Source organism: Sorex fumeus, unplaced genomic scaffold (assembly GCF_029834395.1).
Source record: "Sorex fumeus unplaced genomic scaffold, SorFum_2.1 ptg000110l, whole genome shotgun sequence".
NCBI classification, from domain to species: domain Eukaryota; kingdom Metazoa; phylum Chordata; class Mammalia; order Eulipotyphla; family Soricidae; genus Sorex; species Sorex fumeus.
The window spans coordinates 1,059,550-1,177,070 of record NW_026606167.1 but is presented as its reverse complement, the minus strand read 5'-3'; the positions used below and the strand labels follow the sequence as shown (position 1 = coordinate 1,177,070).

Here is a 117,521-nt window from a genome sequence, read left to right as displayed (position 1 = left end):
CCCCACAAGCGCATCTGCACAGACCCTGCAGGAGACCACCCTCTGGCAGAGGCCGGGCCCAGGAACTGCACACTGCACACTCAGCGGAACGAGGCCCTGGCTGTGGGAAGGACCCGGGCCCAGTGCCCTGCACGTGTTCTTAGCGACCTCATTCAGCCATAGGCCTGTAGGAGAAGCAGGAAGGGCTGCTCTCTGCCCCCCCACCCGTTTGGGGGCACCCCTGCTGCACTGCAGGGATGGGGTGAGGGGCTGAGGACTCTGCCGGGGCAGGGAGGGCGTCAGCCAGACCTGTGCAGCCCACCGTGTCTTTTAGGGCCTCCTGAGGCCAGCTCAGTGGGGCCAGGGGGACAAGGCCCCTTCTGCAAATACAGCCATCCCTGACAAAGGTCACTGGCTCAAAGGGTAAGGGGGCCACTTGGGCGACGTCCTCCCCTGCCCTGCCCTACCCGGTCCCATCCTGTCCTGTCCTGAGGATATCCCAGGCAGCTACCAGACCTGGCTCCCTGCCCAGCATGGATCACAGCTGCCTCACCGTGCCGCTCCTGGGAAGGTGCAGCCTCTGTATACACACGTGCCAACACCTGGGACTGCCCAACGTCCCTCAGGGTCAGCGGCATCCTGAGAGCCAATGCTGGGAACAGGGCGTGTGTGAGGGCGATGCAAAGGGACCTCAGGCCTGGCGTCCCCAGGAGTGTGTGTAAGCGTCTGCCACCTACCTCCCTGCCCTATACATCCCCAGGTCCGAACTGAGTCAGCGGCCGAAGGGCACGTATGGAGCCGCAGAGCCTCGAGTCAGCTGGGCAAGTTGGCGTGTGGCCTCATGGGTAATTGGGGCTATTTGGAGGGAGTAGGGGCGGTTCTACACCCAGCGGGCAATCAGGGCTCTCCAAACCAGGATAAGGCATTTATAGTACCTCAAAAGTGCAGAAAAGCACTTTGTGGAGTTTATCAGCCGTCCAGAACAAGAAGGACCTGGGCGGGGAAGCCCAGGGCAGCGGGCGGGAGCGAGTGGGGAGCGGGCGGCCCTTGATGTTTGGTGGCAGTGCCCGTGTGGGCTGCCCTGAGAGAAGCGGCATGTTACGAAGTCGTTCCACAGTACAGATCCCAGAGGGCCAGTCCGCACAGGTGAAGCACACAGAGGCGCAGCCCCGGGTCTGAGGGCGGGAGGGGCGAGGCCCAGGGGCCAGGGTCGTGGGGCCAGCCTGCAGGACAATGGTGAGGAGAGCAGAGCCAGAGGCGAAGGGCGGGAACCGCGGATCCCTGCCTGTCACGTTTCCTGCTGACAAAGCCATGCCCAGAGGTCGAGGGGTCACCTCCTTGTCCACAGGTGAATCATGCTGGACACCTCCCAGCTACCAGAGTGAAGGGCTGAGATTGTCAGGAGTGGAGTGGCCTTCCCTGCTGACCGTCGGCAGAGCCCTCCAGGAGGGTCCCTGGGCACTGAGCACTGCTGAGTGTGGCCCCAGAACAAAAGAAGATGAACCTGGGGTCTTCCAAGGGTGCTCAGGGGCCCCAGGACCCACTCCTAGACTCTAGCCGGCCAGGGTGACGTGCTGTGCTGGTCTGTGGTGCCGCTGGGTGTTGGAACTCACGGGCCTCGATATACCGTGCTGGGTGGGAACCAGACTCAGGTGTAGGCGCAGCTGAGGCCAGAGATAAGCCCCGGGAGACAATACGGGCTTCTGATAAGGCACCCAATAAAAACTCCCACAGAATCTGGCAGCTTCTGAGGAACCCGGGAATCAGAGGTGCAGCTGGGCTTAGACAATCACCTCAGTTACGCTCCCAGTCCCGGAGCTCAGGGGGCATCTCTGTCCTGCAGGGGAGCCAGATGCAATGGGACTCAGCATGGGCTTCCCGGGGGGTGAAAGAAGCCCCTGCCCCCAGCTCGAGCAGCGCCGGCTGGGCGACACCCACGTCTCCAGACAGTCACAATCCCTGGAGCAGAAGCAGATTCAGGGCCTCGGTCAAGGGCACTACGAGGAGCAGACAGGCCAAGGACCGGCACTGCAGCATCAGGGAAGCAGTGTGGACTGCCCTGGCCACTGTGAGGTCAGCCACAGGTGCAGACACAGAAGCTGTGGAGAGCTTCAGCTCTGGGCAGCCCAGGCCACTTCCAGGACGCCAGCGAGCTGAGCCGGCACAACCGCACATGCCATGGGGCGAGGAGGGGGCCCGTGGCACTCACCAGGGCCAGGCTTCCAGGGTCCGCACTCTTCTACAGAAATGCCCAGCCTGACGCAGTGTCACATGGCAGAAGGGGAAACTGTGGTTCTGGAATGTTCTGTTTCTCCATGGGGCAACTGTGAGCTGGTTCTGTCCACCGTGACGGCTAATCACTCATAAAGAGTAAGACCCAGTGCCCCTGCAGAGCTCCCTCTGCCCATAGCTGTGGCACAGCCTCAGGGTGCACGCAGAGAGAGGAGCCCAAGGTCCTCATGATGTTTGAAAGAGACATATGTACATGTGCACACTCACAGACGCACGCTCAACCCTCACATACACATATACACTCACAGCCGCCCACGCAACACTCACATACCCATACGCTCACAGACACATATGCCAACATACACAAACACCCACAGATGCACACGCCAATACTCACATGCACATATGCTCACAGATGCCCATGCCAGCAATCACATGCACATATACTCACAGACACACACGCCAACACTCACACATACATTCACAGATACACATGCCAACATACACATATACCCACAGATGCACACGCCAATACTCACTACACACATACACTCACAGACACACACACCAACACTCACATACACTCACAGATACACACACTAACACTCACACGTTGCTCACAGATGCACATGCCAACGCTCACTACACACGTACACTCACAGACACACATGCCAACACTCATATACATATACACCCACAAATGCACATGCTAACACTCACTATACACGTACTCACGCATATGCTCACAGACACACATCCCAACATTCACATATGCTCACAGATGCACACACGTCAACACTCACATACATGTATGCTCACAGACACACATGCCAACACTCACATGCACACATACTCTCACAGATGAGCACACTAATACTCATGTACACATATACCCACAGAAACACACATACCAACACTCACATACACATGTATTCACAGACGCACGTGCCAACACTCACATACACCCACAGATGCACACACCAACACTCACATACACACACCCACAGACACACACGCCAACCCTCACATACACATGTACACCTACAGAATCACATACATGCACACTCACCTGCACGCCCACCTGCCTGCTCACACACACACACTCACACACGCTCACACACAGGATGAGGACCGAGAACATGAAAGCACACAGGTCTCCTCGCCGAGTGTCATTTCTCCAGGGGCCTGGCCAGTGTAGGCGAACCTCAGTGTCTGGAGCTGACCAGGGCATCTCGGAGCCCTCCTGCGGTAGGACGTTCCCGTGGTCCCGCTGACTCCCTGCAGCTGGGCCAGAGAATCTGTGACTGTGGCTTAGGGAGGCTGGGGGGACCAGAACATCCAGAGAGCCACGGGCACTTGGCTTCTCTGCCCGCCTCACATTGGGCTTCTGGGGCTCTCCGCTGCCTTCCTGGGGGCTGAAACCTTGTCCACCCTCCTCCTGGGATCCCCACTACCACCCGCACCCCGGGGCCTACTCTGATGTCTCCTCTCCCCTCTGCTCCCGGGCTCATTTCTCTCCATCTCTGATTCAGTCTCTGTCCCTTTGTCTTTGCCTCTGTCTTTCTGTGTCTCTGTGTCTCTGTCCATCTCCATGTGTGTCTCTCCATCACTGCTCCACTCTATCTCTGTCTCTCTCTCTCTCTCCCGCTGCACCCTAGCCAGACATCCACCCCTAAATATAACCCTGATCCCTTCCTTCCTTCCGGCCTCCTCCCTTCCCGGCCCCCTGTCCTGGGGGCAAAGGTCACTCCTGACCTCATCAGTGCCAGAATGACCCCATAGCTCTCCCCGGCTAGTTCTGAGCGTCCATGTGAGGCAGAGGCAGGGGTCAGGTGGACATGACCGTTCAGCATACATGGACCGTTCAGCATACGCGGACATGACCGTTCAGCATACACAGAGGAGACAGATGGCCAGGGCCTCCCTGAGGGGATAAAAGGGGAGACGGAAAGAGCTGTGGAAGGTGGGGGGCAAGGCCCGTGGGGTCCAGATGCTGGAGGGCTGCATGGGGGCTTCCCGGAGAAGACGGGAGGGCCCCAGAGCTGGGGAAGGGGCACCCTCCTGGCCTGTGCCCAGTGGCCAGACACCAGAGGCTCCCTCCATTCTTGCCCCAGTGCCGCTGGATGGGCCCCCCCAGCCTCTCCACCAGCCTGAGCACACATGGCTGCTGTGGAGTCCCTGTGCCCAGGGCACCCGTCTCCATCACTGTCCAGAGAGGTGGGGGACCCGGGGCCAGGTGGGCCAGCTGGGCTGTGCCTGGAGGTGCTCTGCAGAGTCTGGGGGACAGGCCCGGGGCTGCTCCTCCCAGGGGAGTTGGGCGTGCCGGGGCGGGCCGGGGAGGGTCCTGGCGCCGCCTGCGCAGATAAGGCATTAACAGTGGCCTCTGGGGCTGTGCTGACGCGGCTGCTTGCGGCCCAGGTGCGGGGTGAGGTGCCAAAGGTTCTCTATAAAGCGCTGGGCCTGGCCGTGCTGCCTGTGTCGGCTGCTGCCACCACTGCCCGAGACCCACCCGCACCCACATCCCACCATGGTGAGGCTCGTGCTGCCCAACCCGGGCCTGGAGGACCGGATCCCCTCTCTGGACCAGCTGGAGCGTCTGGAGAAGGAGGAGGCCAGTTCGCGGCCCCAGTGGGACAACAAGGCCCAGTACATGCTCACCTGCGTGGGCTTCTGCGTGGGGCTGGGCAATGTCTGGCGCTTCCCCTATCTGTGCCAGAGCCACGGCGGAGGTGAGGCCAAGGGGGGGTGCCCAGCGAGGGGGAGGGGATAGGGTCAGCGGGGGGAGGGGTCAGGGAGGGGAAGAGGGCTCAGAGAGTGGGGGAGGGGTCAGTGATGAGAGAGCAGCTGGGGTCCAATGAGTGGGGAGGGGGCTCCGGGGGTGGGGGTGGCTGCTGAGATGCCTGCTGGGACACCCCCTCTTCTGGCATGGTGCTGGCAGGCAGGCGGCTGGGCTGAGAGTGCTGACGCTGCTGTCTGGGCAGGGGCAGGGCTGGGCACACTGTGCCAGTGCCCCGGGGTATGGCCCCCAAGGCCAGGGGACCCTGCTCTGAGCAGGCACAAGGCAGCCAGTACCACCCCAGGCCTGCGCCTGTGCTCTTGGGTCTGGGGTCCCCCCCCATGGAGCACAGAGCAGGATTCAGGGAGAGCCCCTTGAATGCAATCCCATCCAATCCCAGCACCCGTGGGCCTATAGGACCCTGGGCTGACAGGATCTTGGACCGATGGGACCCTGGGCGAACAGGACCCTGGGCCGATGGGACCTTGAGCTGACGGGACCCTGGGCTCATATGACCCTGGGCTGACAGGACCCTGGGCCGATGGGACCCTAGGCTGATGGAACCCTGGGCTGATGGGACCGGAGGTCCTGAGGCCCATCTGGGAATGAGGCAGTGGTGGGCTCTGGGGTTTGAGGTCATGGGAACTGGGCGTCACTCAGACTGTCAGAGCCAGGGGCGGCCCCTTCACACCAGGGCCAGCAGAACGGGCAGGCCTGAGTGCTTCCTTGCCCCAGCCGCCTCCACACTGGAACTCTCTGGTCACAGCTGGGATGGGGCAAGCTGTTGGGTGGCTGTTCACTGCGGTGTCTCCTCTTCTGGGGCCTGTACTCTATGGGGTGCAGTCAAGGTCCTGGGGGCTGTTCTGTGGGTGGAGCCCACAGCGCCGGCAGAAATACACTGGAAGCAGTGTGGGCACAGGGTCCCCCAACAGAACACCTCTTGGAGGGGGCTTGGGGTACAGATGTGCACAGACCGATGTGGTCCTGGGAAGGGCTGAGAAGGGGCCCAGCCGCTCCCCTGCACAAGGGGTGAGACCCCACCTCTGCTCTCCCCAGCTCAGAGAGGTCTGAGATCTCAGTATTGAGACAGAGACAGATAGAGATGGGGACAGGGATAGGTACAGAGACGGGGATAGGGCCAGAGCCAGCGATGGGAACAAGGATGGGGACAGGGATAGGCCAGGAAGAGGGATGGGGTTGGCGACAGGTCAGGGACGGGGATGGAGACAGGGATGGAGACAGGGAGAGGCCCAACTGGAAGCTGACCACTCTGGAAGGTTTACTCGTGTGCCTGTGAGGGAGGGCTCAGAAGGGAGGGGGAGGGAAAGAACGAAGGGGGAGGGGCCGCGGTGCAGACACTGGGCCCCCCACCTGCCCTCTTTCAGCGGGCTGGATGGAGTGCCGTGACGCCATGGGATATTTCCAGGGTGGGCAGTGACAGGACCTGAGTCCAGGGACGCCAAGTCGAGCTCTGAAGTCTGATGCCAGGAGTGGGGTTACTGGTGGATCAGCCCCGAGCTTCAGCCCCGAGCTTCAGCCCGACTGCCCCACACCCCCGCGCCCGCAGTGGGCTCTCTGCTGCAGGCCAGGCGAGCTGTTCTGATGACCAGACTGGCCCCGCTTCTCCCACTTCCCTACCTGCCCTTGGGCCAATGCGGGGACAGGGGACACACCGGGCTCTGGTCTGAGAGCATGCGCATGTGAATGTGAGTGTGCAAATGTGCAAGTGTGGGTGCACATGTGTGTGAGGATGTGTGAGAGTGAATATCACTGTGTGAGTGTGAGAATGCAGTGTGAGAATGCGTAAGTGTGAATGTGTGTGCAAAAGAGTGCCAATGCAGGCGTGAGTGTGTGCGTGTGTGTGAGTGTGAATGGGTATGGGTGTGCAACTGTGCGAGGGTGCAAACAAAAGTGTGTGAGAATGTATGAGTGTGGATGTGTGTGTGAGAGTGCACATGCAGGTGTGAGTGTGTGCAGGTATGAATGGATATGAAAGCGAAAATTGTGCGTGTGTGAATGCAACTGAGTGTGAATGTGAGTGTGCAAATGTGCGAGTGTGGGTGCACATGTGTGTGAGAGAATATATGAGTGAGAATATGTATGAGTGTGAGTGTGTGTGCAAGTGTGTGAGCGCAAATATGACTGCATGTGTGAATGTGCATGCGTGTGCACGTGTGAGTGCATGTGTCAGAGTGTGTCAGTGTGAGTGTGCATGTGTGCGAGTCTACGCAGATGTGAGCGAGTATGGGCATGGATGTGTATGAGAACGTGTGAGAATGCAGATGTGTGTGTTGTGGCTGTATGAGTGTGTGTGAGTGCCAGTATGTGTGTGTGCATGAATGTGTATGAGAGTGTGAGTGTGTGAGTGTGTGCGTGAGTGTGCATGAGCACGTGTGCATATTGGGTTCTCATGTTCTGCCGACTGGCTTCTCCGTGGCCCTCTGCAGGAGCCTTCATGATCCCGTTCCTCATCCTGCTGGTGGTGGAGGGGATCCCCCTGCTGCACCTGGAGTTCGCCATCGGCCAGAGGCTGCGTAAGGGCAGTGTGGGGGTCTGGAGCTCCATCCACCCGGCGCTCAAGGGCGTAGGTACGTGTGGCCGCGTGGTTGCTCTCTCCCTCAGCGAGATGGGAGAGGGACGGAGCTGGACCGGGGGGGCCTTGGTTCCCTTGGGCTCTAGCCAGGATGACAGTGGGCTCCACGGCTGATCCCGAGACCTCCCCCCGGCAGGCATCGCGTCCATGTTCGTGTCCTTCATGGTGGGCTTCTACTACAACACCATCATCGCCTGGGTCATGTGGTACTTCTTCAACTCCTTCCAGGAGCCGCTGCCCTGGAGCCAGTGTCCCTTGAATGAGAACCGCACAGGTGAGCTGGGCAGGTGGGCCACACACGGACCACGCCAAGGAAGTGCCATTGGCCCCCAGAGTTCTTCAGAGCAGGACGGGGTGTGAGGTTGGCGGCTGGGCCCCATGCGATCTTCTAGGACATTTGTGGAACTTTCTGGAGAAGCTGCTCCGCCCGGGCCCTCTTAGCCAGGCTGCCCAGATCCTTGCCCCTCCCCTGGACTCTGAGGACCTTGTGCTCAGCTCCGTCAGGCCCTGGACTGTCATCACGTCAGCTCCTTAGCCAGCACTGGCCTCTCCAGGGCCACCACACTCGGGTTGCATGGGGTGGGGTCTTTCTTACTTAGCACACACATGTGAGTTTGTGTGCCCACACGTGTGCCTTATATGTTCCATGTGTGCACATGGTGTGTGCACACACACCCCCCCCCCCCGGTATTTCCTGCTGATGCTCCAGCTCTCCCTCTGCCTATTGGCCTTTAGGTAACTCACACCCTATGTCACATGTCCCTCCTCACCCTTGCAGGCTATGTGGACGAGTGTGCGCGCAGCTCGCCCGTGGACTACTACTGGTACCGGGAGACACTGAACATCTCCACATCCATCAGTGACTCGGGCTCCGTGCAGTGGTGGATCCTGCTGTGTCTGACGTGCGCCTGGAGCGTCCTCTACGTCTGCACCATCCGTGGCATCGAGACCACGGGCAAGGTAGGCCCAACCCCAGCGGCCGCCTGGAGCCCCTATCCCCGGGCTCAGACACTGACCCCCTCTCTCCCACAGGCAGTGTACGTCACCTCCACGCTACCTTACGTCGTCCTCACCATCTTCCTCATCCGTGGCCTCACACTCAAGGGGGCCACCAATGGCATCGTCTTCCTGTTCACACCCAATGTGAGGCCCTGTCCTGGGGGTCCAGGGGAGACTTCTGAGCTTGTTGGAGGTCCTGGCTGCCCAGAGGGCCACCTCCCTGGCCTGGTGCTGAGGCTGTGTGTTGGTGGCAGGTCACGGAATTGGCCAACCCGGTCACCTGGCTGGACGCGGGGGCGCAGGTCTTCTACTCCTTCTCACTGGCCTTTGGGGGCCTCATCTCCTTCTCCAGCTACAATTCCGTGCAGTGAGTGGGCTGTGGGCCCTGCAGCACCGTGTCCCTCTTAGCCCGCTGCCCTCTGTTGTAAGGGTGGGGAGGGGCAGGGGCAGTGGACAGCGCCCAGGACTGGGATCCCTGGGGGGTGGGTACCAAGGAGAGCAAGGCTGCCCCTCCAGGATCCTGTGACTGTTTCAGCCACATCTCCTGGCCTTGTCCCTGGGACCAGGATGCCAGGTGCATGAACCCCAAACCAACCTGGGTGCAGCTGGGCTCAGCTCCTGCCTGAGACATGCCTGGCACCAAGTACCTGTTGCTAGGGCCCCGGGAATGACACAGGTGGGGTGACAGGTGCTAGAGGAAGGAGTGAAGCAAAAAGTGGGGTGGGTCACAGGGGAGGGGCCGGCAGGGCCCGCGGGTGGGGCCGGGACCTCATCGCTCCCTTCACAGCAACAACTGCGAGATGGACTCGGTTATTGTGTCCGTCATCAATGGCTTCACATCTGTGTACGCGGCCACTGTGGTCTACTCCATCATCGGCTTCCGCGCCACCCAGCGCTACGACGAGTGCTTCGACCGGTGAGTGACCTGTTCCCTGCCAGGCGCCGCTGGCCAGGGCCCTCCTGGGGGAGTTGGTGCCCCTCCCGGCCTCACCCACTGCTTTTCCAGAAACATTCTGACACTCATGAACGGCTTCGACCTGGCTGAGGGCTCTGTCACGCAGGACAACTTCCAGGAGTTGCAAAGTTACTGGAACGCCACTGACCCCGCCACCTTTGCCACACTCAGCTTCCAGAACTGTGACATGAACTCCTTCCTCTCGGAGGTGAGCGGGCACCAAGAGTGGCCCAGAGAGCTCCGAAACCAGAGGCCCAGTGGGGAGCGCCTGAAGGCTCGGTACTTCCGTACCACACATGTCCCCGGTCCCCTCCAGTCAGGAGAAGGGCCACTTCTGGTCCCTAACACTGTCTAGCCCCGATGCCCTCAGGTGCAACCTGCCCCGAGTCATCCCTTATTTCTGCCTCTCTTCAGCTGGGCCTGAGGGTGCACTGCAGAGGCTTGGGGAGGCCACTGGCCCTGGCACTGCCCCAGAGGCCAGGACCCCAGGACTGCAGGCTGGACTCCAATGCCCAGGGTTGTGCTGGGCATGGGTATGGCCAGGGGCTCAGGGGCTTGTCAGGGCGAACTCTGAAACCCTCTGAACTGGACCGGAGGACCTGAGGCCACTTTCCTTCCACCTCGACTTTGCCTTTCTGGAGAGCCCCGGGAAGGGCAGCGCTGTGGGGCTGCCCCCTGAGGGAGGCTCCTGGGGGCTGACTGCTGCTTCCGAGACCCCAAACCTCATCACAGAGCAGAGCCCCAGCCCCTGTAACTGCTGCATGCACATCCCCTGAGATCTGGGCGGGAGGTCTGGCTGTGACCCGCCCTGTCCTGCCCCCACTGAGGGCCACGGAGGCCGGGCCTTTGGCCATCTGCCACCCGCACAGTGCGCCCAGCTGAGTGTCCTCTGTCCGCAGGGTGTGGAAGGCACCGGGCTGGCCTTCATCGTCTTCACTGAGGCCATTACCAAGATGCCGGTGTCCCCGCTGTGGTCCGTGCTCTTCTTCATCATGCTCTTCTGCCTCGGCCTGTCGTCCATGTTTGGGAACATGGAGGGGGTGGTGGTGCCCCTGCAGGACCTCAAGGTGTGGCCCAAGAAGTGGCCTAAGGAGCTGCTGACAGGTGGGGCCAGGCCCAGGGGCAGGGAGGCCGGCCTGAACGTGGTGGAGGACTGAGCCCGTTTGTCCACAGGCATTATCTGTCTGGGCACCTACCTGCTGGCCATCCTCTTCACGCTGAACTCGGGCCAGTACTGGCTGTCGCTGCTGGATGGCTATGCCGGGTCCATCCCCCTGCTTGTCATCGCCTTCTGTGAAATGTTCGCTGTTGTCTATGTCTACGGCGTGGACAGGTAGGGCTGCCTGCAGCTGGGCCACAGGCTGATGGAGGGAGAAGGGCCATTCCAAGCCCAGGGTGGACAGGAGAGGGAAGGATCAACCACAGCTCAGTGTCCCCTCCTTCTGGGCCAGCAGGCCAGGTGTCCATGCAGAGTGCTCCAGTCTTCCTCAGTAGCCCCCAGTGCTTCTGTGCAGGCAGCACCGGGGCCCCAAGGCTCAGCCTTTCCTGGGCAGGAGGAAGGAACGTCAGTCCTGGCCAGACAACACCCGCGGTCTGGCTTCTGCAGAGCCTGAGAACAAAGGTCCCGGCCAGCAGAGCTGGTCAGAGGTAGCTCAACCCAGAGCACAGGCCATATGGGGAAGGGCCAGAGGGCCAGGAGGGCCAGGAAAGGGAGAGGTGGGCTGTGGGCGGCCACCCGGGGAGGCTTCTCCGTGGAGGATTCAGGAGCAGGGTGCATGGGGTCCCGCCCCGGGGACACGCGAGGTCTTACAGGGGCCAGGCTGACTCTGGTAACAAACCAGGGTCCATTTCCAACTCTGGGTCCAAGGTCCATGCGGGGTCAGCACGGGTCAGTGTGGGGTCAGCACTGGTCAGTGTGGGGTCAACAGCACAGTCAGTGTAGATGAGTGTGGGGTCAGCAGCACAGGGTCAGTGCAGGTCAGTGTGGGGTCAGCACAGGGTTGGTGAGGGCCCTGGGTGCAAGTGCCCACCTGGTTTGCACCTTCTCCAGATGTGTCCTCGGTTTCAGCTGTGAGGGAGCTGTGCTGTGTTGGAGAGTCCGGCACAGCCAGGAGACCGCGGGGTGTCCTACAGGACTGATGCAAGGACAGTTTGTGGCACCCACTTCCTGAGTCCTGGCCCTCAAGATGCTGCCCAGCATGGCCAGGCACCAGGCCCACAGAGTGGGGACAGCAGCTGTGTGGGGCGCGTGTGTCCTTCCCAGGGAGTGACAGGGGGCAGTGGCCTCACGGGGCTGGAGCTGGTGGGGAAAGAGGCTGTGTGGCCTTGGCGGGCTTCGTGCCAGTGACGGCACCTCTGCCTGCCTCCAGGTTCAACAGGGACATTGAGTTCATGATCGGCCACAAGCCCAACATCTTCTGGCAGATCATGTGGCGCGTAGTAAGCCCAGTGCTCATGCTGGTCATCTTCCTGTTCTTCTTCGTGGTCAAGGTCAACGAGGAACTCATCTACAGTGTCTGGGACCCATCCTACGTAAGCGGGGCTGGGGGGGTGCAGGGAAGGGGAAGCTGGGGGAGCAGAGGAGCAGGGGGAATGGGAAGAGCAAAAAGAGGGTGGGGGCTGGGGCCTCCTTCCCGCTTGGCTCACCCCGTGGTCTCTCCACAGGCGGAATTCCCCAAGTCCCAGAAGGTCCCGTACCCAGACTGGGTGTACGGAGTGGTGGTCATCATCTCGGGCGTGCCCTGCCTTGCCATCCCTGGCTTTGCCATCTACAAGTTCATCCGGAATCGCTGCCAGAAGGGAGGGGACGAGCAGGGGCTGGTCAGCACACAGTCCACCACCTCCCTCAATGGGGACCTCAAGCACTGAGCAGGCCTGGCCCCAGGGGTTAGCTGAGGGTTGGTTGCACGTGTGCACAGGCAAGCATGCATGGACACACACGTGTAGGCATGTACATATACCAAATGTGGGCGTGAAAACTTAATATATATGAACTGGCATATTTATGTGAGAGTGTGCATGTGTGTATAGTGGGAGGGTATGTGAGGATGTGTGTGCGCACGTGTACAGAATGTGAGGCTGCATGAGGGCATGCGAGGATGTGTGCATGTGTATAGTATGAGAATGTGTGTGGACGTGTACAGCGTGAAGATATGTATAAGTGTAGATGTGTGTATGTGTGAGTGCACCTGTGTCCAGTGTCAGAACACGCATGAAAGTATATGTGTGGGGTGTGTATGTGTTTGTGTGTAGAATGTGCTGTGTAAGTAGTGCTCATGTGTTTACTGTGTACACCCGTGCTCACCACTGGTACATTGCACACAGCAGGCATGTGTGAGCATATGCCCATGTGCTCATGGTATGTGCACACCAGCCTGTATACATGTACATAGGCATGGTCTGTATCTTCCATGCACATGTGTGTCCTGCACCCAGCTGCCTCTCGCTCGCCGTCAGCCTCAATGTGGAGGATGGTGCATGCCTACTTGTGTCCCCCAGAAGGTGGCAGCTATAGCGTGGGGAGTCCCTGGTCTCAGGATCCTCCCCGCCCCCGTTTCCTGCTGCACACCCCTTCACTCAGGACCTGCCCTTGTGTGTCTCAAGGCAGCCGTGATCCCCAGACTAGTGGCCCGGAGACCCTTGACTAAGTCCAAGTCCTGTATGTCCAGCACACGCCCCACCCCCGCCCCCTTCCTGAGCTCCTGCCCCTTCAGCTTAATGAGTGCCGATCCATTAATCATTGCTCTGGCTGGGACAATGGTTCAATAAAACCCTGCTGGGTGAGTGGGCAGAATGCGCCCGGCCTGTTTCCTTGAGAGGATGTGGCATTAGCTGTGTGAATTTTTAGCCAGCAACAGGTGAAGCCAGTTACAGGGTAACCAGCTTTGGCTGCCGGGGTGGGGGGCCAGGCTTGGTGTTCCGAGTAAGGCTTGGGAAGGTTCCCTCATGCCAGCTAGCCACAAGCCACATCTTGACTCTTGCTGGGAACTGGAAGCTTGGTTTTGAGCTGTCTCCGTGTTCCACAGAAAACACCGGAAGACCAAGCTTCCCAGGATGTTCTGAGTAGAAGCTGAGGAGAAGGGGGTCCAGGCATCTTTCAGCCCTCAGGGACCTCCCTGCCACCCCTCCATGGAGGCTAAAGCCCCCATAGGCTTTTGTGTCTGGCACCGCCCACCCCCTGGCCATGGTGACCCAGAGAGAGTGTGACCGAGCAGGATGTGTCCATGCCATCGCATGCCCAGCTGTGCTTCCCAGTGGACACCTTCGCTGTGTCAGGGCCGTGGGCTCTGGACCCCCCTCCTCCCAGCTGACCCTCCCTGGGAAACGCTGCCCAGGCTCCAGAAACTAATCACGTCTGGACGGCGAGCAGTCTCTGCTCCGGGCCTTTCCCCCACTGTCCCTCCTACTCTTCTCTCATTTATCGTCTCACCCCAAATCTTTCAGAAACAGTCTGCAGGGTCCATATTTCTGGGACTGCCAACTGGACACGGGGGAGGGCGGTCCGGAGGGGTGCCTGTGGGCGGGACACTGACCAAGGAATCGTACAGGGGCTGGGCTGGACCCATCTGGTGACCCAATTCAGCCCAGGCCAGTCCAGCAGAAAGCCAGGGTGAGGGGACTCAGTCTGAAAAACCAGGCCTGCCAAGAAAGGGGTCCTCACACACAGCCCCAGCCCATCCTGGGCCCCCGAGGGAAGCAGGGGGCCAGGCAGCTGAGTGTTGGGGTGCTATGCCCACAGAGATGGGGATCTACACAAGAGGAACATTCAGTGGAGGAATCTGGATGATGCCATGACAGTTCATGCAAGGCAGGGTCGCAGCACCCGTCCCCCACCTGGACACCCACCCACATGTAACAGAGACTTGTGTGCCCCCACAGCACCTGCCCCCCAGCCCCTCTGGTCGCTGCATTGCTGGGATGGGGAAAATGCCGTGCACAGAGGTATGAGACTCACCTCCCCATGAGACAGGGGAGAAAGTCAGCCAGAGGGATGCAGGGTGTGTCTGTAGAAAACTAGAAATGAGGGCACAAGGGGCTGAGCACTGAGGCTTCTTAGAACTGGAAGAGTTGGGGATACCTTGGCTGAGGTGGGGCAGGGGGCCTGGGTGGCTCCCGCAGTCATGGGCCCAGTCCATCATGGTAATGAGCACGCGAATGGCTTTACAAGCCACCGGATGTGCCGTTGAGGGGGCCGTGGGGCACAGGGGCTCGGGGCAGCGGAGGGAGGCCAGGCTGGCGGTTACCAATTAACCGGCTCCTCCTGTTCCCTTTATACGGGAAGCGGTGTGGGTTCCTGGCGTTCCCTGCAGCCCCCACTGCGAGCATGGCCAGTGCCCCGGTGCCCGACTTGCTGAGTGAAAAAGGGGACACTGGGGTCGCGAGGCCCAAGTGGGACAACAAGCTGCAGTACCTGCTGAGCTGTGTGGGCTTTGCCGTGGGTCTGGGCAACATCTGGAGGTTCCCGTACCTGTGCCAGGCGCACGGGGGAGGTGAGCCACCCCACCCCCGCAGGCCTCGGCTCTGGGGGTGATGGTGCAGATGCGGGGGGAGGGAGGGCTTGGGGACCTGGTGGTGCCCAAGCCTCGCTTTGCGTGTACCTTCTCCCCTGGCAGGAGCCCCACACCTGCACCTTCCGCAGGCGAGCTGGGCTTGGGGTCCTCTCCTCACAGAGGGGGTGCTGGGCTGCCTGGATAGCATCCAGGAGCTGCCCCAGCCTTGGGACAGGTCTGATCTTTCCTGGGACCCAGGCCGGAAGGGCCCCAGAAAATGAGCCCCAAGGCTGCTCTGCTCCCGAGGCCTGCGGCTCTGAGACCCACTGGCTGTGCCCCACGTTATGTTCCTGGGCCTGGGAGGCTCATGTTTGTTTTAGAAGATGCTTTTGTAGAAGGAAATACGGGCCTCTTCCTTCCTCCTGGTCTCCTACCAGGACACAGGGTGAGCACCTGAGGCCTCCTGGCAGGGGCTCAGCCCGGGAAGGACAGACATGGGGCGAGGCCCCTGGGAGCTGAGAGGGTCTGTCTCACATCTCAAAGGCTGCTCTGGCTGTGGGGAGGGCTGGGGGTGGTGTCTGAGTGCAGACGCAGGGGCACCACCCGTCCGCGCCAGCTGCTTCCTGGGACAAAGGCATCTGTGTCGATGTCCCGGGCACCCAGGCCAACCCCCACACCGGCAATCACAGTGCCTGTGAACATTGAACAGTGACCGCCACCGGTGGCCACTCAATTCCTGAATTCCAAGGGCGTCAGCCCCAGCGGCACCTCTGGGGTCTCAGGATCCCGTGCCACTGCCCCGGCCTTGCAGGTGCCTTCCTCATTCCCTACTTCATCGCCCTGGTCTTTGAGGGGATCCCCCTGTTCCACATCGAGCTTGCCATCGGCCAGCGGCTGCGCAGGGGCAGCATCAGCGTGTGGAAGACCATCTCGCCCTACCTGGGTGGGGTCGGTACGTGTGTCCCCATGGCGCGACCCTAATGGGGGTCTCTCGGGCCTCAGGCAGGACCAGCGTGGGCACGAGGTGTGTCGTGGGGGTGCATGTGGGAGGCGGCCTCTGGGCTGCTGTGGCCAGGGAAGGGCTTCCCCACCACTGTCTGGGACAGCCGGAAGGGCCCCGAGGCCCGCTGACATGAGCACCCCACAGGCCTGGGCTGCTTCAGCGTGTCCTTCCTGGTCAGCCTGTACTACAACACGGTGCTCACCTGGGTGCTTTGGTACCTGCTCAACTCCTTCCAGCACCCATTGCCCTGGAGTACCTGCCCGCCCAACGCCAACCGCACAGGTGGGTCACGTGTCATCCCTGCTACCAGCTGGGAGTGCAGGCTGAGGGACATGGACCTCTCCGACGGCTTCTGCTGCCTGCTCGGGCGACTCTGACCCCCTGTGCCAGGCATGTGCTGTGGGGAGACCTGGGGGCTGGGCAGATGCCGAGCTTCTCCTCAGTCACCAGGTGTGCCAGCAGGGGCCCTACAGCTGGCACGGGCGTGTGGGTCTGAGGCCAGAGGCCCTGACGTGCCCCTTCCAGGGCTGGTGGAGGAATGTCGTAGCAGTAGCACCGTGAGCTACTTCTGGTACCGGCAGACACTGAACATCACGGCTGACATCAGTGACAGCGGCTCTGTGCAGTGGCACCTGATGCTCTCCCTGGTGGCCAGCTGGACTGTGCTGTATTTGTGTGTCATCAGAGGCATCGAGTCCACGGGGAAGGTGGGACCTTGCCCAGGGCAGCCAGCTCTGTCTGCTCTGGCCCTGGGGAGATCTGGTGGCTGCTGTCATGGGCGGAGGGGTGGGCACCCCTTTCTATGGGGGTGCTCCAACTGTCAAAGGAGTACTAAAGGGTTTCCGGCCCTCGAACCACATCTGTCTCTGGGCCTTTTCTTCTGGCCTTCCCAGCTCTTCCTGAAAGTGTTTTCTGCAGGCGGCTCTGCCCCATTGGGCCTCCCTGCTCATGCATGTTTGGAGCAGCTCTGGGTACCCCGTGACTTTCTGCCTCTTTCTGGGCTGTTGGTGCTGGTGACCTTGCTGGGTTCACCATCTCCATAGAGGCTTTGCGGCTGGGGCGGGGCTCGTAGGCGCTCATATCCGTAGCAGTGTACCCCAAGACCACAGCTGGGGCAGCCAGCGCCGCTCTTCTCCACCCCAATGCTGCCTGGGGTGGGTTCCCACATCTCTCTGGTGCCAGGCAAGGCCCCTGTCTCGCAGGCGATCTACTTCACAGCCCTGTTCCCGTACCTGGTCCTGACCATCTTCCTGGTGCGGGGGCTCACACTGCCGGGGGCGACTGACGGCCTGGTCTACCTGTTCACCCCCAACGTAAGTGGCTACGAGGGGACACAGCTCCCATCACGGCCTCTCATGCGCAGACCCCCCACATCTGGTCCCAACACCCACCTGGAGAAGAACCACGAGGCCCTGGGGCTGGCGGCCCTACCAGATGGTTCTATGTCACCTCACACTCCCTGACCAGAACTCTTAAGAGGCCCTCACAGCCCATTGCTCTGACCCCAGGGAAGGCCTCGGGGCACCCAGTGTGAGCCCCGTGAGCCCTGGGCACCTGGGGGTCTCCAGCCAAACTCCAGGTCTCTGAGCACAAAACTCAAGGTTCAGGAGCTTGGTCCCCGCCGCCCAGGGTCGGGCGCAGAGAGCCACCAGACATTTGTCTTCAGCGAAACCTGGAGAGTTCCAGGGCAGCTGAGTGTGCGCTGGCTCCCGCAGATGCAGATTCTGAGGAACCCCCGTGTGTGGCTGGATGCGGCCACCCAGATCTTCTTCTCTCTGTCCCTGGCCTTCGGTGGCCACATTGCCTTCGCCAGCTATAACCCACCCAGGTAGGGCCCAAGCAGGCTGCAGGGACGGCAGTTCAGGCCCAGGGGACACAGGACAGGCAGTCATGCATGGAGCAAGCGTGGCTCAATGCAGCCACACCCGGGCAGGGTCAAGCCCCAGACAAGCTGCTTGTGCACTTGGGTGTGGGGAGGTGGCTGAGTTCTTGTCCATGCAGTGTGCCTCCTCACCTGGAGAAAACCATGAGACCCCGCTGCACTCAGCCCTGGGCCTTGGGGGACCTGCATCCATAGTTGGGAAGGTCTGACCATTCTGAGACCCAAGAAGGGCCAGGCTGTAGGGTAGAGCCTGAGCAGTGAGGTCCCAGGCAGGCAGGGAATACAGAACCCCTGAGCTTCCTGCCAGGGGTCTAACTGGAGATGCTGGGGGCCGTTCCAGGAACGACTGCGAGAAGGACGCGGTGACCATCGCGCTGATCAACAGCATGACGTCCCTCTACGCGTCCATCGCCGTCTTCTCTGTCCTGGGCTTCAAGGCAGCCAATGACTATGGGCGCTGCTTGGATAGGTGAGTGGGGCCTTGGTAAACCCTGAGCTCAGGCCCTGGTGATGTGTGCAGAAATGGGGAGTCGGATGGCGCTGGAGCGATAGCACAGCAGGTAGGGCGTTTGCCTTGCAAGCAGCTGACCCGGGTTTGATTCCCAGCATCCCATAGGGTCCCCCGAGCACTGCCCAGGAGTAATTCCTGAGCGCATGAGCCAGGACTAACCCCTGTGCATTGCCGGGTGTGACCCCAAAAGAAAAATAAAAAGAAATGGGGTGTTGGTAATGCTTCCTGGGGTGTGAAGGCCGGGGGGGGGGGTGCCAGGTCTCTGATGGTGTCCACTGAGACCAGAATGCAGTCATGGAGGAGTTTCAGGAGGTCATAGGCAGCCCAGAGACATGGGCAAGGACAGGGGTACACTGAACGCATCTGGGCCCTCCCACCTGCCCCTCAGCCGACAGCCCCTCTGGTCACTGCAGGAACATCCTGGTCCTCCTCAACGCTTTCGAGCTGCCTGACCAGAGTGTGTCCCATGAGGCCTACCCCGCCCTGCTCACACACCTCAACGCCACACACCCTGAGCACCTGGCCAGGCTCCCCCTGGAGGTGTGCCACCTGCAGGACTTCCTGGACAAGGTGCCGGGGCCCAGGGTCACAAATGCCCCCAACTGCCAGGGTCCCCGTCTATGTGGAAAGTATATGTGTGGAGTGTCCCAAATGTGTGGTGAGTCCATCTGTGTGGGAGTCCCCCGTCTGTGGAGAATCCCCCACCTGTGGCAAGTCCCCCGTGTGTGTGGTAAGTCTCCTGTCTGTGTGTGGGTCCCCGTCTGTATGGGCATCCCTGTCTGTGTGGGCGCCCCGTCTGTGTGGGAGTTCCCATCTGTGTGGGCGTCCACCCTCGTCTCTGTGGGCATCCCAATCTGTGTGGTGAGTCCTTCTGTGTAGGCGGGACCGTCTGTGTAGTGAATCCTGTCTGTGTGGTTGAGTCCCCCGTCTGCGTGAGTCTCCGTCTGCGTGGAGCTCCTGACTGGTGAGCGGCCGTCTGTGTGGGAGTCCCCCTCTGTTTGGGTGTCCCCTGCCTGTGTGGGCCTCCCAGTCTGTGTGGGCGTCCCGGTCTGTGCGGTGAGGCCGTGTCAGGTGCCAGCCGGCGTGTATTGCAGAGTGCATCAGGCACAGGCCTGGCCTTCATCGTGTTCACGGAGGCCATCCTGCACATGCCCGGGGCGCCCGCCTGGGCCGTGCTCTTCTTCGGGATGCTCCTGTCCCTGGGCCTGTCGTCCATGTTCGGGAACATGGAAGGGGTCATCACGCCACTCCTGGACATGGGGGTGCTGCCCACGGGGATTCCCAAGGAGCTCCTGACTGGTGAGTGGCCGGCCCTCGGCGGCTCTGGGGCACACCCCACCCTCCCGGGGGGACCCCTCGGCACCTGCTCATCGGTGCTGTCCGCAGGGCTCGTCTGCCTGGTCTGCTTCCTCACAGCCACCTGCTTCACGCTGCAGTCGGGCAGCTACTGGCTGGAGATCTTCGACAGCTACATGGCCTCCCTCAACCTCCTCACCCTGGCGCTGCTGGAGGTGGTGGGCGTGGCCTTCGTGTATGGGCTGGAGCGGTGAGCGACCCCCAAACCCCGACGGACCCCTTCCTCATCCCGGCCCTCGGCCCCGCCCTCCCCCTCAGTCCCGCCCCTCACCTGACCCCCTGGCCCCGCCCCTCGCTCTCGGCCCCGCCCCTCGCTCTCGGCCCCGCCCCTCACCTGACCCCCCTGGCCCCGCCCCTCGCTCTCAGCCCCGCCCCTCACAGAGCCTTGTCCCGCCCCTCACCTGACCCCCCCTGGCCCTGCCCCTCGCTCTCGGCCCCGCCCCTCACCTGACTCCTGGCCCCGCCCCTCGCTCTCAGCCCCGCCCCTCACAGAGCCTTGTCCCGCCCCTCACCTGACCCCCTGGCCCCGCCCCTCACCTGACCCCTGGCCCCGCCCCTCGCTCTCGGCCCCGCCCCTCACAGAGCCTTGTCCCGCCCCTCACCTGACCCCTGGCCCCGCTCTCGGCCCCGCCCCTCGCAGAGCCTTGCCCCGCCCCTCACCTGACCCTCAGCCCCGCCCCATCCCGACCCTTCATTCAGCTCCATCCTCAGCCCCGCCCCCTCCGCTCCCCCCGTTTCGCGGTCCCGTGCCCCCTTCCCTGGCGGCCGCTTCTGTCATCATTCCTCATCCCCTTGGTCCGTCCTGCTCCCCAGTGTCTCCTGGACACCATGTGGACAGCTGACCTGGCACCGCCCGCCTCCCAGGACCCCTGTCCCCCGTGTCCACAGTCCGCCTCCCGCCCAGAGCGCCCTGTCCTGTCCTCTCAGTGGTGGCCGCCCTCCCGTCCCCTGCACAGGTTCTGCGCCGACGTGGCCTGGATGACGGGGCGGCGGCCCGGCCTCTACTGGCGGCTGAGCTGGAAGGTGGTCAGCCCCCTGCTGCTGTTGGTCGTGCTCGTGGCCTACGTGGCCCTCCTGGCGCAGACACCGCCCACCTACTGGGCCTGGAACCCCGACTATGTAGGTACCCTGCTCTGCCTGGAGGGGAGGATGTGCCTGGCTGCCCCGTGGGGCCGGGGTTGCTCTGCTGGATGCCTGACCTCAGGGGTCATTCCTGTGTTCCGGGCAGCTGCCACAGATAAGGGCCACCTGCTGCCCCCACGCGGGGCAGAGGGTCTCAGGCTGCCCAGGCGCTCCTCCCGGAGCACACTGTCCCGAGCCTGTGCCTCTGCCCACCCAGCCCTGACCCTCTGCCCATCACGCCATGTCCCTGCAGGAGAAGTTCCCTGGGCGGCAGGAGAAGTCCTACCCTGGCTGGGTGCAGGCCATCTGCGTGCTCCTGTCCTCCCTGCCCGTGCTGTGTGTTCCTGCCGTCGCCCTGACCCAGCTGCTCACTCGCCGCAGAGGGAAGCACCAGGACGGTGGAGCCAGCTGAGGGGAAGGGGTGGGAGGGACAGGCGCCCCCGACAGACAAGCTCCATTACACGCGTGTCCCCACTTCAGGCCCATTGGCCGTGGTTGCTTCCCCCACCACGCTGCGCCCGGATCCAGCTCCATCACCACCCGGGACCACTCTCCTGATGGCTGGGAGTCCGTTAGTCCTGCACTGTGCAACCTGGGAGTCATGCGAGGCACCTGATCAACTGTGGAATAGGGCAAGGCTTGAGAGGCCCCTGCTGTGTCCCATGGGTGGGGTCCCCAGTCACACCACTCAGCATCACACACCCATTCCTCCCTCTCACCCCTCCCTCTCTCCCTCTTCCCTCACTGTTCCTCAGACCACCCAGCCCTCACAGCGGCTCACACACACTTCCACTCCCCTCCCTCCCCCACACCCACTCTGGCCAGTGCTCTCCCTTGGCTCTCCAGCTGGGTGACCAGGGCCTACACAGCTCCATGTGCTGGGTCTTCTGCCTGCCTCTGCCAGTCCGCCCACCTGGATGATCCTGGGTGTGCATTCGCTCCATGCAGCGCTTAGACCGAAACCTTCCCAAGGCACAGGCACTGTCCAGGGTCCTGAAAAGTTGTAGACCAAGTCCGTGTGTCCACATGGGCCTCTGGCATCAACCCACATTGGGAACCACCAGGATGCCCCATACCTCATGCTCTATCAAGCCCAGGATGTACCCCATCCCTGCCCTACTGTCATGGCCAGTCCCGTGCCTGGCCCTGCCCCGTGGGCCCACCTTCCTCCAGCGTGGAGCTCCTAGGATTGTACCAGGCCACAGGTACTAAATACCCCCCAACACACCAGCTGTGACCCCCCAGGCACCCCCAGCCCCCTGGTGACGCCAGGACCAGGACACCCAGCAGCCCCTTACCCCACTGGGTCAGGCACTTGCGGCTGTGCAGAGGGGCCCTTCTGGTGCAGGGGGACACGTCCTGCATCTTAGTGTGTTTATGACCCCTCAGACATGCCGGGCATGAGGTGAGGGCACACGGGCATCAGGATATTGGCATGGAAAGGGCTCAGTTCAGCACACTGATGTTGGCACTACCATCTGCATTAGGCCACCAACTGTGAGCCAGTGTCCACGTGTCAAGGGCTGGCAGGAGTGCGGTGGATGCTTAGGTTTAGGGTGTTGACAGGAGAGGAGCACCAGGGGCTTAGGGTCAAGCCCCCAAGCAGGCAGGTCCCTGGAGGGGAGGCCATCCCCTGCAGAGCAGGCTGGCAAGAGGGGACAGGCCAGCAATGACCACTGGGCCAGGCATCCGCGGTGTCCCCAGGGGCCGGTGCCATGCAGAGGGGCCCTTCTGGCACAGGGGGACACCTCCTGCATCTTGGTGTGTTTATGACCCCTCTCGGACTTGGACCGGCCATAAACTGCTGCGGGCACCTGGGTGTGGGCAGTGCTGGCACCAGGGCACTGCTGCGTCAGCGTGTGACCAAGGGCAGTTAGTGCCAGGTCCATGCCAGAACTTCCATCCCACTGCGCTGACTCCACAGCTCTGCTTCAGGGTTCTGCCAGCAGGAGTCCTCGGGAACCATAAGCTACAGGTTCCCTGCGCGCGCCCCCGCCCCCTGCATGCTGTGGCCAGACCCTCCTGGAAAGGTCGGCACCTGCACTCCAGGGAGCAGGGCAGCAGAAATGGGCACTGAAGGGCCCAGACCCGCTGTCGTCCGCTCCAGGTGTGACGCCTCACTTGCCATTCCTTCCTCTCAGCACACCCCACCCAGTGACCCTCGCAGAGGACCCAGACCCCCTCCCCCCCCCCCCCACACACATACGCCCAAGGCAGCACACACCATCACACATTAATTTGGACATCAGAACTGTCAACATGTTCCTGGTGTTCCGGGGGCAGCAGAGAGCGTGAGTGGGGCAGAGGCCAGGCTGAGGAGCATCTGGGCAGGGATGCTGGAGGCTGCCCCAGAGCTAGCCGGAAGGTGACCCTCCAGGCACGGCTGTAGCCACCAGGGAAGGGAGTGACAGAAACTCCTGAGTGATGCTGGATCCCTACTGAGGGCTGGGCACCGTGGCCTGGGGGGCAGCGTGGCTCAATCTAGGATGGTCCTGAAGTCGGCGATCAGGGCAGGGCAGGATGCTGCGTCCAGGGCGGCCAGCGTGGCCCGTGGAAGCTGCCGGCGCAGCTCCTCTTGGGCTATGAGGGAGGAGTAGAGGCTTGACCTGGAGACCGGAAGGGGGACCCGGGCCCAGGGAGACATTGTCAGGGGTGGGGAGCGGGTTGCGGGCTGCCAGCATCCCTCACCTGCGCGGAGGGGCCCCAGCAGGCGGCAGTAGGTGGCCGTGTGGCGGCCCAGCTTCAGCAGGAAGGCCCTCAGGCACAGCCACTGTGCTGCTTCCTGCGGGAACAGGCCCGAGGCTCCCGGCGCCCCCAGTGACATTCCTGGGACACACGGAGACTGAGGCCCTGCCCTGCCGCTCTCTCAGGGGCACCCAGCACTAGCACCCTGGGCTGACCACCAAACACCTCCCTGTCCACAAGGTCCCCTAGGCCCAGCTACCCCCAACCTAAGGAGGCTGAGAGCTGGCCAGGGGTGGGCAGGGGCGGGACACAGGCTCCCTGGCCTGCACACCTGGGTTCCGGGCACACAGGAGGGTGTGGCCGTGGGCAGCAGTGTCCCACACCAGCCGGAGGAAGAAGCCGGGGTTCTGGTGGACGCCCTGGCCAAACGGGAGCTGCAGGACGCAGGCGTGGAACCTGAGGGGCACAGGGGTGGGGCGGGGCGAGGTGTGGGCGGCGCGGCGGGGGCAGGGGCCGCATTGGTCTCCAGGGCACGGTGGAGCTCTGCCGGCGTCACCATGGAGGCCAGGGCAAAGTCTAGTCTCCTGAGGAAACTGGGCACTCGACCACAGGGAGGGGCCCCGGGGCCGGGGTCACCCACCGACCCCAAGCTTCCGGAGATGCCCTCCCTCCTGCCAGGGGCCAAGACCTGCCTTCAGGCCTCCCCGGCAGGTATGCAGGCCCCCACGCCCAGGCGGGACACAACAACCCTACTGTCCACCTCAGCCCCAGGCCCGGGGGAGGGCAGAGGGAGCACAGACGTGTGGAGCGGGCAGGCCCCTGGATGGACACAACAGAGAATAGCCAGGGGAAGGCAGGGACAGCCCCTGTGCTGCGGTCTCTGCTGACCCCTGGTGGCCAGGCCCTACCTGTAGGCCTGCAGCAGGAAGATCTTGTAGATGGCCGTGTAGACTGTGGGCAAGGAGTTCACCTGCGACAGGAGAGAAGCTGGGCAGGGAGGGCAGGACCAGCTCTCCTGGGCAAGGACCTCAAGTGGCACACGCCTGCACGCACACACGTGCACATGCGCACACACCCTGCTGCACCCTTTGCACATAGCAGGGGCCTGACCCGTGCTCCCGCACCCTCTCACATGCCACGGCAGGCCCAGGAGCCCACTCACCTGCAGGTCCAGGAAGAGCCCATGGCACTTGAGCCGCAGGACCTGGAGGAGTTTACGCCGCATGTTCCTGCCAGGTTTGTGGCCCTGGGAGAAGGCGAGGCTGGCGCGGATGGACGTCTGGGCGTAACTGCAAGGGGGCAGGGGTCCCTGACTGCCCTAGGGATGCGGGCGGGGCCTGCCAAAGCTCAACACTGCCCCCATATCACCACATGCATACACACAAGCAAGCACATGCATGCGCGCGCACATACACGGGGCCCCACGTCCGTACCCGATGCACTTCACCTGACCCTGCCACGTCCCGGGGCTTCCCAGCCGGCACCCAGGTTCTCCTGGGCCAACCTCTACACTCACGCTGCACTGAGAACACTCTGGAACCATGCAGTACCCAGCTGCTGGGAGCTGGACTCCCCAGGCCCCTCCCCCACACGCCAGCACACCCGGTGTCAACTTGAGGGGGCTCGTCCCACAAACCCCTACCTGGAGTAGTCGCAGCACACCTCCAAGCTGCGCGTGTCCAGCAGCAGGCCACACCAGGGGAACAGGCAGTGGGCCGGGAGCTGGTGGGGCACCACGGCCCCCAGCTCGCCTGCCTGCACAGGGAAGTTCACCAGCGTCTTCTGCGGGCTGGCAGTGCAGCCATACTCGGGGACCCCGCTCAGCAGCGTCCTGCGGGAGGAGGCACTCAGCTCTCCACGACAGCACACAACTGGCAGCGTACACGGTGATTTATGGGCGAAAGCGTACACGCATGGCGGTGCACTGAGACAGTGTGCCCGTGTGGCAATTGTGTGTCACATCACGTGTGGCAGTGCGAATGTCCAAGCACGTGGGCAAGTGTGTACGCGTGGCAATAGTGTGCATCAGCGTGTGTGGCTGTTCACATGGCAGATTACACATGTGGGGGACAGTATGCTGTGTGGCACTACATGCATGTAACAAGCATGTGCATATCAGAGTACATGTGTGCAAATGACTGCATGTCACAGTGGGCACACACGACTTTGCAGCAGCAGCAGTGGAAAGGGGGTCAATTTGGAGTGGTCACTGCAAGGGTCTGGTGGGAGGTGGCAGAAGTGGACACAGAAGAGGAAGTGGGTGGCTGGGCTCTCTCGGACACATGCAGCAAGACCAGATCCACCTGGGGGTGTCCCAAGATGCCTAGTTGAGTGGCCCCCGGCCAGCCTGAGAAGGGAAGGTCCCCACCCATGACACTTCAGGTGAACACTGGGCTTAGGGGAGGGGACCCCACACCAGCTTTCGGTCCAGTGTCCTGCCCCTTGTGTGCGCCGAGTCCTCCCAGTCTGACAGCACACAGAAGGGGTGGACACCAGGGTCTGGAGGTAGGACTATGCCATGTGGCCAAGCAATCGAAGACCACGGAGACACTGAGGCCTCACCTGAGAAAGGCCTTGGCCTGGGTCAGGTGTGGGGTGACCAGCAGGAAGTCGTCCACCAAGCGCAGGAGCAGCCTGCAACGAGGCCAGGTGGTGGCTGAGTCAGATGGGTAGAGGACGCATCCAGCCCCCCACCACAGGGTTTTGTCCCCACCCCACCCCAGACTCCTGCCCGGCCCTGGCAGGGACACATCCCGTACCCATCCTGCTGGGTCCCGGCAAACAGCGTCTCCTCCATGTGGCCGTAGCAGAGGCTGCAGAGCAGCGTGGAAAGGATGGAGCCCTGGGGGATGCCCTGGCACTGCACATAGTACCTGACACAGGGACCAAGAGTGGGCAGTGTCCTCGTACACACAAGCAGACGGTACAGCACTTGTGGCCAGACACACTTCGACACGCAGAGACAAGCAGCACTCGCCACCACCCTGCCCGGGTCTGTCCTGTCCCTAGCCCAGCAGCGCCCCAAGTCCCCGAGCTGGGGGTGGGGGTGAGAAGCATGGGGGGAAGGCAGGGGAAGTTAATCCCAGAGCAGCTGGAACCTGGGTGGACAGCGGTGGGCCCCCCACTCACTTGTTCCTGATCCTTATGACGTGATTCCGCAGCAGGTGCAGGAAGAAGTCAAAGAGGCGGCCGCTAGCCTCATTCAGAGAGAAGCTCTGATGCAAGAGGGGAAGGGGAGGACAGTGAGGCCAGCAGACGGTGACCCAGGGGCCAACTCAACCGCGCCTCGGGTGCCTCTGCCTGTCCCAGCAGGGACACAGCCACCACAGTCCCGGGCGCGCCCACCCCCCCGCACGGCCCCCTACCTGCTCCACCAGCACAGCGTCCCGAAGCGAACCAGCCTCCTGCAGCTGCTGCACAAACTGACTGAGGTAGGGCCGGAGGTCCGCCAGCGTGGACACCTGCAGCAGACGTGGTGAGGGGCTGCTCCCACACTGTCCCAGGACCCCAGACAAGAACTTGGACTGCAGAGCCCGCGTGGGGGAGGGAGGCAGGGCCATATATCAGGAAGCAGTGACTGCTTTGGGCACTACCCTCCGTCCCCACCAGGTGTGCCACACCCCAGGAGACACCTGCCGGCTGGTGGGCAGCAGACCTGGGGCATGAGAAGGGGTCCCTACCACACAGGACACCCCGCGAGTGACAGGGCAGGAGTGTGGTAGGCACTTAGGACACCCCCCAACTCAGGGCATCTGGGGGCTACTCGTGTGTGTAGGGAGCCCCCCCCCCCCGCCAGGGCCGTGGAAATGACCTCCACAGATGGCCACGGGTGCCTGGTCCTGGACAGCACCATCATACAACCAAGGGCCCCTACCACCTTGCTGCCCTGTGCCCAGGTCAGCCAAGAACCACTCCCATGGTCCAGCACACCCTGGAGACACACAGGAATCCCTGCAACCAGGCAGACCCACAGACCACGGCGTGTGCGTGACAGCACACGCACATACCCGATGTGCTATGTGCACCGTGGCACACGCCAGACATGCAACATCACAGGCACCATGGCACACGCCAGACACGCAAAATCACAGGCACCACAGCACATGCCACGTGCCAGATACCCCCGGTCACACGCTGTCATGGCCAGGTTGTGTCATGCACCACGTGCTTCAGCTGCCGTGCGACTCAAGAATGCCCACAGGGATAGACCCACAGCCCCCCAGTTCTTACATTTGTCTTGAAGGCCCTGCGGGCAAGCCCATGGGGGCCTCCCTGGACCACCGCATACCGGCGCTCACAGTAGGTGCCGTCACGGGGCTGAAGCGCTCTGGCGACTACCTGCACCACCTTGTCCTGAGGGAGCGTGTCGTAGGCCCCTGTCACATCTACCTGGCGAGCAGGAATGAGGGGCCTGGGCAAAGGCTCCGGTTGGATGAGGGAACCCAGACCCCACACCAGGACATGACTGGCCTGGGGCACAGCACCACCCCTGGGGGGTGAGCACCCGGGCCCCCTGGGGGTAGCACCCACCTTCACGAACCACAGCTGGGGTGCAGGGTCCTGGGACCGCTGGCGCAGGGCAAAGTCCCGCCAAGCCCTGAGGATGTCATCCAGGCCCAGCACGGAGGATCCCAGGAGGCTGGGGTGCTGCATACGCTCATAATTGAGCGCCCCAAACAGCGTCCTCACCTGAGAGGCAACATGTGTGGCCTGCAGGATGCAGGGGTGGGGGTCAGACACCAGATCTCACCCCCACGGGAGGCAGGGCAGGGTAAGAGATGCCCAACCCCCCCCCCCACGGAAGGCAGGGGAGGGAAAGAGGGGCCCGACCCCACACCCATGGGAGGCAGGACAGGGTCAGACACCCGACCCCCACTCATGCGAAGCAAGATGGGGTGAGAGACACCCTAACCCCCACCCACAAGATGCCGGACAGAGTCTAAGACACCCGACCCCACACCCACGGGAGGCAGGATGGGGTCAGACACCCGACCCCCACCCATGGGATGCAGGATGGGGTCAGAGACACCCGACCCCACTCCCACAGGAAGCAGGGCAGGGTAAGAGATGCCCGACCCCACACCCACGGGAGGCAGGATGGGGTGGGAGATGCCCAACCCCACACCACAGGAAGCAGGGCAGGGTAAGAGACACCCGACCCCCACCCACGGGAGGCAGGACGAGGTCAGACACCTGACCCAATACCATGGGATGCAGGACAGGGTCAGAGACACCCAACCCCACAGCCACGGAATGCAGGACGGGGTTGACCGACCCCCCACCACGGGATGCAGAACAGGGGCCAGAGACACCCAACCCTACGATGCAGGACAGGGTCAGACATCCGACTCCACACAGGATCCAAGACAGGTCGGAGATGCCCAACCCCCACAACCAGGTCTGACCCAGGAGCCCCAGTTTATCTTCGTATGTGACTGGCAGTGAGCTTCCCACTCAAAACAGCTCTGCTCTCACTGGGGACAGTGGTCACCCCTGGTATATCGGGTGCTCCAGCTCATGGCTGCTGCCACCAGCCCTAAGGGAAGGGACAGACGGGACACCTCAAGCCTCTTGGGGCGGGGTTTATGGGGGGCATCAGCGGTCTATGAGGGGGTCTGGGATCTATGGGTGAGTCCAGGGTTTCTACAGGGTGGGTCTGGGGCTCTGTGTGCATCTGATGTCTCTAAAGACGAGTCTGGGGTTATGAGGTGGGGCCTGGAGTCTCTACGGGGAGGATCTGGGGTCATGAGGTGGGGTCTAGCCCGTGGCTGCTACTGTTCAGGACCTGGGCTCGAAGGCCCATGACTCAAAGCAGCCTCTACCCAGTGACAGGAGGTGACCTCAGTCCCCCCCCCGCCCCCCCTCCCCCGCTGCTGTCAGGCCCTTCTGTTCTCCACCGAGGCCCGTGATGCCCACCACACTGTCGGTGCTGACAATGGGCCGCAACCCGTTGGCCTTGGGCAAGAAGCGCAGCCTGGACGTGGGCAGGGCAGGCCTGGCCGCTCGAAACTGCTGAACCTCAGCCTTTGACATCCTCCGCAGCTGAGCCCGAACCAGGTGCTGCCTGCAAGAGAGTCTAGGCTGGGGCCCCACGGCCAAGAGCGGGAGGGAGATGGCAAGGGACGGCGCGAGCAGGCAGGTACCTCATGCCGATGCTCTGCAGCTCGTTCCACACACACTTCCGGTAGAAAAAGAGCCTGTTCTTCTGGAACGTGGTCTCCGTGACGTAGAAGAAGGCTCTGAGCAGGGCCACGACGTAGGTGTCCAGCAGCCAGCCCAGCAGGCAGGCGAGGATGGCCTCCCGGCGCCGGTGCTCCGGGGCAGGGACACAGTGCGCCCCTGCGGCAGAAAAGGCGTTCACCGGCCTGCGCTGGGCCGGGGAGACCACAGCGGCCCTCTCCGTGCGCAATGCCCAGACCTCTCCCAGCTCCTGCTGCACGCGGTGTCCACTGCCCTCCCGGGGACAGGCATGCCACGCTGCGCCAGGGGCGCTTCTCACCTGGGCGGGCGCATAGCCAGGAGCAGTCCCGCACCCTCATCTTCCACATCAGCTCCTGCGCCGACAGCCGCGCGCACTTGTCCAGCGACACAAACTTCCTGACGGTGCGCAGGAAGCGGCGCTCATTGTGCCGGGACCCCCAGAGGCTGGCGGGCACCAGGCGACGCAGACAGGCGCGTAGGAGCGCGTACACCTGCCAGCGGGGGCTGTGCTGCTGCAGGAGCTGCAGGAGCGGCCGGGGAGCCGCGTCCGCGCCGGGGGCGGCGGGCACAGGGCAGTGCGCACGGAGGAGCGCGCCGTAGGGGCACCTGGCGTGGTTGGCCAGCAGCTCGCGGAACAGCGGCCGCATCCGCCTGTAGCGCGGGGGCAGGCGGTGCGGCGCGCGGGGATGCGCGCCCAGGAAAACGGTCCGCACCAGCGCGCCTGCCCCGGCCAGGGAGGGCGGCAGCGTGCCCAGTGGGAAGGTGGCGGGCAGCCGCTCCCCCGCGCCCGCGCTGTACAGGAAGCGCCGGGCCTCAGCGCGCAGCCGGGGCCGGGGGGCCTCCCGGGGGTCCGAGCGCGCCACGGGCGCTGCGCGGCCGCTGCGGGGCCTCTCAGGCGACGGCGCCCACGCCCCCGCGCCGCCCCGCCCCCAGCCCGCGCACAGATCGTAGAGCGGTGCCCCGCACACCTGGTAGGCGCAGCCCGGCGGCACCAGCAGGTAGAGCGCGCAGCGCGCCAGCAGGTAGGCGAGCACGGCGTCGCCCAGCCGGCTGAGCAGCAGCGCCCACGCGCCGCTCCCGCGCAGCGTCTCGGCCGCCGAGTTGGGCAGGAAGCTGCGCACGTTGGCGGTGAAGGCCAGCGGCGGCTCGCCGTGCGCCTCGTCCCGCAGCGCGAAGCCGAAGGCCAGAACGTTCCTCGCGCCGCGCTCGCACAGCCGCTGCAGCACCCTGGCCAGCAGCTCCTTCAGGCTGGACTCCTGCGGGAGGGCGCGGGCTGCAACTCGGGGCGCCGCGGCCGCGAACCCCCCCGTCCCCGCGCGGCCCCCGCGCCGGCTCACCTGGCGGAAGGTGGGGGCGGGCGGCGGCGGCGCGTCCCAGGGCACGCACACCAGGCAGCGTGCCACCAGCTGGCGGAAGGCCGCCGGGTCCCCGCGCCGCACCAGCCGCCGGCCCTCGGGTCCCAGGCGCCGCGCGAACGCCGCCAGCGGCAGCACTTCGCGGTAGCGGCCCCGCAGCAGAGCGCGCACGGCCCGGCACCGCATCGCGCGCATCCCGGCGGCCGGCCCGCACGTGCGCGCCCCCCACGGAGAGGCGAGGGCGGGGCCCTGCAGGCGGCGTGGCCAGTGTGTAGGGGCGGGGCCTGCGCGAGGAGCGGGCCAGGGAAGGAAGGGGCGGGGCCTTACCCGGGGAGGGCGGGCCAGCGTAATGGGCGGGACCTGCGCTGGGATAGCGAGCCAGTGCGGGAAGGAACAGGGCCTGGGCGGGGAAGGGGTTGGGCGAGGCCGGCGCGGAAGGGCGGGACCAGTGCAGGAATGGGCGGGGCTTGGAAGGGGCGGGACCAACGCGGAAGGGGCGGGACCGGCGCGGGGAGAGCGCGGCCTGTGCAGAAAAGGACGGAGCGGGCGCGGAAACGCCGGGAAGGGGCGGGGCCCGGGCGGAGAGGGCGGGGCCTGCGCGGGGAGGGCGAGGCTAATACGGGGTGGGGTGGGGCCGGCACGGACCCCCCAGGAAGGGGCGGGGCTGGGGAGGGGAGGGCGGGACCGACGCGGGAGGGGCGGGGAGAGCGCGGCCTGTGCAGGAAGGGGCGGAGCGGGCGCGGAAACGCCGGGAAGGGTCTGGGCCGGAGCGGGGAGGGCGCGGCCAGTGCAGGAAGCGGTGGGGCCGGCGCGGGAACGCCGAGAAGGGATGGGGCCGGGGCGGGGAGGGCGGGGCCAACGCAGAAGGGGCGGGAACGCAGGGAGGGGCGGGGCCTGTGCCGGGAGGGGCGGGGCCGGCGCGCTTCCTGCGCAGCCGCGGCGATCCGCAGGTCACGGGCTACCAGGCTCTGGCGCACCCGCGGCCCCGCGCCCAGGTCCAAGTGAGGGTCGCACAGCGGCGGGCGCTGAGTGCGGAGGAAGCGACTACGGCCCGACCCCCCCTGCGGGCCTCCCGGGGGCGCGGGGAGGACGGCGAGGCATGGCCGAGGGTCTCCCGCCTGGGGCTACAGTTTCTCTCTGCAGGTCCCCGGCCCGTAAACGCCCTGAACGGTCCACGAGTCCGAACCAGGACGCGCCAGCGGGAAGGGGTGCGGGCAGTGAGGGGCGGTCCCAGGAGCAGGCAGGCAGGGTGCCCTGACGCCTCCGCCTCGGCCCCGCTGCCGCCCGCGCTTTGTCTGGGCTCTGAGCAGGTGTTGCCCGCCCAGGCGCAGAGCCAGGGCCCTGCGTGGCACCACCTGGAGGCCCCGGGCTCCGACCGGTCCCGCCGTGACCGTACTCTGGCTCAGGAGAATCTGCGGAGAAAGTAGGTGTGAGTGTGGGTAGAAGCAGCAGGCGGCACGGTGTGGGCGAGGGAACCTGTGGATGCAAGCGCGCGCCCCACCGTTGCGTATATTGATGCTGCGAATCAGGGCATTCGGCCTTTGCAGAGTGGCTCATTGTGCACCGTGGAAGAAGCCCCCAGCACGCTGCATGCACGCACGGAAAAGCATTCTTGTTCCGGGGCCACTTGGCTGAACACACAAGTGCGTTCTGGGTTGTGGGCCACTCGGGTCCCTGCCAATTTCTGGTGAGTGGATTCCGCTGAGGAACTCAAGCCTCTGCTGCCCGGGTGCACACCACATGCATGTGTGCACGCGCGTGTGTGCTTGTACAGCTGAGCAGTGAAGCATGCATAGCGCCTTGGCCCCTGCTGCGGCCTGAGGTTCAGACGACATGGTGGGCTCTGCTGTCTGCATCCTGTAGGGGCGCCCTTGGCAGAGTGAGCTGCACCCCACTTCTCAGCTCTGCAGGGGAGGGAGACAGGAGGGGAAGGAAGAGCAGAGAGGGCCCCACTCTGCTCTGCCACACCCGGGTACATTTCCCTCTGGTAAGGGACCTCATGGAACAGGCAAAGTCCAGTTACCTTCCGCAGCACACCCTAGGCCCTGAGCTGATACGCGTGGGGGGAGGGGCCCTCCTGCATTATTGCCTGACCCCTATCTCCACGGGCACTGAGAGGGTCTGCCCTGAACTCCAGTCAGCCCTGTCCCTCAGGGCCTCCTCACCAGCCAGATTCGGGACTCAGCGTCCTACCGGTCACCTCCGGCTACCTGGCCATGGGCCTAGGATGGGGATGTGCAATCAGGCACACCCTCGCCACCAGGGACATGGACAGCCCATCCCCCTCAGCCTCTCGCAGCGCTCTTGGCCCAGCCTTGGCCAAAGCAGCCCACGCAGACGGCCAGAAACAGCACCTGGGAGCACAGGGGACGTGGGTCACTGAGCGCCTGCCAGACCTGCATGCACCAGGACGCGGGGGCTCCAGAACTCAGGGGCCCCTGCCCCCAGCCCACCCTGCTGCCTCTGTCCTGAAGACAGCACAGTGGGTGTGGGACAGGCTTCTCTGCCCACATGACCATGGGCTCCAGAAGATTCCGGCTGCAGGCCTTCACATGGCACACAGCAGCACGCACATGCACCCCACACATGCTCTTGTGCACTCGTATGTGCACATACACAGCCGTAGTGCACCCCTGCGGCCCCCCCCCCCACATGCAGCACTTATGCTCCTGCGACCCCTCCCACAGCCTGCACATACTCCCCCCCGGCATGCTCACACCCCGACAGCCTATACACTCATGCACTCACACTCAACATGTGTGATGCTCCCCTTGCGAGGGGTGCAGTGAGGAGGCTGGCGCAGTGCGCCTGCTGGCCTTTGCTGCGTCAGCATGTGATGCTCTGCCCCCTTTCCACAGAGCCTCTGGGTTCAGAAGACGGAGGTAGAATTAAGTTTCCAGCGAAGGGTACCCACTCTGAGGGGAGTCAATCTCCAGAGCGCAGCCTGTGAAGGGGGCGCCTTCAGGAGGATCTGGGTGCCAGGCGGGCTGCAGGCCGCTCCACAAAACAGCTTTCTTGGGGGTTGGGGGATGGCGGCTGTTCGGTGACTCCCAACAGCCAGGCACGGCAGCTGGACAGCTGGACGCTGCTTCCGAGAACAGATCCCCCTCCCAGTGCAACTCCCCAGCTCTCCAAACTAACCTGAGTTTAGGGCTCTGACCCACTGCCTCCCTCAGCCCGAAAGCTCGCCTCTGGCCACACCAAGCACAGGAGCGAGCCCAGACCCACTGACCTGACCAGTCCCCAGGACATGCTCCGCTGATCACACCCACCTTGGAACCATGTGCCTCTGACCTCGTACCTCTGGCCCAGGGCACATCTGTGCTTTCCGCACGGAGCCGTTTTCTACTTGCTCCCCAAACTGGGTTCAAGAACGCTTTGACCTTTCTCCTAGTTGCATGAGTTCGGAGCTGGAGCCAAATGTTAGAGAACACAGCGGGGAAGGCATCTGCCCCGTACACCACATGCTTCTCTGAGCCCACCAGGAGCCCTGAGCACAGAGTGAGGAGTAACCCTGAGCACTGCCAAGTGTGGCCTCCAAATAACAACAAAGAATCCAAGAGTTGCCGTGTGTGCCTGGGCCTGGTGATGGGGCCTGAGGACATGACAGGACCCGCAGTGATTGAGGGAAGGAGGGTGGCAGCGAGCAGCACCTCCGTGGCAGACATGTGACCACCACAGCCCAGGGCTGCCAGAGTCATGTGTGACCCCCTCGGCCAAGGGCTGCCACTGAGCCGGGTGACGCCCCCCATAACACAGGGCTGCCACTGAGCTACGTGACCACCCCCCAACCGCTGCCACAGAGCCACGTATGACCTTTCATAGCCAGGGCTGCCACTGGGCCACGTGCGATCCCCCCACAGCCCAGGGCTGCCCAGCTGTCACTGAGCCACCCTGCACGTGTCAGCAACGGAGCCAGTGCACTGGGTGCTGCTGGTGGGGGTCTCAGGCACCGCCCCCCCCACCAGTTTTATGCGTTCGTCCCGCCAGGCCCTTCCGTGAACTTTCTCCTGCTCTTTATCAGCCTCCTGGAAAGCAATAAAGAGTGCTTAGGGCCCAAGCGCCTGGGGAGGCGGCTCAGCCCTGCGTGTGCCTCCAGGCTCTGCATCTTCCCGTCAGATGAACTTTAAGGAGGGTGGAATTTACCCACGGAATTAACCTTCTCATCTGGAATCCCAGAGCGCAGCAGGCTGGCTCCCCAGTGCCCAAGACGACAGCGCAGGCTCAGCTCTGGTGCTCGCCGGGTCCTGCAGCCGGCTGCCCTCCCACCCCCCGTCCTGCAGCTGGCTTGGGGGTGTTCCCACGGTGTAACAGCCTCCATCACAATCAGGCCTGGCCCAAGTCCTCCTGTCACCCACCCGGAACCCACCCACTCCAGCAGCGTGCCTTATCCAGCCCCACACAGTCGCAGGGCCACCGGGTCCTGCCAGAGCCTGCACGGGCGGGGAGACACAAGCCTCCGGACCCCAGACACCGAGCCAGACCAGTGGGCAGTGCAGCGCCAAGGGGGTGCAGGGACACCTCTCCACCACAGCCTCCGTTCCAAGCCCAGCCCATGTGCCACAAGCACGAACAGCCGTATGGCCGCTCACCCCCGTTGCTCCTGTGGACACTCCTGCCCCCTGGCCGTAAGAAACTGGCTGCCTCCCCACCCGCACACACGAGGACGCTCCAGCCCTGCTCCTCCCAGCGGCAGGCGTGAACCACATGGCGCTCACTGCCCAGAGTCCATGGCACCCAGGCTGAGCAGGCGACCAGCCCAGAGGTTTATTTTAAAATAGAAACGTACATACGTTAAGCTTGAAAACAATCTTATTTTAAACTAAAAGGAAACAGCCGTTTGACCGAGTCCCCGGGATGGACGTGGAGGCGTCTGAGGCGGGAGGGTCCAGGGGAGCGGTGCCCGCGGCGCCTGGCCTGGCCGCAGCGGGCCCTCCAACCGGTGGCCTCAAAGACAGCGAGAAGTGGTCGGAGGTTTTGGCAATGCAGACGGGACGCCCGGGAAACCTGCCCGAGCGTGCGGAAAGGCCCTGCTGTCCAGCCCCGGCTCCGCTCAGTCCCCATGAGGCTTCTGCTGGGGCTTCTCGGCGTAGGATTCCCCGAACTCATTCACTCTGCTCTTATCCACGGGATAAAGCCTGAGAGGCAGAGCGCAGCCTCACTGCCTGCCTCGGGCGTGCCCAGCCCGAGACGCTGTCCCCCCCTCCACACCCCCTGATCAGGGCTCACCAGCGCTGGTAGAGGTACACGAGGAACACCACATCGTCCCTGAAGCAGGCCAGCCGGTGCGAGGTGGGCATGGTGATGATGAAGGCGAAGACGTCGTCGATGAAGGTGTTGAAGGCCTGGGGGGGAGGGGGGCGTGGTCACCTCAGTATCCCTCAACCCAAGGCGCCTGCCCACCCCCACAGCCTTCGGGGCAGCGGTCAGATGGGAAGGGGATCCTCCCCAGCACCCCATGAGCCCTGCCCACCAGACCGTCCTGCCCCACACCCGGCACCTCCAATCCCCACTGAGGCCACGATATGTGTGAGCACTGAGGGGGACAGGGCACCCCCAAGGCCAAACCCCCACAGACACTGATGCCCAGGATCAAGATGGCCACCGTCCCTGCCACAGCAAGCCTGGAACTGGGGGCAACGCTTGTCCCTCGATGGCCACAGTATGGGCAGGTGGGGCTCTGGGCACTGACCTTGTAGGTAAAAGCTTTCCAGGGCAGGTGTGCCACCGACTTCATCTGCAATGGAGATGGAGCCGGTGAGGGGACAGTGCCCGCCCACCCGTCCACCACCGCCATGGGCAGCACCTCACCTTGTAGTTGACGAAGAGCTGCGGCAGCATGAAGAGGAAGCCGAACGCGTAGACCCCTGAGGACACAGGAGATGAGTGGAGGCCCCGACCCTGCCTGGGCCCAGCGGGCTGGCACACGGGGTCAAGGAGGCCGCACTGCACGGTCATGCTGACCCCCCAGCTGAGCTGCCCACCCAGCAGGCCGTCCAGCGCCTCTCCCGGGACACAGGCCAGACGTGCTTCCTGTGGGCACCCGGAGGGAGAAGCAGCTGAGCTGCAGCCCAGGACGCGACTCACCATTGACGAAGCTGTTGATGAGCCATGAGTACCAGCTGCGGGAGAGAAGCACGTGAGCCGGCGCTGCCGCGTCCCGACATGGCTCAGGCTTAGCAGCGCCCTGTGCCAGGCTGCCCGGCCACCTCTCCTTGGGGGCCTGGGAAGCAGAGCCGAGCACCCACCTCTTGTACTTGACGTTGAGCAGCGAGTAGCCGGCGCCCGCGATGCACAGAGGGTAGAGCAGGTAGGACAGGTACTTCATGGCCTAAGGGGAAGCCGAGGGACAGGCCCTGCTCAGCCCAGCGGGCCTGGCAGGGCACTGCAGGGGACACCCAGGGGCTGTGCCCGCAACACGGGCACCCCAGGCCAGCGCCCAGAAACCCCCAGGAGCCCCGGAACCGGGCAGGCAGCTCCCCCTCCTCCGCCCAGGGACCCCCACCCCAAGGCGACTCACCTGAGTGTCATACTCCTCCGTCCGCCGCTCGGACTCACTGGACGTGCCAAACTGTGGAAGATACAGCGCAGGCCCCTCACTGGCCACGCCCCTGCCGTTGGCCACGCCCCTCACTGGGCCACGCTGCAGGGAGCTGTGACAGCGTCCCAGTGCTGCCCTGCACTGCCCACTCAGCTGATGCCGACACTAACTTTCTCTCGGGCAGCCCTGCTGGTGGCAGAGATGAGCCACTGAAAGCCGGAGGCTCTGAGCACAGCTGCATCCCAGTCCCAAGTTTACTCGCAATGGGAAACTGAAGCGAGGGTCTCAGGGGAGCCGTCCCAGACACCCCCATGCCAGCCTTCGACCCCAGCCTGAGCTTCTCCAGCCCCTACCAGCCCCACAGGGACACCTGCTGAGGCGGGGCCTACAGTCTGCGGTGGGAGTGAGTGCGTGTGGAGAAGTGGGTGTGGATCAAGGTGTGTGGAAGGAGCATTTTTGCGTGTAGGTAAGGGTGTGTGGGTGGGTATACACGTGGCAGGAGCAGGTTTATGTCTGTGTGTAGATTTTGTGGATATGTGGAGAAAGTGTGTGTGGTGGGGATGTGTGCAGTCTTGCCCCGTGGGCCCAGGGTGCCACAGTCCCTGTCCTCACGGCGGGTTCGGCCGCAGCCAGGGATGTACCTGGAACTGGGGCCTTAGGCCCCTCCATGCCACTGTCATCTTCAAGGCCTTCTTCACCTTCCACAGCTGTTGGTGGGGAGGGTGGGGAGGAACACATTTAAGAGCTGTCACACAGACCCCAGGGTACTTGGCCACCAGAGGCCCAAGGGGGTGGGGGGTGGAAAGCTGGCACCACCTGCTGGGGTCTCCCAAACCCCCCCACCCCCAATGACAGGCACAGTTCAGACAGCCACAGGGAGGCAGGAGACAGCTGCCTGGTCACAGGGCAGCTCCGGACGCACCTCGATGGCAGCGCCGATGCCCGCGGGGACCAGCACCAGCAGGCTCGTCTGCTCATCCAGCAGGAACAGGAAGATGACCACGGTGCTGAAGCAGCGCCAGAGCACTGGGGGGCAGGCATGAGTGAGGGTGCGGGGGTCACCGGGGGCCTCCCCCCACCCCCCCCCACCTGGCACAGGGGATGGGAGTGGGCGTGAGGCACCGTCATGACATGGGGCCCCCCGCCCACCCCACCAGCCCAGGCAGTACCTGCCTTCGTGGACATCCCAATCATGCTCTTCTTCTTCTTCCAGAAGCTGATGTCATTCTTAAACGCCAGGAAGTCAAAGAGCAGCTGCAAACAGAAAACAACGTGGAAGCTGCCACGAGAGCCAGGTGCTGGCTCAGACACGGCAGCCACGGCCACAGGGCCCACAGACACAGAGACTGTAGCACAGGCTGGGCACACAGTGAGGGTCAGGCCTCCTCCCGAGGACTCAGCCCGGGCGAACTGACAACACTCACGTGAAACGCAGCAACAAAGAAGGTCAGGGCCAGGAAGTAGAGGTTGGTGTCCACAAAGATGCCCTTCACCTCGTCCGCATCCTTCTCCGAGAAGCCTGGGCAGAGAGAGGCGGCTTGGAGGCGTGGGGGGCGTGCCTGAGGGCGGGCGAAGGGGCAGTCCCGGTGCCACCGACTCACCGAGCTGCTGCAGCGAGTACACGGCATCCTGCATATGGATCCAGAAGCGCAGGCGGCCCAGTGAGATGCTGTCGTAGGCCACGGTCAGTGGCAGCTCGGTGCTCGAGTGGTGGATGACCTACGGGCAGTGGATCCCCTCATGTGGACATGCCACGCTCATGGTGCCCAGCATGGCCACGCGAGGAGCCACACACGGGCCACAGGAGCAGGTGGCTGTGGGAGCAGATGCATCCCACAGGAGGCGACAGGCGGGGAGGGGGACTCCGGCCACAGGGCCCTGGACCCTGCTGGCCAGCGACCCCACCCCAAGAATCCTGCTCGTCTCCACGGGCCACTCTTAGAGAGAGCAGCTGTGCAGGAGGACGTGGCCACCACCAAAGCCGGGTCCATGGCCCAGCCCTGTGAAGGAGGGGCTGGCACATGAAGGGGCAGACAGCTGCAGGTGGGCGTCAGAGCCCAGGCCCCATGCCCAAGGGCCAGCCCTACACCCTGAGCCAGGAGGGCCAGAACCCCAGGAGGACCAGCCTAGGTGGTGCCTGGCTCGTAGTCACAGGGACACGAAGGGCGAGCCCTGCCCAGGAGCCCCTGGCCCCGGCCGCTCACCATGAGGTCCTTCACCCGGTTGCTGAGCTGGTCGATGAACAGGATTGGGAGGTAATGCACCGTCTTCCCCAGTTGCACCCTGCACACACAGAAAGGACCCGGCGGGCTGGGAACCAGGACCCACTGAGCCCTGGGTAAGCCCCAGGGTGGTGCAGGCCCCTGAGCACTGCCTGGGGAGAGCTGCCTACAGAGCACAGGCTGCCCCACCCCCGCCCCTAGCAGTCAATCCAGCCAAGCAGGGCGCCAAGGCGGCCTTCCCAGAGTCCCATCCTGCCCAGGGTTGAGGACCCTCCCGGCCCGCGGGGCACACCCACATCTTCATGTAGCGGTGCACGTCGGCGGGCAGGGCTGCGCCATCGAAGGCGAAGTCGTCCACCATGACGTTGAGCGTCAGCCTGGGCCTCCAGTGTGACACGGGCTCGTCCAGAGCGCTGGGCGGCTTCTTCCCGGCCTCGATCTGCTGCTGGGGGCAGGCAGCTCAGCAGGGCGAGGTGGGGGGGCAGAGGGGTGAGGCCACCTCCCAGGACCCCAAAGCCACTCGGCAGCTCGTCGCCGGCCAGCCCCAAATACGCTGCAGGGCACACAGCCACGGAAGCGAGGGGCGTCCATGGATGCCCACGAGGACAGGCTGGGCCTGAGCCACTCCCCAGCTCAGACACCCACTGGGGCGGCACCTGTGTGGGGTGGATTCCCCGCCCCCACACACACACAGCAGCATCAACCCCACAGTAAGGCGCTCAGGGGCTGGTACTCCCTGACACGCCCCCACGTGGCCTCCCGCACCCAGAGCCCACCGCGGCGGGCCCAGGATTCCACGGCTGCACCCCACGTGAAGCTCTCACCTCTGTGGCAGGCCCGCCTGTGAGCAGGCTCACCTCCTCGGGCTTGGGGACCATGTAAGTGGTGAGCGGGCTGACCAGGTGCACCTGCTTGCCGTCGTGCCACGGCAGGACGCCTGCGTGGTGCAGGAAGATGTAGGCGTACAGCGTGCCATTGTCCCGCGTCTTCTTGGGCACGGACACGTTGACGGTCCTGAGACAGAGCCCGGCAGGCCTCAGCCACGGCACAAGAGCACCAAAGCACCGAGACCCGGCCCAGCGCAGTGCTCAGGAGGAAGTGGCTGGCCCTCGGGGGTCTCTCCCCCTCCCCCCGCTTCAGACAACAGCAGATCGGTAACCGCACACTGCAGATCCCCAACCACTTGCCCTGCAAGCCCCCAGCCCGGGGCCTGAGCTGCAACCAGGCAGACGCAGGACACACTCTCAGGGCCGGGGACAGCTGGGCCTCCCACCCACAGGGACCTGGCTTGCCCCGGGCCCCCCCAGACAGGCCCCCGCGCCCCAGCCACCGCGCAGGGCCCCTCTGCTGCACCCAGGGCCGCCCGCCCCCGGCTGCGGCTCCGCTCACCTCTCGAACTTGGACGCCACGTCGAAGTCCTCCACGTTCAGAACCAGGTCCACGTTGTTCTCCGTGCCCAGGTGGGAGCGGGTGGTGGTGTAGACGCTGAGCTGGTGTGGACGGGGCGGGCAGTGAGCGCGGGCCGGGCGGGGGCGGGGGGCGGGCGCGCCGGGGGCTCACCTGCAGCTTGGGCCGGCGCGCCAGGTAGGGCAGGATGCAGTTGGCGGGCGCGGCGCACGGGCGCGTGTACACGATGCCGTACATGACCCAGCAGGTGTGCGCCACGTACACCACGAACACGCCCACCGCCAGGCTGGTGAAGGAGCTGCGGCCGCTCCACATGGCGCCGCCGACACTCGACGCCGCGCTACGGCGCCCACCGCCGCGGGGGAACGACCGCGCCGCGCGCCGCCCGCCGCCCGCCGCCCCGCATGCTCGCCGCGCGCCTCCACCTGTCGCCGCGGGATTCGCCGGTCGCGACGCTTCCGGCCCGCACCGGAAGTGGGCGCGCCGCGCGGCCCCCTGGGAGGCGTGGTCGCGGCGCGCGCGTCGGCACGCACGGGCACGTCGGGCCGGTGACCTCCCTCCCGGCGTGCCCTGCGGCTCGGCGGTGGCGGCGGCGGAGGGGGCGGGGCCTCCGGGCCCGGGCCGGATTGGGCGGGGCCAGAGTGAACGGAGGCAGGGCCAGGGGTAGGCGGGGCCTCGGCGGGGCGGGGCGGGGCCTCCGAGCAGCGGAGGGCGGGCCCGGAGCTGCTGGTCCCGGGAGGCGGTGGAAACGCTTTGCTCGCTCCCGGGCGGGCGGCGGCAGGTGCAGCTGCAGGTGTTCCGCTGGGACGTGCCCGGACGCCAAGGCCGTGCTGGACGCGGGCGCGTCCCCTGGCCCCACGGGAGGACCTGGGGCCTCTGGCCCTGCAGCCCCCTGCCCCGCACACCCAGGGCCCCCTCTGCGACCTCACTGACCGCTCTCCTGAGGCCTTGACATGGGCACCAGGTCCTCAAAGCCCTCCCCAGCCCGCTGCGTGTTGAAGGGTGATGGCACTGCCCAGGGTAGGGGTCAGGGGGAGGAGGGCAGCACCAAGGCAGAGCGGACTCCCCAAGTCACTTGAGGATCACCCTGGCCCTGACCTGGAAGGCCTGACTGACTTCTCTGGAGCCACAGGGTGCTGACTGCATGGCTGAAGCACCCCAGCAGGGAGCCGCCCCACCCAGCAACTGGAGTGACCCCATCCCCAGGCCTGGAGACCCCACAGTGGCGCCCTCAGAGCCAGCTCCAGGGACAGCTTCAAGCCCGGGAGTATCTACCACACCAGGGGCACCGTCCAGGCCCCATTTTGCAGCTCAGACAGAGGTGGGCGCAAAACCACAGCCCCCATTTCCCACCAGCTGCCTTCCTCACCAATAGCAACCCCCCATTGCTCCCCCCCTCATAGGCTGCCCTCCCCCATCAGCTGGTCCTGCAGCACCAGAGCACACAGCCTGGACAGGACGCAGCTGGGGCGGGTGCAGCTGCTGGGGGCTGGTCTGGTAAGCAGCCCACACTGGATGCTTTCACGTGTCTGCTACCTCTCTTCTGGGTACTCCAAGTGGGCTGCCAAGCTGTCCGGCCTGGCCCGAGCCTCTGGTTCTATATATGGGGGACCGAGTGCCCCACCTTACTTCCCCAGCAAGCCTGAAGGCCGGAGGTCCCCCACCCCCCCCCCCAGGAGAGTAGGTATGAGCGGCTGTGCCATGCCTGCTCACACTAACTGGTAACTGACCCCATGCAGCAAGGGCTGGCCTGTGACCCAGTGGCCCTGTTTCGGCCCAGTTACTCCCGAAGTGACACCCATTGGGCCACGTGGGTTCGAAGGTCAGCCTGCCCATCACTGAGCGCCGTCCCCCTGGGCTGGAGGAGGGAGCACGAACCGCCCCTGACAGAGACACCTCAGTTTCCCCTCGCCGGCTGCTGTGTGCAACTCCACATTAGCTGTTTTTATTCCACATTCTCCACAACCCCGCAAATTCCTGGGCTCTTCTGAGAATGGGGAAGTTTGCAATTTCCCCAGCTATAAACCCTTTCCAGACCTCATCTTAGCAAGCAAATGGACCCTAAATTAATAAAGACAGCTGTGGCAGGCAAGTGGGATCCTCTGACTGTTGTTAATAGACACCAGTTTTCCTCTAAACACCACAGAAACGAACGCTCCTTATTCCTCCATCAAGTTCCTTGCCTGCTGGGAGTTTCTCATTTTTCAGCGAACACATCTGTCTTTCGACGACACTGAGTGTCAGCATCTGTATTACTCAGTGTTTTTGATGGTGAAAGTCATGAAGACTTAGGAATCAGACAGTCACAGGGGCCCGCCCACACCACACCTGCCCCACCTCCGCCCTTCCTTCTGCAGTGCAGGTCCTCTCTGCCCACAATCCCATGCTCCTGAACACCCCCTCCCCACAGCGTGTGTCCACAGAGGCCTTACTCCAGCACCCCGCTGCCCCGTGGTTTGGACGCTCTTGGCTTCTGCTGAAAATGCAGTTTCTTGGCACAGGATTTGTGGTGCATGACCCTCGCTGCTCTGCATGTGCCTTGGCTCCATAGGTCCTGCCCTGCACCCACCCACTGCTTTCTAAGCTGGGCACAGTGGTACCCTTTGGGGGAAATCAAGGCACAGCCTCTGGCAGGCTTGCACAGGAAGGTCCCCAGGGCTGTCAGGTGCAGCTGACTCCCCACCCTCCAGCACCCCCAGGGATGGTCAACCGCAGGAAGTGGCACAGGAAACCGCTTCGAGAACCAGCCTCGGCTCCCTATTCAGGCAGGTGCCTAGGCGCCATCCTCCCATTCAACCCAGTTTGTTATTTATTCATTCATTTGCTTGTTTGTTTGTTTTGTGAAGCAAGATTGTTCTTATTGAAACTTACTTAGAAAGTGTGAGATGAGGGATTGATCTCTACAGGCCCCTCACACTGAGTGAATCTTCTGAAAAACTCAGGTATGTAGGGTTTTTTGGTTGTTGTTTTTTTTTTGGTTTTTTTTTTTTTTTTTTTTTTTTTTTGCTTTTTGGGTCACATTCAGCCGATGCTCAGGGGGTTACTCCTGGCTCTGCACTCAGGAATCACTCCTGGCGGTGCTTGGGGGACGATATGGGTTGCTGGGAATCGAACCCAGGTTGTCCACGCACAAGGCAAACGCCCTACCCGCTGTGCTATTGCTTCAGCCCCTGTATGTGGGTTTTTGTGACTGAAATCTCCAGGCTTTCATGGAGTCAGGAATGGGCGCCCCACCCCCACCTCCCTGTGCCTCCAGGAGCCCGGCAGTCAACGCCCACCAGCTGCCTCTGGCACTATGTATGCTCATTAAGGCCATGATCCAGAGACCCACAAATAAATCTAGGAAGAGAGCAAAAAACCGCAGAGATGCCTCTGGCCCCAAAGTCGCCATCCAGTTAAAAACTTAACTCCAGTTGTATCAATCTATCGAAGATTTTAGGATTCCTGGAGTGACATCTCATTCACTATAACCACTGATGTACCAGAAGTAGCACAGTAGCACACTACATTGGATGGATGGGATGTAAGGTAGAAGGCAACTGGTCTCAATTATATGTGTGTGTGTGTGTGTGTGTGTGTGTGTGTGTGTGTGTGTGCGCGCACAAGACTCAACCTGTAATAGCATGGTAGTAAAATCTCTTATACAAGGGCCTAATGACTCCAGGCTTAGGGAAACTTTTTTTGATCATTTTTAGCGGATTATTCATAACAAGCAATACAAAATAAATCATTCAGGGCCTGCTGTTGGGATAGGTTTGAGTGGTGGTTGGGAAACTTCTAAATATTGGTGATGATGAAATCCTGCAATTTGCTGCAACATGAATGAAACTTAGAGATGCCATGTCAAATGAAGTGAATCAGAAGAAGGACAAACACAGGATAATATCACTTATATTAATTAGATGAAGAAATGCGAGAGTTTAAAGTGGGGATGACTAGATATCCCTTGGTCCCAGAGTATATGGAAGAAAAGGAAAGAAATAGAGTGAAATGGAAGGAGACAAGAGATAGATGAGAAACAACGGAAACAGGGGCCAAGGGGATTCAGGTACATTGGTGGTATTAAGGAATGATAGAACTAAATATCCAAACCACAGAGTCAACAGCACTGAAATCATGAGACCCAAACTTTAATAACCAGATATAAAAGATTCCTGTCAAGATGACAGGCTGGGGGCTGGGGTGGCAGGTAGGAGATGGAACTTGGGAACACTGGTGGAGGTAAGTTGACATTCGTGGCACAATCAGTGATGGAACATTGTATGTCAGGACACAACTTTGTAATTCACCATGTTTTAATAAAATAAAATTTGGAGAGAAAACCACTGTATTCACACAAAATATTTATTCAGAAAATACTGGGTGACTGTCAGGAATGTAATCGTAAATATGAAAACCATCTCTCTTAAATCTATTAGAGGAAAAAGATGCATAGTGAGAGAAAGAAATAATGAGATAGAGTATAAATATGATCTAGACAAGGGTCAAGAGAAGCAAACTGAGTAGCGTTTTGTTTTTTTGGGGGGGAGGGGGGAGGGGGTCACACCAGTGTTGTTCGAGGGTTCTTCCTGGCTCTTCACTCAGGAATTCCTCCTGGCAGTGCTTGGGGAACCAGACGGGATGCCAGGGATCAAACTCAGGTCGGCCGCATGCAAGGCAAAAGCCCTACCCACTGTACTGTGGCTCCGGCCCCTGATTAGTGTTTTATTTATTTATTTATTTAATATGCCAAACACAGTAGCGAGTCTCACAATGTTACTGGGCCCACTCGAGCAAAATTGATGAACAACGGGAGAACAGTGATTAGTGAAACACCATGAGGTTATAGACTTACAAATTTTTGTGCTTGGGTTTCAGTTATACAATGATCGAGTACCCATCCCTCCACCAGTGCCCATTCTCCACCACCAATGATCCCAGTATCCCTCCCACCCCCACATCCCCCCATCCCACCTTGCCTCTGTGGCAGGGCATTCCCTTTTGTTCTCTCTTTCTCCTATTGGATCCTCTGGTTTGCAAAAGAGGCATTGAGTGGCAATCATGTTCGGTCTATAGTCTACTTTCAGCATGCATCTCCCATCCTGGGAGGATCCTCCCAACACGCTTTATTTGGTGCTCCCTTCTCTATCTGAGCTGCCTTTTCCCCTAGCATGTGTGTCTGGCCTCCAAGCCATGGAATAAACCTCCTGGTACTTATCTTGGCTATTCTTGGGTGTGAGTCTCCTATTTTGTTACTTTATGTTCCCCAGATGAATGCAATCTTTCTATGTCTATCCCTCTCTTTCTGACTCATTTCGCTTAGCATGATACTTTCCATGAAGTACCACTTGCATGTAAATTTCACGACTTCATCTTTTCTAACAGCTACACAGTATTCCATTGTGTAGATGTACCAAAGTTTCTTTAACCAGTCATCTGTTCTTGGGCACTAAGGTTTTTTCCAGACTCTGGCTATTGTAAACAGTGCTGCAATGAACAAACAAGTGCAGATGTCACTTAGACTATACTTTTTTGCCTCTCTGGGATATACTGATTAGTGTTTTAAATGATGACATAAGAATTGTCTGAAAGATGGTCTGAGCAGCTGTAAAACAACTCTAAGAAGAGCTCAAAACAGCATTGTTTTGGCAAGGTCTAAAGGGAGAGCATAGGGGCTGGAGCAATAGCACAGCGGGTAGGGCGTTTGCCTTGCACGCAGCCAACATGACCGACACAGGTTCAATTCCCAGCACCCCATATGGTCCCCTGAGCACCGCCAGGGGCAATTCCTGAGTGCATGAGCCAGGAGTAACCCCTGAGCATCGCCGGGTGTGACCCAAAAAGCAAAAAATAAAAAAATTAAAAAAAATAAAGGGAGAGCATAGTTTTCAAGAAGAGCTTCATATTTTCCTTCTTCGATGATGGGCTGGAGTGATAGCACAGCGGGTAGGGCATTTGCCTTGCACACCACCGACCCGGCCGACCTGGGTTCAATTCCTCCGCCCCCCTCGGAGAGCCTGGCAAGCTACTGAGAGTATCTCACCCACACGGCAAAGCCTGGCAAGCTCCCCGTGACATATTCAATATGCCAAAAACAGTAACAACAAATCTCACAATGGAGATGTTACTGGGCCCCCTGGAGCAAATCGATGAACAACGAGAGGAAAGTGACAGTGACAGTGATTGGTGGTGGGAAGGTGTAATGGTGATGGGATTGGTGTTGTAATATTGAATGTCCTCCCGTTATTCATCGATTTACTCGAATGGGCCCAGTAACGAATCCATTTTGAGACTTGTTGTTACTGTGTTTGGCATATTGAATACGTCATGGGTAGCTTGCCAGGCTTTGCTGTGAGGGAGAGATACTCTCGGTAGCTTGCCGGGATCTCTGAGAGGGGTGGAGGAATCGAACCCGGCTCGACCGGGCTGGCTGTGCACAAGGCAAACGCCCTACTGCTGTGCTATCGCTCCAGCCCAATATTGAATGTAATAAATTATTATGAGCAACTTTATAAAAATAAAGTAAAAATTTAGTTTTAAAAAAAAGTGTGAGAGAAAGGGAGAATAGGGGCTTTCCAGAGTGGACCAGCTCTGTATTTGAGGAGAAGGTGGGCTCCAGTGGGCTCTCCGAGGGAAACTGTCTGCCACATGGGCGGGGGGGAGAGTTGGAATGAGGGGGGGTGGGAGGGGGGTAGGTAGTATTGGGGGTTTTGGTGGTGGAAAATTGCACTGGTGAAGGGATGGGTGTTTGGTGATTGTGTGACCGAAGGAAGCTCAAACATGAAAGCTTTGTAACTGTATCTCACGATGAATCGATAGAAGGGGGAAAGAATAATAATAAAATAATAAAATAAATAAACAGCGGGCTCTCCGAGGGTCATTTCACGGTGTCCCAGGGCAGTTGAGGTGTTCAGGGGACTTCTCTGGTGAAGAGTCTGGAGAGCAAGTGCAGCCATGGGTGGGCTTCGTGGACATGGGCAGGCGCGGAGTGGGCTCCCCTGTTCACCCAGTCAGGAACAGGTGTGGGTCGGCATGGACAGTCTGACCAGCCAGAGGGCCCACGCAGCCACAGATGAGTTTAAGAGGAATTTAGCTCCCGGAATAAGAGCAATTATGTAAATTCTAGATAAATAGTGGCCCTGGCTTTAAAGTTCAGTTACGTAAATGGCGTTTGCATTTAGCTGGGAGAAAGAGCCCCTGGGCACACAGGGCTGTGCTGGGGGGGCCGAATCTACGTGGGCCCCACCAGCCCTGGATGCCTCACTGTCCCTAGTCAGGTAGTGGAAGGGTCCTGGTGTGGGGGGGCAGCTGGCCTCCAAGACCCCCTGAGGGGCCCACATGCAACTGTCCACCTAGTCTCCTGCCTCTCACCTGCTCCACAGCCTTCCACAGTGAGGCAGGGGTGCTGGGCGTGCACCCACAGCATTAGGGCCCTGCTCGGGAGGGGCCCAGGGAAGGGAGCATGGGGAAGGGAGCGAGGACCCAGGCAGGGGAGCCCCTGAGGCTCCCCCTGGCTGGGCTCTGGGTCCAGGCAGGATTGGGCTCTGCCCTTCTCCTGGGTGTGGGGTGTGCACTGCCTCCATATGACCCCCATTTCCCACACTGTCTCCCTTCCCTCCATTCCCAGAGACATCACGTCCCTTGTGATGGCAGCTGTGACCCCAGTGACCCCAGACGACATGGCACCATTCAAGACAACAGCACTGTCCAGAGGCGGTCACCTGCCCGAGAGAGCAGTGCCTGCTCTTCCCTGGGCTCACTCCTCACATCTGGTTCCCCTGCCCACTGTCCACTCCCACGTCTGTTCTGCCTGTCCTCTCATCTGTCCCCATGACCGTGTGTCCTGCTCACATCAGTGTTCCTGTTTGCTGACCCATCTCACGGAACAGAAGCGCTGTTTTACTGACTCTGCCATGTTCAGTTTAGGAGGGAGAATGAGCCACACCCGGCGATGCTGAGGCCACTCCTGGCTCAGCACTCAGGAATCCCTCTTGGTGGTGCTCAGGGACCCTCTGGGATGCTGAGGATTGGACCCGGGTTGGCAGTGTGCAAGGCAAACGCCCTCCCTGATGTGCCATTGCTCTGCCATGTCGAACGAGAGGCCCCTCCCCGCCCCATGGCCTGCCCTGAGTGTGTTCCTCCACATCTGTGGACAGGCAGTGGGGTCAGCCCAGCTGGCGGGGTCACCCGGACAGGAGTGCCACAGCTCGCAGAGGGGCACATCTGCAACGCAAGAGGCTTCTTTTAGCTTCTTTTGGGGCCACACACACTGGTGCTCAGGCCAACTCCGGCTCTGCTTCAGGGATCACTCCTGGCGGGCTCATGGACCATATGAGGTGCCACGGCTGTTGGTGTATGGCTCCAGCCCTGCAGTGACAGATTTCAGATTACGACAGGACCAAGAACTCCTTCAAGATGAAACAAGTTGGCGGTGTTTCTGGATGCAAGATTTGGGGACATTTCTCTGGCAAATGGTTGTGAGTGGAAAATCTTTGAGCTACCTGAGCTAAACTCAATGCGGGGGGTGGGGGTGGCCGAGATCCTGGGAAGTGGGGGTCTTCCCACCTGGGGGCTGGTCAGTGCCCCCGGCTCCTGGGGAGGACAGGCAGCAACCCTGGTGGGTGCAGGGCTGGGAGGAGGGGATTGAAGCAGAGAAAAGGTCCCCACGCGCAGGGGCATTTGCTCTCCAGATCCAGGCCGGCTCTGCACTTTATTAAAATGCTTCTCTCCAAGAGGAAGCCGTGTGCACCCAGCCCGTGCCTCAGTGCGTAAAGGTCAGGGGCTGCGTGGCTCTGGGGAACGGAGGGTGGATAGGGACCCCCCCAGTTGAGTAAAGGGGCAGTGGGGTGCCAGGCAGCAGGCCTGGAGTCTGGGGGAGGGGAGGGTGCGAGGAAAACCAGGCAGATTGCCTTTGCTCCCGGGGCCCAGCCTTCCCGGCTTCCTCTCCTTGCTACCTCCTCTTTCCCTCCCGTCAAAGCAGCTGAGCAGAACCGGGCCAGTGGGGTGCATGCATGGACTGTCCACCCAGGGCCAGCACGGGAGCTGCACTGGACCCTGGCCCTGTTCTCTGAGCCCAGAAGGCCAAAGTCTGGGCGCCTCCAGCTCCAGAATGCTGGACGGCTGCCTTGGCCCAAGCTCACCTGCCTGGCTTCCTCGTGACCGTGTGTTTGCTGGGTCACCCTGGGAGTTATCCTCCCTGTCCTCACTGACCTGTGAGTGCAGCCCCCACCCCAGCACGACCTGAGCGACGGAGATAGGGACAGATGATGGGGTCAGGGACAGGAACACACATGCTGGCCAGGACAAGGCTGCACAGACTGTGAGGGTCAAATCGCCCCACCCTCTCCCCACTCCTCCTGCACCATTAAATCCCCCTGCCCGGCCCTGCCTCACACCCTGGGGCTGGGTGGGTGGGTGCTGTCCCCATAGCCAGGGGCACACGTTGCTGGGGTGGTCCCTGAGTCTTGAGATGAAGCGCAAGCCGGGAGCCCGGACCCTTGGCCCAGACATTCCCCAGCAGAGGCCCAGAAACGGGAAGGTGGGCAGGGAGCGGTGCGGGGGTGGGCGGGGATCGGGCACTCGGGGGTCTGCCCTCCTGCGAGGGTGCCTTCTGGGGACGTCCAGGCCAAAGGAGCTGGCCCAGCGCACCCTGGCCCTGCCGTTCCTTCCAGTCAGGGGGTGGGGTGGGGGGAATAGATACAGCAGGTGTTTGGGCGTGGCGATGACGGGGGTGTGGCAGAGTGGGCGTGGTCAGCCGGCCCAGGGTAGGCGTGGCGATGCATGAGGTGGGCGTGGCCAGCGGGCTGGTGGTGAGCCGGAGTGGGCGTGGCGACGACAAGGTGTGGTAGAGAATGGGCGTGGCCAGTGGCCTGGCTTGCCCAGGGTGGGCGTGGCAACGACGGGCGTGGTCCATGGGTGGGCGTGGCCTGACAGGGTATGGCAGAGAATGGGTGTGGCAGTGCCAAGGCTGGCAGCAAGACAGGCGGAGCCGGCAATTCCCAGGGGGTCTTTATTGTCGGGAGGCCTGCACAGAGTGACTATGGGGGACGACACAGGGAAGACACAGGCTGGGCATGCAGCACGGCTCCCGGGAGGGGGGCGCCGCGCCCACTGCAGCCCTTGCACAGGACGGCCTCCTGGCCAGCCCCCCGTTCCCACCCAGCCCTGCGCAGGGACTGCGGGGCTCAGGGTCGGCAGGACGTCCCTCCCGCGCTGTGGTGAGGTGTGACCCAGGGCTGTAGCCCCCCGAGGCCGCCCACGGCCCCCAGAAGCTCTGCAGCTGAGGGTGCACGGGGGTCTGTGCCTGCAGCGCCAGAGACGGGGCTGATGAGGGAACAGGGCCAGCTCCCCATCCAGTGTTCTTCTCAGAGACGAGGAGGAGCCGGTGGGGTGCTCGGAGTGTCCGCCCTGAGGGCAGGTGGGTGCCGGGCCCCTCCACCTGCCCTGGACACACACCCAAGCACTGCAGACCCAGCTACGCAGTGGGGCTTCTGGTGACAGCAGCTCCCTGATGGGGCCTGTGCTTGGGGGACGGCAGCTGTGGGAAGGTGCCACAGAGGTAGGACAGGGGACAGAAGAGGACGCAGACAGATGAGGACTCTCCTGCAGCGTGTGCCGCGTGGGGCCTCGTCCCGGGAAGTGAGTCTGGCTGGTCACCTCCAGCGAGCTGAGCCTCGGCTGTACTCACACCACCAGCCAGTGACGGAGCTGCAGGAGAGCAGAGGATCACAAAGGGGAGGGCCTGCCCCAGCTGCTCGGCCCTGCGGGGGTGGGCAGGGCAGCCCACTCAGCTGCTCCCAAGGCCATGGACAGCCAGTCCCGCCCTATGTATCCTCTGCCTCTGCACTTGCCCCAGCAGAGTGGGGGAGGAAGAGAGAGGAAGGGAAGGGAGAAGAGGAGAGGGGAGGGAGGACAGAGGAAGGGGAGGGCAGAATAGGAGGGAAGGAGGAGAGGAGTGGGGCGGGCAGGCTGGCCCAGAGGAGGGCAGGAAGCAGCTTCCTGCACTGTTGTGGGGAAGGGGGTTGACCCTGATGTCTCAGCCCTCTCCTGTCACCCAGGGACTGGACTGCACTGCACGGGGGCCTGGCTGTCCAGTGGCAAGCACAGGAGGGACAGGGACACTGCGGGATGGGGAGGAGCTTGGGGCCAGCACCCCCCTTTACCCACTGGACACAGGTGCAAAAGGAACCGGCTGCCCCAGCCCCACGGCTGGTCCTTGTGCTGCAGTGGAGCTGGGGCAGGCAGAAGGGTCTCGCTGCAGGGTGGGTCACCCCTCCACACAGCATCCCTCCCAGCCTAGCGGCAGTTCCAGGCAGGCTTGAGTGAGCATGGCAGTGCATCTGCTCTGGGCACAGGAGCACTGCCCACTGTAGCAAGCAGGAGCCCGAGCAGCATGGCCACATGCCGCAGGGCGTGAGACCATGCATGGGGGGGGGGGGCGTTGCACCGGGGCGCAGGCAACGGCGGCAGCCGGAACCATGGCCAGCTGGCCGGCATGTGGGCCACGGGAAAGGCCACGTACGTCCACGCTGCAGGAAGCCCCCAGGAGGCTGAGCGTGTGGTGTGAGGAGGTAGCAGGTGCAGAGGGCACAGACAGAGCCACAGAGCTGGGACAGGTGACTAAAAGCTCCCAGACACAGGGCCAGCGCAGGGCACTTGGCAATACACAGGCCGCAGCATTCTTGGCAGGGCTAAGTCCCAGGACAGGTGCTGGAGAAGCAGGCAGCACGGGTGCAGTGCAGAGGGCTGCACAGACGCACTGGGTAGTGTGGCACCCACCAAGGCTCTGGCTGACATGGACAGCTCCCTGCAGAGCAGGAGTCAAGAGACCACAGGAGAGGCTGGGGGAGAACGGCAGCAGCGGCCGCGCACACTGCCGAGAGACCCACGGGACAAGAGCCAGGGCCTCGTGTCCACACTGAGACAAGGTCTGGATGGAGCACAGGGACAACAGGCCCCCTAGCAGGGGGCTCTCCCTGCACCTCCTGTGTTCAGCCTGCGGAGTCCCAGTAACCCAGTGATAGAGAGGAGCACTAGAGAGGAGACTGCAGCACAGCAGGGAAAGGCGAGGGCACGCGGGCAGGGGTGAGGAGGGCACGCGGGCAGGGGAGAGGAGGGCGTGCGGGCAGGAGAGAAGAGGGTGTGTGGGCAGGGGAGAGAGGGCGTGCGGGCAGGGGAGAAAAGGGTGTGTGGGCAGGAGAGAGGAGGGTGTGTGGGCAGGGGAGAGAGGGCGTGTGAGCAGGAGAGAGGAGGGCGTGCGGGCAGGAGAGAGGAGGGCGTGCGGGCAGGGGAGAAGAGGGCGTGTGGGCAGGGGAGAGAGGGCGTGCGGGCAGGGGAGAGGAGGGTGTGCAGGCAGGAGAGAGGAGGGCACACAGGTGAGAAGGGTGTGCAGGAGGTTTCTGCACGACTGTCACAGCTAAGTTGAGAGGTGATGCATGTCCAGTTCAAAGCCACTGAGAGGAAGTGAGCAGGAGCGAGTGCCCACGGGACTGGGTGCGAGAGCAGACAGGGGCAGCTGGGGCACCTGCGCCCAGAGCACGGGAAGGGCGCAGGTGGGGGCTGGCACACAGTGCTGTTGGCCGCGTGTGCCCTGCAGAGAGGTTGGGTTCCACGTGGTCATGGGGGTGCCTGGCCTTGGCCCAGCTGCTGCCCCTCCGGGCTCTGCTCCCCCCGGGCTGTTTCCAGCGGCCTGCTCAGCCCCGCCCACGGCCCTCTGCCCCCTCCTCTCCCGGGCACTTCTCCACCAGCGGCACCCACCGTGAGCTGGCGCACCTCCCCGCTCTGCACCAGCTGCCGCTCCTTCTCGGGCGTGATGGCACAGGCCAGTTTCTGGAAGGGAAGCAGCGAGGGAGGGGGCTCTGTGGGGGTCCCACAGAGCCGCAATCCCTCGGGTGTAGGCCTGGTCTCTTGGCACGCAGGTTGCGTCCAGCAGCACCCCACCCCCAACTCAGACACACACAAGTGCACACAGACAGCCACGCATGTGTGAACATCAGACACACTGCACATGTGGGCAACACACATGCACACAGGACACGTGGGAAGGCACATGCATGCATGGGACAGGTGCAGAGCCTCGTGCCCACACGGGGTGGCAGCCGCTCCTTGGCATGGCCTCTGGGTAAGGCTGCCAGGGACGGCAGCAGCGCCCCCATGCCCATGCCCACATCTCTGACCTGAGCTCAAATACACCCCCAACACCTGTATGCCAGCCCCTGAGGCCCCCGGGGCCTGTCTCCCACCTTACGGGCAGGACCCCTCCTGGTGGCCCAAGACCCTGGCATCCTCCTGGCATGGCCCCTTCCACTTCGCCACACACCGCGCACGAGGGTGTCTGTGTCCAGCCAGGGTAGAAGACGAGTCCTCGGAGACTGACCCGCCAACGGGCAGGACCCTGGACCCATGACCATGGGCGAAGTACTGACTGACCTGGAAAGGGCTAACATCCCTTCCCTCTGCTCTCTTGGCCTCAGTCTAAATTCTCATATAACAGAGAAGCAGCCTTCCCTCCCGGATCCCAGGCAGACATTCTCTCACCCCTCTTATCACTCCAGGTGCAGGGGTGTAACTTTTGGAGCCGGCAGCTTGGCCTTGCATTCCTCCCCGAGACTGCTGACCATTTTGTTTATAGACTGGACAGAACAAAGTATTCTTTGATGTTCTGCTATCCCCTCCTGCCACCCCTCCCCCCCATGACTTCTCTGTATTGAGTTCATTAGAGGTGTATACTGGGGAGCTGGAGCGATAGCACAGCGGTAGGGCGTTCGCCTTACAAGCGGCCAACATGGCCGCCCCGAGTTCGATTCCTCCGCCCCTCTCGGAGAGCCCGGCAAGCTACCGAGAGTACTCGATATGCCAGACACAGTAACAACAAAGTCTCCAATGGAGACGTTACTGGGCCCGCTCGAGCAAATCGACGATCAACGGGAGGGCCTTTACCTTTACCTTTTACTGGGATGGTAAATGAAAGAGGCTGGGACCATCAGCGGGTAGCCCTCTGGACCAATTTAGAATTCCTCTCAGGTTTCTATCTCAGCACCTCTGACTGAAAGAACAGCCACACAACACGGGGGGCACATGGGCAGATACACAGTAAAAGTCTGTACTTACCAATACACAATCTGTACACACATGTGCAGACTCTTGAAGCACACACGTACACAGCAGCAAATGCACACATAGATGCACATGTGCACAGTAGGTACATGCAGACACACCAGCCAGCATGCACACACGTACACAGCAGATAGTACATGCCTGCACAGTCACACGCAGACACGGGCACACAGGAGCACATGTGTGCAGGGTGAACATGTGTGCACACACGGCGCTGTGCTGCTCACTCCCGCCGCTGGGGTCGTTGCAGGTGCCCACTGGGACATGCACACGGTAGGAGGGACGTCTCACACACACCTCCCGCACAGAGCCGGGCAGGCTGCAGAGCTTGTAGGCGGCGTAGATGGGCACCATGGACATGGAAGAGGCAGCAATGGTCCAGCCCAGCATGTTGGCCCAGTCAGGGAACACGTAGGTCCCGTAGTGTGGGGGCCGGAAGGTCACGATGCTGACCACAACCACGAACTGAAACAAGGGGTAGGGCAGGTGGGTGAGGGCTGAGTGCCTGGTAGGGCACTCGGGAGGGGCAGGGCTGGGTGCCGAGTGAGGCTGGGTGCCTCGCCTGGCACACACTCAGGGATCCAGGCACTCAGTCCTCACTGCTCATCGAGGGCAGTGAGTGCCCTCCCAGGGGTGCTACTTCCCAGTGGAACATTCCTGACTCCTCCAGAAGCTTCTATGATCAGGGGCACCTGCCTGTATACAACCAGTGATGACACTTGTCAGAAAGAGCTCGGAGTACCCTGGGGAGGGACCACAGTGGGAACACATGCCCCCTCCCCTTTCTGCATCATGTGACGCTCTGCTCCTGATATCCATTTCTTCCCATCCCAACACCCATCCATCCATCCATCCATCCACCCATCAGTCAGCCATCTTTTCACCCACCATCTATCATCCATCCATCCATCCATCCACCCATCCATCCATCCATCCGTCCCAACCATCCATCCACTATCCACTCATTCATCCATCATCCATCCAAACATCCATCCACTATCCACCAATTTATCCATCATTCATCCACCCATCCTCCCACTCACCCATTCATCCACCCATCCACCCACTCATCCATCCATCCATCCATCCATCCATCCATCCATCCATCCACTCACTCACCTATCCATTCACCCACCCATATCACCCCCTACAACTTCATTCTTGCTTAAAACAAGACAGCCCAACAGAGATCAAGTGAAAGTCCAGGTCTAAGTCTGCACAACGACCTGGTGAGACCTGAAGCCTGGACCAAGGCCACTGTGCTGCTTGCTGAGCTACCAGGTCAGACCTCAAAGCCACCACAGCAGCCAATTGTTCAGGGCAGGGCAGGGTTCAAGGGGACACACTTTCATTCCCTAGAGGCCCCTTATCAACAACTTCTCCCCTTCATGCAAACATGTCACGTGTCAATGTGCCTGTGTAAGGCATGTTCCATGTGATGTGGGCCCTCATGTGAGACCAGCCCATCTGCAGGCCTCCATGGCTCCTACATGTGCGCTACATGCTTACATGTGATCCACACCCATGGCATGTGTACTACCAGGGTCAGCTGGGTTCTCCCTCCCCTCCAAGGTCAGGAGAGCAAGGTCCCCCCAAACAGATCACAGACCGACTAGTGCGGCCCACGCCCTCCTCCCCACAGAACTGGCCCAGGGTCTGGCTACCTAGAACACGGGCCCAGGCTCCAGGCTGCTCCCTGCCCCCCACCCTGGGTGCTGAGTGGCGGGCAGAACTGTAGGGCAGGGAGCCAGGCAGAGAGGCCCCAGGGCCCTCTCTGTGAGGGGCGGTGCTCAGCCCACCCACTAATTATGCCCCCAGGGCTGCATCTGTTCTTGCCCTCAGGCAGAATCACTCTTCTTATGGCGGTGCCACCTGGAAGGGACAACCCGGGAGAGGGCAACCACCACAGGGACAGAATCCCAGGCCTGGGCCCCACTCCACAGCCCGGGGCCCATCCCAGCCACCCCTCAATGCAGCTCATGCAGCAAACCCAGAGGTACCACTCTGGACCTGGCGGGCAGGGGAGGGATGTGGGCACCGGGTACTGGGTGGGACCCAGCAGGCGGGGCGGGGGGGACGTGGGCGAGGGGTACTGGGTGAGCCGTGGCAGGCACCCTGGCCTGGGCAGTGATGTGGGGCTTTTACCAGTAGGAAGCAGGGGCTGACAAACTTCCAGCAGAGCCGCCAGTAGAGGCTGGGCCGCTGCCCCGTCATCTGCTTGATGTCTTCGCTGAACTGGCGCACACCTGCAGGATACAGCCGCAGGGTCAGGCTGGCGGCTGACACAGCTCCCAGATCCCTGCAGGACTGCAGACCCCACCCCACACTCCCAGGGTCCTCAGGCCTGGCCTCTCAGCATTCAGTGCCCCCAACATCTTCTCTGGGTACTGCAGGCTGGCACTGGAGGGAGTTTGTCTGTCTGCAGACCTGCTGTGGGGACCTGCTGTGGAGGATCTGCTACGGGATCTAACGTAGGGCCCTGATAAGGGGATCTACTGCAGGGACCTGCCATGGGATCTCTGTGGGGGATCTACTGCAAGGATCTGCTGCAGAATTTTTTATAGAGAATCTGCTGTAGGGACCTGTGACAGGTTCTGCTTCAGATGATCTTTAGTGGGGGATCTGGTGGGGATTGGCTGTGGGATCTGCGGTGTGGGATCTGCTCCAGAAGATCTGCTATGGATCTGCTGGGGACATGCTGCGGGGGCCTGTGGGAGAATATTCTGTGATATTCTGTGAGGGATCTTCTAGGGACATGCTTTGGGGATCCACTGTGGATCAACTGGGAGGGACCTGCCGTGGGGATCTGCTATAGGGGATCTTCTGTGGGGACCTGTTGTGGATCTGTTGGGAGGATCTGCTGTGGGAACCTACTGTGGCAACCTAATGTTGATTTGCTGTGGGTAATCTGCTATGGGATTTACTGAGGATCTGCTGTGGATCTGCTGAGGGATGTATTGTGACCTGCTGTGGGGACCTGCATGGGGATCTGCTGTGGGGGATCTGCTGGGGTATCTTCTGGGGAGATCTGCGAGGGGATCTTCTGGGGGTATCTACTGTGGGGACCTGCTGGGGGATCTGCTGTGGGAGTTGCTGAGGGGGATCTGCTGTGGGGATCTGCTGAGGGGATCTGCTGTGGGAACATGCCATGGATCTGCTGGGGATCTGCTGAGGGGGCCTCCTATGGGGGTGCACTCAGCTGTCTCTGGCCTGGCTGCTTTGTGGCCTCTGGGTTTCCTCCTGTGCAGACTTCTCTGGGGCCAGCGAGCACTGTGGAGCTGCTTCAGGGAGGTGAGAGCTCAGGCTGGCGTTTCCTCCTCTGGGACAGAAAAGGGGACTCTGCCCTGCCAACGGGACATAGGGTCCTAGACGGCGTGAGTACCCGTGAGTGGGATTTGTGACACCCTAGGACATCCACATGAAGCAGGGCCCAGGTGTAACCCCTAAGGGGGCTTCCAGATTCCCGCTTTGCAGAAGAGAATGAGAGTCAGAGAGGCAGCCTGCCTGAGAGTGTGGGAATGTGGGGGAGCTCCTGAGGCCTCTCTGGAGTGACAATGGGCGTCCCAGGAGGGGCTACAGCAGGGCGCCTCAGGCTTGGGTTCTGACGTGTAGATAGGCTGCCTCCTCCCGCAGGTGGGCTCACTCCCCATCTCCAGAAGTTCTGTCTGGGCAAGGTGCAGCCTCGCCCCCAGCTGATGGGGTTCCCGAAGGCGGGAGAACCCCACAGGGGATGGTTGGCTTGTCATAACCTGTGTCCCGGGGAACATCCCTGTCAGTGAAGATGTGGGGGGCCACCCAGCCACCACCCCAGACACCACATCTAGATGTCTAGGCAGTAGCACCCACAGGGCTCACAGGGCTCTTACAGGACTCACAGGGCTCTCACAGGGCTCACAGGGCTCTCACTGGGCTCACAGGGCTCTCACAGGCTCACGTGGGCTATCACGGGATCACAGGCCTCTCAAAGGACTCAAAGGGCTCACAGGGCTCTCACGGGCTCACAGGGCTCTCACAAGTTCACAGGGCTCACAGGGCTCTCACAGGCTCACATGGGCTGACATGGGCTCACAGGACTCTCACAGGCTCACGGGGCTCTTACAGGCTCACTTGGGCTGTCACGAGCTCACAGGACTCTAAAAGGCTCTCAGAGGACTCTCACAGTTCACAGGGCTCAGAGGGCTCTCACAGGGGTCACAGGGCTCTCACAGGGCTCTCACAGATACAAAGGGCTCATAGGGTTCTCAGGGCTCTCACAGGGCTCATAGGGCTTCCACAGGGCTCACAGGCCTCTCACAGACCCACACGGGCTCCTAGGGCTCTCACAGGCTCACGAGGCTCTCACAGGGCTCACAGGGCTCTCACAGGCTTTCATGGACTCACACATGCCACACAATCACACACTCTCATGGGCTCACAGGACTATTTCATGCCACATGATCACACACGCTCCCATGGGCTCACACATGCCACATGGTCACATGGGCTCACACAAGTTCACTGGGCCATTACATGGCCCCTGATCACACCGCTGACACAGGCTCACTCAGTGGAGTGTTCTCACCATAGAACCAGGCCACGCCGATGGCCTCAATGAGGACGCCGAACAGGATGGACGTGCCTGCTGCGAAGTGGTCGAGCAGCGTGAAGACATAGATGCCGCCCTGGAGAAGCGGAGCTGCTGGGGCCACACGCGCCTCAGCCACCAACACACCGGGCCCAGGGACCCGCAGGCCTCGGGCCTCTGTGCAAAAGCGACCCCCTGGGCAGACAGGACTGAAGGCCACCCAAAGCCACACAGGGCAGGGTCTGGGGGGGGGGTGTCTGCCCTGCAGGCTGTCTGCTACTGCATCTGCCTGCCTGAGGGACCCTGGGGGAGGGCAGGGGAGCTGCTGGAGCAAGTCCACGCGGGCTTGGACCTACGTTGGTGACACAGAGCAGCGAGAGGAGGAAGGTGGCAAGGACGACAGCCAACGTGAAGAGCTCGCGGTGGCGGCGCAGCAGCTGGAACTCGTCCACCAGCCCGGTGATCACCGATTCCATCCCGCCCATCTGCACACAGACACGTCACTGCTACCTCCCAGCCTCCAGGCGCCCCATGGGTATCTCTCCGGGTGCCCTGTGGGTATCCCTCCGGGTGCCCCATGGGTCCCCTTCAGGCACCCCGTGGGTATCCCTCTGGGTTCCCCATGGGTATCCCTCCAGGCGCCCCGTGGGTAACCCCTTAGGGCACCCCTGTGAGTCCTCATCCAGCTGTCCCGGGGATATCCCTCCAGGTGCCCCGTGGGTGCTCCACTCTCCCGGCGTCCTGTAGGTCTCCCTGTCTGCTGCCTGTGCTAGCCTCTGCTGCTCCCTCAGCCTTTCACCTCCCCAGAAGTGCCATCACAGGACACTCCACTCCTCTTCACAGGGTGGTGGCTGAGATGGGGACATGGAGGTGGAGACAACCAGGTACCACCAGGGCCCCCCTGGGGGATACACACTGGGGGACTGGGTCTCGGCTGACCCACAGGAGGGCTCGGCTGAGGGAGGCAGCAGCACCTGCAGCCTGGGAAGACCCACTTGCACATGCAAAGATATGGAGGTACCCATGCAGACATACACACGGACACACAAGGCACACACACGGGCACACATGCATGCCCATCCCCGTGTCAACGTGCACACATGCATACACAGGACTTCAGTGGCCAGGTCTCAGTCCTGCTAGTGCCTCCTGGCTCCGGCCCTCGGGCGCTGGGGGATCAGGAAGGGAGGGTGCGAGGTTTCAGAGGGCCCCGCGCCACACTCACGGCACTGTCGATGCCCAGCGTGAGTAGCATGATGAAGAAGACCACGGCCCAGGCCGAGGACAGCGGCAACGTGGCCAGCGCCTCAGGGTAGATGATGAAGATGAGCCCAGGGCCTGCGGGCAGAGGCTATGTCACCCACAGTCAGACACACTGTCACTCACAGTGTCACACTGTCACCTGTGGTCAGTCACACCTTCACCCGCAGTGTCACACTGTCACTTGTGGTCAGTCACACCTTCACCTGAAGTGTCACACTGTCAGCTGTGGTCAGTCACACCTTCACCCGCAGTGTCACACTGTCACCTGTGGTCAGTCACACCTTTACCCACAGTGTCACACTGTCACCTGTGGTCAGTTACACCTTCACCCGCATTGTCACCCCAACACCTGTGGTCAGTCACACCCACAGTGTCACCCCATCATACAGTAACCTAGCCACCCACAGTCTCTCTATTCCACAGGCACTCCATCACCTTGTCACCCACTGGCACTCCATCACCTGTGTCACCCACAGGCACCCCATCACCTTGTCACCCACAGTCATCCACTGGCACCCCACCCCATCATTTGTGGTCACACAGGCACCCATGTCACCAGTGTCACCCTCGTCACAGCCCACAGCTGCTCTTCCCTGCTCCTGTCCTGGGCACAGTGAGGGGCTGAGGTGTGAGGGACACCCTCATGCCACCTGCAGTCAGAGCGCCCACGACACGCACAGGAGGGCCCCACCCCGCATGAGGACACAGGGCCGGGGAGGCTCTGGGGTGGACGAGGTGCGGGGGGCTCTCTTAACAGTTCTGCGACCTCAAATGGTCCCAAAGATGGGAACGGACAAGCCCCCCAGGCCCACCGAGTCCACTTAACCTGCTGGGCCCCTGCCCTGCGGACCCAATGGATACCCCGGTCTGGGCTCAGGACCAGGCCCAGCGTCTGCTAGCTGAGTCGGGTGAGCGATATTGACTTCGGCCGAGGCTGTGCTTCCCTGTCTGCTCTTTACCACAGTGAAGGGCAAAGCAAGGCACGGGGCCATGAAGGCCGGAGTAAGTTCCACTGCCCAACCAGAGGTGGGGGCCCTAGGAACAGCGGGTGGGGTGGGGGCCGCCTCTCCTGCCCACGGACACTCAGTGTTTCCGCCCATGACAGTCCTGCAGGCAGACCAGGGGCAGAACCCAAGGGTCCCGGCCTGAGACTCTGGCCTCCTGATCTGTGCCTGGACTCCCGGCACCCCTGCTCACCTGGCCCACACCTGGCCCCCTGAAGCATGCATGCCGCTGGGAGGGCTCCCTCTCTGGGCCACCGTGTCAGGAGGGCCCTCTGCTCAGCCTGTGTCCTGAGGGTCCCCGGACCGGGGGCAGCCCCTGCGAGGCCTTGGGACAGCGCTGGACTCACCATCCTTGGCCACGTCTCCGATGGGCACGTCGTGCTTCTGGGCCATGTAGCCCAGGAATGAGAAGACCACGAAGCCTGAGGAGAAGCTGGTCAGCGAATTCACTGAGGTGGTGACGAGGGCATCTCTGTGGGCACAGGGCAGGACAAGGTCAGCGCCCCCCCTCCCCGCCTGGCCCCCGCACACCGCACATCCGCTCAGCCCCAGCCCAGGCCCTGGGTCCCCTCTGACTCCACTGACCCTCAGACTCCCTCTGACCCCACTGATCCCCAAGTCACCTCCCCGTGCCAAGCATAGACCCTGCCTGGCACCAAGCCTGCTGGCCCCTGTGCCCACCCACCCCAGCACTGCATGACCTGTAGCAGTCGTTGGTGAACTTGTTGTAGCTGGAGAAGGCTATCAGCACCCCAAACCCCACGCCCAGCGAGAAGCAGATCTGGGTGGCCGCGTCGATCCACACCTGCGTGGAGCCAAGCACGTGGGTCAGTGGGCCCCATGCTCCCCACGTGGCCCCAAGGGGGTGGGACCTCATCCTCATCAGACACATCCGTGTGTGTCTGTGCGCCCCCCCCCCCAGAACGAGCATCACACTCGCTGGACAGCAGCTGTAGGCTGACCTCGAGCCTATGACAGCCTGCTGCGGGCACACAGCACCCGGGAGAGAGGTGAGCACACGCCACACATGGGTACCACATGGCAAGTACATGGCACACGCATGACCATACACGATGACCACATGGCATACACATGACCACACACAATGAGCATATGGCATGCATATGATCACACAGTAAGCAAATGCACACATATGCGGTGAGCACGTGGCACACGCATGACCACACAGAGTGAGCACGTGACACACGCAGCGAGCACACAGTAGAGCCCACGGCTGCCCCCCCCCCCGACCCAGCGCAAGGGCCCTCCAGACTCACGGAAGCCTCGCAGAGCCGGTGGAAGTCCACGCTCAGGTAGGCCCGGATGCCGTCCATGGCCCCCGGCAGCGTGATGCCGCGCAGCAGCAGGGCGAACAGGACCATGTAGGGCATGGTGGCCGTCACCCACACCACCTGCGGGCAGGCCAGTCACTGCACCACGGGAGGCCCCACAGGGCTGCGCCTCCCAGCCCCCACGTGGCTGCATCCCCAACCCACCCCCACGTGGCTACTCCCACCCAGCCCCCCACATGGCTGCATCTCCGCCCTGCCGCCATATGGCTGCACCCTCTGACCTTGCCCGAGGTCTTCACGCCCTTCCACAGGCTGAAGTAGAGCAGCACGATGACGAGTACCAGGCAGGCCGTGAGCTGCCACCGGGGTAGGCCCAGGTCTTCGATGCCTCGGCTCTGGTGCAGGTGCAGGACCGCACGCCTAGGGACAAGGACTGAGGGTTTGGCTCCCCCGCCCCCGCCCCGGCACACCGTCCCGGCACCTCCTCAGCCCTCCAGTGAGCCCCACTGACAGAGCCAGCCAGGACCCCAGTGCCCAGTGAACCAGGCCCAGGGATGGGGCAGGGCAGGGGCAGGGGGAGGGTCAGGGAAGGGTCAGGGGAGGGTGGGTACAGTCAGGGGAGGGTCGAGACAGGTCAAAGTGGGGTCAGGGGAGAATGGGGACGGTCGGGGGAGGGTCAAGGGAGGGTCAGGTCAAAGTAGGGTCAGGAGAGGGTCAGGGGAAGGTCAGGGAAGGGTCAGGTCAAAGCAGGGACAGGGGATGGTCAAGGGAAGGTCAAGTCAAAGTAGGGTCAGGGGAGTGTTGGTGTAGGATCAGGTGAAAGCAGGGTCAAAGGAAGGTCAGCAGAGTGTCGGGAAAGGTCAGAGAAGGGTCAGGGTAGGGTCAGGTCAGGTGACGGTCAGGGGAGGACAGGGAGGGTCAGGGAAGGGTTGGGGGAGGGTCCGGGAGGGTTGGGAAAGGTGGGGGAGGGTCAGGGGAGGGTCAGGGGAGGTTTGGTGGGAGGGTGGGGAGGGTTGGGGGAGGGTCAGGTCAAAGCAGGGTGAGGGGAGGGTGGAGGAGGGTTGGGGAAGGTGAAGGCCCAGGTGACGGCCCCAGGGAGGGTGCTGGCTCACAGAACTCCCACTGTGACCTGGCTTTTGGCCTTGTCCGTGGAGGCCAAGGGAGAGGGGAGCCCGGCACAGAGGCCTGGCTATTGCCCAATCTCGGTCACTCCGCAGGGCACAGGGCAGGCCCAGGGCCCAGCTGTCCCCTGCAGGGCCCCTCACACTCCGCAGCTCCCATTTCTGAGGTGGGGGGACCCCGCTAGTCCCGCACCTGATGGCAGAACCACCCAGCAAGGCACAGGTGGGGGTGGGCGAGGGGCCAGGGGTGCCGAGGGCCAAGCTGGCATGGGGGCAGGACAGACTGGGCAGAGCCCCAGGCCCCCCACCAGAGCAGGGCTGGACCTGCCCCAGTTCCCCAGACCATAGGACCCCTGGGGGACATGGCTGTCCTGGCCATGAGGGGCCCCATTCCCCGTCAGCAGTAGTGCCTAAGGACACAGCAAGTCACACACCCAGGAGCAGAACCCACAGTTGCCTGCCCAGCACACACGCACTGTGCACACATGCGTCACCAGTGACACAGGCCATACCCACACTCAGCCACCACAGACAGGCGTGTCCACACTCAGTCACAACAGACACACACCTGCCCACACTCAGCCACCACAGACAGGCGTGTCCACACTCAGTCACAACAGACACACATCTGCCCACACTCAGCCACCACAGACAGGCATGTACACACTTAGTCACCACAGACAGGCGTGTCCACACTCAGCCACCACAGACAGGCGTGTCCACACTCAATCCCCACAGGTATAGACCTGCCCACACTCAGTCATCACAGACAGGCATGTTCCATACTCACTCACCACAGACAGGCGTGTCCACACTCAACCACCACAGACAGGCATGTACACACTTAGTCACCACAGATAGGCGTATCCACATTCACCACAGACAGGCATGCCCACATTCAGTCACCACAGACAGGCGTGTCCACACTCAGCCACCACAGACAGGCATGTTCCATAGTCACTCACCACAGACAGGCGTGTCCACACTGAGTCACCACAGACAGGAACATGGACCAGTCACCACAGACAGGCATGTCCACACTCAGTCACCGCAGACACAGATGAGTCACCACACACAGGCTGTGTCCACACGCACATGAGTCACCACGGACAGAGGCTGTTACTACGTGGATGCAGAGGAGCAGTGGCTACCCTCTGCCACAGCAGGGAGAAGCTGGACATGACAGGAAAGGACGTGACGTCAGCACCAGGACAGGACAAAGCCACTGGTGCAGGACATGAGCCCCAGAGAAGTCCTCAGGCAGGGTGGGTGGGCTGCGGCGGGGAGGGAGTCTACGGGCTGGCACAGAGTGCCCTGGGGAAGGCGTGGAAGCAGCCACGCATAAGGCTCAACACACTCGCCTTGACATGCTTCCTGGAAGGCCAGGGCGAGGGACCCTGTGGGACCCGCAGCAGGACACCCACGCGGGTCCGATGAAGACAGTGGCTCTGTCTTCAGCGGACTCTCAGCGATGGTGAAAGGGTAACTGCGGGGCCATGAGATGCTCCGGATGATCTCGGCTGGACACACCCTACGCTAGATCCAGCACCAAATCCACAGGCCACACCGGGCAGAGTATCTCTAGAAGTGACCCCGGAGCCCTGAGCAGCACTGGGGAGGCCCCCAGTAAGAAATTAAGTGTCCAGGGGCTGGAGCAGTAGCACAGCGGGTAGGGCCTTGCACGCAGCTGACCCAGATTCGATTCCCAGCATCCCATATGGTCCCCTGAGCACCGCCAGGAGTAATTTCTGAGTGCAGAGCCAGGAGTAACCCCTGAGCATAGCCGGGTATGACCCCCCCAAAAAATTTAACTGTCCAGAGCAGGAAGGGCAGGAGGAATCCCTGAGCACTGCTGGGTGAGGACCAGAAACCAGGAAAAACAAACAAAACAGAACTAGTAAGAATCCCATGGCGCAGGAGTGACTGAGGCAGGAGGGCCGAGTGGGGTGTGCCCAGGAGAGCGAATTCCAGCCATGCCACTGGGAGCAGAGCCGCAGGGCATGTGCTCCAGTCCTGTGGGAGCCCAGCGCCTGGCTTCCTCCTGGGAAGGCAGACGAGCCAAGAGACATGCGACAGACATGCGCGTCCGAGACCACCTCGACATGGGATGGGGCGGCGGCGTTGGGCTGAAGGCGGTGGCCAGAGAGAGGCATACGCGCTGCCTACCTGCCACACAGACTCACCTCTGTTGGGAGGCGTCCGTGCACCTCAGGCAGCCAACTCGGATGCCAGGGAGGGCAGGGTTGGGAACGCAGCTGGGGTCGGGGAGACCGGCCTAACTCTGGCTCACACCCAGCCAGAGCAGGCCTGTCCCACACTGCCCTAGAGCGGACCGCGTCACGTCCAGTCACAGGCCAGGGCCAGATGCAGACAGAGAAATGAAGATGACCCCCTGAAGGGCAGCCATCATGGACGTGGAAGATGGCTCCTGGGGTCCCTCACTTGCCATCCCTGCACTACCCTCCCCTCACCCTGCACCCCTGCACAACCCTCCCCTCACCCTGCACCCCTGCACAGCCCTCCCTTCACCCTGCTCCCCCTCTCCTCACCCTGCACCCTGTATACAACCTCCCCTCAGCCTGTGCACACCCTCCCCTCACCCTGCACCCTTGCTCCCATCCACCCAGTCAGCTCCTCTCAGGCCCCACATCCTGAGGGCAGAGTCTGGGTGCAGGGCCCAGGAGGAGGAGCCTGTGGCCACCACCTGTCAGCCTCTGGCTCAAGTCTCCCTCCTGGAGGCGGACGCAGCCAGGGGTGCGTGGGCCCCCACGGTGGCACTTACTCGAAGTACTCGGCAGCGGGCGTGGCCCGGAAGCTGGCATTGAGGCCGTCGCTGGCGTTGGCGCGCGCGTCGGAGCAGTTGGCGCTGTTCCAGGTGTTGTTGCAGTGGGTCCAGGGCAGCTCCAGCGTGAAGGAGGAGAAGAGATAGTGCAGCGCCCAGGCGATGATGACGTTGTAGAAGAAGCCCACGTAGAGCGAGATGAGGATGACAGTGAAGCCCACCCCTGGGAGAGCGGGCAGGTGTCACTGCTCGGCACTCGGCCCCTTGATACCATCAAGGCCAGGGACAAGCTTGACCCCCAGCACATGTGCTCAGCTTGGGCCTCGTGCAAAACCCAGCCACCAGCCCCCTCCATGGGGCACAAGGGCCACCAGGCCACAGAGAACCACCAGGGACATGTGGGGGACACAGACAACCCAAACCACTCAGAGGCCCCAGGGACATCCATGCCAACAGGCACCTGGGGGCCGGCATGTCTCAGGTCTTCAAGGGTCACCCAGAGCACTGAGGGACAATAAGTTTCATCCAGGGTCACAGGGCAGACAAGGCTACTCATAACCATCTGTCTGCCCGTGGCCACCCCAGCAACCAGGACCACCCCCCCATAGTGAACCACTCACCCAGGACCCCCATGTGATCCACGTCAGCCAGGCCCTATTAGACCTGCCCCCACTTTCCGAGATTGTTCAGGGTTGTCTGAAGCCAGGAGGACCTACTGCTGAGAGCTGACCCCAGGGTCACGGGAATCAGGGATCAGTCTTGGAGGGGGCTTGGCTGCTGGGAACCAAAGACTAGAGAGAGGAGCCGTGGCAACAGGCAAGGGGCACGGGGAGACTGCGTCTCCCGTGGCAGCAAGTGAGAGGTGTGGGGAGCCCTGTCTCGTGGCCTTGGTGCTCCGGTATTCATGGGGGACAAGCACTGTCCCATCCCTGTGACTGGAGAGCTCACGCGCTGTCCTGCAGCCCCGGAGCTGTATGCAGAGGACTCCCTGGGGCTACTTTGAGGCTCACTGGCGCCCACCCCTGCTGCAGCCCGTCCCACCCGCCTGTGTCCAGGAGGGACAGGAGCATAGCCAAACCCTCAGAGAAGCTGTTTTCTTTCTCGGGCACTTCCTGGGTGGCAGTGGAAGACGCACAATGCGGCACGCTGGTGCCCACATGGCTCCTGCATAGGGCCAAGGAAGGCTGGAGGCCAGGGAGCCCAGGAGAGTGCTTGGCGGCCGGGGGTGTCTGGGAGAGTGGCTGGTGGCCGTGAGGGTGGCGCTGGCCTTTGGCAACCCTTCTCCAGAAAGAGCGGGTCAAAGGAAGGAAGCTGGGGATGGTGTGCGCCCTCGCTGGCTTCCAGGGTTGAGTGGGGTTTGGAAGCTCCATGCAGGGCCCCGAGGCTGGCGGCTGGAAGATGCCTGCCTCGACTTTCACAATCCAACTGTCCTTCAGAACCTGGGGATTGACGCCAACCAGACCCTTCCACGGCCTCCTGCAGGCAGCCTGTCAGTGGCAGCCCACAGCCCCGGGCACCGTTCCCTGGGCACAAACTTCCCTTCAAGGTGCCGCTCGCCGGCTTTGATCTCTGCCCAGCGGCCTGTGTGGGGTGCACGTCCAAAGTTCAGGAGCTGTTTCTGTGGCTTCAGCGTCCCCAAAGGCCCCCCCGGCCTGCATACAGGCTCTGCAAAACTCCACCCGGAGCTCCAGGGCAGCAGGCCCAGCCCATAGAAGATTCCAGAAGGGAGCCGAGTCCACAGGGCCCGCCATCTCTGAGACAGGAAGGTCCAAGCCCTGCAGGCTGGGCCTGCCCACACACTGAGGAGAAGCCTCCCACTCCCCACCACTGCTGGGACAGACTGTCCATGCGTGGCATAAGGGGCCCAGGCCCCCTGAATAATGTCGCACGTCTACACTGCTCTTGGGTCTACCCTATCACAGGAAGGAGGCCTGGGCCCTAGAAGCCCTCCCAGCAGCGGAGCAGAAGCCAGCGGCTGCTCGACACCCCCTCGGCTACCCCGTCTGCCTGTGAGTATGGCTGGGACTGGTGGGGAGCCTGGCGAAGGTGTGGCCCTGGCAGTCACACTTGGACACGCACAGCTCAAAGGGAGTTGCCTGAAGCCTGAGGGAATTCTGGAGTGGCTAGCTCGCATGGGGCTTGAGCACCCACACACACCCTGATTGTGAAAGGTCCCCAGAGGCCCCACTGGACATCCAGGGAAAGAGATAAGGACACAGGGCACCGGGAGGCATGGGTGGAGGTGAGAACAGGGAGGTGAGAACAGGAGGAGTGAGCGGGAAGGTGTGACCAAGGAGGTGAGAGCAGGAGGTATGAGCAGGGAGGTGAGAAGAGGAGGTGAGAACCGGAGATATGAGCGGGGAGGTGAGAGCAGGAGGTATGAGCGGGGAGGTGAGAACAGGAGGTGAGAGCAGGAGTCAGCAGGGAGGTGAGAACAGGAGGTGTGAGCAGGGAGGTGAGAATAGGGGGTGTGTGGAGGAAGGTGAGACTGGGAGGAGTTTGCGGAAGGTGAGAATAGGACTGTGAGCAGGGAGGTGAGAACAGGAGGTGAGAGCAGGGAGGTGAGCGTGGGAGGTGTGTAGGGCACACAGGGCCTGCCGTGCCGGGGCAGGAGGGGGGGACGTTCACTGAAGGTGACCGTCACGGTCGGGAGCAGGTCCTGCGACAACGGAGCCCACTCTGGCTTGGTGGTTCCAGTCACCTCTGGCCCAGGCGGCGACTCGGCACCCCTGAGACTGGGTGGGCTGGTGAGAGGGGCCCTCGGTCACGGGCCTGGGCAGAGCCTGAGGCCGAGGGGATCCGTCCCGGGGCGCCTACCTTTGAGGAGGGGGCAGATCTTCCAGACACCCGCGGCGCCTTCACGGTTGAACTGGCCGAGCGCGAGCTCCATGTAGAACAGCGGCATGCCCGCGATGAGCATGAAGAGCAGGTAGGGGACCAGGAAGGCACCTGTGGGGGTGCCGGGCCAGCTGCAGCTCCCGGAGGGACCCCCAGACCGCACTCCAGGGCACCGGCGGCATTCCCCAGATAGGGGGCCGGGAGGGGCCAGGCCACAGCTGTGCCTCAAGGCAGGGCCCGGGCAGTGCAGGGGAGGCAGACAAGGACTGCCAAGGACAGCAGCTGGCAGCCTGCCCGGGGGCCCACAGACCCTCCCAGTGTGAGGCTGCAGGGCCTCCCCCCCCCAGGCCTCTCCTGCCTCCTCCCCGGGGCCTCGGGCAGCCCTTCCAGCCCCCTCTGTCTGTGGCCATAGGCACCCCATTCGCAGGGGTGTCTGCACCGCCCACTGAACAGGTGCGTGCTGGGGGCAGATGACCAGTGCAACTCCCGGGGGCTCTGTCTCAGAGGGGGCCCGTGGGCTCAGCCTCACCTCCACCGTTCTTGTAGCACAGGTAAGGGAAGCGCCACACGTTGGCCAGGTCCACGGCGAAGCCGATGACCGAGAGCAGGAAGTCGATCTTCTTGCCCCAGGTCTCCCTCTCCGGGGGCTGTGCCGGTGTGTGGGGAGGGCTGATGAGGGTGGACGTGGTGAGCTGCACCCCATTCTGCTCCTTGACCAGGACCAGCTCTACCGCCTTGGGTCCCATGGGGTTGGGCTCCTGGGCCGGGGCCACCACGGGGGACATCAGGGCCACTGGGCATTTGCTGACACTCATGGGCAGTCCGGACAGATTCGCACACCTTCCTTGGGTCTGCAGGGGAGCAAACACAGCAGACGCAGGCTCAAGGGTCTGGCCACAGGGGCAGGAGGGGCATGGCAGAGGCGGGGGCTTCGCAGGGCAGAACACACCTCTCCCAGTGCCTGAGTAATGATGGTACACACACACAACACGTGCACACGCAACACACGTGTACCTGCAACACACGTGTACACACAACACGGGTGTACATGCACATGCAATACATGTGCACATGCGATATATGCGCATACACTCACACACATCACAGTGCACACAAACACGCGCACAGGCAGCGTATGGGCACATGCAACACACGTGCATAGACAACACACATGCAATACATGTGCATATGCAACACATGTGCATATGCTACACATATAACACAGTGCACACACAACACACGTGCTCATGCAACACATGTGTATTTGCTGCACAAACAACACAGTGCACACACAACACACATGCACATGCAACACATGTGCACACGCAACACATGTGCACGTAACACAACAAGCAAGTGCAACACTCATGTACACAACACGTGAATGCATAGTGTGCAGATGCAACAGAGCATAGCACAGCATAGCACAACACACATGTAACACACGTGTGTGCATGCAGCATATGCATGCAATGCCCACACAGCATGCATTGTCCACACGCTACATGCCCGTGCATGCAATGTCCACATGCTCACACACATCCATGCACAGCATGCACCACCCACATGCCCACACACGCTCACATACGTGCGCGATGTCACATGCACGCGGTTAGTGCAAGACACAGCCAGGCACTGCCTAGAGGAGCTGTGCCCGCCGGAGTTTGAAGAAATTCTCACACTAGAAGATTCTGCTGCAGCTTCCCCGGGGCGAGCTCGGAAGGAGGGGATGGGGGGGGGCTCGACTGAGCGACCTTCCTGAGGGCCCGACACCTCAGGCACCAGATTCAAGCGGTCCCCAAACCCCTTCCTCACTGAGCCCCAGAGACGCTGCGGGTGGGGGCTGGGCCCTCGCTCCGCGCCAGCCCCGTGCCAGAGACGAGGAGTCAGCGATCTCGGGCCAGCAGCGGCGAGGCTGGTGGGGGCGGGGGTCTCCAGCGTCTGCGCCCCGGCCGGTCCTGCTTAGCCTCTTCGCCAAGAGACCCGGGCCGCCGAGCCCCAGCCACAGGCAGACTCCCGACCCCTAGGGAGCCAGGCAGGGACCCCAGACCCACGGGCGCTCGGCTCTGGACGCCTTCGAGCGCGAAGGCGCGCGCGCGCGACAGCCAGCGACTTTTGGAGACGCCACGCTCCCCGGGACGCGGTGCCCCGACGGTGCCGGCCGGCCGGATGCCCCTCGGCCCGCAGCCCTCGAGGTCCAAGACGCTCGAGCCCCGTGCGAGGAAAGGCCCGGCGCGGGGGCAGCCTTACCTGCGCGCCCCGGCTCGCTCCTGCGCTCCCGCCCCGCGCCCCGCCGCGCTCAAGGCTCGGGCTCCGCTCGCTGCGCTGGGCGGCGCGGCCGCGGCTCTTATCGCGCCGCCAGCCCGCCACGCCCGCCGTCGGGGGCGCCCGGCCGCTGGCTCCGCCCCGCGCCGCCCCCGGGCGGGGGACCCGCTGCTGGTCTCCCCGCCGCGCCCAGCGCCGCGGCACTGCCCGGCCCGCGCCCGGGTCCGCGCCCTGGTCAGCGCTCCGCGCCCCGGCCAGCGCCCACAGCCCCGGGCCCCTTGCCCACGACCCCGACCCCGCGCCCCTGCCCCCGACCCTGCGTCCCCGACCCCAGCCCCGCACCCCCGGTCCGCGCCCGTCGCCCGTGCCCCAGCCCCGCGCGCTGAGTCCCCAGCCCCGCTCCCCCGACCCGGTGCCCCGCGCCCCAGTTCCACGCCCCAAGTCCCCGATTCCGCGTCCCCGGCCCCTGCCCGGGTCCCCATACCCCGGTCCGCGCGCGCTGGTCAGTGCACTCCGGGCCCCGCGCCCCGGCCCAAGCCCCCTACCCCGCGCCCCCGGCCCCTGTGCGGGTTCCCACACCACTGGTCCCCGAGTCCCGAGCCCCTGGCCCCGACCCCCGCGTCCCAACCCGCTCCGGCCCCTGGCGTGTCCCGCGTCCCAGCTCTGGACTCCCCACCCGGCGCTGCGTGTACCCCGCGGAGCCGGACGCGGGAGCGCAGACGGGCTGGGGCGCGGGAACCGGCAGCCCGCCTGGCCCCTGCTGCGGGCACCCCCACCAACATCCCCTGGGAGGGAGGGACGCAGCAGGAGTGGGGGGGTGGAATGAGGGAGCAGGTGCAGGAGCACAGGTGATGTCTAGCCCGCCGCCTTGGTGCTGAGTTCAGGACGGTTCTGGGGCTCTGCCTCCCGCTAGAGAGGGACCGGGACGCCCGAGCCCTCCCCGTCCCAGAGCCGTACCAGAAGTGAGAGTTTCTGGGCTGCGGGGAAAAGGGGGGCTGGATCCCGCGCAGAGCAGGTGGACCCCCAGATCTCAGCTCACTCCGGGGCTGGAGTGCAGTGGGTCCCCAGTGTGCCGAGTCTGGCCCCTTCCCAGCTCCTGCACCCCACGACCTCGCCCCCCCACCCCCCGCATCTTGTCCCTTGGTGTGGCCCAGACTGGGACCCCCGCTGGGAGGACTGGAGGCAGGGTAAGGAGCTGCCTGCAGGGGGGCTCCCGGCTCCCCCTCACTCACCACATGGGTAGATCAGTCTCGTGCTGAGACGGGCAGATGGTGACCTGCCCCTTGGTGCAGCTGTGACGCGTCACCCCAGCACGGGCCTAATCAGCATGTACCATGGCCACTGGGAGATTTTTCCATGGAGGCGGGAGGGCGTGTGACCAGCTTGGACCACACACTGGCCTCGGGCATGGCTCCAGGACAGAGCCGGAGAGGGGGTCCACGCCGGCATGAGGGAGATTGGGGTCTCTAGGGGCAGGATTCCGGGGGTCCTGGGGCAGGGTCTGGGGCCCAGGGTCCTGGGGGGCACTGGGGTCTGAGGGCAGGATTGGGGGTCCTTGGGGCGGCATCTCGGGGTGGGGATTGGGATTCGTGGGCGGGGTCTGGGGTCCGAGGCGGGGACTGGCTGCAGGTGCAAAGTGGCCAGGTGGGTGCCCCTGCCTCAACGCCACCCTAGAGAGGCCCGTGGTTGGTTCAGCACGCCCCAGCCTGTTCTGACAGGGTCCCTCCTCCTGCAAGGCAGGCCGGCAACGAGGGCCAGGCACAGGCCAGGTGCCTCAGCCATGGAGCATGAGGCCAGCCTGGCCAGAATGGGGGCTCACATGGCTGCGCCCACCTCCAGTGGGTAGCCAGGAGGAAGCCGCAGGCGGGGCCAGGGGGTGGTCAGGCCCCAGAGTGGAGGATCTGCTGGGGGCTTCCTGGCAGTGGCATCCCCCTCAGCTCTGCCTCCATCCACACTGCGGGTGAAGGTGCTGACACAGGTTTGGGCACAGGTGCAGGAGCAGGTGCAGGAGAAGAAGCAGGTGAGGGAGCAGGTGCAGGTGCAGGTGCAGGAGCAGGAGCAGGTGCAGGAGAAGAAGCAGGTGAGGGAGCAGGTGCAGGTGCAGGAGCAGGAGCAGGAGCAGGAGCAGGTGCAGGTGCAGGTGCAAGAGCAGGAGCAGGAGCAGGAGCAGGTGCAGGTGCAGGTGCAAGAGCAGGAGCAGGTGAGGGAGCAGGGGCAGGAGCAGGAGCAGGTGCAGGAGCAGGTGCAGGAGAAGAAGCAGGTGAGGGAGCAGGTGCAGGAGCAGGAGCAGGTGAAGGAGCAGGTGCAGGTGCAGGTGCAGGAGCAGGAGCAGGAGCAGGTGCAAGAGCAGGAGCAGGTGAGGGAGCAGGGGCAGGAGCAGGAGCAGGTGCAGGAGCAGGAGCAGGTGCAGGAGAAGAAGCAGGTGAGGGAGCAGGTGCAGGTGCAGGAGCAGGAGCAGGTGCAGGAGAAGAAGCAGGTGAGGGAGCAGGTGCAGGTGCAGGTGCAGGAGCAGGAGAAGAAGCAGGTGAGGGAGCAGGTGCAGGAGCAGGCGCAGGTGCAGGAGAAGAAGCAGGTGAGGGAGCAGGTGCAGGTGCAGGAGAAGAAGCAGGAGCGGGAGCAGGAGCAGGAGCAGGAGCAGCAGATGCAGAGCAGGTGCAGGAGCAGGAGCTCCTGCTCCTCCCCCCTCATTCCCTTCCCCCTCCCACCCCCTCCCCTCTCCTGTCCCATCCCCCTCTCCCCTCCCTCCACAGCTCCGGGTACTGTCCCTGCAGCCCAAGAGGAGCTCGCCTTGGTGCCTCTTTCCTCCCAGCGCCTGGGCTGCCCAAGCAGGGGCCCGGTTCTGTTGGCGACCTGCGGCAGTCCTGGGCCTGGCTCTGCTGGTCTGGCTGGGCGCCCCCCTCTCTTCCTCCGGCTGAGGGGTGCTGGGGCAACCCTGGTGCATTCTGGAGCATTCTCTGGAGTCACGGATGGGGACTGTTGTTCTTTGGGGGGCTGGGCGGCCAGTCTGTGGTCAGTTCTTCCCGCTCCGGGTTAGGAGGGAGACCCGTGCAGAATGTTCTGGATGTCCCCGCCGCAGCATCCACGGTTCACTCATGGAAACGGGCTGGAAAGAGCAGCCATGTGCCTGGTGTGCTGCGTGCGGGGCAGTGCCCACCTGGGTGGGCGGGCTCCCGTGTGGAGAAGCGTCTTTGCTGGAATAGTCCGAGGGGCACCGAGTAGCCTCCCCAGCTCAGCAAGTGTCTAATTGCCAGACGCTCTGTGTGCACTCGGATTGCAATTAAGGCAATTTGGCAAATGGGGCCGCTCACATTTTCTACATAATTACCCTCCTTTCCCCTGGCTCCATCGATCACAGAGCAAGTCCAGCCTCCCCTCGTGGCTGCGCCCCCGGGCGGTGTGCAGGGACCCACGAGGGGGCCAGGCTTCCCTTCCCCTCGCCCTTCCTTGTTTCTTGTTCTCACTTTCTGCTAAGTTTGAAGAAAATTCATGAGAAAATGCCGAGCCCCAATGCCCGCCCTGCCCGCCGATTCCCACATTCTGCTTCCTTCTCCTTCCGGGGAGCTGACTATATTCTGTCACTCTCGTGGGGAAGGCTGTGGCCGTGCCTGGGGTGCTGGGCAGTGCTTCCCCCGGCCCACAGGGACCCCACTCTGACCCGCGGCACCGGGGACTCGGCCCCCATGGCTCCTGGTCTGCATCTGCCTCTCCCGAGTCCCCCTAGGCGGTGCTCTGGCTCCTGCTTGGGCTGCACCTGGCGATGCCATGGGTGGGAGGTGTCGCAGGCGGGCCCTGGCCCTGCCGCTTGTGTCTTGTACCTTGGCGTCCACCTGCAGGCTCCTGACCCCCACGCTCCGAGCCAGACTCCCCTCACGTCCTGTCCCCTGACACTGCTCAGGGCTGACGCCTGGCTCTGCACTCCGGGGTCACTCCTGGCAGAGCTCGGGGGACCCTACAGGGTGCCAGGGGTCGAACCCGGGTCAGCAACATGCAAGGCAAGTGCCCTCCCACTGTCCCTGCATCTGGCCCCTGCATCCTGCACCCTGCCTGAAGGTCTCAGTGCTGTGTCCACACTGGTCTGCAGGTCACATCACGAGCCGTCCTGGTGGCTGTTTACAGGAAAGGCACGATTTGATCATGAGCCCCCTCAAGTCCCCTCCCTGGATGCCCAGGTGGGGAAAAGGGGTCAGGATTCCTCACACGGCCACCATTTCTGGGCAGGCAGTGCTGGGCCTGGGGATGATGCCCGAGGTGCAGCCTGGCTGGGTCCTGTGCGGTGGCTGTGTCACCCCAGGCACAGGCTGGACATGGCCTCGCACAAATGCAGGCTGGACCCCCCGTGGGCAGTAGGGGCTGTTTCTGCCCGGCCTAGGGCTGGGGACACAGCCAGACTGGTTCCTCCCCCAGGATGGATGAGCAAAGGGGCAGCAGTGGGACACCTGTCATGTGTCACCCCCCGTGCGGGCCCAGCCATGCTCATATCCCCCTGGCCCATCTGGCCCCAGCCTGAGCCAGCTCCTGTCCGAGGAGGTGCTGGACAGGGCAGTGGCCACCAGCAGGGTCTGCTGGCTGGAGCAGGGACAGTGCATGGTGGGGGATGGGGGTCTGCCCGCCTGTCATGTGCACACGCATGCACACGCTGTGTGCGTGCGTGCTCAGGTCTATGCGCACACGAGATACGTGGTCACGGACTCTGCACATGTGGTCTGAGTGTGTGCACACCCCTCCCTCCCTGTCACTGCTCCCTCTGAGGGCCACCTGTGTTGGGGCCAGCTGTGGACTGACTTGTCCCCTCATGGACACCGTCAGCAGGGGCCTGGGCACTGCACCTAAAGTGGATGGGCTGTGGGCGATCCTGGCAGGCCTGTCCTCACGTGGGTGGTTCTCCAACAGGAGCTCACCAGCAGCAGCGGGCAGTGCCTGCTGCTCAGGTCACTGGGTCTGACCAACAGCTTCCGGGTCAGCTGACAGCCACCTGTCCAGCCTGGCCTGCGTTGAGGCACCTGTTTCGCGCAAAGACCACACATGACCAGAAGTCGAGTTGTAGAAGCTCCACTTTATTCTCCCGTGGACGACCCAGGCCCAGACTGTCCATCCTGCCCAAGTCGCCATGCCCGCGGGGAGGGGCAGGGTCCTTTCACAGGCTGACGTCAGGGTCACCTGACACCCGTCATGCTCAGCCTCGGGACCGCCCCCGGAGTGCCCCGGTCACCTCCCTGGGGGTCGCCAGGAGTTGGCTCTGTAAAAAACAGGGTCTGTGCTTTGTCGTCCTAAAACCAGGTGCTGTGAGCACCGAGACTGTGTCTGGGTCTCTAGGGCCTGCCGGCGGCCATGACTGGGGTTGCCAGACTTGGGATCCCCCCCAGGACTGTCTGTCACGAGGCGGCCCGCAGGCCCCTGTACAGGGCTGGGGGGGGGGGCGCTTCCAATCTAGAGACCTCACCTCGGAGTCAGAGACCCGCAGCCCCCACAGCACGAGCTCTGGCCGGGGTTGCCCCGCAGCCCCCCGGCACCGTCACGTGTGGGGTCATGGGGGTGGCTGCACATCACCGTCACCTGCCCACCGGCTCCTGAGGGGACGGAGGGGTTGTGCGGGTCCTGACGGGGCTGAGGAGGTGGGGGGGCAGGAGGGCTACGCCCAGATAGGGCCTGTAGCAAAGAAGTTCTGAGCCCAGAAAAAGAAGTCGGAAAAGAATCTTCTCTTTTTCTCTTTTTTTAAAAAAAGGCTGAATGTTTCTCCAAGTATCTAAATGAGATTTATAAAATACTCGTCAGCCCCCACAAATGTAGAAACGTGAAACCCGGTGCCACCGGCAGAGGCGGGCAGGCGGGTGGGCAGTGCAGGACGCGGGCTCTGGGGGCCCCCGCTGGGCCCCGCCCCAGGCAGGGCAGCTGGTGGAGCAGGCTCCAGAAGGTTCCCATCTAGTCCAGTTTCTTGTCAGAAGGCGCCTGTGCTGCCACATCCGAGCTGTCAGGGCTGAAGTCGGCACAGAAGCCGTTGGGGGTGAGGGCGGGGGCGCCCGGCACACGGCGCTCTGCGTGCAGGTACTCCTCGGCGAAGTTGGGGCACACGTCTGCAAACCGGCTGAAGTCAGCTGCAAGACACATATGCTCGAGTCAGGAAGTGCCATGGCCATTGTACACAGTGCCACCACCCGGCACCCAGGCCACAGGCAGAGCTGGGTGGCCGGAGAGGAGTGGAGGAGGGGTCAGCGCGGGAAGGGGCACTGGGGGCCTCCCTGCTGCTCGGCCTGGCCAGGACACCTGGACAGCCAGTGCTCCTGACCCACCACTGACAAACTCCCAGGAGGGGAGCAGGGCTGAGTGCCACCATGTCCTTCATGAGACCCAGCACAGCCAAGACAGGGCCTGCCGACTGAGTGTGCGTGAGAACACACATGTACACACACATGCACGCACACACACACATGCAAGCACACACGCGCGCGCGCGGACGCACACTGCTCAATCGAGCCCCACAGCTGCCCAGCACGGAGATACTCCCTGACATTTGGGTGCGAGTGCGAAAGCGCCCAACAAGCCCTGAGCCGTGACCTTTCCCGAGCAAACACTGTCTGCGTCTCGGTGTGGACACACCACTCCTGTGTGTGTGAGAGAGAGGGAGAGGGAGAGGGAGAGAGAGAGGGAGAGAGAGGGGGGAGGGAAGGAGAGAGGGAGAGAGATAGGGAGAGAGAGGGGAGGGGGAGGTGGGGGAGAGGTGGAGAGGGAAGGGGGAGAGGGAGGGAAGAGGAGAGGTGGGAGGAGGGGCGGGAGGCTGAGGTGGACCTCTGCGGCTGCCATGCCCAGCCTTCTCCAGGGGCCTGAGGGTGGGTTTCAGGGTATGGGGGCTGCAGGAGCCTCTTGGTGGGAGCCAGGCACACCAGGCCCGACCACTGCACCCCAGGACCCTCAGTCCCCCCCGAGATGCAGGACCCACCATGCCAGTCTGACCTGGGGAGAACCTTCCAGAGCTACTGGGATGCTCACCGAACGTGATGCGGCCCTTCTCCTCGTGGTCGATGGCCTGGAAGAGGTCACTCACGCGCAGCTCGGCCACCCCCAGGGCTGTCTGCAGGATGCGGGCCAGGGTGTCCTCGTCGATGCTGCCATCCTCAGGGCGGCCGTACATCTGCAGGCCAGGCAGCCGGTCAGTAGGCGGCCAGGCACAGGGCTCACTGTGCTCCCGCCCCACCTGAGGGCCCCTGGCAGCAGGGACACGTGTGTTGCTTCGGACCCGAGTCCCGAGCACAGGCTCATGGGGTTCTTGGAACCCAGCGCACGCGGAACGTGGGAGGGATCCCCAGGGACTCGGGACGTCCTCCCCCTGCCCTGAGTGTAGACGTGTACTGGACAGCGGCTCGGGAGGGGCTCCGGGGGCCAGCACTTGCCTTGAACGCCAGCTGGACGGTGTCCAGGGTCCGGGATGGCCGGCACACGACAGACAAGGCCACCACGTACTCACGCAGGTCGATCTTGCCGTCTTCGCCCTGAGACACAGATGCTCAGGAGACAGCCTGGGCCTGGCCCCCAACTGGGGTGGCTCCCGCCCAGGGAAGCCTGTCTAGCCTCCCATGCATGGCTCCCACCCAGGGCTGCCCATCCAGCACCCATGAGCAGCAGCACGCGGGAGCAGAGGGGCGGGTGGGCGTGCACACATGAGCACAGAGCCAGGGCGGGGTATCCACAGTGAACCCCCGCTCGCCTGACTCAGGCCCTGCCAGGGAGCACCAGGCCGCCAAGGACGCCTGTGCCTCTGCCCTGGGGTCAGCAGCACCTTAGGGCCAGCACCAAGGTTGCCCCTGGCCTCCTTCGCAGACCTTATGGTCCGGGCGAGGGGCACGGGGGTGGGCGCAGCTCCATCTGGCCACCATGGCCCTACTGTGGTCTCCACTTTTTGCCCCCACCCACTGCCATCTCTGCGCCCAAGGAAGTAGGCATAGCTGTGCTGACAGCCGAGCCACCCCAGCCCCCGCAGGTGCTGAGCCGCTGGTTCGAGGGAGGCCGGCTGGAGCAGCCCATCCCCAGCTCCTGTCCCCATGGACAGGCTCCACCTGATGAATGTCCCGCCCCCAGGGCCAGGCCCCACCCAAGACACACCCAGTCACTCCCCAGGGTGCACCCTCAGGACAGGTCCAGGATGCACCCACCCACGGCCCAGCCCAGAGGACACAGCCCAGAGCCAGGGACCCCAGCGAGGCTGTCTCAGAAACGGGTGGGCGAGCTGAGTGGTCTCTGCTGCGCCCCCGGCCCCACCTACCTCGTCAAACAGGCACAGCAGGTCGCGCAGGGTCGGGGACTCGGGCACCCCCAGGCAGGCTGCGAACTCGGGGAGCCCCATCCTCACAGCGCCCTGCTGCCGGGCGCGCTCGGAGTACCGGTCCAGCTCCTTCTCCAGCTTCTCGGGCCTCAGCCTGCACAGGGAGGAGGGCCTGTTTCATGGAACCGAGGCTGGACACAGGGCCCAGCGCACGGGCCTCTGGCCGGACACGCCCCCTGGAGCTGAGTCAGCCCTGGACAAGTCCCGTAGCACGGGAGCAACGCTTGGTGCTGCCTGGGGCCTGCAGGACGGACCCTGCCCTGCCCCACCCAGGCCCCGCCCCCAATTCGGCTCTGGCCCCGCCCCACCCCAGGCCCCGCCCCCAATTCGGTTCTGCCCCTGCCACACTGCTCAGCCCCAAATTCCAGCGCTGGCCCCGCCCCAATCTGCCCTGGCCACGCCCCTGCCCGGCTCTGGCCACACCCCTTGCCCTGCCCTCAGCCCCAGCCCCTCCCCCTCCCCAAGAGGCTTAGGCTACACACTCACCCCAGGCCCCTCACCAGCCTGGCGAATTCCAGAAGACAAGTGTCCACGGGGAGGCGGAGCTGTCCCTCAGCCAGGGCCAGCTGGCAGTCCTCGAAGGTGTAGTCGGTGACAGGGACACCCAGGGCCCTGTGGGACAGACACCACAGCCACTGTCACTGCACTGGCACACACGTGGGGCCACTCTGGAGCATTCTGTGCACAGGCCAGGGGCAGGCAGAAGCCAGAGCTGGCCTGATAGGGCACGGATCAGGAGCAGCGAGTACGCCTGCCCAAAGCCAGGAGACACATGGGGAAGGGGTGGAGGGCCCGGCCCAGTGCCAGCCCCTGAAACCCGGGCAGACCTCTGTGCACCCCCGTACAGACAGGCCTGCAGAGACCTGCACAGACCCACATGGCATCCCTGCAGACAGGTGCACACAGATGCACACTGCACCACCGCACAGAGGCCCGCAGACCCACAGGGCAGGCCTGTACAGACAGGTGCACACAGATGCACGCTGCACCTCCACACAGACCCGCACTGCACCCCTGCACAGACAGGCCCATACAAATCCGCACCACACCCCTGCACAGACAGGCTCACACAGACCCAAATGCACCTCTGTACAGACAGGCCTGCACAGACCCGCACTGCACCCCTGCACAGACAGGCCCACACAGACCTGCACTGCAACCTTGCACAGACAGGCCTGCAGAGGCCCACACCGCACCCCTGCACTTTGAAATTCCAGTCATAGCAACTGACAGTGGCTACAGCTCTGAGCCCCCCCCCCCCCCCCCCCCCGCAAACACACACTGCTGGCAACTGCATCCCAGCGTGCAGGGCTGAAATGCTCCCTGCGTGGCTGGGTGGGCTCACTCACTCTGCCATGAGGCGACGCACATTGTTGGCATACAGCGCCGGGTCATTCCTCTCCTCCTCCGAGGGGTGGTACACAGGCAGGAACTATTGAGAGAAGCGAGTCACCCCACACAGAGCAGGGTGTGTGGTAGGGGAAATGCACTCAAGGCAGAGGGTGGTGCCACGGTCCCGCCCAGCCTCGCCCATCCTCCTGCCTCCCGGGCAGGGTCCGGCTCTGGTGAGAAGGGACCCTGCACTGTCCCGAGGGGCCGTGGGCAGAAAGGACCCTGGCCCTCTCACTGTGGAGGGAGGCGGGCTCAGCCAGGGGGACCGGGCAGCCTTGCTCCCTGCATGTCCACCCCTGCAGAGACGCCCCCACACTCACCTCGATCTCCACACGGCTGTGCAGCTGGCAAAGTGTGAGCCACAGAATCTCCAGCCTAGGACAGAGAGGTTGGCTCACCGGGGGGATGCCCACGGCAGCAGCCCCCCTGGAGCTGCGCTCACACGGGGGCCGTCAGCTGGGGGTCTGTCTGCAGGGTCTGCCTCCCCTATGCCTGCACCCCTGCTTGTCACTGATTTCCCCTCTACCCGCACCTCTGCCTGTCACTGACCTCCCCCGTGCCCACACCCCTGCCTGTCACTAACCCCAGTGCCCGTACCCCTGCCTGTCATTGACCTCCTCTCTGTCTGCACCCCGGCCTGTCACTGACATCCCCAGTCATTGGCTGAGGCTGGCTCGGGGCCCACACCACGTCCTGCTCGAGCCACAGCTAGCTGAGAACGGGGCAGGGCGCCCACTTGTGTCTGAGTCCCAGAGTAGGCCAGGGTGCCCTGATCCAGAGCCATCAGTGTCTCCTGGGGGTGTGGTGCCAGGATGGGGACCCCAGTCTGGGCTCATGCTGGCTAAACAGGCACACAGGTGGGCACCGCGGGGTGACTTACGCGCCAGGTCCCTGCCATGTCCACGTGATGGTGTCCTGTGGGCAGAGGAGCCGTGAGCTGAAGCCCACCACGGGCGTCTCTCCCACGGGTACACCTGGCCACCCACCCACCGCCCCTCGCCTGCTCTCCCAGCTCCTCAGAGGTACCCTCCCCGCCTCCCCGGGGCTGCTGCGCTTATGAGGAATGTCCTAGAACCCCCAGCACTGGCATCCTGCTAGGGAGAGCTGGGGGTCACTGAGGAGAGGGTGTGGCGCTGGTGGCCAGTCTGGGTCCCTCCCCGAGAGCTGCAGCTGGCCTCCTTCTCCTCAGCCATCTGGGCCCGCAGGCTCACAGCCAACGCCCCCCAGTGCCTGGGCAGGGCAGGAGCTGGAGAGGCCCCCTGCACTCCCACACTCACCAGCTTGTTGGGGTAGCGTAGCACGACGGGCTGGACAGGGACCCCCGGGATGAAGGCACCTGCAGACAAGCCGGTCAGGCCCGGGCCGCACAGCGGGGGCTCCCCAGGACCCCCCACCCCGCGGACGAGGCACAGCCCACCGGGACAGGGAGGGACCCCCGGGTGGCACCAACTTCCAACCACACTGCATGGTGGATGTGGAGGATGGGTCATCCTGGGGTGCACTGCACTCTGGCTTCACACAGGGCACCCCTCGCCCCTGCAGGCGCCCGCTGCCTTGAGGGTCCCCCCATGCTCTATTACGCAGAGCTGGTCGCAGACCAGCGCAGGGGGCCCCAGCATGGGACACGCAGCTGGGACGGTGACCCCCGGCCCTCCGTGGTCCTACTCGGCCGCCTCCAGCCTGATGTGTCCAGCCCCCACGCCGTGGGGATGGCCATGTCCCAGGGTCTGAGGCCCGCAGCAACCCAGAGTGCCCCCAATCTCCTGGAGGGGCCCCTCCCGGACCCTTCAAGGCTAGGCCAGCCGCGAGGAGGCGCTGACCTGGACCCCCACCCTGGTCGCAGCCAGGGCTCATCCTCCTGCAAACACGCCCGTTTACTCTCCGGCTTTGCTCCGGGCCCACGGCAGACGCGTGTCAAGCCGAGCTGCTATTATTAACACGCGGCCTTCTCTCAAATACCAACTTAATATTTTCCTTTCTCGCGGAGGAAAAACAGTCTTAGGAAAATTTACATACCGGGCTTGAAGGTGATCAGGCACGTTCTGTTGGTGCAAGTCCCTTCTGGAAAGATCATTATCTTGGAACAGAAAAAGAGAGGTCAGCATGGGAGGGGGCAGAGGTCAGCACGGAGGGTCAGCACAGATGAGGCAGCACAGAGGTCAGCGTGGAGGGGGCAGCAAGAGGGGGTGGCGCGGAGGTCAGCACAAGGAGGTAGCATGGCGGTGACACGAAGGGGACAGCAAAGAGGCCAGCACGAAGGGGCAGCATGGAGGGGGCAGTGCGGAGGTCAGCATGAGGGGGCAGCATGGCGGTGACACGGAGGGGACAGCACAGAGGCCAGTGCAGAGGGGGCTGAGTGCTGAGATGGCGTTGCAAGGGCTGCCCCCTACTGGCAGCCATGAGAAGCGCAGCGTGAGCTGAAGCCTGTGGACGCTGGCCCTGTCCACCTAGGAGGACCTGGTCTGAGTGCTGAGTTGGCAGACACAGGTGGGGGTCTCGGGAGAAAGAATCGGGGAGAGGGACCCCGATAATGAGAGGCTGGTCCAGGCTACGGACAACCAAAGAACCAGAACAAGCCGACCTTGTCTGGGAACAGAGGCTCCCCTGCCCCCAGGGAACAGCATGGAGGGGCAGGGCCCGGCCTCACTGCCCGGCCGGCCCCACAGCCACTTTCCCCTTGGGAGTCGCCAACCGCTAGGGCCGGCTCCAGGCCTAGGCGGAGGTTCTGCTGGGTCCGGCTGGTCTCACCTGCGGCCACCTCCCGTTGGACTGGGCCCGCCTCTTAATCTCCTCCACCGTCTTCCTCCGGGAGTCCTGGTCCGAGCGCGACACGAACACAGGCCGGATGTACTTGATCAGGGCTGCAAGGCAGCGGTCGGTGGGCACCCATGCCACAGATCCCAGCCACCCGCCGGGGCGCCGCGAAAAGGGAGAACGCTGCCCGTTCCCCCCCAGGGGCAGCAGAGGGCACGCCCGGTGGGCGGGGGTCATGTGGCAGCCCAGCGGTGTGGGAAGGACAGGGGCAAGAAGAGGCCACACACAGGTCCCGGGCAGCTGGGAAGAGGACTTCCAGGGGGTGGATTGTGAGCAGGGACCCCAATTCTGGGGGCCCCTGGGTGCTGCAGGGTGTTGTGAGTATGGGGCCCCAGGTGCTGCGGGGGGCTGAGCTGCTTGCCACCTCCTGCGAGGTTCTGTGCCAGGGCCCCCCCGCCCAGGAGAGAGGCCCCAAGGTCAGTGCAGGGGCAGGGCTGGGCCCTCATCAGAGCTGGGTTGATGGGACCAAGGGAGGCTGCACAACCCCCAGGACGGGCACAGCCCAGGATGGGCACCCCATAACGGACACACTCCACAACAGACAGACCCCCATGACGGACACACCCCCAGGACGGGCACACCCTGGCCACACTCACTGCCCCAGATGGGGATGTCCCTGCTCTCTGCCTTCATGACGATGGACGACATGGTCATGGTGACGGGGATGGCGTCAAAGTAGGAGGAGTGAGGGGCCAGCGTGAGGATGGTGGCCTCGGTGGGCGGTGCCCGGCGCCCCTTCACGGACACGTGGTGGAAGCCGCCGGCGAACCACATGGTGCGCATGATGGCCTTCAGCAGGACATCCACCACCCTGCAGAGACGCGGCAGTGAGGAGACACAGCCTGCGCCTGTGTCACGGCCTGGCTGGGGGCCCATGAGGGGTGCCGGGGTCGGTTGGGGTCAGCGCTGTCCCCGCTGGACTATCTCCCAGTCAGTGTCAGGGGCATGCAGAGACCATAACCAGGCAGGAGAGAGGACCAGGGCCACGAGCAGAGACAAATGCAGGGACACGGGACAGGGACGGCCATGGGGAGGGGTCGGGGCTGGGGCCCTGAGGCAGAGGTTCCGCTCATACGCAGAGGGAAGGCACCAGAATGCGGGAAAACTAAGGCAGAGTTGCCCGTATGGAGCGTTGGACAGGCACACGCCCTCCAGCACACTCTTCAGACAGACCGGAGGGGACACACATGCAGGGATCCCAACACAGACACACAGGAACCCACAACACAGACACGCAGGGACTCCAACACAGACGTGCAGGGACCCACAACACAGACACACAGGGACCCACAACAGACAGACATGCAGAGACCCCAACACACAGACACACGGGGACCCACAACACACACAGACACACAGGAACCCACACCACACACAGACATGCAGGGACCCACAATGCTCACACGGAGACATGTGCACACAGAGATAACATACGGGAACATGCACACAGACAGAACACACACAGAGATAACACTCAGAGATAACACAGACACACAGAGACAACACACAGATACCACACTAAGGACACGCACAGAGATAACACAGCACACACAGGAACATGCAGAGATAGCGCACTACTGTGTGCACACTAGTAACTCATACACAGGAGCATGCCCTGCAGGCACACGCACGCAGACATACACACACTCGTGTAGGCACGAGCACGTGCAGTACAGCCTAATGCACTGGGCACCCTCCGAGCTCCCCTGGTCGCTTCCCGGAAGCCCTGGGGTGGAGGCACAGTGGGCACTGCCCCGGGCCTCGCAGAGCGAGCGTCAGCAGGGAACTGACCCCTTAGAGCAGAAAAGACCAGAACTACCCACCGCTAGAGGAGCCCAGGGAGCCGAGGAGAGGTGCCTACAGGCTGGCAGTGAGAGTTGGTGCTGGGGGCTGCGTCCTGCGCCCCAACACAGAGGTGCTCACAGGCCCAGCAGCGAGGGTCAGGGCTGGGGCTGCGTCTGCACCCCGACACAGAGCCAAGCAGTGTGGGCAGCCTGGGGGGCGCCCTGGGCCCTGGCTGTACTTACTTCCGCCACAGGGCGGGGTCTGTGGGGGGCTCCTGGTCCTCAGGTCCCAGCGAGGCGAGAAGGGCCAGGGGCCAGGCCAGCAGCATCATGAGGACAGCCAGCAGCAGCCGCACGGGGAAGAGGGTCAGCGACATCAGGAGCAGCTGGGGAGACAGGCCGGGCGGTGGTGGGCGGTGGCCCTGCACTGCCCACTGCCCTCGAGCTGCCCTGGCGTGGTGCAAGCTGACGGGGACAGGGCCGGGGCTGCAGGGCACCAGGGGGGTGGGCCTGGGGGTTGCAGAGGGTGGTGGGGAGGGCCGCACCCCTCCCCCCCACCTCTAAGCACTCCCCCAGCCTTGCAGATGACCATGGGGCAGGGAGAACCCTCAGCCAGTGGACGCTCTTGGAGATCACCAAACCTCAAGGGCACACACACAGGGCCCGGCTGTACCAGCGCTCACTTGGGCTGAGGACACAAGGGCCGGGGCAGGGCTGACCCCAGGCCCGGGGCATCGCCAGGAGGGTCTGACCCACCCGCACACTGTGGCCTCAACCCCCTCAGCCAGGACTGGTCAGAAGCAGTCGGCCCTGGGTGAGGCGGGAGGGACCAGTGCCTTCCCTGCCCCCAGGGCACCATGGGAGGACACTGGGGGACTCTAGGCTGGGACTCTGGGGCTGGGCAGGCAGGCCCTGTCCAGGGGCTGGAGGACATGTCCGCCCGAGTCCAGCCTCTCCTGCACAGGTACAGCTGCTCCCCAGGGCCCCGAGGGAGGTCACGACCACTTCCTGCCAGCGCCCCTCCCCTTGGCCCGGTCCCTGCCGGCTCCTGCGCACAGATGTGGTCGTGGGGGTCTGTCACGGTCCCCACATCTGGCGACAGTACACACACCCTGTACTCTGGGCGTGACCCGCACCGTTACCAAGATGGTCTCTACCACAAATACCGGGCACGGGGCCTCTCCTGGGGCCCGGGACCAGGGTTGAGGGTCCCCACCTGGGCAGCACCCGGTGGCCCTGGGGGTCCTGGGTGCAGAACTGTTTTCAGGGACAAGGCTGGGGCCTCCCAGCCCGGTCCCAAGAGGCAGAAACTCGAGGGACGACCTGGAAGGCTGTCACTCCTTCCAGAATCTTCCAGGGGCTCTGATGCCTGTTGGGCACCTCCAGCCCTGTCTTCTCCCGGGCCTGCCACAGCCCACCCAGCCAGTCCCCCCTGTCCCATAATGAACACTCGGGGACTTTGGGGGTGTGCACAGTCATCTGCGGGGCCACGATCGCTCCAGGGGGGCCGCGGGTGGGCAGCCCAGGCTCTGGCACAGGGGCTGAAGGACACGGGCAATGTGAGCAGAGCAGAGCAGGGGAAGGCCAGGCGGGCCCGTGACCCCAGAGCCGCACGCGGCCACTGAGTCACTGGGGGCTGCCCTGTGGTGTCTGCGTGTGCGGGCAGGCAAGGGCGGCGCCTCTGACTCAGGCAGACGGGGCGGCTGTGAGGAGGACCCTGTCCCACAGCGGGGCCCGGCTGACACCGGCCTCCAAGCACTGGCCCAGACAAAAGTCTCAGACCAGGGGCCCCGGGACAGGCAGAGGAAGTGACAGGGTCAAGCCCAGAGGCCCCCACACCCCACAGCACATGGATGTGCACACAGATGCACACACACCCATACAGGTAAGGACACGCCACTGGAATGCACACGTGGACACACAAACACAACATACAGCCATACAGACACATGGGCAGGGACACAGACAGACATACAGATACAAACACGACAGACAGACACATACAGGCACAGACACACAATCACACAGACACAGACACACACACGGTTACAGACACAACACATGAACAGACAGATGCAGACACACAGTCACACAGACGGACACGGCAGATGGACACATATGACATACGCCACACAGACACAACACATGGGCGTGCAGACACACGGTCAGACAGACACGGCAGACAGCACGTATGACACATGGTCAGAGACACATCACATGGACGGACAGACACATGGTCACACAGACACGGCAGACAGACACGTATGGCACATGGTACAGACATATCACATGGACGGACAGACACACAGTCACACAGACACACATGGCACACGGTACAGATGCCCAGACGAGGGCAGGCCAGGCAGGGACACAGGGAGAGGGCAGCGTCCATGCATCTGAGGTCAGGTGGGGCTGGGGGCAAACTGGGAGCCCTTGGCCTGAAGCCCACTCAGGAGACCAACTCAGCTGCTCAGGCCCCCAAGGCGGGGACAGGCCATCAGGTCACGGAGACGAGTGTGCAGGGGTGCCTGGAAAGGGATGCCCCCTCCACCTCTACTGGGGTCCCGCCCCGCACAGGACCAGCTTCGGGGTCTCAGCAGGTGCACGCAGCCCACCCGATGGGGGCACGGGGGAGCTCAGGGCTGCACCCATGGCACCCCCAGGAGGGTCTCCCACAGGGTGCAGGGCACGCCCACGCCTCACAACGGGGCAGGAGTGGCCGCAGGGATGGGTAAATGCCTCTGTGCTGGCTCTGTGCCAGGCGGGCGGGCGGCTGTGTTGGGGGCCTCTGCCAGGCCGTGTCTGAGTACCCCCAAGGAGGGCGGCGGAGGGGGGTCGTGGAGCAGGCAGCAGAGCACAGCTGTGAAGAAGCATGCGAGACGCTGGCAGGGGACCAGAGGGCCGGGCTTTAGCGGCCACTCCCCTGACTGCTGCTGCCGCGCAGCTCTGTGCCTGGCTGGCCATGCCTCCTCACACAGCCCTCGGGGGGCCGCGGGGTCCCAGTTCCTGCAAGGCCAAGCCTGGGCCGGGGCGGGGCAGGGCAGGCGCTGCAGGCCGTGGCATGCTGAGCGTCCGTCCGGGAGGCCTCAGCTCCCGCTGCCGTCACGGTTCAGGGAGCCCCAGTCCTGTCCCCGAGAGCCGCTCGCCCGCGTTGCTGGTGGCAGCAGGGCGCGAGGCCACCCAGGGGTGCCACCAGGGGCCGACGTGCTGCTGGTGACCTGCTGACCTCAGACCTCGGGGAGCAGAGGGCACCATACTCCCCTGGGGCGCCCAGTGAGTGGCAAACACATGCTCCCGGCGGGCAGCACCGGGCCTCGGGGGCAGGTCTTAGGAGTCCCGTGAACGCGGGCCTCAGGGATGGTGGCGTGGGGGGGGGGGGCCGGCGTGCTCCTCAACCCCTGCAGTCCCCAGCTGCAGAGGGGGGGTGGGCACGGGCCAGGCCGGGGCTCAGGGTCACCAAGGACAGCCGGCTGCCAGGGGGGAAGGGGCAGGCAGGTATGAGGTACCAGGCTGGGGGGCAGCGCCTCTGCAACTGGGTGGTCCTTGGCCCCAGCACAACCCTAGCACGGCCCCCCGCGGCTTCCCCAGATGTGGTGGGACCCCACACCCGTGACCCCAGCCAGAATTCCCACAGTGGGGGCTGCGATGCTGGGATGCCCCGAGTCTCTGCCACCGGCCACCACTCCCCGGGACCCATCCCGCCTCACCCCTGCCCCAGCTGCTCTGACTCCCCAGAACTACACAGCCCGCCACGGAGGACGCGTGCCCACCCACCGTGGTGGGTGCACGCCACAGACCCACGGCGCATGCATGCCACAGCACGTGACACCCACCCGCGGCACACCCATGTCACAGCACACGGGACACCAACCTGCGGCTCGTGCACGCCACAGCACACGGGACACCAACCTGCGGCACATGCATGCCACAGACCCACAGCGCGTGCCCGTGCATGCCACAGGACACGCCGCACCCACACATGACACACCAAGTGCGCGCACGCAGCAGCACAGTGACACAGCCACGGCACGCATGTGACACAGGTGCATGTGTGCCCCCAGGGTCAGTGCCAACAGCCCGGCACAACCCGTGCTCCGAGACCCCTCTCCCGTCCTGCTTCAGGGTGGTCCCCAGCTCTGGCCGTGCGTGGCTCCTAGGAGCCACGGGCAGGTCCACGCAGGGCACAGTCGTCCTGGCTGCTCGGGTCCACCATGACTGGACGCCACAGCGTCATTCATCCAGTCGGGCACACGGCTCACGCATGCGGTGGGCACGCACACCGCCAGGCTGGGGGGCTCCCGCCTGCCTAAGCGACCCCGAGGAGTGGTTGGGCGGAGAGGGGCACTGCAGAGGTCGTAGGGTGGGGCTGACTGGACCCCGATGCTGGGCACAGACAAATGGCCAGGATTCGGGTGCACAGGGGTGCAGGGGGCAGTCCAGGGTCCAGGTGCACAGGGGCAGGGGAGCGGAGGGCGGTCCAGGCCCGGGTGTGTGCAGGAGCGTGGGGGGTGGGGTGGTGCAGGCCCAGGTGCGGGGGGGGGGGGGGGGGGGGGGGGAGGGCGGGGGAGGCGGTCCAGGCCTGGGTGCACGCAGGGGCGGTGGGGGTGCACGGCCCAGGGCCTGGGTGCACAGTGCGGGGTGGGGGGTTCTGTCCAGGCCCGGGTGAGCACAGGGGAGCGGGGTGCGATCCAGGGCCTGGACCTGGCTGTAGTCAGGGTGGGGCAGGCGTCCACGGGGAAGCCACGCCTGGGCAGCTGTGCCCCCCACCCCGAGAAAGCAAGGGGGACTCGGGGCAGCTGGGCCTGGCCCTGCCCGGCCACACGGGAGCCCCTTATCCTGCTCCCACGCCCTGGCCGGGGCGGCTCTGCACGCGGATAAGGTGCCAGCACCCGTCCCCGCATGCCGGGCCCAGATACCCGCCCGTGGGCGTGGTGGCCACCCGGCGGCCAGCTTGGCTGGGCCCCACACGGCCAGTGGGCAGGGTCCTCACCCTGGCCCAGTGACCACGGCCAGCTGGGGACTCGGGCGGGACCTGGGGCGCTTTGGGTTCAAACCAGGCTCTGGGTCTGCATGTGGGAAGAGAAGGCCACCGGGGAAGGCTGAATGGTGGGCACGTGGCTCTCTAGGAGTCAGGCCGGGGGGCCACCTCCGGCCCGGCTTTCCAGGAAGTCATCCGGCGGACCTCCAGGCACGGAGGCGCAGGAGGGGGCGCCCCCGGAGGACCGGCGGGAGGACCCGCAGACGGACACACGGACATGTGACCGCCCCTGGCATAAGCCCGGGCTCAGGCTGAGCCCAGGGCCAGATGGTGGCACTAATCCGCGGGCCAGGCCACGAGGCTGTCAAGCCGGAGCCCGGGGCGGGGGCGCGGGAGGACCCGACCCCCTCCGGCACGCGCCGCCCGGGGTCGGGGTCTCGGCGGGCTCCTCCGACCGGCCGAGCGGCCCGGGCGCCACCACGGCCCCTTCCGCCCCCGGGGCGTGGACGCGGCCAAGCGGGGGCACGCACAGAACTGGCCCCGGGCAGCCGAGCCGGGGGCACCTGTGGGCGGCGGGGCGCCCCGAGCGCGGGCGGCGGGGAACCCGGCCGGCCTCCCGGAGGGCGGGGGGCGTGCCCGCCGCGACCCTTGGCCCCCGACTCCCGCGCGACTTCGGGAACTTTCCCGCGCGGCGGCTTCCGCGGGGCTCATCGGCAGCCCGCGCACGTCGGACCCCCGCGCCCCCGCGCCCCCCGCGCCCCCCCGCGGCCGGCCGGGGCGCGCGCACCCACCTGGGCCTTGTGCCGCGCGCCGAGGCGCAGCTCGTGCACGAAGGGGTTCCGCCCCGGGGGCGCCAGGCGCCGCGCGTCGCCGGGGCCCGCGCTCGCGGCGGGGGGCGGCCGCGGGGCCGCGTCCCCGCAGCCTCATGGCCGCGCGCCCCGCTGGGGGCAGCGGAGGGCCGGGGCGCGGGGGGCGCGGGCGGCGGCGGGCGGGCGCGGGGCGCGGGCCGAGGATGCGCGGCGGGAGCGGCGGGCGCGCAGGCGCAGGCGGGCCGGGCGGGGCGTCCGCGGGGCCCGCCCGCGGAGGCGGGGCGCGCGACTCGGCGTCCAGGCGCGGGCGGGTCCGGCCGAGTCGGTCCCCGCGCTGGCCGGGGGTGGGCGCGGCCCCCGCTCTCGGCCGGCCGGACAGCCGCACGTGGTGGCGGAGCGCGGGAACGCGGGACCCCCGGGCTCCGGGGCCTCTTGGCCGCCGCGCCGGGGGAGAGCGGCCGGGGGCGCCCGGTGCGTGCCCGGCGCCCCCCGACCGGTCCCCGCTGCTCCCGCGCCTCCTGCAGCCGGCCTGGGCGCCGGGCGTGCGGATGCAGCGCCACGGGGCCGAGGACACGGGGCGGCCCGAGACTTGGCAGACGGAAAGGAAAGCGCGTCTGTCCGCGCCCATTTGTGCGGGACAGGCAGTGCCCTGCGTCCCCCCGGGCCAGGGTGACACGCTTGGCCTGCAGGCTCAGGTGCTGAAGCCGTCCCTGGCTCCGGGCGCCCATTGTGCTGATGGCCTGCCAGCAAGGGGTTCCAGCAAGCACCGGGGCACCAGGTTGGGTGCAGGTGGGGGACCACGGAGGGAGCTGCGCCCCGCTGGGGCCTGGGGAGGGGACGACCCGGGGCCAGGTGGGGAAGCCTGGCCCCAGGGCGAGCTCTCCACTGCCCATTCCAAAGGCAGGTGAGGCCCCAGGGCCCTGATGGCACTGGGACTGGGGACACCTGTGTGGGGCGGGTCCCACAGGGAAGCGCTGCATACTGCTGAAGTCCGCCTGGGGCTTCTGTTGGCCTCGGGCGATTGGCGGAAACCAATCCCGTTCCTTGGCCCTGACCAGGCTGAGTGTGCAGTATCCGCTCTGGTCCTCGGCCTGGCCCGTGGTGGATGTTAGGCCCTAAGGACCCACTGCTGCGGCCCTTGGGGCAGAACCCTGCTGGCGCCCTGCTTGGGGGTGGGGGTGGGGTGAAGCCAGCCTGCACCTCAGGCCCCACTCCAATTCAGAGGGAGCCGAGATGGGGGTGACAGTCCTCTGCAAGAGAAGCTGGCTGTGGACCTGGACGGGGCTAAGTGGGAGCAAGTGGTGGCCCTGAGTCCCCAGCAGCCTGCCCCACTGTGGCCCCGGCCCCCTCAGACCACCCTCCAAACATAAAGGCTGAAGCCCCACGCAGCTGTTCCCTTCCAAGCAGGGGTTTGCGTGGGGGCATCTGAAGGCCTGGGTCAGTGCCCCATGGGGAATGGGCCACCTTCTCCAGTGCCCCATGGGGGACGGGTCTCTCCCAGCGCCTCCTGAGGTCCTGCCTGCTTCCTGCCATGTGTCCATTTCCATAGTGCCCCATGGGGGGAGGGTCACCTTCAGTGCCTCGTGGGGGACGGGTCAGCTTTTCCATTTCTGAGTCAGTTTGGACAAGCTCAGTATCCCTAGGAATTTGTCCTTCCAGGATCAATGGGCAGAACTATTCCTGTGGCCCCTTGCAGCCTTGGACGTGCCAGAGTGACCCGCTCCCTGACTGCAGGTCGGGGGCCTCCTTGTTTCTCTCATTCGCTCCGGAGATCCGACGTCCGGACCTTCTAAATGAGCTTCCTTTGTCTTTCCTATTACGTTTCTGCTTCTGGTGTTACGGATTCCTGTTATGGTTATTATTTCCTTCCTTCCCCGGGCCTGGGGTGTCATCTGCTCCCCAGCCCTCCCTGTGGAAGTGGGTTCATTTCCTATTCCGACCCCTGCCCGGAAGTTCTGTCTGCGCTCCCTGTGGGGCTGTCTGGGCGGGGGCTAGGGACTGTTCTGGTCGGGGGGCTCTCCCTGTGTAGGGCGGTCCGGGCCGGGGCTCTCCCAGCGCCTCCTGAGGTCCTGCCGGCTTCCTGCCATGTGTCCATTTCCAAACATTCAGACGATTTCCAGAGGCGTATCTGGTGCTCGTCAGTGCCGCCCCTCAGTGCTCAGAACATACAGGGGCTTTGCGTGGGGGCTGCGGGGGCCAGGGCACTGCGGGGCTGGGCGGCCAGTTACCTGCCAGTCTGTTTCCTCTTCCACACCCCTTGGTCTTTGCTCGCCTATTTTGTTTGTGTTTTTGTTTGCTCTGTGTCTGGGCCACGTACAGTGGTGCTCAGGGCTGGCTCCCAGCCATTCTCAGAGGACTGTGGGTATTGGGTCTGGCATGTGGCTGCACAGCCCAGGTACCTCTGAGCCTGGCCCAGCGCCTGCCCCAATCTCGTGAGGGTGTTACTGGACTACGGAGAATTGTGTGTCCCCTGGTGACTGGACCTCCCGTCTCCTGGAGTGGGGTCAGGGTCCCAGGCCTTCAGGGAAAGTGCATTTCCTCACCATCCCTGTCCAGTGAGGACGGGTTGTGGCCGTGGCTCCGTGGGTGCCCTGGGGGCCCTGGGGTGTGGGTGGGCACCAAGGGGCCTCCTGTTTTGGGGCTCACCGACATCCTAGGCCTCTGGTGCTGTTGGCAGGACAGTGCCTGGGGGAAGTTGGCTCACAGATGCCAGGAGGAAGGCTCAGCTGCACCCCAGCACACGCCTGCGTCTGGGAGGGGCTGCTGTGGCCCAGACAGTGGGGGGCCATGCACCACACATGGCCTGTGCCCGCACCCCCATCGCATCCTTGGGGTTACCAGTAGATACGGAGTCGTGCCCACCAGCCCAGGGCCCCCACTGCTCTCTGTTCTTGGGCACCTGCACTCTTACTGGCCACTCTTCCCTTCACCTGCCCTTCTCTGTTGCCCGGCCACCACACTTTCCAGACCCAGCTTTTGAGGCCTCCCCTGGCCAAGGGGGCCTACAGGGGTCCCCAGAGAGGGCTGCCGTGTCCCCAGATTCACACCCCCATAGTGGTGGGGTGAGGGTCGGGACCAGCCCATTTGCATGTATGCCTGTGTGGGCTTGAGTCTCTCTCTTGCCTGCCACATGCCCCCTTTCTCTTGGGGCTGTGTGACTGCACCCCACCAGCAGGCAGGCAACCCTGGCTCATACATTCCCGATGGACTGGACTGTGTGTGTGTGTGTGTGTGTGTGTGTGTGTGTGTGTGTGTGTATGGGCCTTGGAACATGGTAGGCCTTAGTTGGCTGCTCCTAGCCACCTCTGCACCCCCACTCCTGTATGTATAGCAATCTGTGTGCCTGCACCCCCACTCCCGCACACACCCATATTACACAACCTGTATCCCACACCAGCACACACACGTGTACATGCCTGTCCTGTAGAGACAGCTACACAAAGTTCTGCCTTGCATACCCCATATCTGCACACACCTGCCACACACACACCCCTGCACACATGCACCCCTGCACACACCTGCCCTGCCACATAACCCTGTGGACACTCACCCCTCACACACCTGCCCTTCCACACTAACCCTGCAACACACAGACCTGCACACACACACCCCTGCATAAACCCCTGCCCACAAACACCCCTGTACACACGCACACATGTACACACCACTCCTGCATACACTCATACCTGCACATTCACCCCTACATGCACCCCTGCAACACTCATCTCTGCACACACATGTCCCTACACCCCTGCACACACGCACTCCTGCACACTCACCAGCCCACACTGCCCTATGGACACTGCTGCCCTCTCCACATCACCCCACAGGAACTGGGGCCTGTTTGCTGTCCCAGCACTTCTCACTGAGCAAACAGGAAGTCAACCCGAGTGGGGGCACCTGTCTCTGACGACGGGGCTGAGCAGCACCTGACCCAGCTGCGCTCAGATGCTTCCTGTCCGGAACTGGCTCGCTCACCCCCTGGGGGCCAAGAATGTCAAGGAGCCACCTAAGGATAGTAGATAGGACAGCCAGATTGCTCGATAGCTGGAAGTCTGCTTCATGAGCTGGGGGAGAAGGCAGCTGGAATAGAGAAGGGATCACTAAGAAAATGATGGCTTGAAGAACCAGTCAGGATGGGAGGTGTGTGCAGAAAGTAGATAAAGGACCAAACATGATAACCTCTCAGTATCTGTATTGCAAACCATAATGCTCAAAAGCAGAGAGAGATTATGGGGAATATTGTCTGCCATGGAGGCAGGGGGAGGGTGGAAAAGGGGGGGTATACTGGGGATATTGGTGGTGGGGAATGTGCACTGGTGGAGGGATGGGAGTTTGATCATTGTGTGATTGTAACCCAAACATGAAAGCCTGTAACTATCTCATGGTGATTCAATAAAATTAAAGAAAAAAAAAAAAGAATGTCAAGGACCAGGTCTCCCTCCCGCCTGTCTCTGAGGCTACAGCAACCAGCGGGCCTGCGTGGGTCCAAGGGGCAGGTTCTGGTCTGTTCCAGAACGCCGGGTGCTTGGGGAACTGTGTCGAGGGAGTGTGGAATCAGGATGCTGTGATAGGCAGGAACAGGGGGCAGGGGCTCTGTGTTAACAGGGACGTGGAGGCAGGAACCCTGTGTTGGGGGACACAGCCTGGGATCAGGGTGTCACATTCAGCATCCCAGCTGGAGTGTGGGGTCAGAGGTGACATGGGGGCATCACGATGAGGATCAGGACTCATCCTCCTGATTCTGAGTCCACGGAGCTGCCAGCTCTCTCCACCCACCCTGCAGGGACCCCCAGGTGAGGCCGAAGCTGGTGGGGGTCAGGGACAGAAGGACATTGCTCGCAATAGCTGAGAGTCTGGCCGAGCCATGCAGCACAGAACAGAACAGAGATGGTTCCAGCTGGACCAGCACCCCTGGACTCTACCCCCATGCTCTGCCTGCCACGGGGGCCACTTGCGCCCCTCCTGCCCCAGCTCTTAGCACAGCAGCCCAGGCCAGCCAGGGCCCATCCACTGCCGTACGGGCCCACGCCCAGACAGGGCCTACGCCTGTTGTGAGGATGAGGGTCTGTCCACACCTGGGGACCACAGCATCAGGTTCAGGGACAAAGAGCCTGCCACAAGCACCAGGCGGTGTAGGCGGACACTGGGGGTGCTGCTGGCGAGCGTGCACCCGGCCCAGTGAGGTCGGGCTCTGGCATGGCCATCACACCCCAGCCTTGGGGGCACAAGGGAAGGCCCAGGACCCCTGGTGGGCACTCAGGGCTGTTATGGCTATGGAACCTGTCTGGATACCAGGCACAGACTTTGGGATTACCGTGGGCAAAGCAAATGAGTTAGCATGGGCCAGATGGAACTGTGGGGGAATGTTGGGGGCTCCCAGCCGCCAGCGAGGCCGATCACGTCAGCCTGTGACCGCAGACCCGACTGTCCGAGTGGGGGCCACTTCCTGTTGCTTTTTTTGCTCATGCAGCTCTGGCCTTCAGATGCGCCCGTTCAGCTCTCCCTCAGTGGCTTCCTCTGCGAGTCCAACTGTTGAACAGCCAGTTTGCTGCTCGGCTGCCAAGCGCCTTCACGTGTGTGTGCCGGGAGCTGCGCCTTGCTCAGAAACGACACGGAAGGACCCGCTGGCCCTCCCGGGCTCACGAGGTCAGCCTTTCCGGCAGCACTTGGCAGGTAGTTCTCAGCCAACGGTGCTTTTGAAGAACCAGGTTTGGACTCCATGACCCAGTCTGTGTGCTGAGGAGAGGAAGAGAAACAGGAACAAGCCCAAGCATCGATTTGATAATATTTTCATTTTAAGTCTCAGGGTGTTCAATAGCCCTGGCAGGCTCTCAGCTGTTCCGGAAAAGGCTGTGCTCCTGCCAAATGCAGCTGATGGACAGCGCTCTCCCGGCATGCTGCGCTGTGTTGCTGAAGCACCGTGACACACAGTTCCCTCTGTCCCCCCCTGGACGCAGGCCAGGCCCCCGGAGCCGCCAGCTCTGAAGGCAGCGACAAGAAGCCTCTGTTCCCCGGCAGCTCTGGGCTCAGCCTGGCGGCGCGTCAGACCGGCTGGAACTAGGTCAGCTCCGGGGGTGGGGGGGCCCGCAGAGACCCCTCGACTATGGTTCAGTGGGTGACTCTGGAAAGAGCTGGTGTTGCATATTCTTAGGGTCTCGGCCCCTCCCCAGAATGGCCCAACCCTGCGCACAGTACCAGTTGTTTTGTTGGTAGGGGGCTGCTTGGAGCGGTACTTGGCTCTCATACAGCTCAGAGGCCGGTTCTGGGAAGGAGCCCCCCAGCAGCAGAGTTGGGGGGTGTGTTCAGGTGTCAGCCCCTTTAGCTTGTTTGGCTTTGAAACCTAAGTTGTTTGAATAGTCCCCAAAAGAAAGTGGGTGGAGTCTCCTGCTGTTCTGGGCAGCAGGCATCTGATGGCCACCGTCAGCCCTGTCTCTTGAGAGGACACCAAGCCAACTCCAGACATCTGGCCCTGAACACAGGTAACTAGTCACGTGGCCTCACAGCAGGTGGCGAGGGCGGTAGGTTTCCCAGAGCAGGCATAGGCTCAGCTCAGCAGGGACAGAAGACATGGACACTGGTGGCCGGTGATCAGTGGGGAACTACCTGGGGAAGCCTTCTGTGGGGTTCCTGCGTGCGAGGGCATAGAGAGGAGGAAGCTGCGGGTCTGGCCAGCGGGTAGCCCTGTAGATAGGTGTGATCTCTAAGGTGGACAGTGATTTCAATCAATGCAGGAAACTCTTTGTGCAGGGAGGGATGGAATCGGCCCAGGGGCGGAGTCAGCGCTGGGGGCGGAGTCAGTTCTGGGGCTGAGTCAGAGTTGGGGCGGAGTCAGGATGGGGGCGGAGTCAGCTGTGGGGATTGAGTGACTGCGGATCAGGATCAGCGCTGGGGTGGCCGTGCAGGGATGCTGTTTCACATTGCTCGGTGATTCGGGGTTGTGTGGGCTAAGCAGAGGTTTCAGAGGTGGTGGTTCGGCAGGGGCTGTGCCGTGAGTCACAGAGAGATTCTGCGTCCACAGTGGCAGGCAGGAGCCTGGACACAGGCGAGGGTGGGACCTCCACGCTGCGTGGGGGCTGGTTCTGTGCAGGGGGATCCCAGGAGTGTGGTGCCTGCCCCTGCGCTCCAGCCAGGTGACTGCTGGGCATCAGCGTTCCTTGGGTTTCAATTAGGAGAAGACCCCTCTGAAACGGCTCTTCTCCTGAAAAGGAAGTCAGTCCCGCAGTCCCAAACCCTTAGCTTTAACAGCGGGCCCGGGAACTGCCCAGAGGCTTTTAAAGCCTGGTCTTCGTCCATGCACATGCCCTGAGCCTGGACCACAGCTCTGCCTGGTCCCTGATGCAACTGGAAGCTCCAGCTGGCGTTGCAGGTGTGTGGGAACCATGTTCAATCACTAGGGAGTTGAGGAGGGGTAACTCTCCCTGTCAGGAGTTTGACCCTGTGGAGGGGAGGGGGACTGCAGAACCCCTGGAGAGTACCAAGACTGTAGGGGCGCAACCCTGCAAATTCCCCAGCAGGATGACCCACGTGGAGGACTGGCATGCAGGCCCTGGAGAGCCCCCAGCCAGTGTGCCCCCACTCATGGCTGCAAAGAAGGGGAAATAAGGCTTAAAGGTTTTGGGCTGGGGGCAGAGAGATAGTCCAGCTGGTTGGGCTTGTCTTATACTGCTGACCTGCGTTTGATCCTTGGCATCCCATTGTCCCCCTGAGCCCACCAGAGCCAGGAGTAAGCCCTGAGCACCACTTGGGTTGGTCCCTAAACAAAAAACAAACAAACAAAAGGTTCTGGACTGAGAGATGACCCAAAGGTCTGAGGCCTATGTTTCACATGTGGGAAAGTTGGGTTTGATCCCAGATTCCACATGATCCCATGAACACTGTCAGGAGTGACCGCCTCGTAACAAGCCAGAGTAGGCACCCCAAACAAAATGAGTTTCTTTTCTTTTATGGAGACTCCTTGTGTTCTGAATGAAATGCAGAAGGGTCTTGGGTTGTCACCGGGTCATTATTCAAGTGATCTGATTGGTTGTCGTGTGCAGCCCATCAGACTGATCATTTTATAGGACCTCATTTCTGTGGAACTGAAACTCTGAGGGGTGGGGCCAGTGTCTAAACACAGGTCAGGGGACGGTTGAGTGAAGGCTGAGCCTGCTGCTGAACTCGTGTGTGCTGTGATTAAGGAAGCCTGCTGGCCGCATGCTGTCCACACTGTCCAGAAGAACCTAGAAGCCAAGTGGCCACAGAGACACTCGTAAAGCCACCCAGAGATCTGGCCATTCTACTGCTGGCCCTTCAGCTCCTCTTGCATGAGTCCTGGTGGAGCAGGGGAGGTGTTTGGGTGAAGGCCCCATCCTGCTACCCAACTCCTCAGGGACGAAAGTCCCCATTCAGCCTGCCCATGTGTAGTCTTGCACCCCACATCCTCCCTCCTGGATTCCTGGAGCTCAGCTCCGCCAGCCTCCTGGCCCCTCTCTGTCAAGGCTGCTGTGTACAGGTTGTTTCCCTATGCTATGGGCCCTGAGTCCTGCCTAAGCCATCTCTGAGGTGCTGCTAAGAGCCCTTCTGGACCTCCCTATAACGCTTGGGTCAGTGAGGCCTCACAGCCCCCAGAAGCTGGGCCCTGCCTCTGTGTCCTCCCAATGGTCCCGGAGTGCTCTGCTCCACAAACCTTTGGGACGAGGTCCCTCAGAGAGAAGCCTGTGGTTGCCACTCAACACCTGTCTCTCCCAGGCTGTGATAAAAGCTGTGCAGAGCTGTGGGTCTGGCAGGAAGACATCTGTATGGCCCCCCGGAGGTGTGTGTGGCCTGTGTCTGTCCTGGTCTGCGAGGTCTCGGGAAACGCCTAGCGAGGGGGTGGCAGGAGCCCCAGGGGAGCGTGGCCACAGGGTCCACTGAGGCCCATGGGCCAGAGTTGGAGGGTCCTGCTGGGTGCCACTATGTGCACACAGGGGCAGCAAAATGTAGGCCCAGCACTCCCCACTGAGGATACCCAGAACCTGCTGAGGCCCTCCTCACTGGAGAAGCCACAGGGGCCTGGTGGGGCAGCTTTTCTCCCCTGGGGAGAAGGGCTGTGCCCCTAGGGCTGAGTCTGCAGGCCTGCAGTGGCTGTGCACCCTACAAGGTCCCCAGGGCCCCCGGCTCGCTGGAGGATGGGCCCCTGGGGACTTCCGGTTGAGGCAGACCAAGGAGACTTTCCCCTCTAGCACCCGCATTTGCAAGGCACGTTTTTGGGGGAAGTCTGGGTTTCTCTGGAACCCCAGGCCCGGGGTGTGGGAGAGATGCTGACCCCCGTGCCCTGGGTTGGGTTGCGGCTGCTCCCTCTGGCTCCCCGGAAGCCTGGACATGCCCCTTCCTTTTGCAGGTTTCTCAGCCTCAGGACCTTCCGCGGAGGGGAAGCACAGGCGAACCTGGTTCCCCCTCAGTGGGCAGGGCTGCAGGGCCAGTGCCTGGGACTCAGGGCAGCAGTGACCCTCCTGGGAGAGAGCTGCCTCCTGCATCTGGCTCACTGTATGGGCACCAGCGCCCCTGCTGGCAGCCCCTGCTCCCCGGAGCTGGGGGCGCCCTACACCCAGGACAACACCACAGGGCTGCAGGCACAGAGTGTTTTGGGACCACGTGCGGCCCCTGTCTGGAAAGTGGCACATGAGGGCCTTCTCATGTTCCTTGGGGAACCAGCCTGTGCCCCCCACCCCCAGCCAGTGCAGTGTGTGCTGAGTGTGGGCTGGCGGGAACATGTTCATGGGGGAGGGTGCTGCCCCATCCCCTGGAGGGTTCTGTGCAGAGCAGAAAGTGGGGTGAAGGTGTAAACCAGCTCCCCCCACCCTGGGGACAGACCAAGGAAGGTAGAAAGGGGGTCATGGCATGTGTGGATGTGGCTCTAGTGCACCCCACCTCGGGACACCTCAGGGGCAGGTGGCACCCCCCCCCCCACAGTCCACACAGCTGGGGGCGGCCGCTGACCCTGCACAGGCCGCTGTCCTGGTCCTGCTCAGTGCTCCCAGCCCAACTCCAGGGTGGTCTGTTGGAACCAGAGTGAGGACGGGCTTGAGGGGTCTGGGGCCCACTCTTCCCACCACCCGGGCTAGGAGGACATGCGGGCTGTGTGGGGGGACCTCAGAGACCTGGTGGGAGGAGAGACCGAGGCCCCTTGCTCCCCAGGGCCCTGGCACAGGCCCTGCTACTTCCCTCCCGAAATCCAAACCAGAGGATACCTCCCTCCACGGAGTCCCAAGACTCAGGCCCGAGGCCTGGGGTGAGCCGGGAGCCCTGAGGTTAAGGGTTCTTGCTCCCTGCTCCCAAGCCCCAGCGCGGGTGAGGGTTTGGGGTGGGGGAGGGGGGCTGCCACCTGCCCTTCTGCCCAGTCCTCAAGCAGGGCTGCTGTTGGGGCTCCCAGGGGCAGGGCCAGAGGGGCAGGAAGCCAAGCAGGGTGCCGGGTCCTCAGCTCCTTCACAGCGTCCCTGAGGCCACAGCACGGGCGTGGGTTCAGACTGCAGTCAGGGAGAAGCCCGGCGCAGTCCCTCAGAGACGCCTCTGTGACGGGGGTTGAAGGTTCTGGGCAGGGTATTCGGGGTGTCCTGTCCCCTCCGAGGAGCACTTTCAGAGATCTGAGCCCTGGCACAAAGACTCCTGAATTCATGAGCTTGTTTCTGAGCAACCAAGCCAAAGGAAGCAGGCCCCGGGCCTCCCCATGCTCCCAGCACAGAGCAGGGGGCCCCAGGAGGGGCTGTCAGAGTGTGGAGACCTTGTGCTTGTCTGCAGGATTCCCTTGGACGTAGGCGCTCCCTGCACCCCCAAAGTTCCTTCAGAGGCTGGAGCTCCCTTTGCCTCCCCTGCCAAGTTCCCTCAGAGGCGGGTGCTCCCTGCCCCCCAAATTCCCTCAGATGCGGGTGCTCCCTACACCCCCCCGTGAAGTTCCCTCAGAGGCGGGTGCTCCCTGCCCCCCAAGTTCCCTCAGAGACGGGTGCTCCCTGCCCCCCAAATTCCCTCAGAGGCGGGTGCTCCCTGCCCCCCAAGTTCCCTCAGATGCGGGTGCTCCCTACACCCCCCGTGAAGTTCCCTCAGAGGCGGGTGCTCCCTGCCCCCCAAGTTCCCTCAGAGACGGGTGCTCCCTGCCCCCCAAATTCCCTCAGAGGCGGGTGCTCCCTGCCCCCCAAGTTCCCTCAGAGGCGGTGCTCCCTACCTCCCAAGTTCTCTCAGAGGCAGGCGCTCTCTGCCCCCGAAGTTCCCTCAGAGGCGGTGCTCCCTACCCCCCAAGTTCTCTCAGAGGCAGGCGCTCTCTGCCCCCCAAGTTCTCTCAGAGGCAGGCGCTCTCTGCCCCCGAAGTTCCCTCAGAGGCGGGTGCTCCCTGCCCCCCCAAGTTCCCTCAGAGGCGGGTGCTCCTTGCCCCCCCAAGTTCCCTCAGAGGCATGTGCTCCCTGCCCCCAAAGTTCCCTCAGAGGCGGGGCTCCCTACCCCCCAAGTTCCCTCAGAGGCATGTGCTCCTTGCCCCCCAAGTTCCCTCAGAGGCGGGTGCTTCCTGCCCCCCCCCAAGTTCCCTCAGAGGCGGGTGTTCCCTGCCCCCTGTAGTTCCCTCAGAGGCAGGCGCTCCCTGCCCCCTGTAGTTCCCTCAGAGGCAGGAGCTCCCTGCCCCCCTCCCCCGTTCCCTCAGCCGCGGGCGCTCCCTGCCTCCCAAGTTCCCTCAGCCGGCCTCGCGGGGCTCCCGCACACGCGGGGTGTCAGGTTTCTGGGCGTTGGAGCATCCCCAGACAGCGCGCGGAGCCCGGAAACCCGGCGCGCAGCGCCACCGTGTGGCCAGTGTCGCAAAGCGCAGGGCTTGCCGCTGGGTCCGGGCCTGCCGCCCGCTCGCTGCAGCCCCTCGGGCCGTCGGGTCGCTCTGGGGGCTCCGGCGCCAGTCGCCGTGCACCCGCCCCCTCGCTCCGGGGCGTCGCCTGCCGCGCGGTGGGCGGTGCGTTCGGGCGCGACGCACAGCAGGGCATGGGGACCGACCCCCGGGGGAGCGCGCGGGCAGGCAAGGGCCGTTTGGGCCGCAGGAAGGCCGGCGTGCGGGGGCCTGACGGTAGAGGGGCGGGGGCGCCCCTGCAGCCCCACCCTGCAGGCCTCGGAGACCCCGCTCAGTCCCCGGCGGGCTCCAGGCCCTTCCCGCGGGGTCGGGGTCAGGGAACCCCGCCCGCCCACAGCCCCGCCCACAGCCCCCGGCCCGCTCACGCCCCGCCCACGTCCCGCTCACAGCCACGCCCACAGCTGGCTTCGCCCCGCCCTCGACTGCCCGCCCACAGCCCGCCCCTCTCAGTTCCTCCCACCGCCCCGCCCCGTCCGACGCCCCGCCCCTAGCCTGCCCCGCCCCGTCCCCCGAGTCCCTGCCCCGCCCACAGCCCCGCCCCAGTGTTCTAGCCCACAGCCCCGCCTACGGCCCTTCTCACAATCCCGCCCCAGTCCCCGCCCCTCTCCGCCCCGTCCTCAGCCGTATTCACGCCTCGCCCCTCATGCCCCGCCCACAGCCACCCGAGTCCCCGCCCCTCCCCGCCCCGCCCCGCCCTCGGCCCCGCCTTCCCTGCTCGGCCGACCCCGCCCCTAGGGCCACGGGCCTGCTGCGTCCTGGCACCCTCCCCAGCCGCTCTGTCTGCTCCCTGGTGCTGCTCCCCTGGGGGCTGTGCCCCGCGCCCACCCGGGAGCACCCACGGAGGGCCCCACTTTCCCCGTTCTGTGGTGAGGGGGCGGCGGGAGCGAGCGCTTCAGGACCCCCGTGGGGGTGGGGCGACATGTGCTTCCTTCCTCAGGAGCGACACCCAGGGCGCCCCTCACTCTGCTCCCACCCCGCTGGCCTCCGTATGGCCGGGGTGGTGAGGGGGTGAGGGCTGAGGGCTGTGGAATAAGGGTGTGAGGGGTGAGGGATGAAGCGGTGAGGGGAGTAGGGCCAGCGGGCTGAGGGGCTGAGGGGTGAGGGGCACAAGGGGTGATGGGGCTGAGGAGGTGAGGGCTGTGGAACAAGGGCGTGAGGGGGTGAGGGTGAGCGGTGTGAGGAGGAGGGGGTGAGGGTGAGGACTATGAGGGGCGGGGGTACCTCACACAAGAGTTCTCTCAGGGCGGAGTGTGTCACCTTCACCCAGCCTCCCCTCACACGTGGTAGCCCCCAGACCTCTGCCCGTGTGCGAGATGCTGTGTTTTGGGGTAACTCTGTGTTGGGACACTGTGTTTAGGTCCTCTGGGCTTGGGGTGTGTGAGCTTTGGGGGGCACTGAGCGTCAGCGTCTGCGCATCTCCTCAGGGCAGGGCTGAGGCTGGTTTCAGGGTGTCTGTCCATGTCTGTGTGGCAGAAGCTCAGCATTTCTCTGAGCCCTTGCTGCCCCTCACGGCCTCCCCCAGTACAGATTGGGTCCCTGACTGGGTTGTACTTCTGCCACTCTCCATTTTTGGGGTGTGCCTGTGGTGGACAGCAAGGGACCCCACATCCAAGGGTTTATGTCCCCAGCACACGCCCGATGGGTCTGTCACTCATGTCCTGGGGGCACTGTGGGGAGCTGTCATGTCAGAGCATTGGGACCTGGTCCTCAGCACCCTGACCTCAGGCCCCACCCGGGCCCCAGGCTGGGGAGCGGGGGCTGGGCACTGTGCTGCCTCCCACACCTCAGCTGGACTAGGGGGGTTGGTGGCGCCTCGGGTGTGGGCTTGGCGGTGCTTCCGTGATCCTGGTGGCAAAGGTGGGAGCAGCTGGGGCCCCCATACACAGGGAGCCAGGTGGGCCCATGAGGAACTGAGGGCACCCGGCCCTTGCTGAGTCAGGACTGTGGGACTGGACGCCCCTCAGGGGTTGGGGGCGGGTGAGGTGGGGAGTGCACCCTGAACCACGCTGTCCCCCCAGAACAGCCCTCTCCGCCAGCGGAAACAAACCTTATTTTCTGTTAATTTCCGAGTTGTCTATGGAAGGTGCTGAAATTGGATAGGTAATTAATTCACACGCACCTACAAGGGGGAAGGAACACAAATTATTTGTAACATTTTGTAAGCACTGAGATTAATGTAGTGTGAATTTGTCATTTCGACCAAAGTTACACATTTCCTATATTATAATTTAATCTTTTTAATGTAAAAAGAATAGGAATTTTGCCCTTTCTGGCCTCTCGGGAAGCAAGAACTAGTGTATCTAATTATCTGAACACGTAAGAACATAGAGGAATCGCAAATGGTGAAATTATAGCGCGGTCGCAGCAGCCCCCGTTTCTGATTAAAGCCCCTTCTGGAGCCCTTGGCAATGAGGCTGCCCTTGTGTTATAGTAATTGCATGTGTCAAAGCCGAGGCTTTGTGTAAACGGGACCCCAGCTTACCGTTTTAATTCAGAAGCAGATAAACCCAGGGCTGGGGGGCGTGGGGCCGGCTGGGGGCAGTGCCCGGGGCCTTGGGTTAATGGTGTGGGCACCCCGCGGCCACATGGGAGTTCTGGAAGCGGGAGACCGTGTACACCAGCTGCCCCGCCTCTCCCACAAGGGGCCCTGAATTCTGCTCCCCAGGGCCTGCGGCCCTGCCCTCCCGCCCAGCCCCATATCTGTGTGTGACACAGGAGGGCCAGCTGCAAGCTGAATAGAAACTCTTCTGGAAACTTCTGAGGGTGGGGGGGATCTGTCACCCAGCCTGCTGAGTCAGCAGCGTGGCCAGGTTCGACCCCAGCTCCTGCACGGGCCCCAGGCAGGGTCGAGTGGCCTGGACTATCTTGTGGAGCAGGGCTGTGCCAGTCCTATGCTGACCCTGACCCCCTGACTTGTGGCTGCGGAAGGACCACATGAAGAAGTGCTGCTGTCTGCCCAAGGACTCCTGGGCACGGAGACCCAGGCCACAGCCACTGTGTCTCAGCTGAGAAATGACGTCCCCCACCCCCACCTCTCTCCTGGTCCTGCAGGTGGGGTCGTCCTGGCGGTGCTCCTGGCCGGCAGGGGGCGCCGTCGCTCTGCCCAGAAGGGCAGGAGTCCCCTGGGACCTGCCTCCCACTCCCCTCCCTGCTGCTGCGCCCCTGTGGACAGTCGGTCCAGGCAGTGACAGAGCAGGAGTGAAGGTGTCCACAGCCACCTGCAGCCAGAGGCCTGGAGAGAGGGCTCCCGGCCCTTCCGGTCCTGGCCCCACCCCCGGACGCTGGAACCTGCCTCTTCTGCCCTGCATGGTCCGAGCAAAGTGGAGCTGGGACTCGGCTGGCCCTGAAGCAGCCCGGGGTGTTGAGCACGAAGCTCTTGCTCACCACAGGGACCGGGGACGAGACAGCCCGTGGTTCTCTTTTCTCGGGCACGGCCGTGAGTGTTGTATGTTCCTTTTTGGGGAGGAGGGGTCACACCTGGCCATGCACAAGTGTCACTCCTGGCTCATGCACTCAGGAATTACCCCAGCGGTGCTCAGGGGACCAATGGGCTGCTCGAATCAAACCCGAGTCGGCCGAGTGCAAGGCAAACGCCCTCCCCACTGTGCTGTCGCTCCAGCCCTAGCGTTGTACATTCTTGCCGGTGACGGGGAAGGGTCAATTACGACTGGGGGGGGGGGGTCTCAGGTCCTCTGTACCACTCTGTGTCTGTGGCTGTGGCAGATCGAAGGGGATACGTGTGCCCAGGAGACGCCCTGCCAGCTGGGAGCAGATCTGGACCCACCCGGCTCTGAGCAGCTGCCTGAGTGGGCGCCCCTTTTAGGGCCCTTCTCCTTGGCCTGGGGCCGAGGCTTAGGCCCAGACGTTTGTCCTCAGTTGGCTGGTCTCTCTCGCTGCTGACACCCACTAAATCTCGCTTGGAGGGAAAATCCAACTGAGGCTTTTGAGGTCTCCCACCCCCAGCAGGGCTTGGGGACCCACAAGTCAGTCCTGGCCAGCAGGCCCTGCATGCAGCCCACAGGTCTGCTCCCCTGGACCTCTGTGGCTCTGGCCCGCATGGGCTTCGATAAACCTCCTCAGAGCCAAGCTTCTCTAGGGCAGACAGCACTGGAGCTGACGTGTCCGAGCACAGGAGCTGGCGGGGCAGGGGCTCTCCTGGGCCCTCCCTGTCTCCCGCCTTCCCTGTGTGTGGAGATAGAGCCGAACTGTGGCAGACCCGTGACCTCCATTACCGAACTGGTGTGCAAGTGGCAGGGCAGGAGACAGGGCGACGGGACCACAGGTGCCTCTGGGACAGCGGTGGAGGGCGCTGGGCACGGCTGGGGTGGTGCAGCGGCTGCCAGACTTCCACGCGGCTGTGGCCACCACACCCACAATGTGGCCAGCACTGAAGGGCCGGCCCTGGCTGATGCGCTGCCTGCCCCGGTCGGCTTCAGCTCCCACAGGTATGCAGTGCCCCTGGCCCCCTGGCCCCTGCCCCAGCTCTCCGGGGGCTGCTGGCAGCTCCCTGCACATGCCCGCCGGCGTGTCATGACTGGTGTCAGGGGACAGGGCTGCTGTGCCCAGGGTGCCGCGTGTGTGGCCGGGCCTGGTCACCAGCAGGGGCCCGTCCATGTCTGTGCGGTGTCAGCTGGAGCCGACAGGGATCGAGCCTTCTGCTCTTTGTTCCTGATGACACATCTCTACCACACTGATGGGTCTGGGCGCTCCTCCCCAGCCCTAACGGCTCAGCCTGCCCGAGGCTGCCGCAGCCTTGATTCTGTTCCGGCAATGTTTCATCTATCAACGTGCCCTTCGATGAATATGCAGAGGGCTCGGGGATGACAGACAGGGGGACACTTGGATCCATCGGAAGCTCCGTGGCCATGTGTCCCGTTGTCGTGGATGGAGTGGCAGAACGCCACGGGAGGCTCAGCCCATAGGGGCAGCTGGTCAGGGTGACGTGCCCAGGTGCGGTCTCCCCCGGTGCTGTGTCAGCACTCTGGAGCGTGCAGCTGAGAGGACGCCTGCAAGGTGGGGACAGTGGGGTGGGGTCTCAGGGCTACCCCCCTCCTGGGCAGACTGCACTGTTGTTCCTGGCACTGCAGGCATCCACGACAATGCCAGGACTGAAGTGTCAACACTCATGTCCGACCCACACACTGTCCCCGGTGCCCTCGCGTGGCACGGCCCAGCTCAGATGCCCGGCTAGCTTCCCAGAACATGCACAGCCACTTCCGGGGCAGCCGGTGGGTGTGGGCACAAGAAGCACAGCCCTGCTGGCCGGCAGGCACCCCCAGCTCTGCCCAGGGGCTGCAGGGAAGGGGGCAGCCTCAGCTCCTCATTTCCCCAGGCTTCCAGGGCAGAGGGCAGGGTCTGCAGCACAGGGCAAAGCGAAGGAGGGGAAGCCCAGGGATCCCAGACTGGCAGCTCGGGAAGTGACAAGTTCAGAACCGAAAGGAGTGTGGGACCAGGGGGCTAGGGGAGGGGCTGGGGGAATGAGTGAGAGGGCACCCAGGGGATGAGTGAGGGGGCACCCAGGGGATGACTGAGGGAGTATGGGGTGCTGCATGAGAGGGACATGGGGGGCTGGGTGAGGGGTGAGGGGGCTGGGTGAGGGGCACCCCTGGGAACATAGGACAACAGTTGGTGTCTCATTGTCCCCACAAAGGCTCTGGCCACGGAGGGACACTCGCTGTGCATATGGCTCCTGTTTCTGCTCCCAGGCTGAGCCCCCGAGGCCGCGTGGAAGGGCCATCCTAGGCAGCCCCAACTCCCCTCCCTGCTGACACAGATCCCCAGGACACTGGCTAGTCTTGCACAGCTGGGCCTGTGGTTGGCAACTGGGGCTGTATTTTTTTGGGGGGGTGGAGGGGTGAGGGTGGGGAGATGAAGGGATGGATGAGTGGAGGGCTGGGGTAGAGAGATGGAGGGCTGGGATAGGGAATTGGGGCTGGAGGGGTGGGGTGGAGGAGTAGATGGGGGGGATCCTGCTTGGGGACTCAGCGTCCACACACCAAACCAGTCCTGGGGTTCCCCCTTCTGTGCTGGCTGTTTCTCCTTCGGCCCTCCTGTCCTTGCTGCAGACCCTGTGTTCTCCTGCGACAGGAAGGCCACATGTGACTGACTCGGGCCTTGGGGTGAGGCGGGTGGGGCAGAGCCGCAGTCCTGAGGGCCTCCTGCCCCTCCCCACCATCAGCCTCCTGCCATTCCTAATCAGCTGTATTTTAATTTAAAGCAGCAATTTACAGTGCAATTCATTTACAGCAACACAATCCATTGTGATCACAATGCCATAAATTTGTGTTTTAAGTAATTTTTAATGCTCGCAGCAGCTGGGGCTCTGGAGTGTGGAAATAGCCGCCGTTCCTCACCCTGCACAGCCCAGGGAGCAGAGCTGAGCTTTCATCACTGAGACAGCGAGAAGGTGTGGGGCGGTGGACAGCGCGGGTGGCCAGGGCTAGGCGGGGTGGGCGGGGAACAGTGCGGGACAGCCAGGTCTGGGTGGGGTGGACAGGGGACAGTGTGGGGTATCCAGGTCTGGGCGGGACAGGGGACAGCACGGGGCGCCAGGGCCAGGTAGGGCAGGCGGGGGATGGCGTAGGGCGGCCAGGGCCAGGTAGGGCGGGTGGGGGACAGTGTTGGCCAGCCAGGGTCAGGCGGGGTGGGGGCTGCGCATCTGAGGGAAGGGGTTGACGTGGGAGGGAATGTGCATTGCTAGGTGGGGTGGGCACAGCTGGGGTCCGGCAGCTCCTTCTCACCTACGGTGCCAGTCACTGGCCCTCCCTGTGCCCAGATGTCCTGGCAGGTTCTGCTCTGCCCATGTGCTCGGCCTATGCCCCATGCCCTGTCCCGGCTGCGGAGTGGGGGATGGGGCTTTGAGCACCGCTGGCTGTGCCTCCTTGCCTCCTGCCCAGGACCCACTGGTGGTCATCTCCTGAATGTGGCGGGAGGGGTGAGCAGCGGCCGAGGAAGCAGAGCACGGTGGCCGTGCCCAGTGTCCCATGATGCATCCCCCCTCCCCCATCACCTACTAGGCTTCTTACAGGTTTCTGGAAGCCTAAGCACGTGCCTGGGGTGCATCCGTCTGGGGCTGCCACACCCACAGCTGTGCTGGGGGCTGATGGGCCTGTGGTCAGGCTCCAGGGATCTACACACTTACAGACCCTCCCAGGCAGCCAGAGCACTGCCCTGGTGTGAGGCCTGACATTGTCTCATACCCAGGTCAAAAAGGTCGCTGTGCAGGGAACCACGCAGAGCCTCACAGAACCACACAGAACTCATGGAACCACATGGAACGTCACAGAATCTCATGGAACCACACAGAGTCACACAGAACCTCAGGGAACCTCACGGAACCACAAAGAACATCACAGAACCTCATGGAACCATACAGCACCTCATGGAACCTCACAGAACCTTGTGGAACCTCACAGAATCTCACAGAACTTCATGGAATCAAATAGAACCTCACAGAACCTCATAGAATCACACAGAGTCATACAGAACCTCACGGAACCACACAGAACCTCACAGAACCTCATGGAACCCTATGGAACCTCACAGAACCACACAGAGTCACACAGAACCTCATGGAACATCACAGAACCTCATGGAACCTCATGGAACCTCACAGAACCTCAAAGAACCTCATGGAAGCTCACAGAACCTTACAGAACCACATGGAACCTCATAGAGCCACACAAGAGTCACACAGAACCTGACGGAACTACACAGAACTTCACAGAACCTCACGAAACCACACAGAACATCACAGAACCTCACGGAACCTCATGGAACCTCACAGAACCTCATGGAAGCTCACAGAACCTTACAGAACCTCATGGAACCTCACAGTACCACATGGAATGTCATGGAACCACAGAGTCACATAGAATCCCACAGAACCTCACGGATCTGAATGGAGTCAAACAGAATTTCACGAAACCTCATGGAACCACACAGGACCACACAGAAGCACTGGAACCTCACGGAACCACATGAAGTCACACAGAACCTCACAGACCCTTACGGAACCACAAAGAACCTCACAGAACCTCACAGAACCACACAGTCCCCTTTCCAGGGCTTCCCCCCCTCTGCCCACTGAGCACCATGCCCACTGCAGAGCCAGGCAAGGCGGAACAGCTCTGGGCTCGGGTTCAGGCTCTCTCCGTGCTTGAGGAAAATGCAGGAGGCAGCTGCTGCTCGTCCCCTGTTTGGGTGGACCTAGGACCCCCTGTCCGCAGAGCAGACCCAGCAGGACATGGTGCAGTGATGAGGACGCTATGCTCTGCTGCAGGAGGGAGGAGGGCCTGTGTGTCCCTCGCTGCCGGGCGCTCCTCTGTGTGTCACTGATGTATGGGGGGCACTCCCGCAGGCTGCCCGCCCCAGCTCCACCTTATCTGCACCTACAGCTCAGCCCCTCCCGCCCCTGCAGGCAGATGCCGCAGCTCCCCGGAAGAGCCTGATTGCGGGCAGGGCAAAGGATCTGTAATAATTTTAAGGACATTTCCCAAATGTTTATTTAGATAAAAGATTGATAACTGTGGAACTCTCGAACCTGCAGCCTGATAACTGGTTTTATTAATGACCTGCCATATGCCTGGGCCGGATAATTAAAGTTTTCCCCCCAAAGGAAGAGAGTGGACAAATTTCTTTGATGGTTTGATAAGCAGGGACACTGGTTGAAAACTATTGATACCATCGGAGCTCATTCGATTTGCCGGAGACAGCCACTCCTATCAGTTAATTTCACCTGTGAATAGTTAATTACCCTCACAATGCAGATGGGCCGGCCATTAATAAAATTTGACTATGTCATATTTTCTTTGTCACACACATGAGCCTTTAATCTCCCCAATCTCCTTCCTCATCTCTCTTTTTCTCTTCTTTCCTTTCTCTTTCTTCCCTTTTCTTTCTTTCTTTCTTTCTTTCTTTCTTTCTTTCTTTCTTTCCCTCTTTCCTTCCTTCCTTTCTTTCTTTCTTTCTTTCTTTCTTTCTTTCTTTCTTTCTTTCTCCTTTCTTTTTCTTCTTCTCTTCCTCCCTCCCTCCCTCCCTCCCTCCCTCCTTTCTTTCTTTCTTTCTTTCTTTCTTTCTTTCTTTCCCTTCCTTCCTTCCTTCCTTCCTTCCTTCCTTCCTTCCTTCCTTCCCTCCTTCCCTCCCTCCCTCCCTCCCTCCCTCCCTCCCTCCCTCCCTCCCTCCCTCCTTTCTTTCTTTCTTTCTTTCTTTCTTTCTTTCTTTCCCTTTCTTCCTTCCTTCCTTCCTTCCCTCCCTCCCTCCTTCCTTCCTTCCTTCCTTCCTTCCTTCCTTCCTTCCTCCCTCTCTTTCTTTCTTTCTTTCTTTCTTTCTTTCTTTCCCTTCCTTCCTTGTTCTCTTTTTCTCTTTCTTTCTCTCTCTTTCTCCCTCTCTCCCTCCCTCCCTCCCTCCCTCCCTCCCTCCCTCCCTCCCTCCCTTCTTTCTGAGACAGACACAGCCATTGGGGTCTGTGATGGTGGAGAGTAGCTTTTGGGGTCAGTTTAGCAGAGACCCAGAGGAGGTGGACAAGGTAGGGTGCAGCTGCCTGACACCCAGCCAGGCCGTGAGTCTGGTACCCCCCCAGCTGCCCAACCTTGGCCGGCTGCGGGGCTTCCTGGGGTGCTGACACACGTGGACATGTGGACTCAGGGGTCTCTGCAGGCACGTGAGCTCCTGGGATGGGATGGGCAAGTTGGCTGTGTGTGGGCACCCTTCCACAGTGGCTGATGTGAGGGTGCCCCCCAGAGCAGGCAAGGACCCTCTGCTGTGGAGAGGACAGGGCAGGAGCTTCCTGAGCCAGGGTCAGCTGGGAGCCCACAGGCTGGGCCAGATCCCTGCAGAGCTGCTTAGGGTGGGGCTGGAGAGCAGAGGGGGTCAGGGGTGTCCTGGGAATAGCAGCAGGCATGAGCCAGGGGTGGGTGGGGAGAGGCGGGGGGAGAGGAGTAAGCTGGGAGGTGGGCAGAGGGCAGAGTGTGGGCTGGGGATGGCGGGAGAGGGCTGGGGGGTAGGCTGGGGGAGGGGAGTGGGCTGGCGGTGGACTGGAACCCTCGTTGTCCCCTGTGTGGGGCACACCCCCTGCACGAGCTGGGGGCGGCTGTTGCTTTTCCCTCGGACACTGTGGGGGTTCCTGACCTCACCCCCTGCTCCCTGCACCCCTTCCTGCTCTCCTGCCTGTCTGGGTCTCCTCCAGCCTGGCCGCTCCCTGGGTCAGGGACACCCTCTGGCCTCTCTGCAGTGTTTGCATAAAGCATTGGAGCCCACAAGTCAGGGTCCCCAGGCCTGCCCCGAGTCAGCCCACCACCCCAAGGCAACAGAACAAACAAAAGAGTGCCCTTGGGGCCGTAGCAATAGCACAGCGGGTAGGGCGTTTGCCTTGGACGCAGCCAACCCGGGTTCGATCCCTGGCATCCCATATGGTCCCCCAAGCACCGCCAGGAGTAATTCCTGAGTGTAGAGCCAGGAGTGACCCCTGAGCATTGCTGGGTGTGACCTAAAAAGGCAAAAAAAAAAGTGGCCTTGAGGCCAGGGAGGTGCCCAGGGAGGGCTGAAACGCAGCAGACCCCTGGGCAGGGCCCAGGGTAAGCACCCAGGAAGCAGCCTTCAAGGCCAAAAGGAAAGCCCACGGGAGAAACCTCCTCCAGGCTGGCCCCCGAGTTAGCCCTCAGCCAGGGGCAGGAGAGTGAAATCAGACCCCAGGGCTCCGCAGACAATCAGTGTCTGGTGGGGAAGGAATAATCCGGTCAAAGCATCGGGTCCTAGGAGAAAGTGAGCTGGAACCCAGGTGAAAATAGAAATATTCAGGGGGGCAGCCCCAGAGGACACGTCGAGCCAGCAGCAGACTCGCACCCTGGAGGAGGCCGGGAGCCAGCCAGAGTCCCCTGGAAGCTCTCCAGGGGCTGCTGACCTAGAGGGCACATGGAGGTTCTCTGCACTGTGTCGCTGAGTCAGGTCTTTAGCCCATCTCAGCCCTCCCTTCTCCGTAACGCAGGGTGGCAGTTGGGGCTCAGGTGCCAGTCTCCCACCAAGGGCTGCTTCCCTTGCACTAGCCCCGCACTCAGGTTTGCTCTGAGAATAATGCACATGGCCCCCTCACGTGGTTTTCACACGTGAGCCCCGCACCTGGCTTCCACACGTGGTTCCCATACATGGTTTCCACACGTGGTTCCTGCACATGTTTTCCACATGTGGACCCACACATGGTTTCCAGACGGGACCCTGCACATGGTTTCCACACATGGTTCCTTTACATGGTTTCCACACATGGACCCACACATGGTTTCCACACGTGGTCCCTGCACATGATTCCCACACATGGTCCCTGCATGTTATCCTGCACGCGGTCCCTGCATGTGGTCTCATATGTGTGTCTGCCAGTTCTCTCATGAATAAGCCTTCTGTGACAGGGATTCAGGATGTCAGGTCAGAAAATTCGTTTTCTTTGCTTGGCGAGAAGGTCATGTACGCAAAGCTCCGGCTGCCCATCTGCCCTCGGTTGGTGTTCCAGAGAGCGGAAGCAGAGAGCGCCAGACTGGGGAGGGCCTGCTGGCCCCTGCCACCCGCGGCTGGCCCCTGGCGCTCTGAGCTGTGGGGAAGACTGATGTGCTGAGCAAGCTGCCGGGAGATTAGCATCTCTGCCCGTCCCAGACGGATTGACGCCCAGACTCCTGCAGGGCCGTGCGCCGTCGGGGGGCTCATTAGTGGGGATCCATCACCGCTGCTCTATCTCCCCCACGGCCGGGAGCATCTGTCCAGGCTGGGGCGCTCGGCCTTGTCGTGTCGCACGATCCATCCTGCTTCAGGGCTCCGATAAGGACAGGTTCGGATAAGATGCTATCGCCCGCTGGGCTGGCTGCCGTGCCCATTCTGGGGGTGGATCTGAGGGCCCAGCACATGGACCCTCGCTTGGGGCCAGGACTTGGGTGTCTGGAGGCCTCAGGAGGGGCAATGCTGGGATGTGGCAGCCTCTCCCTCCTCAGGAAGGACCCAGGGGTCCGCCGGGTCCCCAGCAGTCCCGGGCTGCTGAGTGGGCAGTTGTCCACTGCAGACGACCTGCACTCTGTCCAAGAGCGAACATGGGGCCTTTTGTGGGCACCTGAGCCCCCACAGACTCAGCCAAAGCCCAGAAGCTGGGGGCGTGTCTTGGGACTGTTGTGTTCATCACCAGGTAGAAGATTCTGAAAGCTTCTATAGGTGTCCCATTCATGAGCTGTGGGTGTGTTCTCAGAGCAGACTCAGGATCAGGGTGGCCAGGGGACAGCAGGAGACGCAGGTCCCTGGTCGTGGACACTAATGCTCACCTGTGAGTGCCAGGCCATGCCCAGAACTGGGGCTCGTGCAGGAACCTTCTCCTAGGATGGACAGGTGGGCACAGAGCAGCCCCAAGACCCACAGACCCCACGAGTCCACTGTCCTGATGCCGACTGACAAACCTCGCTGTACCCCAGGACTTTCCAAGTCACATGAGAGCAATCTTCAAACATCAGCACCGGGGAGTTGACTCACCTCTGCTTGTCCTATCTCACCTGCCCCCTCGATACCCCCTCACACTCCACACATGCCCCCTCACCCTTTCATATGCCCCCTCACACTCCACATATGCCTCCTCACCTCCTCACATGCCTCCTCACACTCCACACATGCCTTCTCACCCCCTCACATACCCCCTCACACTCCACACATGCCCCTCACACCTCCCTCACTTGTTCCCCTCACATGTACCCTCACATGATTCCCTCACACCCTCACATACCCTCTCAAAATCCTCACATGCCTCCCTCACATGCCCCCCACACTCCACACAAGCCCCTTCACACCCTCACATGTCCCTCACACTCTGCCCCCTCACATGCTTCCCTCAAACCCTCACACACCCCCTCACAACCCTTCACATTCCCCCTCACGTGCCCTCTCACACCTCACATGTCCCCCTCACATACCCCCTCACACTCCACACATGCCCCTCACACCCTCCCTCACATGTTCCCCTCACATGCCTCCCTCACATGCCCCTCACACTCCACACATGCCCCCTCACACCCTCACATGTCCCTCACACTCTGCCCCC

General features: G+C 63.0%; 6 protein-coding genes across 6 annotated transcripts; 2 read left to right on the top strand and 4 right to left on the bottom strand.

The window, feature by feature from the left end:
- The first annotated feature begins 4,738 nt into the window (after window positions 1-4,738).
- Window positions 4,739-12,402, top strand: SLC6A19 (solute carrier family 6 member 19). The gene is made up of 12 exons (XM_056135324.1): window positions 4,739-4,940; window positions 7,435-7,575; window positions 7,717-7,854; window positions 8,359-8,540; window positions 8,613-8,723; window positions 8,834-8,946; window positions 9,367-9,495; window positions 9,586-9,742; window positions 10,434-10,638; window positions 10,708-10,867; window positions 11,904-12,066; window positions 12,199-12,402. Exons 1-12 carry the CDS (start codon window positions 4,739-4,741, stop codon window positions 12,400-12,402), a joined length of 1,905 nt encoding a protein of 634 aa, XP_055991299.1.
- Window positions 12,403-14,857: 2,455 nt separating this feature from the next.
- On the top strand, window positions 14,858-21,309 carry SLC6A18 (solute carrier family 6 member 18). The gene is made up of 12 exons (XM_056135090.1): window positions 14,858-15,023; window positions 15,835-15,975; window positions 16,171-16,308; window positions 16,552-16,733; window positions 17,229-17,339; window positions 17,742-17,854; window positions 18,249-18,377; window positions 18,833-18,989; window positions 19,514-19,718; window positions 19,806-19,965; window positions 20,732-20,894; window positions 21,151-21,309. Exons 1-12 carry the CDS (start codon window positions 14,858-14,860, stop codon window positions 21,307-21,309), a joined length of 1,824 nt encoding a protein of 607 aa, XP_055991065.1.
- A 2,045-nt stretch (window positions 21,310-23,354) lies between these two features.
- TERT (telomerase reverse transcriptase) lies at window positions 23,355-31,365 on the bottom strand. Its single transcript, XM_056135087.1, has 16 exons — window positions 31,121-31,365; window positions 30,082-31,039; window positions 29,726-29,921; window positions 29,457-29,646; window positions 28,113-28,292; window positions 27,813-27,971; window positions 26,948-27,043; window positions 26,712-26,797; window positions 26,342-26,455; window positions 26,145-26,216; window positions 25,225-25,413; window positions 24,745-24,871; window positions 24,491-24,552; window positions 23,914-24,038; window positions 23,586-23,723; window positions 23,355-23,477 (listed from the first exon to the last, which is right to left on the bottom strand). Exons 1-16 carry the CDS (start codon window positions 31,331-31,333, stop codon window positions 23,374-23,376), a joined length of 3,009 nt encoding a protein of 1,002 aa, XP_055991062.1. The 5' UTR covers window positions 31,334-31,365; the 3' UTR covers window positions 23,355-23,373.
- Window positions 31,366-35,932: 4,567 nt separating this feature from the next.
- CLPTM1L (CLPTM1 like) lies at window positions 35,933-41,767 on the bottom strand. Its single transcript, XM_056135085.1, has 17 exons — window positions 41,462-41,767; window positions 41,291-41,391; window positions 40,726-40,915; window positions 40,198-40,343; window positions 39,884-39,962; window positions 39,281-39,398; window positions 39,104-39,198; window positions 38,849-38,933; window positions 38,602-38,705; window positions 38,321-38,386; window positions 37,659-37,709; window positions 37,387-37,469; window positions 37,226-37,260; window positions 36,950-37,005; window positions 36,831-36,875; window positions 36,368-36,483; window positions 35,933-36,276 (listed from the first exon to the last, which is right to left on the bottom strand). Exons 1-17 carry the CDS (start codon window positions 41,621-41,623, stop codon window positions 36,192-36,194), a joined length of 1,617 nt encoding a protein of 538 aa, XP_055991060.1. The 5' UTR covers window positions 41,624-41,767; the 3' UTR covers window positions 35,933-36,191.
- Window positions 41,768-51,304: 9,537 nt separating this feature from the next.
- Window positions 51,305-72,568, bottom strand: SLC6A3 (solute carrier family 6 member 3). The gene is made up of 15 exons (XM_056135173.1): window positions 72,517-72,568; window positions 70,796-71,117; window positions 70,246-70,377; window positions 67,429-67,651; window positions 63,807-63,945; window positions 63,511-63,645; window positions 62,935-63,038; window positions 62,581-62,705; window positions 61,192-61,304; window positions 60,323-60,451; window positions 59,964-60,063; window positions 57,548-57,648; window positions 55,700-55,867; window positions 54,044-54,115; window positions 51,305-51,994 (listed from the first exon to the last, which is right to left on the bottom strand). Exons 2-15 carry the CDS (start codon window positions 71,079-71,081, stop codon window positions 51,971-51,973), a joined length of 1,851 nt encoding a protein of 616 aa, XP_055991148.1. The 5' UTR covers window positions 71,082-71,117; window positions 72,517-72,568; the 3' UTR covers window positions 51,305-51,970.
- A 5,801-nt stretch (window positions 72,569-78,369) lies between these two features.
- On the bottom strand, window positions 78,370-93,250 carry LPCAT1 (lysophosphatidylcholine acyltransferase 1). Its single transcript, XM_056135086.1, has 15 exons — window positions 92,821-93,250; window positions 92,605-92,735; window positions 87,079-87,221; window positions 85,648-85,862; window positions 84,986-85,098; window positions 84,254-84,314; window positions 83,515-83,573; window positions 83,118-83,152; window positions 82,558-82,612; window positions 82,195-82,277; window positions 81,332-81,457; window positions 80,786-80,939; window positions 79,917-80,015; window positions 79,516-79,657; window positions 78,370-78,623 (listed from the first exon to the last, which is right to left on the bottom strand). The coding sequence occupies exons 1-15, from the start codon at window positions 93,248-93,250 to the stop codon at window positions 78,451-78,453; spliced, it is 2,019 nt and encodes a 672-aa protein (XP_055991061.1). The 3' UTR covers window positions 78,370-78,450.
- Window positions 93,251-117,521: the final 24,271 nt, after the last annotated feature.

Coding starts and splice junctions, on each gene's coding strand:
- SLC6A3 (XM_056135173.1), bottom strand. CDS start 71,081: ATGAGTGTCAGCAAATGCCCAGTGGCCCTGATGTCCCCCGTGGTGGCC. Junction 63,646..63,806: donor GCGTGAAGACCTCGGGCAAG/GTCAGAGGGTGC, acceptor GCCTGCCCGCAG/GTGGTGTGGGTGACGGCCAC. Junction 63,039..63,510: donor ACCGGCTCTGCGAGGCTTCC/GTGAGTCTGGAG, acceptor GGCTCCACGCAG/GTGTGGATCGACGCGGCCAC.
- LPCAT1 (XM_056135086.1), bottom strand. CDS start 93,250: ATGGGCGCGGACAGACGCGCTTTCCTTTCCGTCTGCCAAGTCTCGGGC. Junction 92,736..92,820: donor GCTCCCGCCGCGCATCCTCG/GCCCGCGCCCCG, acceptor CGCGGCCATGAG/GCTGCGGGGACGCGGCCCCG. Junction 85,099..85,647: donor GGACATCCCCATCTGGGGCA/GTGAGTGTGGCC, acceptor GCTGCCTTGCAG/CCCTGATCAAGTACATCCGG.
- TERT (XM_056135087.1), bottom strand. CDS start 31,333: ATGCGCGCGATGCGGTGCCGGGCCGTGCGCGCTCTGCTGCGGGGCCGC. Junction 27,044..27,812: donor GCAGGGCCTTCAAGACAAAT/GTAAGAACTGGG, acceptor CGTCTGCTGCAG/GTGTCCACGCTGGCGGACCT. Junction 26,456..26,711: donor GTCATAAGGATCAGGAACAA/GTGAGTGGGGGG, acceptor TCCCTGTGTCAG/GTACTATGTGCAGTGCCAGG.
- CLPTM1L (XM_056135085.1), bottom strand. CDS start 41,623: ATGTGGAGCGGCCGCAGCTCCTTCACCAGCCTGGCGGTGGGCGTGTTC. Junction 39,199..39,280: donor GTACTCGCTGCAGCAGCTCG/GTGAGTCGGTGG, acceptor CTCTCTGCCCAG/GCTTCTCGGAGAAGGATGCG. Junction 38,934..39,103: donor TCTTTGTTGCTGCGTTTCAC/GTGAGTGTTGTC, acceptor TTCTGTTTGCAG/CTGCTCTTTGACTTCCTGGC.
- SLC6A18 (XM_056135090.1), top strand. CDS start 14,858: ATGGCCAGTGCCCCGGTGCCCGACTTGCTGAGTGAAAAAGGGGACACT. Junction 17,855..18,248: donor GCCAGCTATAACCCACCCAG/GTAGGGCCCAAG, acceptor GGGCCGTTCCAG/GAACGACTGCGAGAAGGACG. Junction 18,378..18,832: donor TATGGGCGCTGCTTGGATAG/GTGAGTGGGGCC, acceptor TGGTCACTGCAG/GAACATCCTGGTCCTCCTCA.
- SLC6A19 (XM_056135324.1), top strand. CDS start 4,739: ATGGTGAGGCTCGTGCTGCCCAACCCGGGCCTGGAGGACCGGATCCCC. Junction 7,855..8,358: donor CTTGAATGAGAACCGCACAG/GTGAGCTGGGCA, acceptor TCACCCTTGCAG/GCTATGTGGACGAGTGTGCG. Junction 10,639..10,707: donor GCCTAAGGAGCTGCTGACAG/GTGGGGCCAGGC, acceptor GTTTGTCCACAG/GCATTATCTGTCTGGGCACC.